Source organism: Cervus canadensis, chromosome 5 (assembly GCF_019320065.1).
Source record: "Cervus canadensis isolate Bull #8, Minnesota chromosome 5, ASM1932006v1, whole genome shotgun sequence".
Classification (NCBI taxonomy): Eukaryota; Metazoa; Chordata; class Mammalia; order Artiodactyla; family Cervidae; genus Cervus; species Cervus canadensis.
This window is the reverse complement of record NC_057390.1, coordinates 46,886,391-47,009,496: the sequence shown is the minus strand read 5'-3', so window position 1 is coordinate 47,009,496 and position 123,106 is coordinate 46,886,391. Positions and strand designations below refer to the sequence as shown.

The 123,106-nt window shown below is 47.9% G+C and overlaps 2 protein-coding genes and 1 non-coding gene across 8 annotated transcripts; 2 read left to right on the top strand and 1 right to left on the bottom strand.

Annotated features, from left to right (window-relative positions):
- Window positions 1-7,608: 7,608 nt before the first annotated feature.
- TRNAG-CCC lies at window positions 7,609-7,681 on the bottom strand. The gene has a single exon. It is a non-coding gene; the product is annotated as a tRNA-Gly (tRNA).
- Window positions 7,682-32,107: 24,426 nt separating this feature from the next.
- IL1RN (interleukin 1 receptor antagonist) lies at window positions 32,108-52,846 on the top strand. Of its 4 annotated transcripts, none has more exons than XM_043468788.1 (5): window positions 32,108-32,208; window positions 46,528-46,579; window positions 48,485-48,573; window positions 50,138-50,250; window positions 51,348-52,846. In XM_043468788.1, exons 1-5 carry the CDS (start codon window positions 32,199-32,201, stop codon window positions 51,558-51,560), a joined length of 477 nt encoding a protein of 158 aa, XP_043324723.1. In that variant the 5' UTR covers window positions 32,108-32,198; the 3' UTR covers window positions 51,561-52,846. The 4 variants fall into 4 exon arrangements, with proteins under 4 accessions (XP_043324723.1, XP_043324725.1, XP_043324724.1 ...); XM_043468790.1 differs by lacking the exon at window positions 32,108-32,208 and adding an exon at window positions 36,103-36,121; XM_043468789.1 differs by lacking the exon at window positions 32,108-32,208 and adding an exon at window positions 46,295-46,394.
- A 21,212-nt stretch (window positions 52,847-74,058) lies between these two features.
- PSD4 (pleckstrin and Sec7 domain containing 4) lies at window positions 74,059-119,293 on the top strand. 3 transcript variants are annotated; one of them, XM_043468783.1, is made up of 19 exons: window positions 74,059-74,197; window positions 90,631-90,746; window positions 91,562-91,632; window positions 100,644-101,729; window positions 102,823-102,948; window positions 103,246-103,324; window positions 104,509-104,890; window positions 108,816-108,992; window positions 109,413-109,493; window positions 109,634-109,746; window positions 109,900-109,958; window positions 110,129-110,218; window positions 111,860-111,903; window positions 112,261-112,421; window positions 113,382-113,452; window positions 113,545-113,708; window positions 114,422-114,566; window positions 114,816-114,959; window positions 117,044-119,293. In XM_043468783.1, the coding sequence occupies exons 2-19, from the start codon at window positions 90,659-90,661 to the stop codon at window positions 117,299-117,301; spliced, it is 3,339 nt and encodes a 1,112-aa protein (XP_043324718.1). In that variant the 5' UTR covers window positions 74,059-74,197; window positions 90,631-90,658; the 3' UTR covers window positions 117,302-119,293. The 3 variants fall into 3 exon arrangements, with proteins under 3 accessions (XP_043324718.1, XP_043324720.1, XP_043324719.1); XM_043468784.1 differs by lacking the exon at window positions 91,562-91,632 and having other exon boundaries at window positions 74,182-74,197; XM_043468785.1 differs by lacking the exons at window positions 90,631-90,746; window positions 91,562-91,632 and having other exon boundaries at window positions 74,071-74,197.
- The last annotated feature ends 3,813 nt before the right edge of the window (window positions 119,294-123,106 follow it).

Below are 123,106 nucleotides of genomic sequence, written 5' to 3'. Positions count from 1 at the left end.
TAACATTTTCATCAGTAGAACCGGTAAAAGAGATGGCTCTCACCTATATCGGTGGGCATCATGCAATTCACTGAGGGCTTGAATCCAACAGAAAGGCTGAGAAAGGGTGAATTTGCTCTCTTTTCTTGAACTCGGATGTCTAGCATCTTCCCCTGTCTTTAAATAGTGGAGTTCCTGATTCCAGGATCTTTGGAGTCCAAGACTTGTACCAACAGTATCCCTCCACACACAGGCCCCTGGACTCAAATTATACCACAAGCTTTGCTGGTCCTCAAGCAGACTACAGGGCTTCTTGGCTTCCATATATGTGTTAAGTGTGTATATATGGGTTATGTGTGTATATATATGTATCTATATAAATAATGCACACACACATATATGAAATATACATTGTCTGCTATATAACATATATGTGTGTTACATATATGTAATGCATTATGTGTTACATATTATATATATATGTTTATATGTTATAAACAGGGAAAGTCACAGAGGAGAATAGATCAGACAGCCACATTAGAGTTCTCCAGAGAGAGAGTAGGAGATATATATATATCTCCTACTCTCTCTCTGGAGAACTCTAATACAGCTGTCTGATTTATTCTCCTCTATGACTTTCTCTGTTTACTCTGCTTCAGCCACATCACACTCCTTGCTGTTTTTCAGAGACAAATGCTCCAGGTCGATACCACCCCAGGGCCTTTGCACCAGCCTTCGGTGGGGAAGTCTCACTTCCTCAGGGAAGGCTCCTCTGATCTCTTTATGTAAAACTGCAACCTGTACCCCTCTCTGAATCTCAACTCTCTTGAGTCCCCTCTCGTGCTTTCACTTTCTATCACATTCTATGATTTATTACCTATGCATTGCTATGTTGACAAAAAGTTAATCAGTAGTCAATCTAAGAAAGAAATGGAAAATTTTACTCTAGCTAACCTGAAGATTATAACCCTGGAGACAGTCTTTCAGAAAGCGCCAAGGTCTGTTAACCAGTCAGAGGTCAGAGAACAGTGATACACATTTTTGAGATAGAGGGTTACACATCAGATGATATACTGACAGTTTATACAATCCAGATCTGCACGTACAAAGTGAGTAGGGGGTCATCATGACCCAATTACGTGTGAGGCTCGGAAGGGATGCTATCTGCTAAGGAGGTCTGGTTAATGCAGTCACACAATACACACTAAAGGGGAGAGAGAAGACCTAAACGGACAGAGAAAAACATTGTTGTTGTTTAGTCGCTAAGTCATGTCTGACTCTTTGCCACCCCCATGGACTGGAGCACACCAGGCTTCCCCATCCTTTGCTGTCTCAGAGTTTACTCAAACTCATTTGAGTTGGTGATGCCATCCAACTGTCTCATCCTTTGTCATCCCCTTCTCCTCCTGCCTTCAATCATTCCCAGCATCAGGGCCTTTTCCAAGGAGCTGGCTCTTCATATCAGGTGGTCAAAGTATTGGAGCTTCAGCTTCAGCATCAGTCCTTTCAATGAATATTCTGGGTTGGTTTGCTTTAGAATTGATTGGTTTGATCTCCTTGCTGTCCAAGGGATTCTTGCCATAAAATATGAAGTTTATTTTTCATCAGTATATTTCCCCCTTCTCCTTCCAATAGAATACAAGTTCCATAAGATGGAGGTTTTTGCCTGCTCTGTTCATTTTAATTTCACGAGCATGAAAAAATTCTCATGACATGTGTAAGGCACTCATCAACATTTGCTGAATGGATATGGGAATAAATGTATAAATAAGTTGCAGGACTACTTGTTAGTTAGGTCATGGTACAGAGCAGTCCCAGGAAACTCCACAAATGATCTGATTTGGAGGTCAGGCTCTATGGAGAATAGCCCCAGGACACTTATCCAGATTTTTCAGGAAGGACTTTGGCAGTGGGAGGGAGTAGCAGAGAAGAATCCAGTTTCCAAAAGGAGGGCTGGTGGGAATGGATGGGGCCTCAGGGCTCCCAGCCAATGTCTGAGGCTTTTTGCATGGTGTCTCAGTTACCTATTGCTGTGTAACAACCAATCTTAACTTAGTGACTTAGAACAACAATTTATCATTTTTCATGATTCTGTGTGTTGCCCCCAGCCATATTTATTATGATAAACATACTTGTGCTATTCTTCTGATATTGCCTTCTTTTTTTCTTCCTTCTCTTTCCTTCCATGCATGTTTTTTAAACTTTTTATTTTGTATTGGCATGTAGCCAATTAACAATGCTGTGATACTTCCAGGCGGACAGCCAAGGGACTCAGCCATATATACACATGTGTCCATTCTCCCCCGAGCTCTCCTCCCATCCTGGTCACCACATAACACTGAGCAGAGTTCCATGTGCTGTACAGTAGGTCCTTGTTGGTTATCCATTTTAAGTATAGCAGTATGTACACGTCCATCCCAAATTCCGTAACTGTCTCTTCCCTCCAGCAAACCTAAGTTCATTCTCTAAGTCTGGGAGTCTCTTTCTGTTTTGTAAGTTCATTAGTACCATTTCTTTTTAGTTTCCACATATAAGGAATGTCATATGATATTTCTCCTTCTCTGTCTAATGTATTTCACTCAGTATGACACTCTCTAGGTCCATCCATGGAGCTACAAATGGCATTATTTCATTATTTTTGATGACTGAGTAATATTCCATTGTATATATGTATCATATCTTCTTTATCTATTCCTCTGATGACTTCCATTCATATTTACTGAATCCTCCTTTACATTCTGTACAAGGAGATACATGTAAGGTTTGACCTCCTAGTATAGGGAGAGCAAAATTTACCATCCCAAATCTCTGGCACGTGGATTGTTTCGAGCTGACAACAATCAAAGCCTCAAAGATTTGGGGTGAAAGCTTGATCTTTGCCCTAACTGCCTAAAAGAATGTAGGCAAATGGCCTGTTCCAAGAAGGGAGTTGTCCTCACAGATAACTATAGCATGAATTAGGTGTGTAATCAGGAAGGGACCTATCAAAGTCTGTTTTTTAAAATTCCCCTCTGTTTCCCCTTGTCTCTGCAGGGCCAGCAAACATTTGTTTGCCAAACATTTGCTTTTCCATCTCCACGTCAACTGCCTTTCTCCCCTTTGGAGTCCCGAAACACCCTCCGCACCCTCAATATCCTCTTTTGTCCGTACCTGATATTTAAGGTGAGGGTTTCAGCCATTTTGATGAGTTTCACAGGTTTCCTAGGTCTCGCCCTTGTGTACATGTTATTAAATTTTGTTTAATTTTCTCTTGTTAATCCCTCGTGTCAATTTAATTCTCAGACCATCCAGAAGGACCTAGAAGAGCAGAGGAAAATCTCTTCTTTCCCAATACCAGTCTTCTTATATTCTTACTTCATTTTTTGTTTTCTTTATTATTAAAAAAATTTTTTTGTTTCTTGCTCTCCAAATCCCTGAGTTCAGTGCTGTGCACACAGTGAGAGCTTAATCGATGGCTTTGAATGATTCTAAGATAACTGTAGATGCAAAGAACATTTTCATCAATATCCTCAAGAATAATGATGTTTGGGGTCTTCTCTGTAGTTGTAATACAAGGGCTTCTCTTCTTGAGGAGTGTGTGGACTCAATAGTTGCAGTCCTGTCTTCTCTTGTTGTGGCCCTTGGGTTTAGTTACTCCACAGCATGTGGGATCGAACCCACGTCCCCTGCATTGGAAGGTGAATTCTTATCCACTTAACCACCTGGGAAGTCCCAACAATTTGTTTACTACCTTAAACTATAACTTGGCCTTAGAGCACCAGAGGTTCTCAGATTCTCTTGACCACTTATATCCGGATCAGCCAGTTAAAAATAATTCCTGGGTCCCCACCTCCAACTGGCTAATACAAAACTATGCGGCTGAGTCGAGGAACCTGAATTTCTAGGGAGCCTCTATGTGATTCTTGGTAAGACTCTGAGGATCCCCAATGTACATCAAACTTCCTTCAGCAACAGCCCCCACAGAAATTAGGTCCCTATCAGAGTACATGGCACTCTGTATGGGTTTGTTTCCATGACAAAAAAAGGAATGACTAAAATAGGAAGTTAAGAATAAAAACATAACTCTCCTGTACAAAAATATGTGCCTCAAATGTGACCCAAGATGTCATTCTCTGCTCAGACTTATTAGTCATAGAAGATGGAAAATCATTCTCATTATGAGAGGCTGCTCATCAGTCATTACTTCCCCATTAGTCCTATGAGAGAGGCCAAGGGGGTGACCAGCATGGAAATTCAGGGAAGCTTTGTTCTGAGAATTCACTAGAATAGACTCCAGTGGGGCAGGAGGTGCTTTGCCCAGGGACTGACTAGTGCAGGAAGAGGCATGGCTTTTGGGTGCTGGCTCAGGCTAACGTTACATGCATGTTTTCCTGTTCTGGAGGTGGGGTGTCTCTCCTTACGGTGTTGTTCATGGGTACACTTTCATTGTACCTTGTAGGTGGCACTTCCTAAGCTAGGGCCAACCACTTAACCAAAGGGATGGGAATTTCCACTTTGAAGAGATCCTGAAGAGAGGATGAATATGGGTGTGCGAGAGCCCATTCTTACCCGAAGTACTCTGCTGGCAGCAGGTGGATACTTGCCTCTATCAACATTCTTATTTTATGGCACAGACTGAGCTCCTAAGGGGTGAAGACTTTGGCATTTTCATTCCCATATGCTCATAAATGAATATAAAGCTGCTAGGATCACCTCATATAGTGATGCAGGTTTTATCCCTTGACTCCAGGAGTCCCACCCACATTTCAATATTGTACTCTTTATTTTTTTTAATTATTAATTAATTAATTTTTGGCTGTGCTGGGATTTCATTGCTGTTCATAGGTTTTCTCTAGTTGTGGAGAGCAGGAGCTACTCTCTAGTGGCAGTTCGAGGGCTTCCCAGTGAGGTGGCTTCTCTTGCTGTGGAGCACAGACTCTGGTCACAAGGGCTTAGTAGTGGCCCCTTGGCATGTGAAATCTTCCCAGTCCAGGGATTGAACCTGTGACCCTCGTATTGGCAGGGAAATTCTTAACCACTGGACCACCAGGGAAGTCATATCATACTCTTTATTATTTACTATGAGATTGTTTTGACAGTTGGCAGTAAAGTGCCTTGTGCTAAAAAAAAAATCCAGTATCTCTAATGACTTTCCAGCTGATGAGAACAAAATTGGGAAAGGAAGCCTTTTACTAATTCTCTGCAAGGAGCCACAAGTGGCTGGAGCAAGGCATATAAAGAAAGAGGATGAGGCAAGAATGTGGCTTGGAAGAAAATAGGGGCCAGATCTTGAACTTAATTATGGCATGCTGAAAGCCTGCTCTTCAGCAAGAGGCCCCTGTAGATGATTTCAAGCAGGGGAATGAGATGATCAGATTTACCTCTGAGAACAGTGGCTTCTGGCTGCTGGCTGGGCCTGCATGTTGGCACAGCCTCTCAACTGGTTTTTCCTTGCTCCAGCATTGCTCTTGTCCAATCCAGCCAAGGGATGAGTGTCCAATGACTGTTGCAGGGGTTTGAGAGAAGTCAATTAATTTAAGGAATTTAAGTAAGACGGTAGAGTCTATAGATTTGGGTGATTAATTGTATGCAGAGTGAGATTGGTCCAGTCATTAAGACATCGCTTTCCAATGCAGCGTGTGCAGGTTCGATCCCTGGTCGGGGAACTAAGATCCCACATGACTTGCAGCCCAAAAATCCAAAGCATAAAACAGAAGCAGTATTGTAACAAATTTGATAAAGACTTTAAAAATGCTCCACATCAAAAAAAAATCTTTAAAGAACAAACAGAGTGGGGATACTGTGTGGGTTTTTGTGTAAGGACATGGGTTCTGGAGAAAACATCTTTAAATTTCATCTCTGCTACCTCTCATCTGAGTAAATTGAATGAAATAGACTTACCCTTTTTTTTTTTTAACTATAAATGTCAAGGAGTCATACGCTTTTATCTTTCCATGATACATTTGAAACAAAAGTGCCAACAATGTTCCTCAGTCTTAACAAGAAATCTTTCCATATTTATATCATTTAAGGATCTGGAAATGCTTTTTCAGCATTATTTTCAAGGCAACTCTTTCATTAATCCATTGTTGTGAAATAAACCATCCTGAAATATAGTGCTTTTAAGAAAGAAATTTTAAAAATGGAGGCTGTACTTATTCTGCTTGTGAGTCTACAATTGAGCAGGGCTTGAGGGAAACTTTTGTTTCTTATACACACAATATCAGCTGAAGGAGCTCAGAGGATGGGAGCTGGAGTTCCTGGGTGCTCCATCACTCATAGGTAGGGAGGTAATACTGGCTTTTTGCTGGACCTCAGTGGGATTGTTTCCCAAAACACCTTTGCATGGTTTCTCCATGCTGGCTGGGCTTCCTTACAATATGGTGACTGTGTTCCAACAGTGAGAGAGCCAGGCAGAAGCTGCATAACTTTTTTAAAATTAATTAATTTATTTATTTTTGGCTGCACTGGGTCTTCATTGCTGCGTGTAGGCTTTCTCTAGTTGCATAGAGTAGGGACTACGCTCTAGTTGTGGTGACCAGGCTTCTCTTTGTGGTGGCTTCCTTGGTTGCAGAGCACAGGCTTTGGGTGTGTGGGCTCAGTAGTTGTGGCACAGGAGATTATGAGATTATGCTCTGAGGCATGTGGGATCTTCCCAGACCAGGGATCAGACCGGTGTTCCCTCTATTGGCAGGGAGACTCTTAACCACAGGACCGCCTGAGAGGTCCTGGGAACTGTATAATTTCTGATGACTGGCTTTAGGAGTCATTCAACTCCTACCTCACTGCATTCATTAGAAGTGCAGAACACCGCTGGTATTGCTGAGATTTTTTTGTTTGTTCATTATGAAGACTAGCACTGAGGGGCATATTATTTGTATGATAAGCAAACAGCAAGCCTTTGGCTTAATTTTGCCAGAAAAAGTGGGAAAATGGACTAAATATAATTTTATTTAATAATACTGGAATAAGGAGCATAAAATGTATTTTGCCCACCACATGTAAACTCGGACTAGCTAAGGGGGTATATACTATGAGTGACCACCACATCATAGACTGACCACAGTCTTTTGGAGGAAGACTCAGTAAGTTAACACCCCAAGCTATTAGCTTGGAGCATGGCACACAGGGAGTCACAAAATGATGGAGAATGACTGATGAGAGAAGAGCCTTGAGGAGGCTGAATGGGATGGTACTCAGAGTAAAAGTGTAGAGACTGGTCTTGGATAAGAGTGGGAATCTTTCTTTTACTGGATGAGAGGAGAGAAGAAAAGAATAAAGGTTCAATAGGTTTTAAAGTGGGTTGATGGGTGGTTAAGAAAGTCTTCTGTTACTCTGATCTAAAGTGTCTGTCACAACTCTGTCACAAAGAGTTGGACACGACTGAGCGACTTCACTTCACTTCACTTCACAGTATTCTTGCCTGGAAGAGGCAAGAGGAGGTAGGGTAGAACACTGAAGGACAGGAGGATAATTCCCTGTGGGGATGGGATAGCCATCAAATTATGGAAACATGGAGGGGTTGCTAAGCAACCATAAAGGCAGTTGGTTTTTGTATCATCAGTGTGCAATGGGGTCCATGTTCTCTTTTTATTTTTTTTAATATTTATTTGGCTGTGCTGGGTCTCAGTTGCAGTATGTAGGATCTAGTTCCCCAACCAGGGATTGAACCCGGGCCCTCTGCATCGGGAGTGCAGAGTCTTAGCCACTGAACTACCAGGGAAGTCCTGAGTCCATGTTCTCTTAAAGTGCTCACTGACTTTGATGTAGGACTTGAGAGGGCAGATATTGGACAGATCCAGAACTTTGCCAGGAAGAGTAATGAGAGGGCAGAGGGGCCAAGCAGGGGGCAGTAATTGGTGGGTGGCTGGAAAGAAAAAAAATTGGAGGAAATGATGGTGTCAAGTCGACCAAAGGGTTAGAGATCTCTGGTGGCTGAAACACACAAATAGTGGGGAAGCTGGAGAGGGTGAGGAACAGAGGGAGAAAGAGAGGAGGGAGGGAGACCACAAAGATGGTCTGTTGTGGTCAAAGAGTAGGATGTTTAAACGTGTTAGAAGTGAAGCGGTTAAGAGTGATGACAAGGCTCAGGGTGTGACCCTGAGGGTGGACAGAAAAGAACGGAGAAGCAGAAGTGACTGGAGGTGAGAAAGTCAAGGGTCTGAAATGCTGTGGTGCTGGTCATCCAAATGGATGTCCAGGTTCCCTGGGTTTAGGTCAAAGAGGAGGACTTGGTTCTACTTGCCAAATATTTAAGAAGTGGAGCAGCCTGATCAAGAGATCAATAGTTGAAAGTTACAAAGAAAGGTATACGATGGTCTAATGACAAAAGAACTGGGCTTTTGTTTGTTTTGGTGGGTTTTCATCTTACAAAGTTGCTGATGACATATTGTATTATCAGCAAAGAGGGAACCTGATGCTGGCCCCCAACTTCCAGGCTGGGAGATATCTGAGGGTAGAGGCTTGAGTTCTTTCTCTTGAGAAAGCTGCAGGGAAACTGTGACTCCCAGAGGACAACCAGGTCTCAGCCCAGAGGAAAACTGAGAGAATATTTAGAAAAGAGGGACTTTCCTAGTGGTCCAGTGGCTAAGACTCCGAACTCCTAAAGCAAGGGGCCTGGTTTCGATTCCCGATTGGGAAACTGAATCCCACATGTTGCAAGTATCCCATGTGCTGAGGGGAGCCAAATAAACAAATAAATATTTTAAAGGTATTTAGTAAAGAGGATGAAAAGATAGAGTCATCCATGAAAAAAAAAAAACTATGGAGCACTTGCTTTGGGTATGATCCTGTTTTAAGTATTGGGATGTATTAAGGAATAAATTCCAGTGGCAAGAAATGGAGAATAAACATAAAGCAAATATACACTGACTATAATTTCATTAAACATAAAAGCTGTGACAAAAAATAGTGCCATTAGATGGAGAGTAAACGGTGTGAAGAGGAAGTGGGATTTATTGTCACAAACTGTTCCTCCAAAGGAATGGGGTATAGTGGTCATTGTGTCAAACTGGGTAAACCCAGATCATTTTTATTGGATTAATGCTTGCTAGAATAAGTAGCTTTGCTGAATAGCAGATGGAGAAAAGCATGTTAGGACTTGCAAACCATCACTGTGGGATATGGGATTTTGCAAAATAACTGCCAGGGTTTTCATAGAAATTATTTCCCATATTGTTGTTTTAGTCACTAAGTCATATCTGACTCTTTTGCAAACCCATGGACTATAGCCCATCGGGCTCCTCTGTCCATGGAATTTTCTAGGCAAGAATATTGGAGTGGGTTGCCAGTTCCTTCTCCAGGAGATCTTCCCAACCTAGGGATCAAATCTGCATTGGCAGGTGGATTCTTTACCACTGAGCCCCCTGGAGAATTTCTGATCAGTGTATGACCTCTCCTACCTGCTTGACCTCAAGGTCAGTGACAGACACTTGTAATTGATGTCCACAGGTCCCTTGGTGCACAGAACTGTGAGGGGCTTGGAGGCAGCTTCTAGGACATCTCCGTTTGCATGCAGCTCAGGAAGTGATGCATTAAAGGGAAGTGGACAGCACTTCAGACGTGACACTCGTTGAAACTTAGAGGAGACATTTTTAGAACAAAGAAAAGGAAGTTTTACTTTACCAGGGGTTAGTAAATATAGGAGAGTTACTTTTTGAATCGATCTCTAAAAAAGGTCATAGGAAGACCAGGAACAGTATATGAGAGATAGAGCTGTAACTGGCTGGTAAGGGGTACTAGAGACTTCAAGAAGAGCACCCTCCTTCCAGGTGGTCCAAGAGCATCCATTCTGGGTTCCTGTGAGCCTCTCTGGTGCCCTGGTTGGCCAAGGCCTTGAGACAAATATATTCAGAGGCCTCTTGCAGCTTCCCAGGTGGCTCAGTGATAAAGAACCTGTCTGCCAACACAGGAAACAAGGGCTCAACCTCTGGGTCTGGAAGATCCCTCAGAGAAGGAAATAGCAACCCACTACAGTATGCTCAGACAGTAAAGCGTCTGCCTACAATGCGGGAGACCCGGGTTCAATCCCTGGGTCGGGAAGATCACCTGGAGAAGGAAGTGGCAACCCACCCCAGTATTCATGCCTGGAAAATCCCATGGACTGAGGAGCCTGGGGGGCTACAGTCCATGGGGTCACGAAGAGTTGGACACGACTGAGCGACTTCACTTCACTTCACTTCACAGTATTCTTGCCTGGAAAATTCCATGGACAGAGGAGCCTGGGTGGGTTACAGTCCATGGGGTTGCAAAGAGTTGGACACGACTGAGCACTTGCATCTTGCACTTGGAAACATCACTCAGGCCCAGATTGGTGCCCCCTCCCTTGTCTGATTTTCCTTTTTCATGAATCCTATATATTTCTTATATTTCCTTGTTCTCTCTTCACTGGTGCCTCTTCTTGAGAGCATGAGGAAGATATATTTTTCTAGCTATTTAAACCTTTCCCTTTTAAAATGACTAACTTAACTCATTATTGATTTATTTATTCCAACTTTTTGAGTTCTTACTCCATTAAAGTACTATTGTAGATAAAAGACTCGAAGAAAAAAATATTAGAGTTCATAACCCAACAGAAGAAACAGATCATTTTTTTAAATGACATTGCAAATAAGTGCTATGAGGAACTATATTCAATATCCTGTGATAAACCATACTGGAAAAGAATATGAAAAAGAATATATGCATGTGTATAACTGAATGCCATTGCTGTACAGTGGAAATTAGCACAACATTGTAAATCAACTACACATCAATAAAATAAAGTAAAATAATAATAATAGTAAGTTCTGAAATGTTGGGTTGCCCTTTACGCTATACTCTCCCTTTCAGGTATCTCTCTCAGGCTTCAACCATCACTTACGGATCTTTATCTCTAGTGCAGCCTTCTAAATTCCAGGTGTGTATGTCCAGCTGCCAACTGGACACCTCCACTGGTCATTCACATGCCAACACAACAGGACTTAACTTGAATTAATTAATTAGTTAATTAATTAATTAACTAACTAATTTATTAGTTAATTAATCAACCAATTAACCATCTCTCTCAGGAACAATCCGTTCCTCCTTCTTCTTGTATCTTCTTTATCAATAAATGGTTCTAGTGTTCCCCTTGTTATCTAAGCCCCCAAATAAGAATATCCTTGATTGCTACTGTCCTTCCATATTCAAGAGTCATGTCCCATATTCAGTAGTCACTGCATTCTATTGATTTTATCTCTTAAATATCTCTGGGGTCTTCTGTCCATCCTGATGGTCATCATCATAGTTCAGAACCTTGTCTCAACATCCATGGGTTACTTGAGACAACTTCCCAACCAGCCTCCTGACCGCAGTTGGCCTTGTTCTACACCTTGGTCTTCACTGCTACATTTGGATAGTATTGTACCTATTCTTCAATGGCTCCCATGTGCTCTTATAAGGTGATTTAATCCTCAGACATGTCCGACTCTTTGCCACCCCATGCACTATAGACCACCATGCTCCTCGGTCCATGGAATTCTCCAGGCAAGAATACTAGAGTGGGTTGCCACTTCCTTCCCCAGGAGATCCTCCTGAACCAAGGATTGAACCTGGATCTCCTGCATCTCCTGCACTGGCAGGTGGATTCTTTACCACTAAGCCACCTGAGAAACCTGAAGAGAATGGATGACTGTCCCCACATAATGCATTCTAAATTCAGGTCTCCCATGGATGTCTCTGATTGGCAGACTGGATGTCACCGAGAATCTAAGGGAGTCTGAGAGATGTGTTTTCAGCTTCCCAGGTTCTGCAAGGACAAGCTGGAAGGAAGCTAAAAATGAGGCTGAGGAGCCAGGCTACCATGTACACTGCCCCTTCCCATGCCTACAGAATCATAGTAACCAGGCGTGGTTTGTTAAGACCACAGACAGCAGGCAAAGCACTACTCAGGGCAGTTGCCTCCCGCTTTCATCCGCCTGTCACCCACCTGGTCCGACTGTGCAGGCTTTGCTGGGTCTTATCCCATGGTATTTGAAAGCTGAGTTAACATTCTTGCATTCTTCTCGAGGGAAGTCTATGTTCCTTCCTGGGTTTCCACCTTGCAGCTTGGAGTCCAATTTAGAATCAGCATGTGTAGAACTCATGCTCATGTGGTGGCTGACTCACAGTGACAAGTCTGATATCTTCCCATGGAGGGGGGTATAGTTGGCAGAGCACTGGACCCAAGCGGGGAGTGTTGGGCAGAAGCCTTGTCCCACCATGAACTCAGCTCTGCAATAGCTCTGTGACTGTGGGCAAATTACTTAGACATTGATCTCATTCAGTGCTTCATGTCATCAAGATGCTTACCCATCACGGGGGTGATTAGGATAACAGCGGCTTCCCCAGTGGCTCAATGGTAAAGAATCTGCCTGCGTTGCAGGAAATGTGGGTTCGGTCCCTGGGTCAGGAAAATGCCTTGCAGGAGGGCATGGCAACCCACTCCAGTATTCTTGCCTGGAGAATCCCATGGACAAGGGAGTCTATAGACTATAGTCCATGGGGTCGCAAAGAGTCGGATAGGACTGAAGTGACTTGGCATGCACAGGATAATAGCAGTTGTTATTGCTGCCACAGATAATGCTTTTTAAAAAAAAATTACTAAAGTATAATTGGCTTACAATGTTGTGTTAGTTTCTGCTATACAACAAAGTGAATCACTTATACATATACACATATCCACTCCTTTTTCGATTCTTTTCCCATTAAAGTCATTACTTTAATGAGTATTGAGTAGAGTTCCATTGAATAGAGTATTGATTAGAGTTCCTTATGCTATAGAGTAGAAGGTCCTTATTAGTTACCTATTTTATATATAGTAATGTGTATATGTCAATCTCAGTCACCCAATTTATCCCTACCCTATCTCCATCTGCCAAAGAAGGAGACATCAGAGATGCAGGTTTGATTCCCAAGTAGGGAAGATCTCCTGGAGGAGGGCATAGCAACCCACTCCAGTATTCTTGCCTGCAGAATCCCATGGACAGAGGAGACTGGTGGGCTACAGTCCATAGGGTTGCAGAGTTGGACAGGACTGAGGTGACTTAGCATGTATGCCCATCCCCTTTGGTAACTGTAAGTATGTTTTTTACATTTGTGACTCTAATTCTGTTTTTGTGAATAAATTCAGTTACACCACTTTTTTAGATTCCACATAAAAGTGATATCATATGATATTTATACCGAGTGAAGTAACAATACTTTCTGTTTCTGTGTGTCACTCCCTTGAATTCAAAGTCCTCAGTCAGAGCACCCAATCGTCCCGTCTTTGGTCATGTGCCTATCCCAGCCTCACTGTCTAGGGAAGAGGAAGGGAGTATTTGGTTCTTTCAAGTTATGCAATGGAGAGCAAAGCCCTACTTCCTCCCCAGACATGATTGGTGGAAGATTTATCCTTAGTAGGAAGCATGTTTGGTTGGTGGGAAAAAAACAAAAAAGCAGCTACACTACAGACATATAGTTTAAAACAGGAATTATCCACTGTAGCCTCTTCCTCCAATGACATCCTTGAAATCACAACTTAAATGTGAAAACTGTTTATATTTTATTTAGGCTGGTTACAAAGTTTTCTTGATGCTTTGTTTCCAGAAGATGCTATGGAAAGACCAAAGCAAACTTTTTGGCAAACCCAATATTACATCTGAAAATAAACACATAATATACTATTGAAATAGAAAAATACATTCTGAGATCTGAAATTGGCTCATGGACCGCTGCTGAGAGCTGTCACATGTCTTGTGACCACAAATGCCTGCACGGCAGGTGAAGCGTTAACAATCGTAGTATGAAAAGTCAATCACTGTTGACAGGTCTGTCTTTATCAGCCAGGATCTGTGGGGAAAGTAACGGAAGGGAACTCAGACTAATGGAAATAGAAAAGTAATGAATTGAAAAACTTATCAGGTAGTTTCCAGAACTGACAGGAAGTTGGAGAAACAGACAGAAATCAAGGGAGGCTTTTGGCAGGCATGGGGGTGGTGTGGAGGAAAAGAACCAAGAGAAAAAAAAAAGGATAGAGAGAAAGGCCACTCACAGAGGAGGGAACATTCCACTATAGCATTCTGTTCTTTCTTTAAACCTGGTGATATTTTGTTTCTCTCTCTGTGTGTGTGCCTCTGTCCATGCGCGCACGTGCTCACGCTCAGTCACTCCATCATGTCCAACACTGTAACCCCATGGACTGTAGCCCACCAGGCTCCTCCATCCACGGGATTCTCCAGGCAAAAATACTGCAGTGGGTTACCATTTCCTTCTCCAGAGGATCTTCCCATCCCAGGAATGGAACCCAGGTCTCCCACATTGCAGATGAGTTCTTTACTGTCTGAGCCACCTGGGCAAACCCATTTTGTCATTAGATGCATCTCTATTCACACCATCAGGGGCTAATTGAGTCCTGTCACAGGAGAAAGCAAGAAGAAGCAGAAAATGCCAAGATGTGGTACCAGGACAGAAGCTCACCAAGCTAAGGGCTGGATGTGGTGGGAGATGGAAGGAGTAGGTCCTGATCTTAATACTGATTAAGTAAAGTCGCTCAGTCATGTCCGACTCTTTGCGACCCCATGGACTGTAGCCTACCAGGCTCCTCTGTCCATGGGATTTTCCAGGCAAGAGTACTGGAGTGGGTTGCCATTTCCTTCTCCAGGGGATCTTCCCAACTCAGGGATCTAACCCAGGTCTCCAGCATTGGAGACAGACGCTTTACCGTCTGAGACACCAGGGAAGGTTGACCTTGGAGGCACTGTGTTGAGCATATTACCTCAGGGTGCCTCACATCAGGGGCACTTTCAGAACCTATATGTATGATCTGGCCACTCAAGATGGCTGTTCTCTTGCTCTCTGGACCGTGCCTGACCAGTGCTTGCTTCACTTACAGCTGTGTCCCTAGGTACCTGCCCCAGGCCCTAGCTAGTGATAGCTCATCAAAGTGGTGGTGAGGAGCATGCCCTTCTGCTGTAGCTAGTAACTAGTGAAGCCACTTTGCATCAATTCCCCTATAACTGGCCATTTCCCCTTCCCTTGGGAGACAAGACGGCCACCATGTCCTGCCCTGTGCCACACATGGTGGGGTGTTGTTCCAGGGCCTTGCTTCAGATGTGTAAGTTTCCCCATCCATTAAACCACTGATGTTTCTGTTGCTAACTCCAGGCTCTTTCTTCGATCTTGTAGCTGGGCAAGCTCAGACCTTGTAAGGCCTGCTGCAGGGTGCAGCCCAACAGTATCATACAAACGAAGAAACTGAGGCTCCGAGAAGTTAGGTCACTTGCCTTGGTGAGTAGTGGTGTAGACTGGATTCCAGTTCAGACCTTCCTGACCAAAAGCCTATATTTGTCATCATCCCTACTCACTCCTCCTCCAAGCAGGGGGTGCCTACCAAGCTCAAGTAGGCCAGGGTTTGGTGCTGCCGGGAAGGTCCAAACAGCCTGGGAGGAGGAAGAAACTGTGAATGGCTGGGGCATCGTGAAGGCTTCATGGAGGAAGCAGCATTTTGTGGGGGCCTTGAGGATCCACCAGGATTTCAGCAGGTGAATATAGGCAAGGACCTGGCAGTTTGAGGGAGTAAAACAAACCTAAGGAATGCAGAGTATGGAGAGTTTTCGATACGGTGAAGGGACTTCCCTGGTGGTCCAGTGGTTAGGACTCTGTGCTTTCACTGCTGAGGGCCAGGGTTCAGTCCCTGGTCAGGGAACTAAGATCCCACAAGTCACGTACTGTGGCCCCAAAATAATAATAATAAAGATAAATTCAGAGACAGTAAAAGATCCATGTGACACATATGGGAATTCATGGAGTGATCTGAGCAGGTGGGTACCCTGTGGTGAAGACCCAGGTTGGCATAATGAGCAAGATAGTCTCCTTTTGTAGTTGGAGAGAAGTATTAACATTTTTAGACTGAGAGTGGGTTGGCGGCAGGAGGCTTTCTATGATCCGAGCGATTATTTAAAACAACTATTCACAGACTTTTGAATAATTGACACCAATAATTGTTTTAATTGGGGAAACCCTCTTTTACTTTTAACAAAGACCTTAATAAAAACAGCAAATTCTATTTAATATCACTATTACTTCATAAAAGAAAGATCATTTTTACACTCTTCCTCTCCCTCAAATGGAATTGCTTATCCAATATACTGTATTATTAGAGCTACTTGTCCAGGGGCTTCCCTTGCTGTCCTGTGTCTAACGCCCACCTGCCAATGCAGGAGACACAAGAGATCCAGCTTCAATCCCTGGGTCAGGAAGATCCCCTGGAGAAGGGCATGGCAACCCACTCCAGTATTCTTGCCTGGAGAATCCCATGGACAGAGGAGTCAGGTGGGCTACAGCCCATAGGGTCTCAAAGAGTCAGACACAACTGAGGTGACTTGACAGGGAGGCAAGACAGTCCATCTAACAGCTGAAACTTCAGGGACAGAAGGAAGAAACAACAGTATTTTGAAAGGGAGACAAGTGGATAATCAATATATAAGTACCTACAACATTTGTGGTTCTTCACCAAGTTATTGTATTTAATCCTCATAGCATCTTGCAGGTGTTTTTTTAAAGCCTGGTTTCACAGGTTAGTGGCCCAAATAAGTGGCTAGAGTTTAGAAAACGTGCTAAAAATTACTCCAGCTATGAACAGATGGAAACCAGGCTCATCTCTGGGTCCCTTCTGATTCCAGACTGTGTGATGTTTATCGTTATGTGTTGTTATGTTTCGACTGCAGTTCTGAGGAAGGAAGTTAAGAAAGTCCCTGACAAATGTCCTGATTCCCCTCAGTAACATGGAAGATGAGGTCCCCAGCATGTAATGTCAGGGGTAAGGGGTCACTTAGAGGTAACTTAAGTTCAGAGAAATGGTAGTAGAAGCCGAGAAGCAAATTTTCGGTTACCTGGAACAGATTCTTCTCAGAAAGACAGTTTCTTCATGTTGTGAGGTCATTGGCTCCAAGACCAGTGGGTGTCATGGGTGATGTGATAGTGACTCATGGTCTGTTGGTCCAGGACAGGGAGAGAGTGGGAACCTGGACAGTGGCTCGGGACTCTGACTCCTGCTCCTACAATAATCTATTCCTGGGCCTTCCTTGCTGTGGGGGCAGAAGGAGATGGGTGAAGGGATTTCCCCAGTGCCTGAGGGCTCCCAGGGGATAGGAGAAGCAACTGCTGATATTCAGAGCTGGACTCATGTTGGCTCAAGGAGCAGGAGGATCTGTGCTTTACACACCTCTTCCTGGCCTAGGAAGTGCATCACCGATCTGGGATTCAAAAGAATTTGGTCTCTGGACTACCCTGGTTGTCCATGGTTAAGAATCTGCCTTCTAATACAGGGGACACAGGTTTGATCCCTGGTCGGGGAATTAAGATCACATATGCGACGGGGCAAGTAAGTCCATACACCTCAACGAAGAGCAGTCCTTACTTGCTGCAACTAGAGGAAGCCCTCGTGCTGCAACAAAGACCCAGCTCAGCACACGTCCCCTAAAAAGGCGGGGGGGGGGGGTGCTTAAAAAAACAACAAAAAAGACTTTGGTCTTGGTCTACACCAGGGGTTCATTGCCTGAGTGCACAGCTAACATTCGTTGGGCATTTAGCATGTGCTAATAAGCATGTGCTAATAGCCTAATAGGTTAATAAGGACTTCCCTGGTGGCTCACTGGTAAAGAACCCACCTGCCAATGCAAGAGCCATGGGTTCCATCCCTGCATCAGGAGGATCCTCTGGAGAAGGGAATGACAACCCACTCCAGTATTCTTGTCTGGGAAATCCCATAGACTATAGTTGGGCTACAGTCTATGGGGTCACAAAACAGTCAGACATGATTTAGAGACTAAACAACAAGGAGCCTAATGAATAGGTTTTCTTTAACCTCTAGGGTACTGATGAAAGGACAGAAGTTCAGAGAGGCTCTGTAATTTGTCCAAGGTCAGAGTCTGTGTGTGTGGCCAAAATCTAAAACCAGCTTTATCCAACTCCAGATCCTATATTTGACCCATTTTGCTCTGAACTGAACATGATTCTGATTTGGGGAAACTCCCAGTCATAGTGAAGAAATAAATAGAATCTCAATTTACCATAACACAGTACCTATGCATGTATACTAAGTCAATTCAGTCGTGTCCAACTCTTTATGACCCTGTGGACTGTGGCCCGCCAGGCTTCCCTGTCCATGGGATTCTCCAGGCAAGAATACTGGAGTGGGTTGCCATTTCCTCCTCCAGGGGATCTTTCCACCCAGGGATCAAACCCACGTCTCCTGAGGCTCCTGAATTGCAGGCAGATTCTTTACCACTGAGCCACGGAGGAAGCCCATGTGGAAATAAAAACAAAAAGGCAGGGAAACTGTGGGAGAACGCTTTAACACTGGTGGAGAATCATCAGGGAGGTTTCCTGGAGGAGGTGGCCTTTGAACTCAAGGGTAAATGAGTTTCTGGCCAGAAGAAAAGAATTTTGGGTTGAAGGAGAATTACACAGACATGAAGTTGGTGGATGTAATTGGCAAAAGTGAGTTGGCTGGTGACCACAATGATGAGTCAAGAGCTGATGGCATCAGGGGCTACTGTTGGCATGAAAGACGGCTGCAGAGCCTGTGAAAAGAAAACCTCTCCCCATTGAGTCTTAAAGCCTTGATGGTTATACATTGTCCCTCATGAGAACAGAGTAGGTTAAAAATTTGGGTCTACTTATTATTCTGCTCAGGAATCACTATGCAGCTCACTTAGTATGTGCCAGAGTAACATTTTTGGTGAGATTTGTTTACTGAGAACTGTAAACTCTACACATGGAGTCATAGGCTTCTCAGTTTGTTACTCACACAATAGGATTATCCAATCATGAGGCACAGCCATCTGCTCAGTTTTTTTTTGGTTTTTTTTTTTTTAGCAGAGAGGGAAATTTGCATCCTAGATCTACATCTTCTGAGAACTTTGCACCTCAGAAATCTCCTTCCCTTTTCTGAGCCTCTAAGATGAAAACTAAGAGTATGCTTTAAGCATTTTTCATGTCTGCTACTCAGTCTTTAAAATTAAACATTTTATGGGGGGAAAAATAGGGAGTTTGGGGTGGACATGTACACTCTGCCATATGTAAAATGGATAACCAACGAGGACCTACATATAGCACAGGGAACTTTGCTCAGTGTTATGTGGTGGCCTGGACGGGAGGGGAGTTTACGGGAGAATGGATGCATGTATGGCTCAGTCCCCTCACTGGACACCTGAGACAAACACAACGCTGTTGATCAGCTGTGCTCCAGTATAAAATAAAACATTTTAAAAAGCTTAACACTTTAAATTTTTGTATAATTTTCCATAAATGTAACATTATTAATGAATTTTTTCTTTTTTGCACATTGAAATCTCTTCTAACATTCTGCTGTTTTTGTCTATGCTGAAATAATCATGTGGTTTTTAATCCTTTAGGTTATTTCCTATTGAAAGATCCCTGAAATGGGATTAAAAGATCAAAGATTTATAATACATTTTTTGGGATATTTGTCACACAGTCATCTTCTGAAAAAGTTTGGACAATAGCTTGTCACTGTCATCAAATTTCACTGCAATCTCAACCACATTGGGAAGTGTGTTTTTCCTAATTTTTGTTGATTCATCAGGTGTAAATACTTTATTTTATCTAAGATTTCATTGTTAATGGTAGAAGCTAAGTATTTTCTACACTTCTGTTTTCTATCTGATTTCAAATTTTTGAAAAATTTCCTTTGCTAATTTATGTATTAGAATTTTAGTATTTTTCTTTCCATTTTGTATAACTCCAAAATCACACATGGGAAAAGAAGCTAAGGTCTCTCTTGGAAGTTACAGAAATGAAGGAATGGATTAGGAATCAGAACAGCAAGGAGATAGTGAAGAAAGATACAAAATATACCTGAGGGTTTATTTTCATTTCTGAAGTTTCTCCAAAAATAGTGATTATTTTTTTGAGATTATATCTCCTTTTTCTTCTTGGAATATGATTGATTCCCAGGTGGCGCCAGTGGTAAAGAACTTGTCTGCCAATGCAGTAGACATGGTTTTGAACCCTGGTCTGAGAAGATTCCCACTTGCCACAGAGCAACTAAACCGATGTGTCACAATTACAGTGCCTGTGCCCTAGAGACCATGCTTCACAATAATGGAAGACTCTGCAATGATAAGTATATAGACTGCAACTAAAGAAAAGCCCAAGCAGCAATGAAGACCCAGGGCAGACAAAAATAAATAAATAAAATTATAAAAAAAGAAAAAGGATATAATAAGGGTATTTCCAGAAAAATAATAAAATGAGTTTACACCAATTAGCCTTCATTAAAAGCATACCTAAAGGATGTTTTGAAAAGAGGAAAAATGATCCCAGAAAGGTGTATTAGTTTTCTATTAACTGCTGTAACAATCTACCATAAACCTAGTGGCTTAGAACAACACAAAATTGTCTTCCATTTTTCGAGGTCAGGATTCTGACACAAGTCTCACTGGGCCAAATTCAAGATGTCATCAAGGCTTCTGGTGGCTCTAGAAGACAGTCTGCATCCTTGCTTTTTTCATCTTCTGGAGTTTGCCTACAGTGCTTGTGGCCCCTTCCTTCATCTGCAAGGTCAGCAATGGGGGTTGGGTTCTTCTGACATTGTATCATCCACTCCTCTCCCACTTCTAAATACTCTCTGATTACATTGGGCCCACCCAGATAATTCAGGATAACCTCCCTACTTTAAGGTCAGCTAATTACCAATCATTACTCTCCCTTGTAATATAACACATTCACAGGTTCCAGGATGGAGCTATCTTTGGGGCAGGGGTATTATTCAGCCAATCACAGGACATCTGGGATTTAAGTAAGAATTGTAGGCCAAGAAACCAGTAAACATGTAGGAAAATCTAAACAAACCTTGTCTGTAAAAAAAACAAAATCTAAATGTGGGTTAGTGAAAGGATAGAACTAAAATGTCATTCTACAATAAACTATGGGCTGAGAGGGAGATGAGTGAATTTCAAAGTGTTCATAAATCCATGCATTTTGAGGGAAGGAAGTTTAGATATTTATTACCTCTGGACTCTGAAAAGGGTGAAATATTCCTGGTAAAATTTTAATAGCAGAAATAGGGTATGTAACTCCTAGACCAAAAGGAGTAGGGGAACTTGAATAAAAATAGTAACAAGAAGAAGAAGAACACCTCCCAAAAAAGGCAAAAGATGAGAAATAAGAAGAGGGGTGAGATGGGGGAGTGACAGCAAGACTCAAGAGGGAGGATTTATATGTATACATACAGCTGATCCATGTCGCTGTGTGGCAGAAACGACCAACATTGTAAAGAAATTATACTCCAATTAAGATAAATAAATAAATGAATGAACTTGGAAAGAAAGAAGCATTGAAACAGGTCTAAGATACAATGCAAATTTGCTGTGTGACTCAGGGAACTCAAACCCGGGCTCTGTAACAACCTAGAGGGGTGGGAACGTGTGGGAGGTCAAAGGAAGGTTCAAGAGCAAGGGGACATGTGTAAACCTATGGCTAATTCATGTCGATGTATGGCAGAAAGCAAACCAATATTGTAAAGCAATTATCCTTGAATTAAAAAAAGAAAAAAGGGGTTAAGATAAAAATGTTAAAAATTAACGTTAGTCAAGAAAGTTCAAATATGTTAAAGACAACAAATAAATGAACATGAGCCAAACTTTGCAGTTGAAAGATTGTCAGAAGGAGATTTTTAAATCTGGCTTAACGCTATTCACAAGAGACATGCCTAATATATTAAACAGAAATCTTAAGAGTAAAAGAACACAGTCAGGTATTGACCAGAAAGTATCTGCATGCTAAGTTGCTTCAGTTGTGTTTGACTCTTTTTGATCCTATGGACTGTAGCCCATCAGGCTCCTCTGTCCATGGGATTCTCCAGGCAAGAATACTGGAGTGGGTTGCCATGCCCTTCTCCAGGGGATCTTCCCGACCCAGGGATTGAACCCAAGTCTCTTGCATCTCCTGCATTGGCAGGCAGGTTCTTTACAACTAGCACCACCTGGGAATCCCAGAAAAGATCTGGGGCCATTCTAAATATCAGAGCAGAATTTCATTGCAAAAACATAAACAGGAAGGGGAAGGCCATGACCTAGTGTGCAAGTATTTAATTTAATTCACCACAAATACATGACACTTCTAAACTTGTATGGCCACAAAATAAGTACATGCATACATAAATAATAATAAATAAACAAATAAATATTCTCACCATATACAAAATTTTGGAAGAGCCTTGGCCATCAGCTGACATGTACATATTACGTCCAAATAATATGAAACCTTTGCTAGAATTATTGAAGTGTTATCATTATTCCCATTTCACAGAAGGGTAAACTGTCCCCATATAGGAAGAAGTTATACCTGGGCCCTGCCTTGGCTTCCCCTGGGGTCTATTCCCTCCTCATTGAGCCCACACCTCACCTGGAGACTTTTTCCTCATCATCCATTTGGGTGAGCACGGAGTACCTTTACCTAAAGACCATAGTCACTCTCAAAACCTGTTTAGATCAATCTAGATGGAGGCTTCCCTGTTTTTGAATAAGTCAGGAGACCCTGTGGTATGTGTGACCCAGGTTAATCATTGTACACACACACACACAGCCTTCTCTTGCTACCAGCTATGGTGCCAACACTCAGATCACAGGTCTCATCCTGGAGCCCAGAACTACTGTCATTCTGGGCCGTTGTTGTTTAATCACTAACTCGTGTCTGACTCTTTGTGACCCCATGGACTGCAGCACACCAGGCTTCCCTATCCTTCACCATCTCCTGGAGTTTGCTCAAACTCATGTCCATTGAGTCATTGATGCCATCCAACCATCTCATCCTCTGTCGCCCGCTTCTCTTCCTGCCCTCAATCTTTCCCAGAATCAGGGTCTTTTCCAATGAGTCAGCTCTTTGCATCCTATGGCTAAAGTACTGGAACTTCAGCTTCAGCATCAGTCCTTCCAGTGAATATTCAGGGTTGATTTCCTTTAGGACTGGCTGGTTTGATCTCCTTGCTGACCTGTAGGGAGGCCTCTTTTCTGTGTCCCTTTGTTCTTATCTTGGGGTTTCTTTCCATGCTAGGGGCTTTAAAACCTGGCTTTTACAGTGAGCAGCTTTCTCTGATAAACCACATCAGGTTCCTTAGCTTATTAAACCCATAAAGGGCCTCAGACCAATCCCCAAATTAAAGAAACAGATCTTGCTGCAAGAGACAAAAACTTTCACTCCCTACCACCACTTCACCTTCCAGGCAGAAACAGGTTCAAGTGCTGGCCAGCCCGTGAAGCTTCGAGCACTCCCTCCACAACGACCCCCAGGGTGAGGTGCAAGCTCCTCACCTGGCTGGAGGCAGTCAGGTGTGTTGATTCTTTAGACCACGGACTGTCCTGCATGTGTAGTAAGAATTCCATCTTCTATTTGTATGAGACTTAGTTCCCAAAGCACACCCACAAACCCAGTCTCATTTTTCGTTGGTCTTGGCAACACTTCTATGAGGGAAGTAAAAAGTAGGTCAAGTGTTATGACCCCCATTTTAGAGCTGGGAAAATAAAATCCTGGAGAGAAATAAAGGCTTGTCTGGGAACAGCCCATGGGTAAATGAGAAGTTAAGGTTTTTGGAACTGAACTTTCCTGACTACACAGTTAGAGCTTGATTTTTGAAGGAGGCATTCTGGTAGCTAAGTGGTCTCTGAGCCAAACATCTCCATCTCTCAGTTTCCTCATCTGTTAAACAAAGATAACAGTTATACATTCTACAGACTCTTGTGAAAATTCAGTGACAGAATTCATATGTTAGCATGACAGCTGTCATTAGTCATTGCTACTCTAATCAACTCTAATCTAGCTGGAAATGCTACCCAGATCACCTCCCCCAGCCTCATGGAGAATGGACCATAGCCAATGAAGTCACATCTCCTGTCCAAGGAAAGCCTGCATCCAATGAACAATCAATATGGGTAAATAAAGTCTTGACTCCCTTGTCAGGGCCACCCTAGCTCCAGATCTCCTAGAGGATGGGTGGAGACCTGTGTGACTGCATTGCAGCTCAACTTTTCTTTCAGCTTAGTTCCTTCTTTATTCACCCCATAGAGGTGTGGTGGTTGTTGTTTGGTCACTAAGTCATGTCGACTGTTTGCAGCCCCGCGGACTGCAGCTCATCAGGCTTTCCTGTCCTTCACTGTCTCCTGGAGTTTGCTCAAGCTCCTGTCCATTGAGTCAGTGGTGCTATCTAACCATCTCATCCTCTGTTGCCTCCTTCTCCTCCTGCCCTCGATCTGCCTATTCATAGAGGTGTGGATTCTGAATTAACTTCCCAATCAATGTGTGCTCACTCAGTCCTGTCCCACTCTTTGCGATCCCATAGACTGTCACCCCACCAGGCTCCTCTATCCATGGGATTTTCCAGTCAAGAACACTGGAGTGGTTGCCATTTCCTACTCCAATCAATGCCTGCAGGCTAATCTCCATTACTTGATTCCATGCACATGTGTAAAAACCACCCTCTATCAGTCAGGTGTGAACCACAAATGGGAGTGAGTTTTCACAGAAGCAGTGATACAAAGCCTTCTTCTTGAAGTAGCAGAGAGGCTGGTCTGGCTTAGGTGTGCATCTTGTACTCTTGCAACAGACTGAGACAGACAGGCCCTCCTGAAGGACTTGACCCTGGTCCCCCAGCACTGATATGCAGCCAACTGGGGTAGCCTCTAGGTCTGGGGCAACCAGAGTCTGGGCTGTTCTGTTCCTGGGCACAGACTTGTTTCCCCAGTGACGCAATACCTTGTAATAGACCACAGGTCAATTGCACGGTCCTGTTACCCAGCACAGAGTGGCTTGTTGTTCAGTCTCTCCAGGAATTCTGACGCACCGCAAGACCCTGTGGTTGAAACGCTTCTACATTCCCGGTGAAAGTCCCTGGCCTCAGAAAAGGAAGCGTTCTCAGGTGACTAATACATGGGTCAGGGCTTCCCAGCGTCTGGCCATATTGGGACATGAAACAACACAGATACACTTCAGCTCAAGTTATTTGGGGTTTTTTTTTTTTTTTTTTTGGTGGGGAGAAGGTAAGAGCCCGTAACTACTATCAGCTCTATAACCCACCATTCTCCAGATAATATACAATGTAAGAGGGAAAATGCCAGCCTTTCCCTGACTTCCAACCTGATTGCCACCCCAAGTATCCCTTATTGGGAGTTCTGGATCCCCCAGTCCTACCAAGGTTCAGAGCCCTTGATGGGTTAGATAAGTAAGGATTTGGATGCTAGGCTTCCATCACTCTGTAGGCTCTTTCCCTTGAACTTGACATTTTGGATCTGGCTATTTGACTTACTTGGACCATAAAGAGATTACTTATTGGACCATAAAGAAAGCTGAGCCCCGAAGAATTGATGCTTTCGAACTGTGCTGTTGGAGAAGACTCTTGAGTCCCTCGGACTACAAGGAGATCAAACCAGTCAATCCTAAAGGAAATCAACCCTGAATATTCATTGGAAGGACTGATGCTGAAGCTGAAGCTCCAATACTTTGGCCACCTGATGTGAAGAACTGACTCATTGGAAAAGACCCTCATGCTGGGAAAGATTGAAGGCAGGAGGAGAAGGGGCAACAGAGGATGAGATGATTTGATGGCATCACCTACATGATGGACATGAGTATGAGCAAGCTCTGGGAGTTGGTGATGGACGGGGAAGCCTGGCGTGCTGCAGTTCATGGGGTCGAAAAGAGTCGGACATGACTATGTGACTAAACTGAACCGGTTTGACTTACTTATAATTGCCTAAAGGCCCCAGCAATGCTTTTTCTCCCTTTGGAGCCTATCTCTTTCCCTTCTTCCTTTACTAATTGCCCCGTGTCTCTCCCTCAGCCCCATTTCCAAGCCTGATGGTGGTGCCTCTGCTCTGTGCTCCCACCAAATCCTGTGCTTCTATTATCCATGCACACATCATGCTGTGATCTTCTCTTCTTTTTCTTTTAAAGTTTTTATTTTGTATTGGGGTATAGGTGGTTAACAATGTTGTGATATCTTCAGGTGGACAGCGAAGGGACTCAGCCATTTATATGCATGTATCCATTCTTCCCCAGGGCTTCCCTGGTGGCTCAGATGGTAAAGAATCTGCCTGCAAAGGAGAGTACCTTGGTTCAGTCCCTGGGTCAGAAGATCCTCTGGAGGAGGGAATGGCTACCCACTCCAGTATTCTTGCCTGGAGAATTCCATGGAGAGGAGCCTGGCGGGCTACAGTCCATGGGGTCACAAAGAGTCAGACACAACTGAGGAACTAACACTTTCATGTCTCATTCTGCCCCAAACTCCCCTCCAGTCCAGGCTGCCACATAACACTGAGCATGTACTATGCCATAGTTCCTTGTCGGTTATCCATTTTAAATACAGTGATGTGTACCTGGCCACGTGATGTCCTTTTTCTGAAGATTTGAAGACTGAGTCCGGTGAGCGCAAGGACACGCCCACCTCACTCACCTCTGTGCCCATGGGGTCTAATGTAGCACCTGGCGGGGGTGGGTGGGGAATGAATCTTACTGAAGAAAATGTGTATTAGGTTTTATCATTGGCTGTTGTTTAGTGTTGGTTGTTATCACAGGGACCCAGCCCACCTTGAACTAGCTTACTACCACTCTACCACTGAGCTGCTGGGAAAGCACCAGAAACTGCTCCTCCTTTTTCAGGTACAGCTTGGACAACACCAGGAAGATGCCGCTGTTCTGACTCTGGTCCTGTGACCCAATGCACTATGGCCAAGGATGGGGTGAGATGGCTGGAGTAAGAAAAGGAGGAGAGCCTTGCTAACCCAAGTCAGCATGCCCAGCAGACAAGCCTCAGATGGCTCTGTGGAAGCAGGGACTCTCCCAGGAGCTTGTGGAGCGGATGTACTGCCCGGATGCAGGAAATGATTCTTCCCATCATCCACCTATGCCTTCCTGGACTGTCCCTGCTAGAGCTTCATGTTGATGGACTCCTCAGTTTCCTTATGTGTTGTTTGTTGGCTTTTAAGGGATTATTTAATGTAAGCCTTTGGTTGTAAGACAGACATGCTTAAGCTAGCCTGTGAGACAAGACACGGTGGCAGGAAGTACAGGATATCACGTGAGACTAACTGGGAATGTTAAGGTTATGAGAAATGAGGCATTATCGTCTGATAGCTGAAAGCCACTGTCTTCTCATTTCTGCAACTGTCTGTCTGCTCGATTCTTCCTTTCTACAAAATGGCTTTCTCTGCTTCTCTGTATACTTACGAAAAGTGGCCCCTCTAAAGCTGAGAGATTTCTAAGTCCTCAGTTTGAGAGCAGTGGCTCTCACTGCTCTCATGGCCTGGCTTCTTTGATTTTTACTTCCTTATTTCAGGCAGTGGGTTAGTTTGAAGCAGCTATCCCCAGGTACAATCAGCTATTCTGCTGCTGTTGCTGCTAAGTCACTTCAGTCACGTCTGACTCTATGCAGCCCCATAGACGGCAGGCCACCAGGCTCCTCCATCCATTGGATTTTCCATGCGAGAGTACTGGAGTGGGTTGCCATTGCCTTCTCTGACAATCAGCTATGGGCTAGGGACAAAGTTGGGCTTCCCAGGTGGCTCAGTGATAAAGAACCTGCCTGTCAATGCAGGAGACATGGGTTCGATTCCTGGGTCTGGAAGATCCCCTGGAGAAGGAAATGGCAGCCCACTCCAGTATTCTTGCCTGCGACATCCCACGAACAGAGGAGCCTGGTGGGCTACAGTCTGTGGGGTCTCAAAGAGTTGGACACAACTTAGCAACTAAACAACAATAACAAGGGCAAAGTCAGGACATTATAGGTGACTGACCTTGTGAGCCATGATGGTGGTGATGGGGGTAGTTCCCAGAAGAGGGGATCATAGGTTAAGCAGTGCCTGCATAACTTGACTTTGATTGATGTGAACTTGTGTGCTTCATTCAACGTGTGATCATTTATGAGTATTATGCTTGGGAGTCTTGTTTATCTGTAGAGTATGTGTGTGTGTGTGTGAATGTTTGTGTGTGTGTGTATGAATGTTTTTGTGTGTGTGTGTGTGAGAGAGAGAGAGAGAGAGGCTTAGTGTCCGTGACTGCTGACTTCCCATCCTGTCTTTGTTTCATTTCTCTCTGAGGCAGTTCCTGTGTTGTGAGTCGGGGACCCAGTGGTGAACAAAGAAGACACAGTCCTTGCTGTGACCCACCAGGGAGGCAGATGTTGCTCAGAGTATCACACAAATGAATGTTTGAACTGAGGTGTTAAGGGCAAGAAGGGTTGAGCAGTTCCATGGAGTGGACAAGTGATGTCAAGTTCCCGAGGCTAGAGGAAGAGGTGAATCTGAGGAATGAAAAGAAAGCTTGTGTGGCTGAGGTTCAGAGGACAAGGCGACAGCTGTCAAACAAGCGCAGCCCGGACCTCATGGTGCAGACTCATAGGGACACTGGAAGGGCTTTGCATGTGTGCTAAAGTCATGTCTGACTCTTTGTGACCCTCTGAACTGTAATTCAATAGGATCCTCTGTCCATGGGATTTCCCAGGCAAGAATAATGGAGTGGGTTTCCATTCCCTTCTCCAGGGGATCTTCCCAACCTAGGGATCGAACTCCAGTCTCCTGCATTGCAGGCAGATTCTTTACTGTCTGAGCCACCAGAAAGTAAGGGCTTTAGGGTTTATCTATTCCTAATACTGTGGGAAACAGCTTGAGGGTTTACAGTCATCAGAATTGTAAAAGTGATGCTATCTCTTTTTACAGCTCTGATTCTGTGTCATGGTCTCATATCCCTAGACCCACAGGAACCAGGTCGCCCCTGGGTGCTGCTCCCGGGCCATGGTGGAGGGATTCCCCACAGTCTTCCCACAGTCCACAAGGGCCCTGCCATTGAACCTGGTTATGGCCCAGACTTCTGTTTCCAGGGTAAGACTTCCCTTTGGAGACTTGGGGTCTCTCCTGCCAGGAGACCTTACCTGCAACCATCTTAGCCCTAAACAGGGCTTCTAATGACATCCAGCCTTAAGATCTCACCCCCATTCCTGACACCTGGTCCCCTGGTCCCTCCTGCTTCCACCCTTCCTTCCAACACCACCCCCCCGCCCCCCACAACCAATGCCACCCTTACCCTTCTTCCCGTGCAGAGCACTGGCCCAAAGCAAGTCAGTCACTGTCACTGGGGTTCTTCAGAAACACCCCCACCCTCCACGGCCAAGGGTCACCATCCACCAGGAATCCCCAAATTCTGTAATGCCAGGTCTTCCCAGAGCCATCAGTCCTCCCCACCTCTGGAACATTCAGCTACAGGTTTCTCAGGGGCTCTGGGTACCCAACGCCAGGTTCTGATCCCTCAGAGCCCTACAGCTTTGGAGGAGTGCTGGCAGGCCTGGAGAGGAGAGCTTGGGAGTGGACCAGGTCTTGGGGTAGTTAGAGGTGCTCTCAAGTGGTCTTTCCACCCTGGATGTGCCCCCTGTCAGGGAAGCCCCAGCCTATGCTCTGATCTACATGCCATCCCTTGGTCCTGATAGGCAGCCCAGTGTACCATCTCTGTACTGACCCCAGGCTAGGCCAGGCCCCTGACTTCCCAGGGGAGATAACAGACCCGTAGCCTGCAAGAATATAGCTAATACTAACTTGGCCAAAACGTTCGTTCAGTGTTTTTATACCATCTTATGGAAACAAAAAACAACCCAACACCTAAATGATGTTTCCTGTGTCCTGGGCACCTTCCTGTGTCCTGAGTTTATTAGCTCAGTCCTCACCACCCCCCACAAAGGGAGGCCACAGTCTTACCCTCATTTCCCCAGATGTTTCCAGGATCACACAGATGTCATTCGCGAGGCCAGGGAATCTGAAACTCCGGGCACTAGGGCCTACCTCCCAGGACTGCCCTCCTGATGCAATAACAGATTCTCACCATCCTCGCCTGCCCCATGGCCCAACTTTCCACATTTACAAAACTGAGTTCCTGATTTTTTTTTAGCCAATAAGCGTTTATCTACAAAAGCTGTTTCAAAAATTCCCAGCCAGCCCCAGCTCAGGGGCCCTGGCATTCTAGGTGGTGAAGCTTTCTGCAGAGAGCAGGAAGTGAGGCCCCATGGGAAGTCCCTGCTGTCGGGGCCAGGACGTGGCCCTGCCTGGCTCTGACACCTGGCACCTTGCACCCTGCATCCCCTGGCCTGACTTCAGGCCCCGTCGTGGGCTGAGCCAAGGAGATAGCCCAGGCCCCAGAGACATGGTTGGGGGACATGAACTGCTCCTCCCAGACACATCTGAATGATAAACCTTCCCTCAAACCACTGGCCTGTCCTTTCCGGACAGAGGAGACACACTTGAAGGTGGTGGGATCCGGATGGGGGGCAGCCACCAGCCTGGCCTCCAGTTCACCTATGCCCTAAACAGTGATCCCCAACCTTTTTGGCATCAGGAACCGGTTTCATGGAAGACAGTTTTTCCATGGAAGGGGCTGGTGGGTGGGGTGGTGATTCAGGTGATAACAGGAGGGATGGGGAACGGTAGATGCCCGAGGGGTTGGGGACCTGTGCCCTAAGGCATTGATGACAGCAAGGCCCTATTTCAATGCACACAATTTACAAAGCCTTCCAGAGGCTGATTGTCATTCCTTCTTGCAGCCAGCTCCTCACCTCAGGTGGGGCAGAGAGTGACTGCTCCCTTTGCAGTTATCAGAATAAATCCCAGGTAATAGAAGGGACCCATCCAGGGTCACACAGCTCTTCAGCTGCAGACCTGAGATGAGACCCACAATGCAGAGCCTTGTGGGAAGCCCTTGCCTCTGCTCCCATGTATCAACCTGGATAGTTTTAAAGAATCCTGAGCTGTCTGCTCCCTGCTGGCAAGGTCTGGGGACCATGAAGCTATTGAGCTGGTCAGTTCTGAATGGCAAACAGGAGGGTGGGTTGGGAACACAGAATCTTCCAGAGAAGGTGGGGAGAGCCTGACCTCTTGGATGGACAGCATCATGCCAGCGGTTGGGCATAAGGCCTGAGGGTAACATGGATACTCCCTGCTCCCTAAGCCAAGCCCAAACCATACAGGCCTCAAATCCACCAGGCAGATCCCACCTAAGAGCCTTTGTGTTTGCTGTCCTTCCACCTGGAACATTCTTTCTCTTCCTTAATCATCCAGGTTTCATCTCAGTGGTAAAGATTCCACCTGCAATGCAGGAGACACAGGAGATGCAGGTTTGATCCCTGGGTCAGGAAGATCCCCTGGAAGAATGCACAGCAACCCATTCCAGTATTCTTGCTTGGAGAATCCCATGGACAGAGGACTTCAGTCCATAGCTTGCCTTCTCAGAGAGGCTTCCCCTGACCACTTTCTCTAAAATCGCACCCACCCCAGGTCCCTTGAAAACCTCATGTTTTTTCTTTCCCCTCTAGCACTTACTGCTGTCTGAAGTTAGTTTACTAGTTTCTTGTAAAGAAACTTATGGAGAAGTTCAGCCTTCTCCATAAGAACATCAGAGAGAGGTTTCCCTCATGGCCCAGTGGTAAAGAGTCCCCTGGCCAATGCAGGAGACATGGGTTCAATCCCTGGTCCCACATACTGCGGAGCATCTAAGCCCGTGCACCGTAACTACATAGCCTGTGCTCCAGTTGTGGGAACCACAACTACTGAAACCCAAGCACCCTGAAGCCCATGCTCTGGAACGAGAGAAGCCACGGCAACGAAAAATCCGAGCACACAACGAGAGAGTAGCCCCTCCTCTCCACAGCTAGAGAAAGCCCATGAAGAAACAAAGACCCAGCACAGCCAAAAATAAATAAATCAAAATATTTTTTAAAAGATCATCAGGGACCTTCTGTGGCTTTCTCTGGAGGCTCACCAGAAGAGAAGCTTCTTCTGGTTAAGGTTAAGGGCCCCCAGGGTTAAGTCTATGCACATTGTCTGGATGAAGATGCACACACAGGCACAGACTGGGGGTCACTGGGGTTGGGTGGGAGCAAAGGTCCAGTCCCACTAATCCAGCTCAGCTCCTCGCATGTGACCTCCGATTTTATGCAGATCCGAACCCGTCTGGCTTCTGTTAGCCTGAGTCACCGTTCTGGAAGCTGGGCTTGCCCACCTCCTGGCAGTGGCCAGCCCTGCGTGGGTATGTGGGAAGGCAGGCTGGGGCTCCTCCTCTCACCCTCCGCCAGGAATCGGGTAGGAGGGAGCGGTTCTGCCCTGGGAGGGGCTGGTGGCCCAGGTGTGGCCTGGCTGTGCCTCCTGCCTGTGTCGCCGCTCCGGCTGGAGCCAGAGCCTGGAAGACCTTGGAGGACCTCATCTTTCACCATGGCTTTAGGTAAGTTCCTTCTGCTTCTATTTTTCCATCTGAAACATGGGAATGAAAAGTATTTACCCAATGCTCTCCGACTCTGAAGAACAAGATTCAAGGGGAATGTCAGGGGCATGGAGCTCCTGGCCGGTCTGAGAGGCCTGGCCACCATGCAGGCAACAGTCACCACGGGGAGACTGTGCAGATGCTCTGAGGCAGGGGCTGCAGACCCCGTGCGTACTGAGTGAGGAGTCGGCCCAAGGAAGCATGCATGTGTGGGAAAATAATCATTGGAGCCCATTGGTCATTTCCTACTGTCCATAGAGATGTGGAAAACTGGAGAAATGTTTCTGTAAAGCATGGGAAAAAACACTGTGAGCTCAATGAGAAATACTAATACAATCTGGTCCTCAGCCATAGATCTGAGGGGTAATAGAGAAGGGCAGGGACTGTGTAGAATGAGGGGCTGTCACTAGTCAGTACCAGCAAGTGGCTGGCCCATGAGAATGCAGGCCCAAGTGGTCACAACTTCTCATTTTTCTTTTTTTTGGGGGGATGGGGTGGGTCACATCGTGCAGAATGTGGGATCTTAGTTCCCTGACTGGGGATCAAACCCACAACCCCTGCAGTGAAAGCATGGAGTCTTAGCCACTGGACTGCCAGGAAAGTCTCAGAACTTCTCAGTTTTCAAAAAGAATTGAATATTCTGATGTTGTGATGTGTAGCATTCTGAGTAAATGAAACAGTAGTAGGGTTAGTCGCTCAGTCATGTTTGACTCTGCAACTCCACGGACTGTAGCTCACCAGGCTCCTCTGTCTATGGGATTCTCCAGGCAAGAATACTGGAGTGGATTGCCATTCCCTTCGCTAGAGGATCTTCCTGACCCAGGGATTGAACCCGGGTCTCCTGCATTGCAGGCAGATTCTTTACTGTTTGAATTACAGGGAAGTTCCAAAATGAAACAATAAAGAAAGCAAATAAAATATTCAATCTATGAGCTACTGCTTTGCAACTTCTGGTTAAAATGTATATGGGGCAGAGAAAAGATATTAAGGTTGGTGGTCTGAAGATCCAAGTTTTAATTCTAAGTTGGCCTCTAGTGGGTAACTTTTTTTCTCCTTTCTGGATCTCACTTTCCTCAATGTCAGGAGGAGGCTGGCAAACTCAGGGTTTCAAGGACACAGTAATAACTAATACTTCCACAGCGTTTGCTCCAGCTGGGCATTCTGCTGAACTATTTACATGGTTTAATTCTCCCCATAACCACATGAGGAAGGACTACTATGGTTCATATTTTCAGAAGAGGAAACTGGGCCACAGAAAGGTTAAGTAATCTGCTCAAAGTAAGACAGCCAGTATAAGGAAACAAGCTGGGCCTGACAGCAGACAGTCTGTTTCCAAACCATAGAATATACTCTAGTGGCACAGACACCAAATGTGATCATGGAGGGAGAAATGCTTTGTAAACCACAGGATTCCTGAAGCAGCCGACCTTCCCCCTTCCCCTAGAGGGTGTAACAGTCTCCAGTGGGCTGTGTTAATAGCGAATGGTCTTGCGTATCTTTCAAATGTGTAAAGGAAGATGCAACTACCAGGAAAAGACAGTGATATACTATGAAGAAATCACTATACTTATAAATGGTTCATTCCAAAATATTTTCACCTGGCACATAGTAGATGTTAAATTAAAACTTGGTGCTAAAGTATAACTTGGAGTGGATTGAATTCAAGCAACAAATGCATGTGAGCCCAGTGAAGACACTTTGATTCCTGGGAGGAGGAACCCACATTCTCTAACACCTGGAGCATAGGTGGTACCATTGATGCCAACCAGAGAGGACTCAGAGACAATCATGGTTTGACAGAAGAGCTGTAAAAGTGAGGAAAGAGAAAAGGATGAAGATGGAACTGCCCTGTGTGTACTGCTACCCTGGACAAGCCATTTACTTCAGCGGACCTCCATTTGCACTGCTGACCTTATAGCTGATGCGTGTGAAGGAGGAGGAAGAGGAGGAGGAGGGGATGAAGATGATGACAATGAAAAAGCAATTATTTTCTACAACTTCAGTCTGAAAACAATTTCAGGCTACTAGATGGTGACCATGTCTTGATTACATAGTTGGAGGAAGTTAAATATGAATGGCTTAATTGAAAATTAACTTGATCAAAATGAAAATGATTGATTAACACTATATCTGCTATAGTCTCTTTTCTTGAGTGGAAGACTTACCACAGTTTTGGAGTACTCTAGCATGCTTTACCTACCTGTCCATTTGTGTAATAAAATGGACAGCATCTCTGCTACTAAGTTACTTGGTAAGGAACAATGATTGATATTTAATTGTGCCTTCAATTTGCAGCACTAGCTACCAGATGATGCCAGCACCTTCTAAAGTTTTCTTGTGTTAGTCATTCAGTCTTGTCTGACTCTGTGACTCCATGGACTGTACCTTGCCAGGTTCCTCCATCTATGGGATTTTCCAGGCAAGAACATTGGAGTGGGTTGCCAATTTCCTTCTCTGGGGCATCTTCCTGTCCCAGGGATCGAACCTGGGTCTCCTGCACTGTAGGCAGATTCTTTACCATCTGAGCCACCAGGAAAGGTTTCTGAAGGGTGAACAATCTGTTTTCCAGGAACTGAAATGTTCCCAGGATGCAGGGCTTTCAGTGGGGCTTCTCCAATGACTCAGCAGGTAAAGAATCTGCTTGCCATGCAGGAGACACAGGAGACGCAGGTTTGATCCCTGGGTTGGGAAGAATCCCTGGAGAAGAAAATGAAAATTCATTCCAGTACTAGGAGCCTGGCAGACTATAGTCCAATGGGTCAAAAACGGTTGGATGAGACTAAGCACAGGGCTTTCAGTACTGAAACCAAGAATATCCTGAAAAAACTAGGGAAATTTGCCATTCTAGTCCATAACCAGGTAAAGAGATTTCTCTTTAACCTATGTAAGGTTTTAGAATCATCCTTTCTTTACTAGCAAAAAAACCTCCTAAAATTTTCAGTTATAGAATAAATCATTGCTCTATATGATGTGAGTTCAAACACATAGGGAACAGTATAAGAACAAATATAATTCTTGTTCCTGCTAACTATGTGATGAAGCATAAGGAACAGTGTAAGAACAAATATAATTCTTGTTCCTGTTAACTATGCGATGAAGCAGAGAGGAAAAGACGTCACCTGCTTCTCTAGCAGGACTGCAGTGTGAAGGAATTGGGTTCAAATCTTGGCTCAACCAAGATCTGGGGCAAGTGATTTAATTTGTCTGAGCCTTAATTTTTTTATTCTACAAAGTGAGTATATCCCCATCTTGAGAGTGTATCTCTCAAGGTGTATCCATACCCACCTTGCTCAACTGTTGTATGTGTGTGTGCTCAGTCACTCAGTTCTGTCTGTTTCTTTGTGACCCCATGGACTGTAGCCCACTAGGTTCCTCTATCCATAGGATTTTCCAGGCAAGAAGACTACCAGCACTTGGGCTTCCCTGGTGCCTCAATTGGTAAAGAATCCACCTGCAGTGCAGGAGACCTGGGTTCGATCCCTGGGTTGGAAAGATCTGGAGAAGGAAATGACAACCTACTGGGAAATCCCATGGACAGAGTCACATGGGGTCACAAGAATCAGACACGACTTAGCAACTAAATCACCACCAAACAAGACCTGTATAAAAGAGCAGAACACAGAGGCCAAAACATTGCAGGCGAGAAACGGAGTTGTTCCCTCCCCCATGTTCTTGTCTCCCCTCCCCTTACCCTCCCTGCCTGCAGAGACCTAATCTATCATCAAAGCCCAGAAGGCAAGAGCAAACCAGTACCTTGGAAAACATGAAGAAAACTTAGATAAATAGTGGCTCTCAATGCAGATCCATATCAAACCCAGAAACTGCTGGAACAGAGGTCATCTTGGAAAACTCTGAACCTCAGAAAGGACTCACGGTGAGTTTACCATTTGTATCTGGTGATAGGGTCCACATGGGGTCTAACTGATAAGATGGCTCCTTATGTCGACCTCACTAACAAGGAATAAATCACAGTGATCCTTGAGACTGACCAAAGTGCCCAAATGGCATCCTGTTATCTCACTGGTGCCTATCTTCCCAAAGCTGCAAGACCACCAGATTCCAGACCTCCAGCTGCATGAACATCCCTTCAGAGAATTTTTCATTGGTGGGATATAAGAAGGACTCCGTCAGAAAGGGACTTGCAGCCTTTTGATTTAGGATAAGGGCTGAAGGTCAATCTGCTATAACTGCTTCCTGTGGGACAGGGATGACATGGGAATAAGATAAGAAAAGGCTGGAATGTGGGTCAAGGGGATCTGTGTGAGGTCGAAATTTTTGATAATCTGAGTGAGCTAGAAGTAGCTCGTGGATAGCTCAGTTGGTGAAGGCTTGTAAGCAATCCCGAAGAAATTTTGAAAAAAGACGCATTAATCTTGGGCCAAAAGTTAGAAAAAGGGTTAAGTAGAAGGAAAGGGCCTAGAAAAGATAGGACCCAGGGCATCCAATTCCAATTGCTTAACCAGTTTTCCCATGAATTACTGAGGTGTTGGTGTATTCTCGAGGCCCTGTTTGTCAGATTTCTTGGTGCTTCCTTTACAAAGCCTGATTTACTGGTGTAGAAGCAGCAGGCTTCCTCCAAAAATAGGCATAGGCCTCCTTTTTCTGCTGTGTGGAGGTCTAATCCTCTTCTGTTTTGGAGGATCACAGCTGTCAGGGAATCTAGCTGGTTTTGGATAGTGATAAGGCTGTTAGGTATTTCTTCTAGGCTGTGAGTGAGGTCTTTAGAAAGGCTTTGATAGTAATTTAAATAAGTTGTAAGTCCGGTGGTCCCTGTCCCAATCCCAGCGGCTGTTCCTAAACTGATTAATAGAGGAATGAATTGAATTTTCAGTCTGGGTCAGTTATAAGTTAGTGGGATAGGAAGGGTCCGATTGTTAGGAGCAATAGAAGTATCTGGGGCCAGATATACCAGGGTGCAAGTTCCTGTCAGCTAGTGGGAAGACATAAATAAGCAGTGGTTCCATATAGGAGAAATATTCCAGGAGTAAGAAGACAACAGCTGAAATTGATAGCAAATAGGAGTCTTTCTGGGAACTTGTTGGTAGTCTCTGAAACTGACAGTGAACTTGTCAGTGTAACCCCTTCAAGAGGAGTATTTACACCACATGCAGAAAGGAGTCTCCCTGACAAATTAAGAGACTGTCCTGCAGTTCCTGAGACACGGTAGACAGATCGGCCTGAAAGGAAGGAGAGATGTGAAGTGTGATTACAGAGGTGTGGCGGTATAGTTCCTAGTTGGGGGTAAGAATTGTCTGAGTAAGAGTTTTGTCTGAGAAAACAGAAAGGAGCCTGTTGTTGTAGACAAACATCAGAAGTGGTGGGTGTTAAGGAGCAGTTACCAGGCTAGATCAGAGGGTGGGCTTGGGATAGTAACAGAGGCTTTCAATTTTGAGAGAAGGTCTCTCCCAAGAATAGGAGTGGGGCATTTTGGGAGTATGAGAAAAGAATGGGAAAATGGGATATCTTGAAGTGTGCAAGGTAGAGGCTTGGTTATCGTGGTATAGACATTAAACCATCAACCCCTATAACAGAAACCTGAGAGACCTTGGTTTTTCCAGAGTAGGCAGGCATAGAAGAGTAAGTGACCTCTGTGTCAATGAGAAAGGAGATCTGCCACTATAAGAGTTACCCTGGGCTCCATAGAGGTGATGAGAGTCGGAGCGTGGGGCCCTGGCCACCTTCAGTCTTCAGCGGTAAGTCTGAGGAGGTTGGGCAGAGCTGGGTCAGAGGACTCCTGCTCGGAACCAGGAGGGAATGTCCAGATCCCTAGAGGGGGATTTGGGCAGTCAACCTTCCAATGTCCCTTTATGCACAGCTGGGACATGGACCTGGAGGGGGCCTTGGCTTTAGGTATGAGCGGGCCCAGTGGCCTTCTTTGCCGCATTTGAAGCAGGGCCCAGGTGGCTTCCTTTCTTTGTTGGTTAATGGAGGCTTGGAGCTATGTAGGGCAGTGGCTAAAAGGTGGTATTTGGCCTGATCTCTTTGGGCCTTCTCTAGCTTTGCCTGTTCTTCCCGGTCATTGAAAATCTTACAGGCTAAATTTAAAAGGTCTCTTCTGCCTTTTTTAGCTTCTTTCAGATATCCGGGGGTGACTGGAAGATAATATGGGTGTTAAGGACAATGGTGCCCTCTGCTGAAATGGGGTCTAATTTTATACATCTTTGTAGGGCATCCATTAACCTGGCTAGAAATTGTGCCAGGTTTTCATCCAGTCTTTGAGTTATTTCCTGGAGCTCATCAAAGTTGACAGCTTTATACCCTGTCTTTTGAAGGCCCACAGCGAGGCAAGCAATCATATGATTACAGGCTGCTCATCCAGGTCTCCTTGCCTGATAATCCCAGTTGGGATCATCTTGGGGGCCAGCCTTTGCCCCTACGGGCTTAGTGTCTGTTCTGTGTATCTCATCAGCCATACTCATTCCTTCTCTTCTGGGAAAAGAGTGGAGGAAAGGATGATGTAAATATCATGCCAGGTTAAGTCATAAGACTGGGTAAGATATTTGAATTCTTTTAGGTAATTATCAGGGACTGAGGAGAAGGAGCCAAGACGCTTTTCAATCTGAGATAGATCTGTAAGGGAGAATGGGACATGAACCCAATCCAGTGCCCTCTGCTCCAGCTACTTCCGGGAAAGGGAGGAGTTGGGTAGGGGAAAGAGAGGGGTCCTGCGGTGAAGTTTCCTGTTTAAAGTTGTTCGGGACAGTACCAGGAGGGGATCTAGGGAGGCTGGGGTAAAGCCTTGGGACTCTCAGGGTAGAGGGTGGGGCTGAGGTCTCAGAGCTTATCTCAGGCACAGTCTGGGGAGGGGTGTTGGGAGCTGTGGCCAAGGCGTGCTCTTGAGAAGGAGGGAGGGAGGGAGGAGGGGACGTAAGGTGGAGGTTGTGGAACTGGATCTGGAGCAGCTGCAAGGGGATTGGGAGCGATGGGGGCAGGGGAGGGGCGTGGCCTGTGGTCGGAAGGGTCCAAGGAAGAAGAAGAAAAGTCTGAACAGGGGTCACGAGACATTGTATTAGGAGGATGTGGCCCAGAGTGGGCGAAGAGTATTTGAGACGTAGAACAGGATTCACAGAGAGAGCATTGGGAGCAGAGAGCGAAGAAAACCTGAACATAAGGGATTTCTAACCACTTGCCAATGCAGTGGCAGAAGCTATGGAGGTCCAGAGAAAATTATACTCGGCTACTGGGACCTGTTATCAAGTCTGTATTGCAGCCAGACAGTGTTAAAATAGTAAACAAGTCTTCTTGGTCTTATCTCCCCTTGGAAGCCCAAGGCCTTTAGGTTTCAGAGAAGGAATCCTGCTGCTGCTGCTAAGTCGCTTCAGTCGTGTCCGACTCTGTGCGACCCCATAGACTAGAGGAGTAGCTTTTAAGGGCTGGGATTGAGAATTTCCCATTGTGGCAGAATAGGAAGGTTAGCCAAGGGCAAGAGAAAGTGAGGAGAAAGGTCTGTGAGAAAAGGCATCCCTGTTCTCAGGACTTTCTCAGAGAGTAATTTAAAAAGACCCTGATGCTGGTAAGATTGAAAGTGGGAGGAGAAAGGGAAGACAGAGGATGAGATGGTTGGATGGCATCACCGACTCAGTTGGTGATGGACAGGGAGGCCTGGCGTGCTGCAGTCCATGGGGTCGCAAAGAGTCGGACATGACTGAGCAACTGAACTGAACTGAACTGAATGATACTCTGCTTTGAAATGGGCGTCCCCTATTTCAAGGTCAGATGGGGCACAAGGCCGAGGGCCCGAGGGCCTAGGGATCCTCCCACCTAGGGCTAGGACTTGGAAATGAGGCAGGAGAGAGGATCCAAGAGAATGGGATTTCACTTACCCTTGTAACCAATGGATGAAATGTGGGCCGGTGTGTGGATGTCAGTCCAACAAGGCAACTGGAAAGTCCCATCCCAGAGCTCTTCTCAGTTTCTCAGCAAGGTCCAAGGGAGGGGACCGTCAGAGGTGGGCTTGTGAGAGGAGGCCACCCAGTTGCGGTGAATCTTCCCTCCTGGGTTTTGGCACCAGAATGTAAGGCAAGTGCAGAGAAAAAGAGAGCTAGCTGGGCAGTCAGGCAAGAAAAGGGAAATTTATTAGAGGGAAAAGAGAGGGTGACTGGCCCTTAAGGAGAACCAGTGTCCTCCCTTTCTGACAGTCCTTCTTATACCCCACCAATGAAAAACTCTCTGAAGGGATGGTCATGTAGTTGGAGGTCTGGAATCTGGTGGTCTCACAGCTTTGAGAAGATAGGCACCAGTGAGATAACAGGATGCCATTTGGGCAATTTGGTCAGTCCCAAGGTTCACTGTGATTTATTTTTTGTTTGTGAGGTCGACATAAGGAGCCATCTTATCAGTTAGACCCCATGTGGACCCTATCATCTGAGAGGAGAACAGGCTTCTTATAAATCAGCAATCAGTCGCAGTTGGCTTTATGCACAATCTCCTGACCTTCACCAACTGGTCACTTGATGGTGGACAGAGATGCTCAGGAGAACACTTGTCTCCAAACCTGACCTGCTGCTCTTGTTTTGTTGTTGTTTAGTCACTCAGTCATGTCTGACTCTTTGGAACCCCATGGACTGTAGCCCGCCAAGCTCCTTTGTCCATGGAATTTCTCAGGCAAGAATACTGGAGTGGGTTGCTATTTCCTTCTCCAGGTGATTGTCCCATCCCAGGGATTGAACCCACATCTCCTGCATTGGCAGGCAGGTTCTTTACCATTCAGCAACCTGGGAAGCCCGACCTGCTGCTATAGGGAGCTTCTTTTAATCAGCTACAAGAATTGGTTAAAATTAACTTGGCTGCCTGGCAGGGCAGGGTAGGTGGAGACTGATCAAGAGAGGACAGCAGATTACACTATGGGGACTTGTTTTTCTCATCCTTTTCCTCCGCTTTGTACTCAAGCATTTACTCATCTCTTGCAGAGTAATCGGAGTCTTTGTTCTATTATCTTAGGAAAACTTTACAAGGTTTGGACAATAGTGCTGACTGTATTGTGTATGCACTGTACCACTCAGGCATTCAAGAATTAGCTGAAGATTTGAAATATGAGATTAAGTCAAAGGTGCACACCTGAACACCCAAAGCCAGCAGCTTAAATATTTCCCAAGAGTCCTTGGATTGACAACAAAAACAACTCCAGGAGACACAGCTGAAAATTCACATCAAGATTCATTGACATTTCCTGATAAACTGGATTTGTCAGTAGGCATCCCTTTTTGCACTTCCCAGGCAGCGCTAGTGGTAAAGAAACTGACTGCCAATGCAGGAGACATAAGAGACAGGGGTTTGATCCCTGGGTTGGGAAGATGCCCTGGAGGAGGGCATAGCAGCCCACTCCAATATTCTTGCCTGGAGAATCCCATGGACAGAGGAGCCTGGAGGGCTACAATCCACAGGGTTGCAAAGAGTTGGACACGACTGAGCATGCACGCACGTTGCTTTTTTGCAAGGGGGACAGGACCCATGTGGTGAGCCATTTGGGCTAAAGAGGAGGAAGACTGGAGTCAGGAAATATGAAGACAATTTCTCTCTAGAAAGACTCAAGAGCTGTCAAATCTCCCTGTACCTTTAGGGTGCTGGAGACAGCAAGATCCCATCTCTTCCTCAACTCATTCAGTGAGATGGATGGCTTGAAATCATCCATGGTGGGCATATACACCCAAGAATTTGGCCAACACTACAAGTCAGAAGAACACCTTTGGAGATTCTGCTGTTAGCACCCCCTGCCAAGATCTGTGTCACCCCACTGTTTCAGGTTCAGTCACCCCCAAGCTCAGTCCAACTCTGATCCATCTGGTCACTATTCCTAAGTTGATCTTAATAAGACAAATCTGACACTGTCACCCTCTGATTCAGTTTCCTTTTAGATAAATGCCCTGCTCCTTGGAGAGGAATTAAAAGTCCTTCCTTCTCTGACTCCTGCTCAATTTTTCTACCACTTCTATCAGGCAGACTCGTGGGGCTCAGGGGCGGAGAAGGACACAGTTTGTACTTTATCTCCCACTGAGTAGGAGAGACCCGCCCCACCTTAAACAACCCAGGTTTGGGCTGGGACCTTGGAGCACTGGGGGTGAACAGAAATGGAGCAGCCTGCACAGCTCCTGAAACCCAGTTCTGAGTCATCTCAAGCCCTGTTTGGGTGAAGTTACCTGGGGCTGCAGTGCCCTTGACCTTGGTGCCCAGCAGAAGCACCAGGTTCCATCCCTGGTCCGGGAAGATCCCACATATGGCAGAGCAACTAAGCCCGTGTACCACAACTACTGAACCCGAGCTCTAGAGCCCAGGAGTTGCAACTACTGAAGCCTGTGTGCCCTAGAGCCCGTGCTCTGCAATAAGAGAAGCTATGAGAACCCCATGCCTCACAACTGGAGAGTAGCCCCTACTCTCTGCAACTAAAGAAAAACCCACTCAGCAACGAAGACCCAGCTCAGCTAAAAATAAATAAATAAATAATCTTTTAAAACATACTATTTTAACCATAATTAACTGTATATTTCAGTAGCACTAAGTATATTCATTCCAAGAAAATTTCCCATGCTTCATCACAGTCAACACCCTCCCTAGACTCCCTGCTCTAGACAACTGAGAATCTTATCATTGTAGTTTTACCTTTTCTAGAAGTTTATATACATGAAATGACACAGTACATTGTCTTTTGTACTTAACTTCTTTCATTCATCGCCAAGTTTTGTAGATTGATCCATGTTGTTGCATGTATCAATATTTTGCTTCTTTTTATTGCCCAGCAGTGTATCAGAGGATAGGGCTTCCCAGGTGGCTCCGTGGTAAAGAACCCACCTGCCAATGCAGGAGACACGACTTCGATCCTAAGTCAGGAAGATCCGCTGGAGAAGGAAATGGTAACCCACTCTAGTATTCTTGCCTGGGAAATCCCATGGACCGAGGAGCCTGAAGGGCTACAGTCCATGGGGTTGCAAAGAGTCAGACATGACTTAGAGGCTAAACAACAACAACAATATCATAGGATAACTACAGTTTGTCCACTCATCCACTGATGAATATTTGGATTGTTTTCAGATTTAGGCTGTTAAGAATATGTGGCTGTGAATAATGTTGCTATAAACATTTGCATACGAAAAAAATGAAGTGTCTCTGAGGGCATATATTACCCAGAGCCTCAAATGATCCCACAGTTTTTGCTACAGTGTCCAACAGTTAATAAAAGTAATCAGCATACACGAGACAATATGTGCAACAGAGAAAAAGGGACAATAGAAGGAAACCCAGCGGGGATTCAAATGACAAAGTCAACTGGAGCAGCCTTTGTAAGAACCTGAACGAATAACAGGATCAAAGGTGTAAAAGACAAGCTTGCAACTTTTGGCAGAGAACTAGAAACTCTACCAAAAAAAAAGGAAGCAGCTGGAAATCCTAGAACTGAAAGATGCCATTACCTGAAACTGAGAAAGAATTCTCATGTACAGGATACTTCCTATGTGGGCAGACTGCCCTGAACACTTTACAGGCATCCACAATGAGGATTCACTCGTGTGGTCTCCATGAAGCCCGTCTTGTGTCACTCTTAGGACACTGACTTCGCCTGAATGTCCTGTTTCCCTTGAAGTGGGTCTTGGTTATTTCTGTTGTCACTGGTGGCTAGCAGGGCAGGGCTTGGCACGTAGCAGGCACCAGGTACAGTGGCGATGTCTGGATCTGGGAGGGAAGCTCGGGATGCTGACAGGGGAGGCAGAGTCCACTCTGTGACATGGTCATTAACCTCAGCTCAGGAAGCGGAGTGAAGGCTGAGCACCAGAAGCGAGACTACATGTAGTCAGAGATGCTAGTAGGGGGTGGCTTCCCAGGTGGTGCTAGTGGTAAAGAACCCTCCTGCCATGCAGGAGACAGAAAAGATGCGGGTTTGATCCCTGGGTTGGGAAGATCCCTGGAGGAAGGCATGACAACCCACCCCAGTATTCTTGCCTCAGAAATCCCACAGACAGAGTAGCCTGGCGGGCTACAGTCCATGGGGTTGCAAAGAGTCGGGACACGACTGAGCAACTAATACACACAATAGATAAGGAAACAGATCCAGAGAGCCCTGGCTCGTTGCCCAGGAGCCCCAGTCCTAAGTGACTCCACTGAACAGCCCCAGGGACTCCTACCCTCCTGCCCAGAAAGGGCCTCCATGCTGTTTTGTTTCACTCAGGGAGGTGACACAACTTTTGCAGAAATGTTGCATTTGCTCTGAAAGATCTCTTCAAAGAGCTGAGAAAGTTCATTTGCAAACTTCCTCTTTAAAAAAACATTTTTATCAAGGTATAACTGACTTATGAGGTACAAATGACATAGGAAATGGCAACCGACTCCAGTATTCTTGCCTGGGAAATCCTATGGACAGAGGAGCCTGGCGGGCTACAGTCTTCGGGTCACAAAAGAGTTGGACGTAACTTAGCAACTTAGAGCAACAATTGATATATTACATTATGTGAGTTTCAGAGGTACAACACAGTAATACAATTAATTTTTTGCTTTTGCTCATGATGAGAACTCTTAAGATCCACTCTCCTAGTAACTTTCAAATATGCCATGCAAGCCTTCCTTTTTCACAGATTTTACCCTCATTTGGACATAACCTCTGATGGGTTGGCTGAAAATAAATTCAGACTCCTCAAGATCTGCTGCTGTAATAGGGTGTCCCTTGGGTGGGAACCAGGAGTCCTGGATTTCTGGCTGTACCTTGCCATGGACGAGCTTTGTGACCTTGGGCAGATGTCTTTCCTCCTCTGGGTCTTCTTCAGAAACAAGGATGGGGTGAGGCAGGATGATTCTGAGTGCCCATCAAGTTCTCAAATGCCACAATCTGTCCTTCTGCACTAGAGGTCCATCCTCCTACCATTGAGATCATGTAGGACCCGCTTCAACTCTTCTCTGTCCATAAAGAGGAATACACTTTCCTTTTCCCTAACTGTCTAGAATGTGGTAAGAAAGGAAGTTATTGTTTCTGAGTGCCCACTCTGACCCAGAACTTTCACCTTCCAATCAACCAACCTCCCTCCTTCCCTCCATTTCCTCCTCCCTTCCCGCATTCCTTTGTTCCTTCCTCCCTCTCATACCTTCTTCTCTCCCTGTACCCGTAAGGATGACATAATCGACCTCATTCTGAGTATGAAGAGGTAGAAGCAGAGACCCAAACAAATGATCTGTTCCAAGTCACACAGGGGGCAAACAGCACGTGCCAGAGGCAGATTTTGGATTCATTTCCATCCCAAATGGGATGTGGAGTTCATCCCATTTTCCCATTTTCCTAACTTCAAAGACACGGATAACAGGAATAGAGTTGGTTTCAAAGTCCCCTCTCAGGAAGTTTACTCTAGATCAGGAGAAAGCAAGCCTCAAGCCAAATCCAGCCACCACCTGTTTTGTAAATAAAGTTGTCCTGGAACCCAATTAGCTTGTGGGTTTGCAGATTGGCTGGGCTTCCCCAGTGGCTCAGTGGGGAAAAATCTGTCTGCCAATGCAGGAGACACGGGTTTGATCCCTGGGTCGGGAAGGTCCCCTGGAGGAGGAAATGGCAACCCACTCCAGTATGCTTGCCTGAAGAATCCCATGGTCAGAGGAGCCTGGTGGGCTATAGACCATGTGGTCATAAAGAGTCAGACATGACTTAGTGACTGCACACACGCACACATTACAGATTTTCTAAGATTGCTTTTCAGCTATGACAGTCAAGTTGAGTAATAATGACGTATGGCCCCAGAAACCCTAAAATGTTTGCTATCTGATCTTTGTCTGACAGAGTATTTGCCAGCCCCTGGTCCAAAGTCCAGCAAGGCTGTCCCTCTTTCAAAGAACACAAAATGGCCTGAGTCTCTGACGTGCACCGGGAACCCTGCCACTTGGCTTCTTACTAGAGGGGGACATTTCTATTCACATTTGGTTTTTCAAAGCCTCAGGATACCTGTCGGGCAGATGAGGGGCTTGGGTTTTCATTGTGCCCTTCTTCCCAGGAACTGGGTGAAGGGGAAATAGAAATCTCGATTTTGGGGAAATTGCACAGAGGAAAAGGGGAGGGAATGGGTTACGACATCCCATTGCGACACTCTGCAGGGTTGAAAGTGACAACAGCAAGGTTTCTCGTTTTGGAAATGTGCAGGCGTTTCCGTTCATTTTCGTGGGACAGGCGGCCGCAGCCTGGCTGGGTGAGCGACTATTTTCTTTATAAGCAGCTCCTCTGGGTCTGAAATGGCAGTCTCCTATCGCCTCGAGGTCACAGGATGGACATCTACATCTACAGTTACCTAATCTGTCTCCTCCTCTTCCTGTTCCATTCAGAAACAGCCTGCCACCCCTTGGGAAAGAGACCCTGCGAGATGCAAGCCTTCAGGTAAGGCTGACCCCAAGGAAGTGGGGCTGGAGGGATAGAAAAGCATCATAGGACACAGCCATCTGGGGCTGCCCTGGGTTTGGACTTGAAAGTGAAGTGAAGTGAAGTGAAGTCGCTCAGTCGTGTCTGACTCTTTGCGACCCCATGGACTGTAGCCTACCAGGTTCCTCCGTCCATGGGATTTTCCAGGCAAGAATACTGGAGTGGGTTGCCATTTCCTTCTCCAGGAGATCTTCCCAACCCAGGGATTGAACCCGGGTCTCCCACATTGTAGGCAGATGCTTTACCGTCTGAGCCATTAGGCTTCCCTTAATAATTAAGGTTGGGCTTCCCTGGTGGCTCAGAGGTTAAAGCGTCTGCCCACAATGCAGGAGACCTGGGTCTGATCCCTGGGTCAGGAAGATCCCCTGGAGAAGGAAATGGCAACCCACTCCAGTATTCTTGCTTGGAAAATCCCATGGAGGGAGGAGCCTGGTGGGCTACAGTCCACGGGGTCGCAAAGAGTTGGACATGACTGAGTGACTTCACTTTCACTTTCACAATAATTAAGGTTAGGATTAGCTGCCTAAGTTTAGCTAACTAAAGTTGGCTGCCACATCAGTGATCTTTGGCACTTGCATTTAAAAATTCCCAAGTTCCCAGTCTGGAACTCTGGACTGTGTCCTGTCCACAGTACCCCTCTCTGCTTCTTTGTGCAGAGTTTCTCTCGCCTGAGGCTACAGGCTGGGACTCTGCATGCCTGTGTGGGTCCCAGAGAAGCCCTTCCCCTTCCCAGGGGTCTGCCTCGACCTCCTCCCATTGGTGGGATCTCCAGAAGTTACCACTGGAGACCCCTAGAAAGGAACGTTTAATCCTTTCAGATGGAATCCAACTCATCCAGGAGCTAAGAATAGTCATGAAAGGTCAAATGCTCATTCCACCCAAGAACTTTACAGTTTGACTGACCCCCTCTCGCTGAGAGCTTTTCAAGGTCACCTGATGAGATGGGTATTGCCAGCCCCCTTTCACAGGTGAGGAGATGAGGCACAGGTCCAAGGTCATGCTGGGGGATAGAGGCAGCAGGGAGTGAAGTGTCCACGTCCTGGCTGGGGCCCTGTTACTCCATCTCACAGCTACAAGCCCTGCTCTCAGCCAGAGAGGCCCTTCACCAGGGAGCCAGAAATAGGCCACAGGGTGAATTGGAAGGGAAGCTGACTTGCCAATAGGGAACAGACTTTGGGGACAAGTCTTCATGGTCTAAGGCTTGGAGCAAGTTAGCTGCAATGGGGCCTAACCCTTGAAGCTTCTAGTTCTGTGCTGTGGGGGCCACTAATCTCAGATGACTCTTTAGATTTACATTTAAATTCATAAACATACAAGAAAATAAAAAATTTGGGACTTTCCCTGGCAGTTCAGTGGTTAAGACTCTTTGCTTCAATGCAAGGGGTGCAGGTCAGGGAACTAAGATCCCACATGCTGCGTGACCAAAAAAAAAAAAAAAAATTAGAAAATATGCAGATCTTCAATCACACCACGTTTCAAGAGCTCAATAGCTGCATGTCTCAATAGCTGCAAGTGATTGATGGCTACCATATTGGATGGTGCAGACAAAGAACATGTCTACACCCAGGAAGTTTATTAATGATCTTAATCTAGAGTCTGCTTTGCTGAAGTAGGAGGTGGATACTTGGGAAGCTGAGGATGAGGAACAAGGTGATAAGAGGGGTAGAAGTTAGGCACATGGCCTACCAGATCTGGGATTTGGATCTGTCTCTTAACCAGTGTTGACCTCAGTCTTCACATCTATGCTATGGGTGTGTTTAATTCCACACCCTTGGGAGAAAACTGAATATACTCTGGGGAATACAGAAAAGGGGCTGGGCATACAGCAGCTGTCCACTATAGCTGGGTCCTTCTGTTTTTCAGGATCTGGGATGTCAACCAGAAGATCTTCTACCTGAGGAATAACCAATTAGTTGCTGGATACTTGCAAGGGCCAAATACTAAATTAGAAGGTGAGTGGTGGCCAGGAAGGTCAATGCTGAGTGGGCACCAGTCACTTTGCCCAGGGGTCTGCAGCACTGTGGCTTGACCCTGGGAATTTTAGGTACCATGTCTTAATCCCTGTTGGTTCTCTGTGGCCACGTTTGAAGCTAGAGAGGCCTGGCCACTGAAGGACACATATGAGGGGAGCCTCAAGAAGATAGAGAGGGCAGAGCCTAGTTTGAGAGCCACCACCTATGGACACCATGATCCCCAGGCAACAAATGGGAGGGCAGGGCCCAGAAGCAAGATCAGCCCTTTTCTTCCTCCAGTGCCTAGGAAGCCCATGTTTCTGTGTGTTCAAACTCTCACTCCCACCTAAAACTAATACACCATCCACAGGCTGGCTTATATCCCTTAATCTTGGACACCACATTGATTGAGTCATGTTCCAGATCCATATCAACCTGGATGAATTTGAACAAGGTTTACTCATTCTGTTCCCTGGTTTTCCGCTTAGTAAGAGAAGGGCAATTGGATGATAGGATATGAGTTTCTTCCAGCACTCTCTCTAGGATGTTTTCACGTCCTTGTTGGCTGGTTTGGTATTGTAGAATAGCATGATCGCCATTCTTATTCTTTGCCCTTTCTTCACTCTAAAAGAGCATGAGACCCACTTTTCCTGTCCTCTGATAACTCTCTGAATAAGGAGATTAAAGCACAAAGAAACTGAGGTCTTCACTCCCAATGAGTGCATGGAGACCACCAAGGGAAAAAATGGGCTCAAACACACCCAGGCTTCTGTGGACCAAGCCCTGGGGCCCCACTCATGATCTTGTGTACTGGGCCCCATGGGCAGCACACCTGTGGACCTAGAGCACAACGGTCCTGGGGAAGGGGGTGTGCGCATGTGCTCAGTCATGTCTGACTCTTGTGACCCCATAGACTGTAGCTCACCAGGCTTCTCTGTCCATGGGATTTTCCAGGCAAGAATACTGGAGTGGGTTGCCATTTGCTCCTCCAGGGGATCTTCCCAACCCAGGGATAAAACCCTTGTCTCTTGCGTTACTGCATTGGCAGGTGGATTCTTTACCACTGAGCCATCTGGGAAGCCCAGGGAAAGAAGGGAAGGGTGACAATCACCTGGAGCAAAATTGAGGTGCCTTGGTCCTTGAGGAGTAGCTAGATAGTGTGCTTGGTTTGATCTTCTGTTTGGATCCTGACCAAGAAGATGGGGCCTCACTGTCCTTCTGACCTTGGGGTTTTAATCTGCTTGTTTTTTTTAGTTGCTAAGTTGTATTTGACTCTTTCACAACCCCATGGATGTTAGCTTGCCAGATTCCTCTGTCTGTGGATTGTCTAGGCGAGAATACTGGAGTGGGTTGCCATTTCTTTCTCCAGGGGATCTTCCCGATGTGGGCATCAAACCCTTGTCTCCTGCATTGCAGAAGTATTCTTTACCACTGAGCCACAAGGGAAGCCCAGGATTTTAGTTAGGGGGTAGAAAAGTCCCCAGGGAGAGTCCAGCCTGCTGTGTCTTCTCCATCTCTGCCTCCTCTTCTCTACAATCTGAACTTCCCCTTTGTTCTTCCCCAGAGAAGATAGATGTGGTACCCATCGAACCCCATACTATGTTCCTGGGGATCCATGGGGGGAAGCTGTGCCTGGCCTGCGTCAAATCTGGAGATGAGATCAAGCTCAAGTTAGAGGTAAGGACCTGCCTCAGACAACAACCACCCCCAAACTCAGTGGCTTAAAACAAGCACAGTGTGTCCTTTCTCATGATTCTGTGGGTCGACTAGGATCAGCTGGGTAGATCTGTGCTCCATGGTGTAGCTGAGTTCCCTCCTGCAGGCACATCCAGCAGGGAGCTTGGCTGGGGCTCATCCTCCAGGTTTTCCTTCCACACAGTCTCACTGATTTCAGTTGTCAGCTTGAGCTTCCTTACAGCATGGCGGTTGGTTTCCAAAAGGGATAACTCCAAAAAGGCAAGCCTTAGTGTGCAAACACTTGTTAAACTTTTGTTTGTATCATACCATTAATGTCCAATTAACTAAAGCTTGCCAAGTGGCTAAGTCTAGCCTCAATGAGAGAGGGGATTACCAGGATGAGGACACCAGGAGGCATGGCTCCTTTGGGGAGCTCAGTCTCTGTGTGTCACTCTTTTGCCCAAGGACCACTAACCCACTTGGACTTGCCCTCTTCCAGTAAAGCCAACCTTTGGGACCATTCTTTTCCAGCCCTTATGTACTCAAATCCATGAGTTGGCATCCCCTCCAGGGCCTTGTGCGCCTGTGCAACATTAATGGGCTATCAGCCCTGGAAAAAGAGAGCTTTCTATCAGGGGACTGTTGGACAAAATCTTAACCCAAATGAAAGTGGCTGTAACTGTGGCATTGTCCTTTCTGTCCACTAGTGAACAGACACTTTAGTGGCAAGTGACTGCCTGCTTTGTGTGGAGTAGCAATGACCAGGATATTGTCAATAATATGGACTGCCATACCCTGCCCAGCTGCTGCACTCTCAGAGGTGCAGATATGACAGAGTCCAGCCTCCACAGGCCTTGGCCTCTGTTGATGGTACCATGTGTTTGCCAAACGTATTGACCTAAGGCTACAGTGGTCAGATGTCCCCAAATCAAAGTGCAAGCACGGGACAACCTCCTTGCATCAGGCTGTCCTGAGACCCAGGACACTTTTGCCAGGCCAGCATTTCCCCGGCACTTACCCTGGACAGCCGGATGGTAAGGTGGGCTGCAAGGACCTCTCTGCTCCTCTGCCCTCACTTGCTTTTTCTTGACTTCCAGGCTGTGAACATCACTGACTTGAACCAGAACAGGGAGCAGGACAAGCGCTTTGCCTTCATCCGCTCCGACAATGGCCCCACCACCAGCTTCGAGTCAGCTGCCTGCCCCGGCTGGTTCCTCTGCACATCACTGGAGGCTGACCAGCCGGTGGGCTTCACCAATAAGCCCACAGAGGCCATCAAGGTCACCAAGTTCTACTTCCAGCAGGACTAGTCATGGTGCTCAGCCTTTCCTGTCCCCAGTCCAAGCACATCCATGACTCCAGAGATGGCTGTCCACCCTGCTCAGGGTCTCCCAGGTGTTGTGGGGCTCAGCAGGGCGGCCTTGACTTGGGGGACCTTCAGAAGGAGGCACAAGAGCCCTGGGAACAAGACCCCGTCTCCAACCTCCTCCGCTCACCCAGCCTCCCTCCACAAGGTCTTTCTAAAGTGCAGATGGAACCCCAGCCCTACTCAAAGCCCTCAGGGTGGCCTGTGCTTCCAGAGTAAAGTCCACACCCTGTGGCCAGCTCCACTTCCACCTCCTTTCTCACCCCAGGCCCCAAGGCACTCACTTCCCTCCCCCTAAGCGGCTTCCATTTCTTGTTTTGCAAAGTGGTGCTATTCCAGGGGCAAGATTTTTAGGGTCTGTAGCAAAATAGGAAATAAGGATTTCCTGGTATCTTTTTCTTTTAAAAAAAAAATTCTTAATATATTTTTGTTAAATTAAACCAACTTTGAAAGAGAGTCTTTTATTTGGAAATGATGCCCTTTCTGGAAGGGAGTAGAATATTAAAGTAGTCCCTTGTTTAGGAAGTGATGTTGAAAGGAGGTGATAGCGTTTCCTTTTTTATCTCATATTTTTGTGATGCCCTAACCTGTACCTGGGTTGGGAAGATCCCCTGGAGAAGGGAATGGCAGCCTACTCCACTTTTCTTGTCTGGAAATTTCCATGGACAGAGGAGCCTGAAGGGCTATAGTCCATGTGGTCGCAAAGAGTTGGATATGACTGAGCAATTAACGCTTTCACTTTTCAACCTGTAACAATGAAAAGTTAGCAAATGCGTTGGTCACCTAGTTTTTGTCTTTTTCTGGAATGTTCCTGGAAGTCTAGACCCTCTGGCCCAGGCCCTGAGCATGCTCTCCACTCCAGACCTCCTGCAGCTGCCTGTAGTGCTGTCCACTCCCCCACCCTCTCATCAAAAGTCCCCCAGCTCCCAAGATGCCACACAAATGTGGCTTCTCCTGACCTCCTGGGAGGAATGAATCGCTCCTGGACTATTTTAGCGCTTCTGAGTCCCTGAGACTTGTTTGGAAGATGTGCCCCTGTCTGTCTCCTCACCAGCCTGTGAGCCCCTGGGAGCAGCGACTGTGACCTTCCCCGTCTCAGGTCCCCCCAGGGCCTGAGCACACAGCCTGGCCTCAGCGGTGCTCAGTGAATGTGTGTTGTATGTGTTGAGTGGAAAGTGTCCTGTTCTCTGTGACTTAAGCTTTGCTTTATGATAAAAACTTGAAAACTCATCTACTTTGCTGGCTGTGTCTATGGCCTTGCCGGGCTTGGGGCAAAGAGAACTAGAAGTGGGGGTGGGGCAGGGACAGGTTTTTTAAACCCCTGGGGTGGGCCTGGCTACCTCTCCTGAGTCCCTTTCTCCTGGGGTCTCACTTTCTTTGAAGAACAAAAGAGCAGATCTCTCTGCTAGAAGGTTGCAGCACCGTCATCCCAATAGCCCCCAACTAGAAACAACCCAAAGCCTACCCCAGAAGAATGAACACATGGGGACTTCCCTGGTGGTCCAGTGAGTAAGACTTCACACCTCCAGTGCATGGTCCAGGTTCCATCCCTGATCAGGGAACTAGATCCCACATGCTACAATGAAGATAAAAGACCCTGCATACAACTAAGACCCAGTGCAGCCAAATAAATAAATAGATATAAAAATAGAAACAAAAATATTAAAGAAAAGAGTTAACACGTAAATCATGTACACATAAAATGGTTCGTGTACATTCATACATACTCAATTCATGTAAATCATGTACATTCACAAATCTATATTCATTCATACACACTTGACAGCAAAGAAAATGGATACGCCAAAACCGGCTGTGGTCACAAGGTGGGTGAATCTTACAGACATCATGTGGGGTTTAAGAATCACAAAAGTATGCAGAGAGCACAATTTCATTTATATAAAGTTCAGAACAGGAAGATGGAGCGGATGTGGGGAGGGCTGCAGAAAGAGTTGTGCCCACTAAGAGCAGCAAGGATGCACTGCCTGAAAGCTGGGCAGTGGCCGGAGGGGCCAGGCAGCATTCTGTCTCTTGGCATGGATGTGGTTGGGGGCTTTCTGTGTGTATGGTATATTCACAGTTTTGAAATGTCTAAAAATAAAAAACCTTGCCCCCCCACACCTCCATACTGGTATGTAAGGGAAGGGGGTATCTGGGAAATGGTGGGATTAACAGGTAGAGGACTTTCCTGGTGGCTCAGTGGTAAAGAATCTGCCTGCCAATGCAGGAGACTTGGGTTCCATCCATGATCTAGGAAGATCCCACACATTGAAGAGCAACTAAGCCTGAGAGCCACACCTACTGAGCCTGTGCTCTAGCACCCTGGAGCCACACCTACTGGGTCCATGTGGTGCAGCTACTGAAGCCATCTCATCCTAGAGCCTGTGCTCTGCAACAAGAGAAGCCAGCCCAATGAGAAGCCTGAGCACCACAAACAGAGAGTAGCCCCTCTTGCCACAACTAGAAGAAAGCCTGAGCAGCAACTAAGACCCAGCGCAGCCAAAAATAAATAAATAAGATTACAAAAAACATCCACAGGTGGAATGTTGAATTTGACCCCATGAGATGGAAATGAAGGATTACAAGAATGATGGTTTATCAAATACATCTCCACTAAATAGAGTTGGGCCAGCAAGGGGCGCTGTCCCTCCCTGGGGCTATGCTGACCTATGGGCTTGGTCCCAGGGTGGGGGTGGGGGATTCCTAAAGTCAGACCCCACTGGGTCCAGAGCCTGCTGTGTGATTTTGGCCAAGTCACCTTTCTCCTTAAGGCCTACTTCCTCCTTGTCCCAGGAGAGTGTTGATTTAGATTAGGGTTTTCCAAATAGAGCTCCGTGCATGCCTCTCTGAGGTCCCTGGAAACAAAGTCCATAGAGGGGAGGCTGAGAGGCTGGGCTCCAACCCTAGAACCCCACTCCCACCCAGCCCTCTGCATCCCAAACTCAACTTCCCTGCAGGGCATTTGAAGAGGAGATGTCAATGCTGAAAACAAAGGAAACCAAGTAGATGAAAGGCAACTAACGAGAAAATCTTTAAGATTTTGTCCAGATGCTGGATCCTAAGATGATAATGAGGTTGCCCTACCTTAGCTTTCTCTTCCTCCTGTGTAACAGGGAAGGAATCACATGCTCCATGGGGATGATACAGGATGAAGTAAGGCAATATGAGTGAAATTCTCTGTATGACAAAAGTGTGAGTGTGGTTGCAATATTTTCAATCATGGTAAAAGGAGGAAGTTCAAGGCAGAAAACTCTTCCAGACCTAATGGTGACAATTATGTTAGTTGTTCAGTTGTGTCAGAATTTATGCAACCCCATGGACAATAGCCCATCAGGCTCCTCTGTCCATGGGATCCTCCAGGCAAGAATACTTGAGTGAGTTGCCATTTCCTTCTCCAGGGGATCTTCCCAACCCACAGATTGAACCTAGGTCTTCTGAGTTGCAGGCGGAGTCTTTGCTCTCTGAGCCACTAGGGAAGCCCAGCAGCTTCCAAATGAGACTGCGGCTGCTATACCATGGACCACACTTTGAACAACAAGGTGTTTTTTTTTTTTTTTTAATATGCTTATACAAATAACATAGTTTTTTTTTTTCTTAAGTCATTTGTTTGATTATACTCAGTCTTAATTATGGCATGCTGAATCTTTAATTGCAGCATGTGGGATCTAGTTCCCTGGACAGGGATCAAACCCTGGTCCCCTGCATTGGAAGTGTGGCGTCTTAGCCACTGGACCACCAGGGAAGTCCCTGAAGTGTTCTTAAGATAGGAAAAGCTTCTTTGGAGAAATGTCTGTTTAGATCTTTGGCCCATTTTTTGATTGGGTCTTTTATTTTTCTGGAATTGAGCTGTAGGAGTTGCTTGTATATTTTTGAGATTAATCCTTTGTCTGTTTCTTCATTTGCTATTATTTTCTCCCTTCTGAGGGCTGTCTTTTCACCTTGCTTATAGTTTCTTTTGTTGTGCAAAAGCTTTTAAGTTTAATTAGGTCCCGTTTGTTTATTTTTGCTTTTATTTCCAATATTCTGGGAGCTGGGTCATAGAGGATCTTGCTGTGATTTATGTTGGAGAGTGTTTTGCCTATGTTCTCTTCTAGGAGTTTTATAGTTTCTGGTCTTACATTTATATCTTTAATCCATTTTGAGTTTATTTTTTTGTATGGTGTTAGAAAGTGCTCCAGTTTCATTCTTTTACAAGTGGTTGACCAGTTTTCCCAGCACCACTTGTTAAAGAGGTTGTCTTTTTTCCATTGTATATTCTTGCCTCCTTTGTCAAAGATAAGGTGTTCATAGGTACATGGATTTATCTCTGGGTTTTCTATTTTGTTGCATTGATCTATATTTCTGTCTTTGTGCCAGTACCATACTGTCTTGATGACTGCGGCTTTGTAGTAGAGCCTGAAGTCAGGCAGGTTGATTCCTCCAGTTCCATTCTTCTTTCTCAAGTTTGCTTTGGCTATTCGAGGTTTTTGTATTTCCATACAAATTGTGAAATTACTTGTTCTAGTTCTGTGAAGAATACCGTTGGTAGCTTGATAGGGATTGCATTGAATCTATAGATTTCTTTGGGTCATATACTCATTTTCACAATATTGATCCTTCCAACCCATGAACACTGTATATTTCTCCGTCTATTTTTGTCCTCTTTGAAAAGAAGACATACAGATGGCTAACAAACACATGAAAAGATGCTCAACATCACTCATTATCAGAGAAATGCGAATCAAAACCTCAATGAGGTACCATTACATGCCAGTCAGAATGGTTGCTATCCAAAAGTCTACAAGCAATAAATGCTGGAGAGGGTGTGGCAAAAAGGGAACCCTCTTACACTGTTGGTGGGAATGAAAACTAGTACAGCCACTATGGAGAACAGTGTGGAGATTCCTTTAAAAACTGGAAATAGAACTACCATATGACCCAGGAATCCCACTCCTGGGCATACACACTGAGGAAACCAGATCTGAAAGAGACATGTGTACCCCAATGTTCATCGCAGCACTGTTTATAATAGCCAGGACATGGAAGCAACCTAGATGCCCATCAGCAGATGAATGGATAAGAAAGCTGTGGAATATACACAATGGAATATATACTCAAGCCATTAAAAAATACATTGAATTCAGTTTTCTAAGGAGATGGATGAAAACTGAGCCCCATTATACAGAGTGAAGTAAGCCAAGAAAGATAAACACTGTACAGTATACTAACGCACATATTATGGAATTTAGAAAGATGGTAATGATAACCCTATATGCAAGACAGAAAAAGAGACACAGATGTATATAGAACAGACTTTTGGACTCTATGGAGAAGCGAGGGTGGGATGATCTGAGAGAACAGCATCAAAACATGTATATTATCAAGTGTGAAACAGATTGCCAGTCCAGGTTGGATGCATGAAACAAGTGCTCAGGGGTGGTGCACTGGGAAGACCCAGAGGGATGGGATGGGGAGGGAGGTGGGAGCGGCGTTCAGGATGGGGAACACATGTAAATCCATGGCTGATTCACGTCAATGTATGGCAAAAACCACTACAATATTGTAAAGTAATTAGCCTCCAACTAATAAAAATAAATGAAAAAGGAAAAAAAAACTATCCCCAAACCCAGAGGCTTACAAAAATAAAAATAATAAATAATAAAAATAAAAATAAGAGAGGAAAAGCTTTAAGCTTTTCCTCATGCTGCTAGAATGCCAGCTTCACACACAAAGAACTTTCACCTGTTTTGTTCCATGATACATCCCAAAATGGGCTTCCTTGGTGGCTCAGATGGTAGAGAGTCTGCCTGCAGTGCGGGAGACTGGGGTTTGATCCTTGGGTTGAGAAGATCCCCTGGAGAAGGAAATAGTATTCCTTCCAGTATTCTTGCCAGGAAAATCCCATGGATGGAGGAGCCTGGCAGGCTACAGACCATGGGGTCACAAAGAGTTGGACATGGCTGAGTGACATGTCCATATCCCAAGAATTCAGCTTGGGAGATACTGGGTGCTCCATAAACATTTGATGAATAAATAAACTAGCCACTGACATCTCAGTAGGGGTTAATGTATCGGCCAGAAAACTTGAGCAGACAGAGGACTTGGACCAGGGAACTTTTGAAAGAAGCCTAGAAAAAGGGAAAGGACTCAGTGTTAGGAGGCTCTCTCTTCCTCCTGTGTAACAGGGAAAAACATGCTCCATGGGTAAGCCTAATGGTAAGCCAAAGCAAAAGGAGGCTTTGCAATGAAAAGATCTGACCACAAGGTGGCAGCTTTACTGGGCGTCCCTGGTGGCTCAGTGATAAAGAACTCGCCTGACAATGCAGGAGATGCAGGAGACAAGGGTTCCATCTCTGAGTTGGGAAGATCCCCTGGAGGAGGGAATGGCAGTCCACTCCAGTATTCTTGCCTGGGAAATCCCATGGACAGAGGGGCCTGGCAGGCTACCATCCAGGGGGTTGCAAAGAGTTGAACAGGACTGAGTGGCTGACCAAGCACACACGCTTTTCAGGAGGGAGGTACATCACAGCAGGGGTCTGTCCAAAGGCTACGCAGAAGTGGGTCTCTGCTTAGAAGGAGGAGAGCAAGAGGACTCAGGGGAAGGGGCTCCTGTGTGTGTAAATGATGTCACTCTGTAGCGCAGCGGGAATCTCTGGGTCAGAAATCTCCAAAGGACGCAGCAGCTTGGGGACTTTGTGACCTGGGGCTCATCCCTGGCTAGCAAATGTTGGGTACACTTTCATGGGATATGCAAAGCCGGTGGGTTTGAAATGGCTCAAAATCTCTTTATTTGGGTGATGCTTAACACAGTTAGGCAGTGGTAGACTTTGGAGCCCACAGATCTCAGCCTGCTGTGAAGAAATCGCCACCCAGGGACCAGCACATAGAGGCCATCTTTGGCTCATGGATAGAACACAGGACCTGGGCTGCAAGGAAAGTGAAGCTTTGTTGGGACATCCCTGGTGGTCCACTGGCTAAGAGTCCATGCTCCCAATGCAGGTGTCCCAGGTTTGATCCTTGGTTGGGGAACTAGATCACATGTTGCTGTTTAGTCACCAAGTCATGTCCAACTCTTGTGACCCAATGAACTGCAGCACCCCAGGCTTCCCTATCCCTCACCATCTCCCGGAGTTTTCCCAAGTTCATATTCATTGAATCAGTGATGCCATCCAACCATCTCCTTCTCTGTCGCAACTCATCCTTTGCCTTCATTCTTTCCCAGCATCAGGATCTTTTCCAAAGAGTTGGTTCTTCAGATTAGCTGGCCACAGGATTGAAGCTTCAGCATCAGCTTCAGCATCAGTCCTTTCAGTGAGTATTCAGGGTTGATTTCCTTTAAGAGTGACTAGATCATATATGCTGCAACTAAAAAAAAGAGAGAGAGAGATCCTGTATGCACAACGAAATCAGATTCCATATGCTGCAACTAAGATGGAGCCAAATAAATGAAAATAAATATTTTAGAAGTAAAGTGAGGCTTTGTACAATTAAAATGCAGGACAAGGTTGACTAGGAGGTAGGGGACTTAGGTGGGAGAAAAAGTAATCTAAAAGTCTTTCCCTGTCACTTCTAGCCTGATTGCACTATAAGATCACAGAATCGAAGAACAGCTAATTTGTGAATTCGACACTGAACACACATGACTCCAGTCTTTAAGACTTTCACAGACTAGTCAGGGTTTCTTTACTAACTAGCTGGTGAACTTGCTCAAGTGACCTCTCCTCTCTAGGCCTCAGTTTTCTCACATAAAATAGGAAAGGGTTGGATCTGCAGTTCCTATTAGGTTCATGGGCAGAACTTAAAAATAAATGCCAATACCCAGTCCCAACTCCCAGAGACTGGCTTGGGGGTGGCCTAGGAGTGGAACTGGGGCATCAGTATGCCAGTGCCAAGACCCCCTGGGCCAGAAGGCTCTTGACTCAAGGACCCTGACACCAAGACTCTCTGCTGCTGCTTCCGAGGAACCTGTATCTGGTGCCTGGCAGAGGCTTAAAATGCAAAGAAGGGAAATGGTTCTTGACTTCAGAGAAAGCCTCCAGAGAAAGTCAGTCGATTTTGACCACATTTTAATTTGGGTTGAAGATGGTGTTACTGAACTAAACTTGGTCCTCTGTTCACCTGCACATAGTGAAGTAAATCTACTGACATTCAGTTGTGGTGAAGAAAAATTCAGTGCACTCAGTAAGGAGTCCAGTGGGTGATACTCAGATTAAAGAAAGGATGAGAGAGAGGGTTGGGCTTCCCAGGTGGTGCCAGTGGTAAAGAGCCCACCTGTCAACGCAGGAGATGTAAGAGACGTGGTTTCGAACCCTGGGTGTGGAAGATCCCCTGGAGGAGGGCATGGAAACCCACTTCAGCATTCTTGCCTGGAGAATCCCATGGACAGAGAAACCTAGCGGGCTATAGTCCACGGGGTTGCAAAGAGTCAGACATGACTGAAGCGACTTCACGCACACGAGGGAGAGGGTTACTGAGTGTGTGATCAGCTTGTGACCACCAGCAGTCTTCTGATTGGTTGTTGGTAAGGTAATTGGGAGTCAACATCATCACCTGTCTAGTTCCAACCAGTCTAGGGTCTATGTGCTTATGAGTAGCATACACTTGACTTCTTCTACCTGGTGGGGGTTTCAGTGTCTGCAAAATAGCTCAAGAATATGGTTCATGATATTATCTCTAGCCCTTGAGGAGAAACTAAAGGTCCTTGACTTTATTTAATGACTAAACTATTATTATTTTGTCTCACTTGAATATTTTCCTTTGTTTCTGCATATTCCCACTCCTCTGATTACATTTCTTCTCTGGAACTCAAGAAAGGTGTATAAGGCTAAATTTTTTCTACATTATAAGTGGCCAGCAGAGAACACGGTGGGGAGGTGGGCTCTGTCCTGGGAAGATCTCAGGCTTTTGCTAGGTTACAACCCCTCTCCCCACTTTTCTTTGATACTCTTCAGTCTTGACGGGGAAGAGGTATGGGACAAGAAAGGGAATAAAGTTTTGGGTAGAGAGGTTAATCATAAACTCAGCAGAGGAACTCAATTTTAGGGGAATTCACCTTTAGTAGAAGAAGTTTTTCTATTTTCTCAGTCTAAGACAGTTCGAGCTTAACTTCTGGGGCGGGGGGGTATAGACTGTGCTCTAATAGAAGGTGTTCAATCAAGGCAAAATTTTTGAAATTTTTAGGGAAACCAAATCATTTTGTGTTTTTTCTTCATATAACTGTGAAATCCCTAAGTCATAATGGCAAATCTCAACATGCTTGATATTAAATCCAGTTGTCAGAAAAGTTTGGAGAGACAGTGAAATACTCTATTTCTATTGGGGTTCTTAGCCTGAGAAACGGAGAAGGCAATGGCACCCCGCTCCAGTATTCTTGCCTGGAAAATCCCATGGACGGAGGAGCCTGGTAGGCTGCAGTCCATGAGGTCGCTAAGAGTAGGACACGACTGAGCGACTTCACTTTCACTTTTCACTTTCATGCGCTGGAGAAGGAAATGGCAACCCACTCCAGTGTTCTTGCCTGGAGAATGCCAGGGACGGGGGAGCCTGGTGGGCTGCCATCTATGGGGTCGCACAGAGTCAGACACGACTGAAGTGACTTAGCAGCAGCAGCAGCAGCCTGAGAAAACTTAAATATAGGGATGGTCAACTTTATTCTATTTTATTTTTTTTTAGAGACAAATGGTTTATTTGGTAACAAGGAGTAAAAAGGAATTCTTGATTCCTCTTCTCGCTTTTGGCAACTTTAAAAAGAAGTTTTGCCTCTGGGTTTACCGTCCATACTGTGGCGGTTGTTTAAAAAGCAGTTCAATAAATGTCCACCAGGGGTCAGCATTTTCCTGAAGATGATCCTATTCTCTTCCCGTCTTAGTTCTGGGAAAAATCTTGAGAAGAAAAATATCTAGTTTAATTCATGCTCTCGGGAGTGAAGGTCAAGTCTTTTAAAGATTTCCTAAGAAAAAGCTGTTTTTTCCCTCCAGGGAAAGTTTTTTCGCCTATTAATTGAGCTGTAGTTTAATCCTGACTTGGACTATTTACATGTAGGGTCTGACCCTTGACAAGTATCCAGCAAATGTTGCCTGTTACCTGTGTTTAGTCTCCAAAGGGATTCTAAGGGATTCTCTTCTCTCAAGAGATTCTAAGTGTCTTCTTATACTTACTTGAAAGTCAACAGGGACTTTTCTGGTTGTTCAGAGGTTAAGACTCTGCCTTCCAACGCGTGGGGCATGGGTTCAATCCCTGGTCGGAGAACTAAGATCCCACATGCTGTGCAGCGTGGTCAAAAATTTTTTAAAAAAGAAAGAAAAGAAAGCCAACAAACTGTGGTCCTGTTTCTAGCTGAGGACCTCTTACCTGGATGATTGATTGACATGTGGAATGAACCCTACCCCACCTCCACCCTGGGGAGTACACACACCCATCTTGCCAGAACTCAACACAGGAGTTCCAGCATCATATCTGCAAGGAAGACAGGCATGTTTTCATGTTGGTGGGTGGTGGCTGGTACTGTCTATAATAAATAAGGAAAAATGTCAAGACCCTCATTACCATGAGGAGTGGATCCATAGAGGGAACAGCTGTGCCTGCATCCTCTCCCCAGGGAAAGTCCACACAGATTGGATGACTAAGAAAAGTTGACTCGGAGACAGAGCAGAGGAATGATCTCTGTGGCCAGTGAACTCAGACTGCTGCTTCTGGTACTTCACCTCCACTCCGAGGGTCTTCCTCCCATGTCCTGGAGTCAGGCACTCCCCTCCATGGGCCATGATGGAGTCACTCCTCCACCTTCTTCTCTCTCCTTGGTACTGTTTCTTATGTGGTCATGGACATTTTCATTCCTTTTATCACAGGCCATGAAGCTGGAGCATGGGGACCAGGGAGAGGCAGGTAGGGGCTAGTTCCTGCTGGGCTTGGCCAATAATGTTTAGATTTATAGCCTATCCTAAATGAGAAGGTTGGGCTTCCCAGGTGGTGCTAGTGGTAAAGAATCTGCCTGCCCATCCAGGAGACCTAAGAGATGCAGGTTCCATCCCTAGGTCAGGACAATCCCCTGGAGGAGGACATGGCAACCCACTCCAGTATTCTTGCCTGGAGAATCCCATGGACAGAGGATCCTGGCAGGCTACATTCCATGGGGTCACAAAGAGTCAGACATGACTGAAGCAACAGAGCGCGCACACACACACAAGGTGGGAACAATCTGAGCCCTATCCCTTCACCACCCTACACCCTACTTCAGAGCGTCCGCTCTGCTCCTCTGCACCACCTAACTCCTACTCAATTTTCAAATCTAGGCTTTGGGGCAACTTTTTCCATGAAGACATTGAGGACCATCCATGCCAGCCCTCATTAAGTTATATAGATAGATAATTTTATTGTTTATTTATTATTTTCGCTAGGCTGGGTCTTCATTGCTCACAGGCTCTTCTCTAGTTGTGGCAAGCAGGGGCTACTCTTTAGCTGCAGTGTGAAGACTTCTCATTGTGGTGGCTTCTTTTGTTGCAGAGGATGGGCTCTAGGACACTCAGGCTTCGGTAGTTGTGGCACATGGGTTCAGGATTTGAGACTCTTGGCCTCTAAAGTATAGGCTCAATAGTTGTGGCACATGGGCTTAGTTGCTCTGCAGCACATGGAATCTTCCCAGATCAGGGACGGAATCCATGTCTCTTGCATTGGCAGGTAGATTCTTTATCACCTAGCTGCCAGGGAAGCCAAGGGACTAAGTGTTTTGCATTTTGCAATCCCCAAAGCACTTGGCCACTTACCTGGAAATGATGAAAGGTTTCTCCCCTGTGAGGAAGTAGAGAGTTCCTATGAAAACTTTTCCTAAGCCTAAATGGTATAAAGTGAAGAAGGAATTACCTTAGGACACATCTTGCTAACAGATGCACAAGATAAATTGAGATAAAGCACAGATGCTTATAGATACAGGTCAAAGTTACAGTACCTTGATGCTGAGAGACTGAATGTAGTTCCCAAGAAAGGAGCTCGGGGTGCTTAGGTGCCGCTACAGCTTCTGTAACGGCTGGCTACAAAACAACCACTGATGCTAGTTTTGGTTTTCTCCTTTTTTTTTGTAAAAGCGAAAATCTTCTTTGGATTCCATTGGCAAAAATAGTATATTTTTTGTAAATCTTTTGTAAAAAGGAGTGGTGTCAAGCAGACTTTCCAAAAGCAGGGGATACCTGTAAAACTTGCTGTAAACATATTCAGAATACATTAATTTCACATGCGCCTCCCCTTTACTCTTCCCTTTTCTTAGAAGACTGCCCCAGAGATCCACCTGGCTTATTTCATCTTCTAACTCTTTGCGACCCCATGGACTGTAGCCCACCAGGCTCCTCTGTTCATGGGATTTCCCAGGCAGGAATACTGGAGTGGATTGCCATTTCCCTCTCCAGGGGATCTTCCTGACCCAAAGATTGAACCCAAGTCTCATGCCTTGGCAGGCAGATTCTTTATTGCTGAGCCATCAGGGAAGCCCACTCCCATATCAGTACCTGATTATTAATTCAAAAACGTTCATGGAGCATGGTTTCAGTCTCAGTCATGTCTGACTCTTTGGGCGTGGATTATAGCCCGCCAGGCTCCCCTGTCCCTGGAACTCTCCAGGCAAGAATACTGGAGAGGGTTGCCATTCATGGATCATGGACTCTATGTCAATTCCAGGTGCTGGAGACGTCACACAGAGCACCCCCTAGCTCAGCCTGGAGTGGGAACCAGTTCCAACACACAGATAATTAATAGTATTTTCCCATGATTACTTTGTATTTTCAGATTTTGCCTTCTTTCTTGTGTGTTAGGGGGTGAATTTGCAAAATAATGATTCCTCCTCCTGAGGTAAATATGGGGGCCTGAGGGGACTATGTTCCTGTTGTGAGGAGCCACAAAAATAGTGGAGCTACTGAAGCTTCCTGAGGCTCATTATACACATTTGAAAAACCCAAATCATAATACTTCTCAGAGTTGTTTGGACAATTAAACAACATATGTGAATGTCCTCTATACAAAAAAAGCATTATTAAAATGCTATAACCCAAGTGTCTCCAGCTTGCAGAAGCAAAGTGCTGGATGGGTGCTGGGGTCCTGATCCAACTCCCCTAAGCCCCTCACTGTTCCCTGCTGTGAAGTCAGCCCCCACCCAGTAATTCCAGATGACCCAGTAGGGGGACCCTCACTCATATCTGTCAGAACCTCCATCCCCCAATCTCCTTCCACTTCCCTCCTCTCCTTATCCGTCAATGTCTGTGCCTGGGGCAATCTCACCAAATGATCCCAGAATCCCCAATTCTTCAGATACCCAGTTAGTTACACTGTTAGTAGTCACTCAGTCATGTCCAATTCTTTGTGACCTCATGGACTGTAGCCTCTCAGGCTCCTCTGTCCCTGGGGTTCTCCAGGCAAGAATACTGGAGTGGGTAGCCACTCCCTCTCCAGGGGATCTTCCCTATCCAGGGATCGAACCTGGGTCTCCAGCATTGCAGACAGATTCTGTCCTGTCTGAGCCACCAAGGAAGCCCCATTGTAAACCCAGATAGCTGTAAAACATTATTTTGGACTGTGAGGGGGTTTCTGGAAGAGATTAGCCTTTGAATAGGTAGACTGGGTAAAACAAATGGCCTTCACTAATGCCTGCTGACATCATCCAATTTACTGAGGGTGTGAATAGAACAAAAAGGCATAAGAAGGACAAATTTGCTCTTTTTGCTTGAGTTGAGAGTATCATCATTTGTTTGATCATTGAAAAAGCAAGAGAGTTCCAGGAAAACATCTATTTTTGCTTTATTGACTACGCCAAAGCCTTTGAACTTGGGCTTCCCTGGTTCTCAGGTCTTTGGACTCAGACTGGGACTCATAGCAGTCAGTTCCTTGTTCTCCAGCTTGTAGATGCCAGATCATGCATGAATTCCTGTAACTAATGCATGGATGGATGGATAGATGGATAAATAAATAAATCCTCTTAGCTCTATTTCTCTGGAGAACCCTGGCTCATACTGTACAAATATATTTGTACAGTTGTGCAACCGTCACCACAGTTTCATCATTTTTATCACCCCAGAGAGAAACCCCATATCTTTTAGCAGTCACTCCCGCTTCCCCCTTCTCCCAGTCCTAGGCAACACTTAATCTACTTTCTGTCTCTGCAGATTTCCCTATGGCAGACGTTTTATATAAATGGATTCATGCAATATGTGATCTTTTGTGCCCTTGACTTAGTGTGATGTTTTGAAGTTAATCCGTATCATAGGATCATGGAGCTGTATAGCTAAATGACATTGCATTGCATGGATATGCTGCTATGTTTTGTTTACTCACTCATAAGTAGATGGACATTTGGGGTGTTTCCAGTTTAGCCTATCATGAATAATGTTGCTATCAACATTTGTGTACACATTTTTTATGTGAATATGTGTTTTTATTTCTCTTGGGTATGTATCAGAAAGTAGGATTGTAGGTCATTCGGTACTTCTATGGTTAACCTTGAGGAATGACCAAACTGTTTTCCAAATCTCATTGTTGTTGTTTAGTCTCTAAGTCATGTCAGTCCTAAAGTAAATGAACCCTGAAATTCACTAGAAGGACTAAAGCTGAAGCTCTGATACTTTGGCTACCTGATGCGAGGAAGTGACTCGTTGGAAAAGACCCTGATGCTGGGAAAGATTGAGGGCAGGAGGAGAAGAGGGTGACAGAGGGTGAGATGGTTGGATGGCATCACCAACTCAATGGACACGAGCTTGAGAAAGCTCTGGGAGACAGTGAAGGACAGGGAAGCCTGGCTTGCTGAAGTTCATGAGGTCACAAAGACTCAGACACAATTTAGTGGCTGAAGAACAGCATGTCCAACTCTTCTGTGGCCCCATGGGCTGTGTAGCCGTGCCAGACTCCTCTGTCCACGGGATTTCCCAAGCAAGAATACAGAAATGGGTTACCATTTACTTCCCCAGGGGAATCGTCCTGATCCAGGGATCAAATCTGAGTCTCCTGTATTGGCCAGCAAATTCTTTACCACCTGGGAAAACCCTTTCCAAAGCTACTAGATCATTTTATAATCCTACCAGCAGCAAAGCCAGGCTTCAATCAAACATGAACCGTGAGCTTCCAGATATTCAAGCTGGATTTAGAAAAGGCAGAGGAACCAGAGATCAAATTGCTAACATCCATTTGATCATTGAAAAAGCAAGAAAGTCCCAGAAAAACATCTATTTCTGCTTTACTGACTACACGAAAGCCTTTGACTGTGTGGATCACCACAAACTGTGGACAGAGTGAAGTAAGTCAGAAAGAAAAACACCAATACAGTATACTAATGCATATATATGGAATTTCAAAATATGGTAATAATGACCCTATATGTGAGACAGCAAAAGAAACACAGATGTAAAGAACAGACTTTTGGACTTGGTGGGAGAAGGCGAGGGTGGGATGATTTGAGAGAATAACATTGAAACATCTTTATTACCATATGTGAAATAGATCACCAGTTCAAGTTCAATGCATGAGTCAGGGTGCTCAGGGCTGGTGCACTGGGATGACCCTGAGGGATGGGATGGGGAGGGAGATGGAACGGGGGTTCAGGAGGGGGGACACATGTACACCCATGGCTGATTCATGTCAATGTATGGCAAAAACCATTACAATATTGTAAAGTAATTAGCCTCCAATTAAAATAAATAAATAAATTTTTTTTAAAAAGAAAATTCTTAGAGAGATGGGAATACCAGACCACCTGACCTGCCTCTTGAGAAACCTGTATGTAGGTCAGGAAGCAACAGTTAGAACTGGACATGGAACAACAGACTGGTTCCAAATAGGAAAAGGAGTACGTCAAGGCTGTATATTGTCACCTGCTTATTTAACTTATATGCAGTGTACATCATGAGAAATGCTGGGCTGAATGAAGCACAAGCTGGAATCAAGATTTCTGGGAGAAATATCAATAACCTCAGATATACAGATGAATACCACCCTTATGGCAGAAAGCAAAGAAGAACTAAAAATCCTCTTGATGAAGGTGAAAGAGGAGAGTGAAAAAGTTGGCTTAAAGCTCAACATTCAGAAAACTAAGATCATGGCATCTGGTCCCATCACTTCATGGCAAATAGATGGAGAAACAGTGGAAACAGTGGCAGACTTTATTTCGGGGGCTCCAAAATCACTGCAGATGGTGATTGCAGCCATGAAATTAAAAGACGCTTACTCCTTGGAAGGAAAGTTATGACCAACCTAGACAGGATATTAAAAAGCAGAGACATTACTTTCCCAACAAAGGTCCTTCTAATCAAAGCTATGGTTTTTCCAGTAGTCATGAATGGATGTGAGAGTTGGACTGTAAAGAAAGCTGAGCACTGAAGAATTGATGCTTTTGAACAGTGGTGTTGGAGAAGACTCTTGAGAGTCCCTTGGACTGCAAGGAGATCCAACCAGTCCATCCTAAAGGAAATATTCATTGGAAGGACTGATGCTGAAGCTGAAACTCCAATACTTTGGCCACCTGATGCAAAGAACTGACTCATTTGTAAAGACCGTGATGCTGGAAGGGATTGGGGGCAGGAGGAGAAGGGGATGACAGAGGATGCGATGGTTGGATGGCATCACCGACTCAATGGACATAAGTTTGAGTAAACTCCGAGAGTTGGTGATAGACAGGGAGGCCTGGTGTGCTGCAGTTCATGGGTCGCTAAGAGTCAGACACAACTGAACTGAACTGAACCAGAAGCATAGGAGGATTCACATTTCCCATATCCTCACCAACACTTATTTTCTTTTATTATGGCCAGCCTACTGGATGTGAAGTAGTATCTCACTGGCATTTTGATTTGTATTTCTCTGATGTTTAATGATGTCAAGCATCTTTTCATAAGCTTATTGGTCATTTATATATCTTATTTGGAGAAATGTCTATTCAAATATTTTGCCCATTTTTCATTGAGTTGAAAGATTTCTTTATATGTTCTAGATACAAGTCCCAAAGTTCATGTTCTTACCATACAGAGTTCTAGGTGTTCCAGAACCATTTGTAGAAAGACTTTTCTTTTTTCACTAAATTACCTTGACACTTTTGCCAAATGATGCCAAGTGACCATACATGTGTAGAACTATATTTGGACACTTTACTTCCATTACATTGGTCTGTTTATTTGTCTTCATGTCTTTTCAGTTTGGAGTATTTCCTAATTTTCCCTGTAATATCGTCTCTGACTCCTGGGTTATTTAGAGGCATAATGCTTGATTTCCAAATATTAGGGCATTGTTTAGATAAATTATCGCTGCTGATTTCTAGCTTAATTTCATTCTGATTGAGAAGACATAATCTCTACAATTTCAACCCACTGACTCTTTGATAGTCCAAATAGTTGGTCTTGGTTAAAGTTCATGTGTACTTGAAAAGAATATATATCCTGCTGTCAGTGGTATAATATTCTATAATGTTGATTTCATAATGATAAATTATAATGTTTACATCTTCTGTACCTTTATGATTTTGTACTTGTGTTATTAATTACTGAGAGAGGTGTTAAAATAGTCAACTCTATGAATTTTATATTTCTCTCTTTTGTTCTGTCAAATTTTGCTTGATGTATTTGGAAGTTTGATTGTTAGATTCATCATATCTAGGGTTATGTTTTCTTGATGAATTGATCCTTTTATCATTACAAAAATGACACTTTTTAATTTGGGGAATACTTCTTGTGTTAAAGTCTACTTTGTACAAACTTAGTATAACCACACCTAGCTTTCTCAGGCTTACTGTTTACACAGTATAATTTCTTCATTCATTTCTTTCACCCATCTATATCTTAAAGTGAATCTTTTCTAAACATAGCATTGGGTCTTAGTCATTTTGACAAATTTTTCCTTTTAACTGAAGTGTTTAATATAGTTGTTGATAACTTTTCAATCTTGCCACTTGTCTTATTTGTGTCTCTTCCTTTTTGTTTACTTTTTCTAAATGTAGAGTTGGGGATCTTTTCTGTGCATAGAGTTGGGTCTTTTCTTAGTCATTTTGACAAGGTCTGTCTTGTCTTGGAGTGTGTAGTAGTTCTTGATAACTTTTCAATCTTGCTATTTGCTTTATTTGTGTCCCCCCCCTTTTTTTTTTTTTTGCTTATTTTTCATAGCTTTCCTGACTTCTCTATTTCAATAGTTATTTTTATATCTTGTACTGACACTACTCTGAGTTAATATTATAAAGCTTCATGTGTAAGAACCTTACAACAATGTGGTTTTATTTACCTTCCCTTTTGCTTTGTGCTTTTCTTGTCACACTCCTTGCTTCTTCTACTTGTGTTATAAACCCCCTAATATTATTGTGTTTTTTAATCTAAATTATCAGTTGATTTTTAAATCACTAAATACAAGAAAGAAAATTGTCTTTTACATTCACTAATATATTTATCATTTCCTGTTCTCTTTGTTTCTTTCTATAGATTCTAAATTTTATCTTGCATCACTTCCTCACCTTGAAAATTTTCTTCACTTTCTTTTGCAGTGTGAATCTGCTGGTGGCAAAAACTAGTTTTGTTTATTTGACAATATCTTTCTTTAGATTTCTATTTAAAACATGTTTTTAATTAGATACAGAACTAGTATCTAGTTCTAATAAGTAGTATCTAGTAACTAATACATCTTTTTCCTTTCAACACTTAAAATTGATGTCCCATTGTCTTTTGGCTTACATTGTTTCTGATGAGAAGTTAGCCATTGTTCCTATCATTGGATCCATGTATGCAATGTGTATTTTTTCCCCTGGTTCCTTACAAGATTTTTCTCTTCATCTCTGTTAAGTTGGTAACTGTGAAAGGATCTGAGATTTGATTTTACTCCTCTTGTAAGCCAGAAAGTTAGCATGTCACAGTTTTCATAGACACTGGCGAAGACAAGAGAGAGTTTATGAGTCACAGCAGTAGGAGGGGAACATTGGTGCATAGGTTGTGAGTGTGCTCTCCGTTGCTCAGTCGTGTCTGACTCTTTGCGACCCCATGGACTGCAGCCCACCAGGCTCCCCTGTCTATGGGTTTACCAGGCAAGAATACTGGACTGGGTTGCCATTTCCTTCTTCAGAGAATCTTCCTGACCCAGGGATAGAACCCAAGTCTTCTACATCAGCAGGTGGATTCTTTACTACTAATCTACCAGGGAAGCCTGCGGGCATGATAATTGTGATATAATAAGAAATACATATTTGGTATTTGGTCTTTGCCCCTGGTTCCTGGCACAGAACTCCTAAAGCCTCTTGTAGTTTTCTGAGTCAGAGAGTAATAGGAGCATCTTTTGTTGTAATATTTGTTTGCTTGTTTTCTCCCCAGTTTCTGAAATAGCTCTGCAGTGACAAAGGTGAAGGAGAGTTGTCTGTTATTCATAACAAGCAGCTTCCAAAACACCTGAGTTTACGTTAATGAAGTGACTTTTGGAAAGCTCCTATAAATGGGGACTGGCTGCCAGGTGAAACAGTCATGCGACTAGAGGGTTGGAACTTTCAATCCTATCCCCTTGATCTCCAGTGAGCAGAGAGGTGTGGAGATTGAATTTAGTCACCAAAGGTCAGTGGTTTAATCAATCATATGCCTACAAAATAGAACCTCCATAAAAACCCTAAAGAACTGTGTTTGGAGAGCCTATTCAAGCTCTTGAAAGGATGGATTGGTGAACACATCTGTGTACCAGGAGGGTGGTGGGCCTGGGGATGGTATAGAAGCTTTGCACGCTTTCCCATACTTTGTCCTATGTGTCCATTGCATTTGGTTGTTCCTGAGTTCCATCCTTTAAAGAAAACTGGTAGCAGTAAGTCAAGTGATTCTTGAGTTCTGTGGGCCACTCTAGAAATTAACAAGCCTGAGGAGAGGGTCCTGGGAGTCCTTAATTTATAGCCAGCGAGTGAGAAGTACAGGTAACAACCTGGAACTTGTGATTGGCATTTGAAGTGAGGGGAAGCCTCTAGCCTGTGTGTTCTGCAATAACTCTGAGTAGTGTCATAATTAAACTATAGGACATCCTGCTGGTCTGAAGAGTTGGAGAATTGCTTAATATGAGGGGAAACCCCATACATTTGATGTCAGAAGTATTAAGAGTCTAGAGGGAAACAGTTTTCCTTGAGTTAGCAAGGTTTTTTTTTTTTCTTTTAGTGGGTATGTTGTAATTGTTTCTTTTCCTCTCTTTTTGACCATAGTTCATATATTTTACTCACAATATCTACTATTTTTTCCCATTGTTGTATGGTAGATATTGTGAATGATGCATTGTAGATGTTCTGGATTCTTTTATTTTCCTGTGAAGAGTGTCAAATTTTGTTCCAGCAGGAAGTCAAATGACCGGAAACTCACCTTGGTTTGGTAGGGGCTTGGTTTTAGATTTCTCTTGATTTGTCCCTAATCCTAGCATATATTCCTTAATTTTGGAATGCAGTCTTTACTCCTCAAGTGTGTCATTATGAAGTTTCAGTGGACAGTTGAAGCAGCGTTTACAACAGCCAAAATATGGAAGCAACGCAAGTGTCCATCAATAGGTGAATAAAGAACATGTGGGATCACACACACACACACACACACACAATGAAATACTACACAGACATAGATATGAATGAAAGTTTGCCATTTGCAACAACATGGATGGACTTGGAGGGCATCATGCTTACTGAAATAAGTCAGACAGAAAAAGAAAAATACTGCATAATCTCACTTACATGTGGTATCTAAAAAATAAAACAAGCTGGCTAAAATAACAAAAAAGAAACAGACTTGCAGACAGAGAAACAAACTAGTGCTTACCAGTGGGGAAAGGGGAGGGAGGAGGGGGTAAACTACGGGTAGATGATTAAGGAGAACAAACTTCTTTATATAAAATAAGTGAGCTACAAGGATATATTTTACAGCAAAGGGAACATAGCCAATGTTTTATAAGAACTATAAATTGAGCGTAACTTTCAAAAAATGTAAATCACTATGTTGTACACCTGAAACTTACACAGTGTCATAAATCAACTGTACCTCAAAATAATAAAAAATGACAAATAAAGAAACAAAAAAGCCAAGTGTTCACAAAGCAGCTCTAAAACAGCAGGACTTGAGTCCAAACTTCCCAGCAGCAGGCAACGAGCTGTTCAAATTTCTGTCCGGCTCTTGTTATCCTTTGGGTCATGTGGGTTCTTGCCCCATGCATGTTCATTCAGGAGTCAGCCAAGAATTTGAGGGGAGTTTGCAGGCAGTTACCTGTTGCACCTTTTCCCTGTGTGGCTCCCTCCTCTAGGATCTTTCCCCTCAGGGAGTGGCCCCCCACCGCCCAGCACCAGTTTACAGCCTACCGCTCCCCTGCTGGACGGAGAACTTTCTGAGTATTTGGTTCAGGCTTCTATTCCACAGTACCTAGTCGGCGTCTGGCATACAAACGGTAGGTGCACAGTAAACGTTTGTACCATTACCAAACAAATTATTATTAAGTTGTAGGATTGCTGACTTAGCATCAGGTCTGTCATCCAAAAATGACAAAGCAACAGCGTTGCATGGTGACAGACAGCTCCTGTCTGCGTGTCATGGGTCCGGTTACTTCACCTCTGTGCCTCCGTTTCCTTTATAGGGAATGCTTTCTACCTTATAGGGTGATTATAGGATTACGTACTAAGACAGGTAGAGAGCTAGTAGCTGGCATATTGATAAGGCTCATAAATTAAATACTATTTTATAGCTGCTATTGTTGCTTGAAGAGGAACTTCCAATACAGAGGAACTTCCAAGGACTTCCAGGTGGTCCAGTGGTTAAGACTCTGCGCTTCCACTGCAGGCGGTGGGGATCCCCGGTAGGGATCTCACCCCTTGCGGTTAGATGTGGCCAAGGAAGAAAAGAAAGGAGACAGAAAAAAAAAAAAAAAGAAAGGAGACAGAAACGGACTTCTGTTGTCAATCTCTAAGGAAGCTAAAGTATCACTGACTGTACTAGAAGTATGGACTCACTTCGATTTTCACATAGAGGGCCTTCCACAGTTAGAGACAAAAACTAGAGTGGCATATAATGGGGCATTGAAAAATAAGAGACTCCTGCCAATACCACGACCTCTGAGAACATGTTTACTAAGACAAATTCAAGTTTCAAGACACAGCTATTCGTCTTCAAGCCACTGATCCGCTTCAAGCAAGGGAAATTTCACCATAAATCAAGTTATAGACGCTTAATTTCTTGAGCCCAAATAAATACTACAGGATGGGTTTGGAGGGACTCGGATTTGGACCCGGCTCGGGGCCGTGCACACGTCTGAGATTCCGGCTGGTTTCTGGACTGGAGGAGGACACCGGAGCGGGGCTCCAGGCGCCGGCGGCCGGCCCGTCTGGAACATCGCAGGTCGTGCAGGAGGCGCCCGCCCGCCGGGCCGGCCCCGCGCCGCCGCCGTCAGACCAGTCGGACGGCTTCGCGCGCCCCGCCCCGCGCCGCCGGTTCTGCCGCCGCCCTAGTCTCCGCGCCGGAAACCCAGCGCCTCCCGCGAGCCGCGCGCGCGAGCTGGACCGGCCCGGCCCCCCGCGCAGCCGCCGCCCCGCAGCCCCCTAGCCGGCGCCTGGGCTCCGGGCCATGGGGCGCCCGCGCGGGCGGGCGGCCGGAGGAGGAACCCGGCGGGACTCTGGTAAGAGCAGCTGGGGCCCCGCGCCGCCCTCGATGGGGACCGTGTGCCAGTGCACCGGGGCGCCGAGCGGGGGAGCCCCAGTGCAACCGGGGAGAGCGGGAGCGAGTGGGGGTCCTCCGCCTTCAACTTCATCAGGCGGCGGGGCCAGGGGCCGCAGGGGGACAACAGAGCCTGCCTCGGCCTGGGGTGCCATGGCCCCTCTGACCCCCTCCAGCTGGGCGGGGTGCATTTGGGTGCAGGAGGAGTCCTCAAAAGCCTCCAGCGTCTGAGCCGGGCGCCACGGAGGGCCCTACTCCTTATTTCCCATTGGCCTCGGTGGCCCCTGGGGCCTGTGACCCGGTCGGGACCTTCTCTCTGTTTGCTGGGAGCCTGGCCGGCCTGGCAGGCTGTCCGCCTCTCCAGGAGCGCATGGGGATGGAGGAGAAGCCAGCTGTTCCCTATTTGCTTGGGTGCTGGCCCCCCTCTCCTTGGCCCTGCTAGGTGTGTCTGGTCAGAAGACCCTAGAGATTCCTGAGACAGTAAACAGTGTCTGCCCGGCTAACAAACTCTCATTATCCCCCTAGGGTTCTTTCTGGCCTTGCACTTGAGTTTAGCTTCTTTCAGTAAAATAGTGGAGCCAGGACTGTGAGTTCCTTGCAGGTGTTTTTCCCCTGGGCTGCAAGGCTCAGCGCATTGCTAAGTGTGCTCACCCAGACCCCTGTGTCCACGGCCTGCATGCCTGGGTCAGGCGGGCAGCAGCAAAGTGAAAGCTAGGGCAGCCAGGGGCCCCACCTGCCCTTGAACCTCATTAGCCCAGTCCTTCCCCTGGCCCAAGGTTGATTGAATGTAATTAGCCACTAATTGAATGTCTCTGAGCCCCTCTACATGTGAAACACACCAAGGTCAGATTTAGACAGCTGACCCTGCTGAGTGATTCATTCTTTTCTTCCAGATATGGTGTTTCCCTTAGGTGAGGGGTCTGAAGAAGGGTCATTCATTCATTCATCCAAAATTTACTGAGTGCCAACTACTAATGAGACAAGGAGGCACTGAGAATATAGCTGCTCTTATTTACAGGAGTTGTGGGAAAGAGAAAATAAGTAAGCAGATGAATCATATTATTTCAGAGAGTGAGAAGTGCTGTAAAACAAAACAAAGCAGGATGACCATGGGCATGAGCATGCGTGCTCAGTCGAGTCTGACTCTTTGCGACCCCTTGGGCGGTAGCCAGCCAGGCTCCTCTGTCCGTGGCATTCTCTAGGAAAGAATACTGGAGTGGGTTGCCATTTCCTTCTCCAGGAGATCTTCCCAACCCAGGGACTGAGCCCTTGTCTCCTGCATTGGCAGGCGAGTTCTTTACCAGGGAGCCCCCAGGGAAGCTGTCCGACTTGTTGGGAAGTTTAAATCTGAGGCATCGATTTGAGTTTCCCCGGAAGACATATCCTTTTTTTCTCTTTAATATTTATTTATTTATCTGGCTTTGCGGGGTCTTAGTTGCAGCGTGTGAACTCTTAGTTGTGGCATGTGGGATCTAACTTCCCTGACGAGGGATCAAACCCAGGCCCTCTGCATTGGGAGCAAGGAGTCTTAGCCACTGGACCACCAGGGAAATCCCAGAAGACATATTCTTTTGACTCACTTGTTTGTTCATTCATTCGACAAATACTGAGGGCCCACATGTTAGGCACTGTTCTGGGTGTTAAGTATACATCACTGAATAAGACAGTCTTTCCTCTCGTAGAGCTTATTTTCTGGTGGAGAGAAATGGACAGTAACAACACATAGTAACACAGAGATTTGCTCAGTCGTGTCTGACTCTTTGCGACCCCACAGACTGTAGCCTGCCAGGGTCCTCTGTCAATGGAATTCTCCAGGGAAGAATACTAGAGTGGGTTGCCATTCCCTTCTCCAGGGGATCTTCCCGACCCAGGGAACGAACCTGGGCCTCCTGCATTGCAGGCAGATTCTTTACTGTCTGAGCCACCAATGAAGCCCACAGTAACAATAACAGTCATTTTATTGTCATGTCACATAAATGCTATGAACAAAAGCAAAGCAGCGTAAGGGGTGAGAAGGTGATGGGGGCTCCTGGGTTCAATAGGGTGGTCAGGGCAGGCTGTGCTGAGGAGCCAAGTGTAGACAAGACACAGGTATGTGACTCTCTGGGGAAAGAACATTCCAAGCAGGGGGAAAAGTAAGTGCAAAGGCCCGGAGATGTAAAGGAGGCTGGAGCAGACTGGGCATTGCTGAACATGTTAGAGGAATGGGCTCTCATTAGAGGGCGCGGGGTTTAGACTGCTGATCAGAGACATGCAGGAGGGCAGGTGATGCTCTCAGCTGCTGTGACAAAAGATTTACATGCTCCCAAGAAAACTTCCCATGTGGCGCTAGTGGTAAAGAGCTCCCCCTGCCAGTGTAGGAGACATAAGAGATGCTGGTTCTATCCCTGGGTTGGGAAGATGCCTTGTAGAAGGAAATGGCAACCCACTCCAGTATTCTTGCCTGGAGAATCCCATGGACAGAGGAGCCTGGCGGGCTACAGTCCATAGAGTCACAAAGAGTCAGACATGACTAAAGTGACTTTGCATGCACACAAGTAAGAAAACTCAGGGTCGGGCCTGATGGTTTACACTAGCAGGGGAATAGGCAATCACCAGAGATGCAGAGTGTGTCTCTTGGTAGGAGAAGTATCACTTGCTTTTCTTTTTTTTAAATTTAATTTTTAAATTATTTATTTATTTTTTTGGCCATGTCCCTTGGCATGTGGGATCCTAGTACCCCGACCAGGGATTGAACCCTTACCCCCTAAGTTGGAAGCATAGAGTCTTAACCACTGGACCACTCGGGAAATCCCTCACTTGTTTTTCTTACACCCAGCATCCATCAAAAGAACATGGGCTAAAGTGGGAGGTGGACCACAAGTTTTTCAAATCACTAAAGACTGGCTATGGGGAGCAAAACTGTTGCCATCTAGAAAAATTCCAATAATCTTTTACAAAGAATAATCTGATTAGTAGGCTCAAAAGAGAGTCAGGAGAGTATGTTGAGGCATGTACTATATGCTAAGCTCTCCTTTAAGCACCTTATATGCAAACACAGACCAGCCTCACAGCATGTCTGTGAGGTACAGACAACCCCGTTTCACAGATGAGAAAACTGAGGCCAGCAAGAAGCAAGTTGCCCACTTTTCTACACAGCTAATGACTGAAGAAGAATCAGGATTTATAATCATGTGGTGCAGTTTTAGAGCCAAGTGTTCTGAAAGAGAGAGAGAGGCTTTGGCTGAAGGGATGTTTGTTAGGGCTCCAGGGTGTCTCACAGCAGGGGGTTCTTAGAAGACAGCAGGGCTTTTGGGTGCATTCCACCTCTTTTCTTCTTTTTAAGACAATCTTTGTGTGGGTTACAAATTCTTTTAAAAATATTTTGAAAGGTACTACTTGCCTGTTAAAAATTGTTTTTTACAGATGTTTATTCAAACAGCCCTTAAGGAGCACAGAAATCTCTCTTATGGTCCTGTCCTCTGATTCCCAGTCCTCCTCAGAGGCCATTGAGAATGCTTGCGGATAAATGTTCTATTTGTAAATGAGTGTGTCTGAATTGTACTTTTAAAAAAAGTATTTTTAAATTAATTTTATTATTTAATTTTGTCTGCGCTGGGTCTTGGTTGCTGCTGTGGGCTTTTCTCTATTTGCAGCGAGCAGGGCCTACTCTCTAGTTGCGATGCATGGGCTTCTCACTGCGGTGGCTTCTCTTGTTGCAGAATTCAAGCTTCAGTAGTGGGGGCACACCGGAGAAAGCAATGGGACCCCACTCCAGTACTCTTGCCTGGAAAATCCCATGGATGGAGAAGCCTGGTAGGCTTTGGTCCATGGGGTCGCTAAGAGTCGGACACGACTGAGCAACTTCACTTTCACTTTTCACTTTCATGCATTGGAGAAGGAAATGGCAACCCACTCCAGTGTTCTTGCCTGGAGAATCCCAGGGATGGGGGAGCCTGGTAGGCTGCCATCTATGGGGTCACACAGAGTGGGACACGACTGAAGTGACTTAACAGCTTAGCAGCAGCAGTGGTGGCCCACAGACTTAGTTGCAGCGTGTGGGATCTTCCTGGACCAGGGATCGAACCTGGGTCCCATGAATTTGCTGGCAGATTCCTGACCACTGGACCATCACGGAAGTCCTAGATTGTACTTTTGGTTTTTTTTTTAACACAAATAAGAAAACTCAGGTGTGTACCTTTTTTTTTTTTAACTTAATATACTTATTCTGATTTAGGACATAGAGATATACTTCATCTTTTTAAAATAAATATGTTTGTACTGTATTTCTCTAGTCATTCCTTTATGGTCTTCTAAATTGTTTTTCCTATTTTTGTTAGTTTGCTGTGGTAGACAAGTATGCATTTGGATACTTGTACCTACATCGGGCTTCCTAGGTGGCACTAGTGGTAAAGAACCCATCTGCCCGTGCACGAGACACAAGAGACGCAGGTTTGCTCCCTGCATCAGGAAGATTCCCTGGAGGAGGGCATGGCAACCCACTCCAGTATTCTTGCCTGGAGAATCCCACGGACAGAGGAGCCTGGTGGGCTACAGTCCATGGGGTCACAAAGAGTCGGACACAGGACTGAAGTGACTTAGCGCACATGCATGTACCTACATCTTCGCTCACTCTGTGACTTTCCGCAGGGGAAATCCATAAACATGTAACTACTGATTGAAAAGCTCTGTGTAGTTTAGATTTACAGTGATGCTGCCAGCCTGCAGCTACACTGAAGCCCCAGTCTGACTTACTGCTTCCGGGATTGCTTGTTTGTGTTGGCATGGTCCTGCAGACTTGGGCATCACGTTGTCATTTTTAATAGGTATTTCTTTATTGTGAGCGATGTTATGAGTCTCCTGTATTTTTTAAGCCCTTTGTCTTTCTCTTTCTGTTCATGTCCTTGGCCTCTGGTTTAACTTGGATTTTTGTCTTCATGTTGTTGTTTTTGAATTCTGAGGGAATTATAAGGGATCTTATTATGATTTCCTCTTTATCCCTCATCACTGACTGCCCTTCAGCATCTTCCTTTTGTGCACAGCAGCTACTCTGATATATTTATGATATGTTTATCCTGGGATCCAGACTGTTTTAGAGAAATATATGGTGTTGATTTATATATGCATGTAATTTAAACTTACAGACGTTGTATTGTGCTACAAATCTGGATCTTACTTTGAAACCCAATGCTGTTTTTCAAGATTTATCTGGCTGGTGTCTGGACACTTGGTTTATTGCTTCTGATTGTTGTACTGCATCCCATGGTTGGAATTACGAAATTATCGTATCCATTGACTCTTTTTTTTAATTAGTTTATTTTTAAGTTGAAGGATAATTGCTTTACAGAATTTTGTTGTTTTCTGTCATACCTCAACATGAATCAGCCATAGGTATACATATATCCCCTCCTTTCTGAACATCCCTCCCACCTCCCTCCCCATCCCACCCATCTAGGTTGATACAGAGCCCCTGTTTGAATTCCCTGAGACATACAGCAAATTCCCCTTGGCTCTCTGTTTTACATATGAAAATATAAGTTTCCATGTTACTCTCTTTCCATGTTACATCTCACCCTCTCCTCCCCCTCCCTATGTCCATAATCTGTTCTCTATGTCTGTTTCTCCATTGCTGCCTTGTAAATAAATTCATCAGTACCATCTTTCTAGATTCCATATATATGCATTAGTATATGACATTTATTTTTCTCTTTCTGACTTCACGCTGTATAATGGGCTCTAGGTTCATCTACCTCATTAGAACTGACTCAAATGTGTTCCTTTTTTATGGCTGAGTAATATTCCATTGTGTATATGTACCACAACTTCTTTATCCATTCATCTGTCGATGGACATCTAGCTTGCTTCCATGTTCTAGCTGTTGTAGAGTGCTGCAGTGAACATTGGGGTACATGTGTCTTTTTCAATTTTGGTTTCCTCAGGGTATATGCCTAAGAGTGGGATTGCTGGGTAATATGGTGGTTTTGTTCCTAATTCTTTAAGGAATCTCCATACTGTCTTCCATAGAGGCTGTATCAATTTACATTCCCACCAACAGGGCAGGAGAGTTCCCTTTTCTCCACACCCTCTCCAGCATTTATTGTTTGTAGACTTTTTGATAATGGCCATTCTGAGGTGATATCTCATTGTAGTTTTGATTTGCATTTCTCTAATGATTAGCAACACTGAGCATCTTTTCATGTGTTTGTTAGCCATCTGTATGTCTTCTTTGGAGAAATGTCTGTTTAGGTCTTTTTCCCACTTTTTGATTGGGTTGTTTGTTTTTCTGGTATTGAGTTGTATGGGCTGCTTGTATATTTTGGAAATTAATCCTTTGTCAGTTGCTTCATTTGCTGTTATTTTCTCCCATTCTGAGGGTTGTCTTTTCACCTTGTTTATAGTTTCCTTTGCTGTGCATCAGCTTTTAAGTTTAACTAGGTCCCACTTGTTTACTTTTGTTTTTATTTCCATTACTCTAGGAGGTGGTCATAGAGGGTCTTGCTTTGATTTATGTCATCGAGTATAACCACTGATTCTTATTGGCTTGGTCTAGAAAGTTTTTTGGGAGAAATGGCATGATGGGGGTGAGCCTTGGCGGATGAAGAGGATTGGCTGGGAGGAAAGGAGGATGGGGAAGGGAAGTAGAGCTGACCAGGAGCCCAGCTTGAGGACACGCCAACGTGTGAAAGTTCCAAGAATGTTCAGGGGAGCCCCATAGACTGGGGGTGTGGCTCAGGGTGGGCGTGTGTGGTCCCAGGAGAGGCTGGGGGAGGATCTCAAATGCCTGTGTTGGGCTTTCCCTAAAGGCAACGGGGAGAAGCAGTGGGCTAGGGGTCAATCAGGAAGGATTTTCAAGAGCAGGGGTGGTCTCCTGAAGGAGAATTGGGACTGTGGACGTGAACCTGGGAAGCAGGGGAGGTCCTGGGGTTCTCCAGGTAAGGGAGGAATGGTGGGGCTGCCGGGCAGGGAGAACCAGCAGGACTGGGCGCCGGAGGCATGAAGGGTGCCTGCTCACCTGGGGAAACCAGGCAGATGGGTTGTCACTGACAGGACCGAGGGCAGGCCTGGGCACAGGGGTGGGGAGGTGCACTCACGGGCATGTGGACAGGCTGTCAGGCACCTAATCATTCTGAAGTCCTGCTCACCTACCTAGAGTGTTCTCGTTGATAGTTAGGACTGCAGGCTGGGGAGTGTTCCTGACCCTTCAGTGAGTGGGTAGGAGGTGAACATGTTAGAATGGGTAGGTCATCATGTGCCGTTGTTATTGTTTAGTTGCAAGTTGTGTCCGACTCTGTGACCCCATGGACTATAGCCTGCCAGGCTTCTCATGGAAGTCCATGAGAAATCCATGGGATTTCACCTGCAAGAATACTGGAGTGGATTGCCATTTCGTTCTCCAGAAGACCTTCCCAATGCAGGGATTGAACTCAGGTCTCCTACACTACAGGCAGATTCTTTACCATCTGAATTTCCAGGGAAGCCCCCAAGGGCAGAAGAGGCCCCTCTAGAACAAAGCCCTGGGCAGGCATGCAGGGAGATGTAGATGGAGAGGCTGGACCAACAAGGAGGCATGGATGCCCTTTGGAACTCTGCCCTCTGCTGGCTCCACAGCCTCGGGGATGCATCCTCTCATCATGGAAAGCTGGTCAGGGGACGGCCAACAAGGGCTCCCTACCTTCCAGGTGTCTCTCCGTGGATCCTTGAAGCATGCATGGAAGGGCTGAGGCAGACAGGAGGGAAAGGACCTCAGGAAGCACAGGTGTGCCGGCTCTCTCCCTGGGGAGGAGCTCCGGGCCCTAGCACTGTTCCAGCTGGAAGTTGCCAAGCCAGACAGGCTGCCCCCTCTGTCCCCGTGGGCAACTGTTGATAGACATGATCATCTCCAGCTGGCATGTAGAGGGCACTGGGGAGCCCATGGCTTTGTTGCTCTGGGCAGGCTTAAGTGTGGGCACCTCCAGGGGATCACTGACCTTTCGGGGGGCCCCAGGAAATGCCTTGCTCTTTTTGTCTCCCTTCTTCACTATGTCAGAGCATATCTGTTCCTTTAGGTAACACAAGAAGAGCCTTGGTTTTCTGCCAGTTGTGCATCTGAATTGAATTCTATGCTCATCAATCAATGATGGATGAAGGCCAGTTAGCATTATAAGGAGTATCCCAGTTCTTTCTCCCAAAGAGTAACTGCCTGAAAGGTTGAACTCAGCCGTATAAAAATTGTCTACTCGTCCACATAGTTTGTCATGATTTCTGGCATGAGAATTTTCCACCTATACTATTTCATTTAACATTTTTTCCCGAGTGCATGCAGTTTGAAAAATCAATGTGAAGTAGGCATAATTTACTTTAGTGTGGTCCTTAGCAACAGTATCTGTGAAATTATGACTTTTTACTGCATATTCAAGTACATTCTTAACTATTAAAAATGTTTATTATGTATACCATATGCCTACTTAGGCAAATACAGCTTTAGATTGGTGGATTCATGGAGGAGATAATCTTTACGATGTGAACTGAAGTGAAAGTTGCTCAGTCCTGTCTGACTCTTTGCAACCCCATGGACTATATAGTCCATGGAATTCTCCAGGCCAGAATACTGGAGTGGGTTGCCTTCCTCTTTTCCAGGGGATCTTCCCAACCCAGGGATCGAACCCAGGTCTCCTGCATTGCAGGCAGATTCTTTACCAGCTGAGCCACAAGGGAAGCCCAAGAATACTGGAGTGAGTGGGTAGCCTATCCCTTCGCCAGCGGATCTTCCTGACCCAGGAACAATGTGGGAGAGGGGGAAAAGAAAAACTTTACCCTCTAACGGGGCTTTCCAGGTGGCTTGGTGGTAAAGAATCTGCCTGCCAAGCAGGAGATGCCAGTTTGATCCCTGGGTCAGGAAAATCACGGAGAAGGAAATGGCAACCCACTCCAGTATTCTTGCCAGGAAAATCCCATGCATAGCGGAGCCTGGTGGGCTATAGTCCATAGGGTCACAGAAGAGTCAGACACGACTTAGTGACTAAACAACAACAACCCTCTAAGATGTTGTCACTGGTACCTGTGAATTAAACTGACAGATGATTAACAATAAAAAAAAGTTTTATTGGCCTGCACATAGGAGTCAATCTAAGTAGCTGGCTTGTGAAAGGGCTGCAAAGAGTCAGACATGACTGAGCGACTTTCACTTTTCACTTGTTAAAGGGTTAAATGCTTATATACCTAAATTAGTAGCGGAAAGGGACGAGGGAGAAAAAGGCTTCTAGGGGAAGAACAAATAGGTTTCTTTTCGTAAGACTAGTGGATTTTTAGAACACATGAAATGAGAAAATAGGGATAGTGTTGGTCTTTATAGGTAAGACTGTTTTTTTCAGTCTCCTTCTGGGCCATAAATCTCTCCTGGAGAAGGGAGGTGGGATAGATTTTATTCAGTTCTTCTTTCTGGGAGTAGGTTTGCCCTGCAGAAGGAATTTATGGCAACCTTATTTCTCAAAAGTTGCTGCTTTTAGTCTGATAAGTTAAGCTCTGAGACGGTTTCTTACTGTATCTGTTAGATCTCAAATGTCTTCATCTTAAACTCTGTATCAGTTCTGGGGCCCCAGGTAGGTCCCTACACCAGCATCAGAGAAGTCACCCTGCAGCCAATTGAGAGGTGGTAACAGTGAGGGGGCCCCATACAGATCCTCTCAGGCTCACCTCCATCCCACACAAGTCCCCCACTGGCAACCAGAGCGGGTAAGGAATGTTGGCAAAGAAACTCCCAGCCTTTAAAGTGAGCAGAGAAATTAAATATTTCTCTGTAATTTAATACAACCAATTTATTTTTGCTAATGACAAACATCATGCATATTTATTCTTGTTTTTCTTCCATTGCTAAGTCATGTCCAACTTTGCAACCCCACGGACTGCAGCACGCCAGGCTTCCCTGTCCTTCACCATCTCCCAGGGTTTGCTAGAACTCATGTTCATTGAGTCGGTGATGCCATCCAACCATCTCATCCTCTTGTCGCCCTCTTCCCCTCCTGCCTTCAATCTTTCCCAGCATCAGGGTCTTTTCCAGTGAGTCAGTTCTTCACATCAGGTGGCCAAAGTATTGGAGCTTCAGCTTCAACATCAGTCCTTGCAATGAATATTCAGGGTTGATTTCCTTTAGGATTGACAGGTTTGATTGCCTTGCTATCCAAGGGACTCTCAAGAGTCTTCTCTAGCACCACAGTTTTAAAGCATCAGCACTCAGCCTTCTTTTGGTTCAACTCTTACTTCCATACATGACTACTGGAAATACCATAGCTTTGACTGTATTGTTTTATTTTTTAATTTGAACCTACCACTCAGCATGTGGGATCTTAGCTCTCTGACCGGGGATCAAACCCTCTCCCCCTGCATTAAAAAAAGCACAGAATCTTAACCACTGGACCACCAGGGAAGTCCATCCCTATTTATTTTTGACAGCAGGTACACACACCACACACACACACACACACACACAAGCCATAAAGAACTTAAAATCCTGTATATTGTTACCACACAGAGATTGCCACTATCAACCAGTGTTTTAGTATTTCATTGCCTAGGTACATACATTTTTGAAAAATGAGACTGTGCCAAATATATAATCAAGTTCCTTACTTAATAATATGCTGTGAGAATCTTTCCACTTCATGAAATGCTTTTCAAAAGCAAGATAGTTAAAGGTGCTGGGGTTCACCCTATGACTCTATGGTTGTCCCATAATTTATCTGTTTCCTGATTATGGATGTTGAAGTTGTGAGCATTTTTCCTTTTATAGTATCTTGTTGTTCGGTCGCTAAGTTGTTTTGGACTCATTGTGACCCCTTGGGGCTGTAGTCTACTAGGCGCCTCTTTTCATGGGATTTTCCAGGCAAGAATACTGGAGTGGGTTGCTATTTCCTTCTCCAGGAGATCTTCCCAGATCAGGGATAGAACCTGTGTCTCCTTCATTGGCAGGCGGATTCTTTACCACTGAGTCTATCTTAAGGCATATATATTTAGACAGATGTTTGTAAGCATCATCTGGGTACCAAGGGGGCTCGAGGACAGAGGTGAATACCTGTGGACCCTACTTTCTGGCTACCTCAATGGACCTGTGATAAGTGGCTACATGGAAAATGCTAATCTGAAAGCATGGGGCAGCACTAGGAGAGAGCAGCTGGGGCCAGACTCTCATGGAAGAAAAGTTCCAGGAATTGGTGGCCTGGACACCTGTCCCCAGGCCGGGAAGGGACACCTCACAAAGTTATTGTACCCAGCACTCGATTGGGCAACCAAGTCCAGGAGATAGAAGCTTGTCACTCATTTTTGTAATAATCACTTCCTGCCCTTCCCCAGGAAATCAAGGGCAGCCTTGGTGTCCACGTGTGTAGTGTGGTTTTTGATGGTGTTACCGCTGGCCTCTGCCCCCTGTCCTCATTGCCCTGCTCAGGGATACCTCCCTCTCCCAGTCTAAGACCACAGGTGTTAGGGAGGGACCCCGGGGAACCCCGTCCCTAGACCCCGTCATGGACTTGGTCCCTAGAAGCCCTCCACCTGGACCTCCCTCCCAGCTCTCTGCTCTGATCGCTGGGGAACCTGCAGTCTGCTTGGCCGGTGGGGCTGTCATCATCTAGTCTGTCAGAGGATTGTTTAGGAAGACAGGCGTCCTCCTGTCTGTCTCCCTGAGGGCCCAGGCTCTTGAGGGCCTGAGGGCTAGGAGGGCAAAGGGCATTTTATGGAGGAAGGAGCACGTGGCTGCCTCACTCCCAGGGCTCCTTGAAGAACAAAATCTCTACAGAGACAACCGGGACATGTGGCCCAAATGAGGTGTCTCTGGCCTCAGCTCTCCCTCTGCCTGATAGCTAGATACCCCCAGAAGGATGGTAGTGAGCTCCATCAGCATCGGAGTTTTCCTAAGGTCTGCTTTGTTAAAAATGAATTCGTGGCTTTGCTGGTGGCTCAGTGGTAAAGAATCCACCTGCCAGTGCAGGAGACATGGGTTTGATCTTTGATCCGGGAAGATCCCACCTGCCGTGGAGCAATTAAGCCTGTGCGCCATGACTACTGAGCCTGTGCTCTAGAGCCTGCGCACTGCAGCAAGAGAAGCCACCACAGTGAGAAGCCTGCCCATTGCAACTAGAAAGTAAGCCCCGCTCACGGCAACTAGAGAAAGCCCGTGCAGCAGCGAAGACCCAGCACAGCCAAAAACAAACAAGTAAAATTATTTTTTTAAAAGATGAGTTCAAACTGGGCTGTCCGTGGCCCTGGGTTTGCTTGGAAAGAAGCCTCGGTCCTTCATATGAGTGGTGTGTGAATGGCAGTAGGGTATAGCAGAAAGTGAATTTGGTTTGGCAGTCCTGGGCTCAATTTCAGCCGGAGTGGCTACTCTGACCCTTGGTCACCTCATCTGTTCTGTGGCATGGGGCTCATGACACCCCACCCCCACCCTAGACTCTAGAGTTTGGAGTTACTGGTTGTAAAAGGCCTGATGAATGTCAGCACCTAGGGGCCCGCTGTGAAAGGTTGTCAGAAGTCTGGTGTCCGTTTCCTCTGTCCTCTCACTTTCTGCCTCTCAGGAGGGTGGGCTGTGTGCTGAAAGCCCCAGAGCTCCTTTCCTGGAAGGTGAGCTCCACTCCCCAACCTGCGCTCGGTCTGTGAGACGCCGCCTCCCCACCTGCACGCAGCAGCTTCCTCTGCGGGCAAACAGGAAGCCGCTCACATTGGGGGAGGCAGGAAGGGGCTGCCTGCCCCTGGGCTGTGGTCAGGTCAGCAGACTGCGCATCTGCTGGGCCCAGGGGAGGGGGACAGTGGGCTGGGACCCCCAGAAGGGGGAGGGGGCATAAAAGATCAAAGCCCATCTCTGGCAGGGCTCTGGGGCAGAAGCCAGTTTGCCTTCCCCTTCTCACCCTGAGCCACACACCCTGTGAGCAGAAGGCCCTCCTTGGCTGTCCAGCTCTAGTTCCTTGCATCTTGGGAAGGAGGTGAAAGTTCTAGGAGATGGAACAGAGCTGATGGGTGCAGGAGTCTCTTCTTGGAGTTTCCTCTAAGCAGGAACCACCCCCTGGCCACATCCCAGAACCCCACCAAACACACACACCAAACACATACAAGACCGGCTGAGAGGAGAGGGAGAGGCAGACCCCATTTCCCACAGTGTCGCTTGATGTGATCGAGGGACTGAGGATGAGCAGCATTGACTCCTTCATTCATCAGAAGGTCTTGGAGCAGTTATGAGCCCGGCCCCCACCAGTTGCACAACCTGGGTGGTGATAGAGGCGAGTGGACCAGTCCTCGCCCTTGAGAAGTTGACAGTCAGGGGGATGGTGGGAGATTCAGAAATACACAGAGGAGGCTGGTCACTGGCACCTGGCTTGACCAACAGCACCTCAGCCCAGCATGCCGAGGGGCCCGGGGATGGTGCAGAGCTGGGACTGGAGGGGGTGGACCCTGGTCCTTGGCTTCTGATCAGTCCTCACCTCCTGGTCGCCCCCATCATGTCTTCACCCCCACCCCCAGCTTGTCTGTGACCTCCTCGTGGGCCTCATCCGATGGTCACCTTGCTCCTTATCTTCCTCCGCTTTCTAGCAGCGTTTGACACAGCCGACCACTTCCTCCTTCTGAAGTTGTCTGCCTCCTCTCTTGTCTTTGATGACAACACACCCTCTCATTCTCACCTCCCTGACAGCCCCTGCTCGCTCTCTTCTGCAGGCGTCTCCTGGGGGGGCTCTGCCGACCCCTAATGTGGGTGCCTTCCTGCTGGTCACACACGTGCTCCTTTCTCTACCCCAGCCCCTCCCATCCACTCTAGGTACCAGCCACTCCTGCTTGAGTAGTTCACAGATATCTCAAACCTAATATGTAAAGATTGAAACCCTTGATTTTCTCCCCTGAGCCTCATCTCCCCAGTTCTTTCCCATCTCCACAAAAATTCCCACCCCTTGAAGTTGCTCAAGCCAGAACTCTAAAAGTCACCCTTGACTTCTATCTCTCACCACTTTTGTGGCAGATTCTACCAGGCATCCCTGCTGTAGATCCCACATCCTCCGTCTTCCTTCTGTGCCCTTTCTGACCCCCTTCCAAGCCACTGTCCCGCCTCCCCTGGACTGTCACAGAGCCCTTCCCTGACCTCACTGAGCACTTCCACTGTCTCTTTTCCATGCAGTGCCAGGTGATCTGAAAAATAAATACACCTGTCACTTCCTTGCTTTACCCCTGGGGACCCTGTGGGATCCGGCCCATCCACCTCTCCCACCCTCCCACACTGTCTGGCTCTCTGTTCCCTTCACTCCTGGAGACCTTGCCAGTCTCGGTAAGAAACTAGACATGCAGTTTCATCTTCCTAAAATGCCCACCCCACGCTCTCTCTTCACATCCTGGCTCCTCTTCATTGGGATATGATGCCCCTGGTTTCCCCTCGCAGTGAGCCCCCCAGCCCCAATCACTTTCTTCTCTCCCTGCCTGTTCCCCTGCCAGCACTCCTCCCAGTTTATAATCACATGTTGATTACTTCTTGTTTATTTTCTGTCACTAGATTGGAAGCTCCTGAGGACAGAAGTCCTGTGTTTGTTTGTTTTTTAATATTTATTGATTTGGCTCTGCCAGGTCTTAGTTGTAGCACATGGGATCTTTTGAATTCTTAGTTGTGGCATGTGGGATCAAGTTCCCTGACCAGGGATGAACCCAGGCCCCTTAATTGGGAGCCACTGGACCACCAGGGAAACCCTGGGGATCCTGTGTTTTATCCCTGACCGTCAGCGGCTTCTCACATTGAGACAGCATAGAGTTGGTGCTGGCCATATTCCAGACACCCTGTGAGGGTGGAGGCCTGAGGGTTGGCATTAGGATTGGCCTGAGGGAGGGCTGGCATTTAGGCCAAGGTGACTTCAGTTTCTGTCACCTGGCTGGGAATAAGAATCCCCCATACAGAGGAGAAGCAGCTTAGAGGAGGTAAGGAACCAGGTTTGCATTGCACTGAGCTTGAAATAAGCCTGCTCATCGAAAAAGCAAGAGAGTTCCAGAAAAACGTCTATTTCTGCTTTATTGACTATGCCAAAGCCTTCGACTGTATGGATCACAATAAACTGTGGAAAATTTCTGAAAGAGATGGGAATACCAGACCACCTGACCTGCCTCTTGAGAAACCTATATGCAGGTCAGGAGGCAACAGTTAGAATTGGACATGGAACAACAGACTGGTTCCAAATAGGAAAAGAAGTACATCAAGGCTGTATATTGTCACCCTGCTTATTTAACTTATATGCAGAGTACATCATGAGAAACGCTGGGCTGGAAGAAGCACAAGCTGGAATCAAGATTGCCGGGAGAAATGTCAATAACCTCAGATATGCAGATCACACCACCCTTATGGAAGAAAGTGAAGAGGAACTAGAAAGCCTCTTGATGAAAGTGAAAGAGGAGAGTGAAAAAGTTGGCTTGAAGCTCAACATTCAGAAAACTAAGATCATGGCATCTGGTCCCATCACTTCATGGGAAATAGATGGGGAAACAGTGGAAACAGTGGCAGACTTTATTTTTGGGGGCTCCAAAATCACTGCAGATGGTGATTGCAGCCATGAAATTAAAAGACACTTACTCCTTGGAAGGAAAGTTATGACCAACCTAGATAGCATATTAGAAAACAGAGACATTACTTTCCCAACAAAGGTCCGTCTAGTCAAGGCTATGGTTTTTCCAGTGGTCATGTATGGATGTGAAACTTGGACTGTGAAGAAAGCTGAGCACTGAAAAATTGATGCTTTTGAACTGTGGTGTTGGAGAAGACTCTTGAGAGTCCCTTGGACTGCAAGGAGATCCAACCAGTCCATCCTAAAGAAGATCAGTCCTGGGTGTTCATTGGAAGGACTGATGTTGAAGCTGAAACTCCAATACTTTGGCCCCCTCATGCAAAGAGTTGACTCATTGGAAAAGACCCTGATGCTGGGAGGGATTGGGGGCAGGAGAAGGGGATGACAGAGGATGAGATGGTTGGATGGCATCACCGACTCAATGGACATGGGTTTGAGTAAACTCCGGGAGTTGGTGATGGACAGGGAGGCCTGATGTGCTGCAATTCATGGGATCGCAAAGAGTCAGACACGACTGGGCCACTAAACTGACTGACTGACTGACCTAGCATTGCAGCCCCAGAAATGGAACCCATCAAGATGTGTTTGGATATGTCAGTGTTATAACACCACACCTGATGAACTCTTATAGAATGAGTGTTCCCTTCTTCTGCCTCCCCCTTTACTGATGACCTGGAGGCCCAAGTTTGAATTGGAACCCTCAGCCATCACCGTATATGGCAGCAGAGCCCACCCCCAGCCTTTAGCCCCTTCCTTCTCTCTTCCCCGCCCTGGCTTAATACGGCATGTGCATAGAGGGACGTGACCAGCCCCCAAGCCCAGGCCATGTTCACCTCTTGACTATCTCTCTGCCTCCCTCCAGGTCTCGGGCTGCACAGAGCAGTGATGCAATGTCCAAAGAGGGTAGAGACCCTGTGAGTCCAGGAAGCAGAGTGTCCAGGACACCAAGGTGTCCAGGGTGTGATGCAGAAAGGCCAGGTAGGCGTGTCCCTATGGACTCCTTGCTCTGTGTGTGTGTGTGTGTGTGTGTGTGTGTGTGTGGTGTGTGTGTTGGGGGGTGCAGCTGGAGTCATGCCCTCTGTGCTGTGGGCCAGGCTAGCCTGGGTCTGAAGCCCTTGATTGTGGGTCTTTTTAAAAAAAAAAAATTAATTATTTTTGGCTGCAGTGGGTATTGTTGCTTCCCAAGGGCTTTCTCTAGTTGCCACTAGTGAGGGCTACTCTCTTCTTATGGAGCACCGGCTGGAGGAACGTGGCCTCAGTAGTTCTGGTGGGCAGGCTTAAGGCACTTAGCCCCAAGGCACGTAGGATCTTCCCGGACCAGGGATCGAACCTGCATTGGCAGGCAGATCCTTTACCATTGAGCCACCTGGGAAGCCCCTCTGTTAAGACCTAGCCACACATAAATCGAGGGAAAAAGAAAAGTTGGCAGCCCCAGGGCCCTCCTGAGTCCCACTGGGTGCCGTGCAAGGAACCGAGAGCTGGGCAGAGATGAGAACCTGGTGACAGAACCGCAGGGTGGAGGGTGGGGTGTGCTCACAGCCCAGGGCACTGCGTCTTCCTCTTTTTCTCTCCCAGGCCCTGACTCTGGGCTGTGCAGAGGGTGGGGGTCCCCAGGAGCAGGGGGCTGGCGGCCAGAGGCACTGAGCCTGGGAGCAGGGTCTCTCACATTGGGGCAGGAAGTTTGAGGTGCAGAGCAGCTGGGGAGCCCCAGAGGCCGGAGGGGGGCAGGGAGGGTGAGTGTGGTGAGGGGAGCGGAAGTCGGAAGCCGCTGCCGCCACGTTCACCGTTCACAGGGCGGGCGGACCGGGCGGCAGGATCGCTCCGGGGGAGCCAGGGCCACGCATCCCTTCCCAGTCCTCTGGAGGTGAGCAAGGTGGGCCTGCGTGGGGTGGGGGCGGAGGGTGCAGGGAGTCATGCGCGAACCCTAGAGGGGCAGGTGGGCAGGAAGGAGGGCCCTGAAGGCCTGTGCATCTGCCGTGAGCCCGGCCCCGGGCCGCAGCCCCATCCTTCTCCTTCCTCCTCTCCATCAACCAGCCGCCTCCCAATCTAGCCCTTTCCCTGAATCCTGCTGTGGTTCCCACTTACTCCAGCCTCCCAGGGAGACCCTTCCTGAATCTTCTGTAGCCTCCCTGGGTCCCTGGTGACTGGTGCCCGGTGGGGGTTAATGAGGCTAGAGGCCCCAAATGACCCCTCAACCCTGGAGAGAAGGAAACCATTTGGGCTGGGGCTTTGGGGTGGGGGCAGCTTTGGGTGTGGTCATCGTAGGAGCTCTGACTTGGGTCGCCCAGCCCCGCATTGCCTTCAGGCCCCCCACAACAAGGCAAGGTTAGGGGGAGGGGAGGGGGCCCAACTTGCTGGCTTGCCCTGGCAGCGCGAATTTAGGCTTATCGCCCTGATGGTTGACAGGAACAAGCTCACTCTCAATGGCGTCCCTGTTTGGGACATATCAAGCTTCCTAGTTCTTATCCTCAGCCACCGCCCCCTTATTCTAGGGCCCGATATCCTACAGGCAGAGTCACTCTTCTCTGCTAAAAGCCTGGGAAGGGTGACCTGTCATCAGCTGATAATAAACACCCCAGAGGACTGTGGGGCCTCAGCTAGGAGGCCTGTCTCCCAGGCTTTAGGACATCACAGGGCTTCTTGCTCTACAGATAAGGAGCTACCCAGCCTATGGATTAAAATCTGGGCTCAGGGCTTTTTGTTGTGGGAGGGGGAGATCCAGGAAGGCGTGAGGGAGGCCCGGGCTGGCCCTGAGGCTTTGTTGTCCTCCTGTGGTCGATAATTACCCTTTGGCCCTCTGCCCCCTCATCTCCTCTGCCCCTGGCTCATCCTTTCTGCTCACCACTCTCTCTTCTTCTCTTTCCTCTCCATTCTCCCTCCATGCCTGCTTCTCAGCTGACCCATCTCAGGGTTCTCAGCACCAATGGTATGTGTATGTGTGTGAGTGTTTCGCTCTCTCTCTCGCTCTCTCTGCACATTTGCATGAAGCTGCCTTCCGTGTGGGCAGGATGTGGGGTGGCCCCTCATCATATGTCATGTACCTCGGGTGCCCTGGCCCCAGGTTCAGGAAGGGGTGTCTGTCCTGCAACTTCAGCCTGGGGACAGTGTGCAGGGGAGGGTAACTGCCCGCAGAGCAACACCCTTCACCTGGCTGCCGCTCAGGGCTGCTGAAGGACAGGGCAGATCACCTCCTAAATCCCAGGATGGGCCAGAAGACTTTGGTTTTTGCATAGGAAGGGAACATTGCCAGGGCAAAAGGAGGCAGCTTTCTGAGTTGGAAGCTTAAAAGGAGAGAGAGACACACACAGTCCAGACAGGACATCCAGGAACCGACTCCTCAGGTCCAGAGGGAGCCCATCGGGCCGAGCCCGTGCTCTCATGGAGGGCCGTGTGTTTGCTTGTTTTCATGTATTTTTTCTTCTCCAAATGGACCTGCAAAGCAGCCAGGTTAATCCAAGCAAGACATGGTATTTCTGAGCACCTCCCAAGGGCGGGCTCAGTGTTGGCACTCAGACCCCCCTCCCATTTTCTCTCTTTCTTTTCTGAAAAGATTTTATTTATTTGTTTACTCATTTATTTATTTTGGGCTGCAGTGGGTCTTCGTTGCTGCACAGGCTTTCTCTAGTTGCGGTGAGTGAGGGCCGCTCTTCACTGCAGGCTTCTCGTTGTCGTGGCTTCTCTTGTTGCAGAGCACAGGCTCAAGAGCGTGTGGGGCGTGGGCTCAGGAGGTGCAGAGCGTGGGCCCGGGAGTCACGACAACTGAGCTCAGGCTCAGTTGTGGTACACGGGCTTAGTTGCTCTGTGGCCCGTGGGATCTTCTGGCACTAGGGAACAAACCGGTGTCCCCTGCATTGCAAGGTGGATTGTTATCCCCTGGGCTACCAGGGAAGCCCTGCACCCATTTTCTAGCAAACTTCCCGAGAAGACTTATCCATCGTATTTCCTTCTTTCACAGGCAAGGAGCCAGGTGAAGTTTTGCACCAGAGTCACGTGGCTTGTCAGTGGTAGTTAGGATTTGAGACTAGGCTGTGAGCCTCCAGTGTATGGCGAGTAGGGTCTGAATGTGTGACACTCGTGCTGTCCCCTGTCCCCCTTGGAAAGGCTCTCCCCTGGCCTCCTGTGGCCTTCAACACCTCAGGGCACAGGCTCTGTGCCCAAGCAGGGGATGGAAAGAGAACCCACTCTCAAAAGGATGATCCGGGTGCCATCTGGGCTTCTTCCTTCCCCAAGATGGAAAAAACCTTGCCTTGAAGCTGGGGGGAGAGGTTAGGTGAGGGTAGAAGGGACTTATGTCCCCTTGGTCCCCCAGCTGTCGGGTTCTGTGTCCTTTACCTACCATCAGCTAATACAGGCTCAGCCCCAGCAGTGGTCACTCCGCTCTGGACAGGAGCCCTGGGGGGCTGCCCAGTGGAGCACCCATTCTCTACCATCCCTCCCCCGTCCCCCTCTCCCTCCCCAATCTTTCCTCTCACTGGCTTCTGGACTCAGAGCATTTTCTTGGATTCCAAAGAGCCACCCCACTTCTCCCAGAAGTTTTCCTTAAGCTTCCTGACCCATCATGGTGCTTAGAAACATGAAGGGCCACTCCTTTCAGAGATGACGGAACCCAGCTAAGAGACCCATGTTGGACACTTTCTCCTTTGTTCTGGTTAAGACACCTGAGTGATTTTAAAAGAGGTAACACTAAATACCAAGGGTGGGGGAGGGAATAAACCAAGAAAATTCTAGATGCTTGAGACCTGGACTCTGCTCCCCAATTCCTGGCCCACCTCTGCCTAAGAGGTGCCATCCTCCCTCCAGGAAACAGAGACTGGTCTCCACCTTTGACCCTTGACTCTTCACCCCTGCTCAGTCAGGTTGCCCTCACCCAGGTGATTGGTGGGACTGCCGTGTTGGTCATAAGAAGTGACCTCACCCCTCAGGTCATCCCATCCCTTCATTCAGCGAGAAGCAATAGAAGAGAGAAGGGGGTGGGGTGGGGGCTGTAGGCGGGGAGAGGGAAGGAGGGTGGGAGAGAGAGACAGAGACTCAGTCAACTTGCATTTCTAGTGAGGAGCATAGACATGGTGGTTGAACGGGTCCTGAACTCTCTTCCTCTCTGTCCAACTTCTTCCTTGGAGCCAGGACCCAGAAGGACGTTTTGGCTGCTGGGCTGGGCTGGCCTGGTGGGAACCACTTCTGGGAAAGCTCTGCCCTTAGGGCGCTGGGCTTCCTGGAAGTAAGGTGTGATTGGCTCATGGTCAGACTTGCCCTTAGGGGAACGTCTTTATGTCATAATGATGCTAAATCTCCTTCTCCAAGCCTCAGTCTCCCCAGTCCTGTAGTGAGGTTGTGAAGAGGGAGCTTTCTGAGGATCTATCCACCCTTCCACCTACCCATCCATTCACCCATCCCTTCTTCTACCCCTCTATCCATTCATCCATCCATCCTTCTATTCATCCATCCATCCCTCCATCTATCCATCCATACATCATCCCTCCTCCCTCCCTCCCTCCATCCATCTCTCCATCTTTCCTCTTATTTTCACAAACATTTCTGGAGTGTCACCTCTGAGTCAGGCAGGCCCTGCCCTGGACAGTGGGGGAAACAGATGAATTCAGGTGACTCCACCTCAGAAGAAATTCATGCTTTGTTCAATACATGAATACCCAAAGGAATTGATTTACGGGTGGAAAGAAAGTGCCGCTAAAGGGAGCCGCAGACCTGGATCAGACTCCAGCTTCCCCACCCACTAGCTGAGCTACCCGGGCACATTTCTGAAGCTCTCTGAGCCTTGTTTCCTTGTGAGTAGGAGGGCAGTGTCACAACTTGCCTCACCCGTGGGGTGACTGGCAGGCCTGAGGTCTGGGCTGCAAAGCACAAGCTAGGTGAGTGACACCCTACTAATGTCGAGAGAGATGGGCGCTCTCGACATGAGTTGAGTTGTCAGATACAATAGAGTCCAGAGCTAAATTTAAATTTCAGATAAATGAGTCGAATTTCAGTGTAAATATGTTCCCAGTATTGGGCATCTTCTGTTGTGTATTTGCTAAATGTGGCAACTCTGCTTAGAGGTTGTATGCGCCCATGTGGACCTGTCTGCCTGGAACCAGGATGCCTGCCACCAGGCTCTGTAACCCCAGGTGTCTCATGAGTGGTCCTGAGCCTCTCCAGTCTACACTAACCCTCAGCTTTCTAACCGCTGGAACTAGAGGATAACGCTGTGCCCCCCACACTCAGCAGCTGGAGCGGGTATACACAGTTCAGTTCAGCCAATCAGTCATATCCGACTCTTTGTGACCCCATGGACAGCAGCACGTTAGGCCCCCCTGTCCATCACCAGCTCCCGGAGTTTACTCAGACTCATGTCCATTGAGTTGGTGATGCCATCCAGCCATCTCATCCTCTCATCCCCTTTTCGTGCCTTCAATCTTTCCCAGCGTCAGGGTCTTTTCAAATGAGTCAGTTCTTTGCATCAGGTGGCCAAAGTATTGGAGTTTCAGCTTCAGCATCAGTCCTTCCAATGAATATTCAGGACTGATTTCCTTTAGAATTGACTGGTTTGATCTCCTTGCAGTCCAAGGGACTCTCAAGAGTCTTCTTCAGCACCACAGTTCAAAGGCATCAGTTCTTTGGTGCTTAGCCTTTTTTCTTGTCCAGCTCTCACATCCGTAAATGACTACTGGAAAAACCGTAGCTTTGACTAGACGGACCTTTGTTGGCAAAGTAATGTCTCTGCTTTTTTAATATGCTGTCTAGACTGGTCATAATTTTTCTTCCAAGGAGCAAGTGTCTTTTAATTTCATGGCTGCACTCACCATCTGCAGTGATTTTTGGAGCCCCCAAAAACAAAGTCTGTCACTGTTTCCCCATCTATTTACCACGAAGTGATGGGACCAGATGGCAGGATCTTAGTTTTCTGAATATCGAGTTTTAAGCCAACTTTTTCATTCTCCTCTTTCACTTTCATCAAGAGGCTCACACAGTATATCACTAAAGTGATTAGGGGTAGCGTTTTCGTAGGAAATAGTGATAGCAAGAAACACAAAGAACCTCCTCCTAGGGAGGGGAGGCAAGTGAGAACCAGGTGGGTTGACACACTAGAAATTACACGATGGAGTAAATGCTCTGAAACACGAGAGAGAAGAGGGTGGTGTGCAGGCATACCTCTTTCCCCACCATGTGCTGGATCTGTCAGTCTTCCCCCAGTCCCCACCCCACCTCCCTCAGGCCCTTCCGTCCCCTCAGGCCCCAGCAATCTGTTCCCTTTGGTCTCTGGAAAGCTGCTACAACGTCTCTGATTTTTCTTTCCCTTTGAATCCATGGAGAAAGACCCCGTTCCTTCTGGGAAGGCGAGTTCAACCCTCATTTATGTCTAGTATGGTCATTAACATTTACCTGTATGTCTGCTTTGCTTCATATACAAGTTTAATTGTAAGGGCTTCCCTGTTGGCTCAGTGGTAAAGAATCCACCTGTAAATGCAGGAGACACCAAGATGCAAGTTCGATCCCTGGGTCAGGAAGATCTCCTGGAGGAGGAAATGGCAACCCACTCCAGTATTCTTGCCTGGGAAATCCCATGGACAGAGGAGCCTGGTGGGCTACAGGCCACAGGCTTGCAAAGAGTCGGATACAGCTGAGTGACTGAGCACTTTGGCAAAGAGGGATGTGTGGAACTCCTGTCTTATTAAAAATTGCAGGGCACACTTTCCTCCGGCCCCCTGCCCATCATTTCCCATTCCCGTTATTGTCATTTGAACTTGGCTGTCAAGCAATTCACTAACAAGAGGAGAGGAGTTGAAGTCATTTAGGCAGAATGCTGTAATACCCACAAGGATTCGCTCCTAAGGTAGACACACGTCAGATAGAGTGTGAGGAGGAGTGAGGACTGGAGAGGGGGCATCCCAGAAGCGGAGCCTGCTGGACACAAACAGACCAGGTCTTGGCAGGGAGGGATGGTCAAGGGGTCTGGGACGAGAGCTAGGGATACCCCGAGTTCAGGTGTCAGTGATGGAGGTGCTTCCCTATGCCTCTGCCCTCCATCTCATAAATGGAGCTGTTTCCTGAGTTTTCCATACTGTAAGGGCTGTTTCCCTGGTGGCTCAGGCAGTAAAGAATTTTCCGGCAATGCGGGAGACCCAGGTTCGATCCCTGCGTCAGGAAGATCCCCTGGAGAAGGGAATGGCTATCCACTCCAATATTCTTGCATGGAGAATTCTATGGACAGAGGAGCCTGGTGGGCTACAGTCCATGGAGCCATGGGGTTGCAAAGAGTCAGACACGACTGAGCAACTCGCAGTTTCAAGGGCTGTTTCCTTGAGAAGCCTGCAGAGTGTGTGTGTGTGTGTGCGCGCGCGCATGGGGGGGTGGTGTCTCACCTCTTTATTTATACTTGGTCATTCTCCAGGTAGGCCTGGGGAGGGAGGTTTGGCTCCAGAGGGGTTGCCCAAATATAGATGGTGGGTCCTGACCTCACTCATTCTCTCCCCCATGGAGATAGGATCATAGCAGGGCTCTCACTCAGAGAGGGGAAGAGTTGAAAATGGACAGCTGCTTGAGGGGAGCAAGGTAGCCAGGGATTGCCCCTGAGACCAGCCAAGGACTTAGGGAGGGAACCGTACAAGTCCTTAGCCTTTAACCTGGGGAAGGTATGGGGTGGAGAGGAAGATGCTCAAATGATGACTGAAAGTGAAAGTGTTAATCGCTCAGTCATGTCTGACTTTTTGTGACCCTGTGAGCTGTAGCCTGCCAGGCTCTTCTGTTCATAAGATTCTCCAGGCAAGAATATTAGAGTGGATTGCCCTTCCCTTCTCCAGGGTATCTTCCCTACCCAGGGATCAAACCTGGGTCTCCTGAACTGCAGGCTGATTCTTTATCATCTGAGCCACCAGGAAAGTCCCAGATGATGACTGAGGCTGAGCTAAAAGAGTTGGAGACCCATAGGAAGAGCAGATTTCAAACTGATTGGATTCAGAGCATCAAATACAAGGCTGAAAGTAAGAAGTGGCCTCAGCTCTTGGAAAGTTCCAGTCTACTGGGGAGGCTGGCTGAGAACTCAGTGGTAAACTGGGCCTTCCTGGGGCCTAAAGCTTCAGGATCCCGAGGCCACAGATTGGCAATTACAGATTCTTGCTCTGTTACAGTGAGGGATGTGATGGTTGGGACAGAGGGAGAAGTAAAAACCCAGAAAAGGATTCTGGTTTTGAGAGACTTTTTGGAGGATGCTCTCAAGGGGAATAAGAAACTGAAATTCATGCTAGTCCTGTCTTGTTTTTCTCTGGCACCTTCTGAAAGAAGGAACAGTACCCGGTTGTGCTGTCTTGGTGACCTTAAGCAATAGGACCCCACCCAGCCTTGGTTCCCTGTCTCTGAGACTTCCCCCTTATTGAGTGTCTCCTGGTAGACCATGAAGTAGGTGGACAGTGGGTATTGGGAAATCACACATGGTTGCAAGTCAGGAGCAGGGATATGTGTGTGTTTATTTGTGCCTTTGTCCCCCCAGATATTTCAAAAAACAGCTTAATGTATACACAGTCCTCCAAGTAGACATCTCTGAGTGAGGAAAGTAAGGCAAAGGGAAAATGAAAGATGTGAGGCGGTCTGGGGTGCATTTATTGTTCTGTTTTTATTTATTTGACTGCACCAAGAAATAGTTGCAGCAAGTGGGAGCTTTAGTTGCAGCTTGTGAACTCTTAGGTGCAGCAAGTGGGATATGCTTCCCTGACCAGGCATTGAACCCAGGCCCCCTGCGTTGGGAGCATGGAGTCTTAGCCACTGGACCAACAGGAAAGTCCCCTGGGGTGCATTTAATCCTGGAAATGCATGCATAGGGCCTGCAGATTTAACCTACACTTCCTGAAGGCCCGTATGGGGAGGGAAATGGGTCTAGTTACAAGTCTCACAGTGTCCACAGGATCAGAACAGGCCGGTTGTTCTGAAGCAGCAAGGCCACTCCCAAAAGCTCTGTAACCTGGAGTCCATACCCAGGGGATGGAGATACGTCTTCTAGAAAATTCCCCGTGAGAATCCTCAGCTGCATCCCATTAGGACCCGCCCAGAGTGCCAGTGTGGCCAATGCACTGGGCAGCTCTGAACAGATGTGGTGGAGCCCCAAGGGAACATGGGTGGACATCCCCAGCTTTCCCCACCCACCCCCCCCAGTCACCAAGAAGGCAGTGGTCTCCTCCCCATGCAGCCTGAGTCTTCCCTGTGGGCTGAAGCCCACCCCCCTCCCTGTAGGAGCCCAGGCTGAGCTTAGCTGGTGCTCCTCTTCCTGGTTCCACCTAGGCCAGACTGCATGGCTGTAACTGAGAATTGGCCGGTTCATGGTTGCGAGGATGCAGGCCCCGAAGGCTGGAGCCTCGGGAAGTAGAAATAAGACTGGCCATGGCCTTTCTTCCCTGGCTGCCTGCGTCTCCCTTGAGTCTGTTTCATTCCTTTCACCTCTAGTCCTTGACTATTTGGCTCCCACATACATTGGTTTCCGTGTCCTTTTTTTTTTTTTTTGGTTTGCCTCTGCTTTCCCGCTAATTTGAGACATTTGTGCCTTTTGTTCTTGCTACCAACATTCTCACCCTCAACATTCTCCAATCCGGGTTCCCCAAAGAAGGCTCTGGTGTGCTCAGTTCATCTTTTTCAGCTCAGCCACGGGAGCCGCCTTCAGCCAACAGATGAGTGTCTTTGGGGCAGGTGCCCCCATGGGTATAGGCAGTTGCGATCATGGGTCAGACAGCGTGTATGGTACACTCCTCACCCCTGCTTCTGTGTTCAGGGCAGTGGCCCTTGACCTGGGCTGTGGATGTGGCAGGTACTCAAAACTATATGTAACTTGCCACTTGTGTGCTTCCAGGGGCTGACAGCCCAGTGCTAACCTGAGTTTGCTTTGGGTACTTCCAGGGTACCTGCGGGGTCCCGGTCGCCCCCCTGGCCAGCGCTCCCTCTAATCCACACAATGGGCTTGTGAAGGCAGATGTTCCTGAAGACTCTAGCACAACTTGCGCTCATTGGATGATGGGCGACGACGGACTCTGTGGCCACCCCAGACCCGTGGAAATTCTCGACATCTGTTTGGGAGACAACCTGCAGCCCCACTCGGAAGCCCACCTAGGGGAGACCTATGGCCACCCTGAGCCTCTTGAACCTCACGGGGAGCAGACCTGGGCCTCTGTCCCTCCTGATGCCGTGAGGCCTGATGTTTGTCCCCAGGGCTCCAGCCCAGAGCCCATGCACCTGGGGAGCGGCTCTTCTCAGGAACAGGCAGGACAGAAAACCACCTCCCCCGGGTCTTCCAGGGACAGCCAGCCTCTGGGGAGCCCAGGGCAGAGCCAGAGCACGTCCACACAGGTGGTGTTCTGGGCGGGGATCCTGCAGGCCCAGATGTGTGTGCTGGACCTGGAGGAGGAGCTGGAGAAGACAGAAGGGCTCAGAGCTGAGCTGAGATGCTGCATTCCCGCGGCCCCTGCAGACCTCCCCACTTTTCCCTCCAGCCCAGTTGGCCCCCGGAACTCGGGCCTCCTCCCCAGCCCACCCGTGGATGTGGATGAGGCCTCGGGGGAAGACAGCAGCGGGCCAGAAGGAGAGACCCAGAACCCAGCATGGCCGAGGGAGGGCGCGCTGGACTTGTCTCCCGAGTGGAGTGCCGAGGAGGAGAGCATCTTCTTTGACAACCCGCTCTTCCTGGAGAGCCCTTGCTCAGACACCAGTGCATCTGAAACGCATTTTTCCTGGGGCTTCTCGGACTCCTATGTAGATGTGAGGACTGGGCCCCAGAGCCCACAGACCCTGGAGCCTCCACCCCCAGGAGGCAGAGTGCCCTGGGAGCTGGGCGGTGAGCCGGATCTGGGGGAGAGCACAGCAGAGTCCAGCGGGCACACCACCCCTCCATTCCCTGTGCCCACCTACAGGCCACACTCTTTCTCCTGGGTCGTGGTGGATACCCCCGAGGGGGCTCCCTCAGCACCTTCCAGCCAGGAGGAGACCGAGGTAAACTGAGCCCCGGGAACCAACCCTTGGGCTGTGCTTGGGGACATGGACAGAAGGAAGGACCTTCCTCTGCCATCACTGTGCCCAGAACTCTCTTCCCTTTGAGGAGCAACAGAGCAGAAAGGCAGGCCCAGGGTGGCCTTCAGAAGTAGAGGGAATTTTACAGGAGCTGTGATGTCAGCTGAGCACGATGTCAATGCTCAGTTCTTAAGCAGATGACGTTTGTTAAGGCACAAATGTCTCCATCTCACCAGCTCTAAGGCGCTGCATCTGGACACATTTAGAGAACAAATAGCTCCTCCTGTTGCAGCGTGTTCCAGGCCAGTCTTTAGACTCTGGCCTCCCACCTCGAAGAAGGTCCCAGCTGTAACAGGGCAGGGGTCAACCTGCAGGGGTGACCTCTTCTCCCGCTGGGGAGATGTCTCCTTTGAGTCCTCTCTTTTTGGGAAAGATTGCGGCATTTTGTTACTTTTAGCATCTTTCATCGAATTCAGTTTCACCAGCTCAGGCCCCCGGGACAGTGGCAGAGGTCCTTGATATCAACTAGCACAAGTTATGGGGACAAGTTATGTGAGCACTTTTTTTTCCCCTAGGGAGGCCTTGGCTTAAGAGATAAGGAGACTCAAGATGGCAGAGCCAGGCTGTAACGTTCTAATCTCTGTGATCCCAGAGAACAATGGGGAAGAGCTCTGACCCCGAGATCTGAGGAGCTGTGAACACTGGCCAGGCCCCTCCACCCACAGGCTGGGGTGGAGTAGGGGGTGGTTGTGGCTCTGTTTTGTGACATGTGTTCTCAGACCTGGTTGCTTCAGGGCCCCTGAGGTCCTCAGAGGGAGGCCTGGGAGCCCTGGCCTGGGAGCTGGCAGTTTGCTCTTATCTGGGATGACAGAGCCCAGCCCAGTGTCTGGGGGCTGTTGACCTTCGCTCCAACACAGCCTCTCCTTGAGCAGGGCCACGGGAAGCAGGGCCCATTCTGAGCAGACAGAGCAGAGACGACTAGAAGTCAGTGAACATGGGTGAGGCCAGAGGGATGTCGGAAAGGCCCTGGAAGCAGTTTCCCTGGGGCAAATCTCTCCTCCTTTTCTTCCCGAAGAGTTCTCTGAGAGACAGCCTTGAGCCTGCCTCGCCTGCAGCATCCTGTGTGGACCAGACACTTAGCTGGGAGACAGAACATGTGGAATCTAACGGCAGACCCGCCACACATCCAGTGCAACCTTGGGCAAGTCACTTCCCCTCTCTGGGCCTCACCTCTTCCATCTGTAAAGAGGGAACATGAGCCCCGTGATTTCCGGGGCCCAGCACCAGCCCACCTAGGACGTGGGTCCCATCCAGGGTGCCTCTTCTGAACCGAGGCCCAGATCGGGGAGTGTGGTCTGGGATGGGGGAGGACAGCAGGGAAGGAGGGCCCTGTGTACATATAGTCCTGCTTCCCTCCTCATCTTCCCCTGCCTACGCTGCCCCCCACACCTCTCAGTGTCTCCAGGCCTCATGGATGAACCTCTATCTTTCTCAACAGGCTGGGCCCAGCACCCAGGGCTGGCCAACCAAGGTCATTCCTTCCTGGCCCCCAGGGCCTCTTAGCTCCCAGGACAGAGGTGAGATCCAGTGTGGGGTCTGGAAAATCAAGTGGTTGGGGGCTTGATCGGGAGTGGGGACAAAGATCATTCTTGGATCCCAGGGGTGTTGTTAAGGGGTCCCCTTGTATTGAATTAGAACCAGACAGACTTGAGGTTAGACCCTGTGTCTGCCTCTGTAACTTCATCAATACAGTGGGTTTTAAAATACCCTTCTCTGCTAATGGGAAGTTGCTGTATAATATGGGGAGCTCAGCCCAGTGCTCTGTGACAACCTAGAAGGACAGGATGGGGTGGGGAGTGGGAGGGAATAATTTCAAGAGGGAGGGGACATATGTATACCTACAGCTGATTCATGTTGTTGTATGGCAGAAACCAACACAACATTGTAAAGCAACTGTTCAGTCGCTAAGTTGTATCCGACTCTTTGCGACCCCATGAACTGCAGCACGCCAGGCTTCCCTGTCCTTCACTATCTCCTGGAGTTTGCTCACATTCATGTCCACTGAGTCGGGGATGCTTATCTAACCATCTCATCCCCTGCCCACCCCCATATCTTCCAATTAAAAGTAAATTAAAAAAATAAATAATGAAATACCCATCTCTTGGGAGTAAATGAAGACTAAAAATTTTAAAAAAATAAAATACTCATAGAGTAAATGAAAAATAACATTTTTTTAAATAAAGTAAAATACCATCTCATAGAGTAAATGATGAAATGTACAAAAGATCCTGAAGCTGGGAAAGATTGAAGGCAGGAGGAGAAGGGGATGACAGAGGATGAGATGGTTGGATGGTATCACCGACTCAATGGACATGAGTTTGAGCAAGCTCCAGGAGATGGTGAAGGACAGGGAAGCCTGGCGTGCTGCAGTCCATGGGGTCACAAAGAGTCAGACACGACTTAGTGACTGAACAACAGCAACAAAAGACCCAGCCTTTTGGATGCCGGGATCTTCATGGTTTAGCAACCTTGAACCTGTGGTTGCCTTGGGGCTGGAGTTCTCTGCCTGCTGCCCCATGTGTGGGAGGTCACTGCCCCATGACCAGGGACAGAATGTGCAGTTTCAGGGAGGAGCGTGGGGGGGTAGGGGAGAGAGACATGCTGGTGATGACAGCCCAGGCTGTTCCCTGGCTCTGCCAGGCCCCTTGGCCCAAAGCCTGCCCCTCACCCCATGCCAGCTTCATTCCATGCTCTTTCTCAGGTGACAAGGATACAGAGTGTGTCCAGGAGTCTGCTCCCTGCACCGTGGCCCCTGGCCACCCCTGGGGGAGCCCAGCCTCTTCGCCGGAGCCGAGCAGCCCTGAGTCTGTGGTCAGAGGCTCCGACTCCCTGCCCAGCCCTGTCTCCTCCCGGGAAGGCAGCCTGCGGCTGCAGGGCCGCCCCCCAGACAGTGTTCTTCCTGAGTGGACACTAGATGCTCCAAGCCCTTCATTCCTGGAGACAGATGGGGTGCAGCCAGGTTCCCTGGAAAAAGAGGAGGCAGGAGAGGCCCCAAACCAAGGGAAGGAAGTAAAGTTAAGCCCCGCCAGGACTGCGGAGGCCGGAGCCAGACAGCCTGACGCTTGCCTGACTTCTGCAAAAACGTAAGTGTCATTCTAAGCACCCTCTGCCTCCTAATTATGCAGGCATTTAAGAATACCCAGTCTGATTCTTTTCCCTTATTGTTTATTACAAAATATTAAGAATACTTTCCTGTGCTATTATAGTAGGTCCTTATTGGTTATCTGTTTTATATATAATAGTGTGTATATGTTAATTCCAGACTCCTCATTTATTCTTACCCCTCTTTCCCGTTTGGTAACCGTAAGTTTTTTTCCATTTCTGTTTTATGAGTAAATTCATTTGTATCTTTTTTTTTTTAGACTTCATATATAAGTCATAGCATACAATAGTTGTCTGACTTCACTTAGTATGATAATCTCTAGGTCCATCCATGTTGCTGCAAATGACTTATTTTATTCTTTTGTATGGCTGAGTAATATTCCATTGTATGTATGTGTATATATGTGTATAAGTAAGTAAGTAAGTAAAGTCACTCAGTTGTGTCCGACTCTTTGTGACCCCATGGACTGTAGCCTACCAGGCTTCTCTGTCCATGGGATTTTTCCAGGCAAGAGTACTGGAGTGGGTTGCCATTTCCTTCTCCAGGGGATCTTCCTGACCCAGGGATCAAACCCAGGTCTCCAGCATTGCAGACAGACGCTTTACCATCTGAGCCACCAGGGAAGCCCTCAATGTATACCGCATCTTTTTTATCCATTCATCTGTCAGTGGACATTTAGGTTGTTTACATGTCTTGGCTATTGTAAATAGTGCTGCAGTGAACATTGGGGTGCATATATCTTTTCAAATTATGGCTTTCTCTAGATGTATGCCTAGGACTGGGATTGCTGGATCATATGGTAGTTCTATATTTAGGTTTTTAAGAAAACTCCATACTGTTCTCCATAGTGGCTGCACCAATTTACATTCCCACCAACAGTGTTGGAGGGTTCCTTTTTCTCCATATCCTCTCCAGCATGTATTATTGGTAGACTTTTTGATGATAGCCATTCTGACTGGTGTGAGGTGACATGAGAAATGCATGCTGGGACCTCACATAGAATGTATGTAAGCCGGGATTACAGACTGGAGGGTTTAGAAGCACAAGAAACCAAAGGGCAGACGGTCATACACGTAGGGCAGGACTTGCATGTGCCGAGGGACAGCCAGGGAGACATGTCCATGACCAGACACTGGGAGACGACCAGGGGGTTGTGCAGTGAACCTGACCAGGACCACGAGTGCAGAAGAATGGGGGTCATGCTAGGCAGGTCTGGGAAGAGGGATGGTCAGAGCTAGTGGTGTGGGGATTACATGCTGCTATGAATTTGAAGATGTGACTGGGAGGCCCAGAGTGCTGACCCAGATCTCTCTCCCTCACAGAGTAGCAGGGGAAGGTTTGATTGGTACCAAAGGAGTGGTGGACCTTGGGGTCCATAGCAGGATTGAATGACCCCAGAACTGTGAGCCAAGGTAGGAATAGGCCACCTGGAAATCCACTTAAATGTCCTCCTGCCCCAAGGATACTGCGTGAAGCCTGTCAGCCTCTAGGATCTCTCCATGGAAAAGGGATTTTGTTGGCCAAATTGAGGTCAGATGAAAGAGATTAGGGAACACTAGTGATGGTTTAAGTGTTACACTAACTGAAAGGTTAACTCCACTCCGATCTTAATGCCATTGAGTGATGGCGAACCTCAGGCAGTATCAGAAACCAAAGAAGCATCTTTCTTCCACTGCTGGAACACTGCATGGTGTCTGGAGATGTCCAGGGTAATCAGAAGAGTCTCTCAGTATCTAAAAAGAGAGTGTTCATTGTACCAGAAATTAACCTTAATTCAACCCCAAATAAAAATAAATCTACCTAAAATGTGAGCCATACTTTCATAGTAGATAATGAAAAAGGTTTAACTGATGCTTTTCTTGGTAAACCCCACTAAATATTACAGAAATAAATTTATTTAATCTTATATTTAATACAATATAGGAAGTTAATTTTCCTGGCCTAATTTGCTGGCCCATGTCACTCATTCATCTTTAAGTTTCACAGTGAGGTCATAAAGGTCTATTTATTACTTTATTTTATTTTGGGCTTCCCTGGTGGCTCAGATGGTCAAGAATCTGCCTGCAGTGCAGGAGACCCAGGTTCAATCCCTGGGTCAGGAAGATTAATAACAGCTTTATTGAGATATAATTCACATATCATACAATCCATCCATTTAAAGTATACAATTCCATAACAGATTATATTTGCTTTGTGGGTTTTTTTTTTCCCTCAAAGTGCCTCCCTATCTAGATGTTATTTTAGTAACAATACTAATTGACTAGGTCATTTTGGTAAAAGTATTTGAGGGCTTCGTCAGCTGGTTATCCAGGTAGTTCTCTTTACATTTTTTGGCTGTACCACAAGGCATGTGTGATCTAGTTTCCTGACCGGGGATTGAACCTGTGCCCCCTGCATTGGAAGCACAAAGTCTTAACCGATGGACCTCTCAGGAAGTCCCCCAAGTAGTTCTCTTTACATGTGACAAGCATGTCATTATTTTTACTTCCTCCTCCTCAGTTGTTCATTGGAATAAGCCTTCCTGTTCCTCTACTTGTCTCTGGCTTCCCAAGTGACCCCTGGAATCTTCCAGTATCACTTTCATGGACTTCATAACATCCTATGTTTTTTCGGCAAGATTTGTAATGTCACTTTTCAGTTGATTTCCATTATGTTTGCCTTGTTGGATGCAGATGAGCCTCAGCAAGTAGGGAGAAGTTACCAGCAAAGTCACTGACCCAGTTGGGGGCAGAGACATGCATTTGTGTTACGTGGAGAGGACTACTAAGTCCAGCTGAATTTTCTAAGTGGGTAGTCCATTGGTGAACATTTTCGTATTGTGATAAGTTTTGCTTCTTTGTACAAACTCCCTAAGTGTGGTAACCTGGATGATGCGTGCTCTCATGTGCTCAGTCGCTTAGCCGTGTCTGAATCTTTGTGACCCCATAGACTGCAGTCCGCCCAGGTTCCCCTTGTCCATGGGATTTTCTAGGCAAGAACACTGGAGTGGGTTACCATTTCCTCCTCCAGGGGATCTTCCTGACCCAGGGATCAAGCCTGTGTCTCCTGCATTGGCAGGCAGATTTTTTTTTTTACCACTGAGCCACCTGGGAAGCAACTTGGATGATAATAACAAGGATACCCCAGTACTTGGTTGCAGTGTTGCAGGGACAATGCAGGAGTCAGAGGGAGATTGGTCTCGGTGACTTCTGAGATCCTGAGTGTTCCCTGAGTCTGTCAGGGGGTCTCCTGGGCCTGTGCACCTTTGTAGATCCCCATCCAAGCCCCTGCAGTGAGACCCTTCTATGACAGGGCAGCTGGTATGGGAGGGCAAGGGTTGGAAACCACCTCTATGGCCACCCCAGCTATCACCATCCCTAAAGCCAGTCTAGCTTCTGGTTCTTGCCTCATCCTTGCACCATCCTTGGCTGCAGATCTAGGAGTGGAGGCTGGAGCCTGAGGGTAGGGAAGGTGGGCAAGGAGGCATGATGGGGAGGGCAGGAGAGGTGAGGGACACAAGTGGCTGCTGGGGTTTGGGGAAGTAATCCCACCCCTCCTTGGGATGGATTCAATACCAGCAGGGTCTTCAAAGGGCTGCACCTGCCACCCAAGGTGAATTAGGCTCAGTGCATCCCTGTGGTTTACCTGAGAACGTGCTGGTACCAAGCTTGGCTCCAGCCCCTGCTGGCTTGGTGTGGATACTGCCCTCATCCTGCCCTCCTGGTGCCCAGGTCAGGTCAGGCGGGCTGTGACCCACACTCTTCCCTGGGGGTAGAGGGTAGCCCCAGCTCCCACTCTGAGCTCTGGGCATGGACTCTGAGCACTACTGCCCCCCACTGCCCCAACTGACCTCAAGGACACCTGACCCAGAAGCCCTTTGTCTCCATCCCAAATGGGAGCCTGAGGACAATGATGGACTTCCACAGGCTTCCTGGGAGCCCTGTGCCCCAAGTGCAACCCCCAGAGGAAGGCCAGAGGCCCCCGGCTGGAGACAAGCTGGCAAATGGCGTCAGGACTGACAAGGTGGCCTGGAACTTGGCCTCTCGCCTCTATCACCTGGAGGGCTTCCGGAAGTCTGAAGTGGCCGCCTACCTGAGGAAGAAGTAAGGGCTTTTGAACTCAAGCAAGGCTGGATGTCTAGTCAGGATGGGGAGGACCACTGATGGGCCATCCTTGCTGCCCGTGTCCCCCCACCACTGACCTCTCATGCCTGCACTCCTGCCCTGTCCACCGCACCCCCTCCCCTTCACCCCCAGACCCTTGTTGTGCCTCTCTCTCTTAGTCACGTTGGACCACCCTCAGTCCCTGCCTAGAGCTGCCAGACCTGCCCACCTGCCTCCCCTACCCCAGCCCCATGTCCCTCCTGCTCAGCGCTGATGGGGTCCCAGGGGCTGCCGGTGCCCTCTCGGGCCCCAGGGTCCACCCTGGCTGTGCCTTTCCTTTGATCACACCCCCAGCCCCCATCAGGCCCCAGGAGGCCCACCGGTCCCCACCCAGGCTTCATCTCCACTTTCCTTCTGCAGCAATGACTTCAGCAGGGCCGTGGCTGAGGAGTACCTGTCCTTCTTCCAGTTCGGAGGCCAGAGCCTGGACCGCGCGCTCCGGTAACACCTGGGAGCCTTCTCTGGGGAGGAGGGATGGCTGGTGGGGAAGCAGAGGGGAAGCACCACCAGCAGAGGCTGGATTCTGGCTGGCCCCGAGCTCAGGCTGCCAGGCTCTGCCTGGACTCGGGACCTCCTTCCAGGGGCTTCCTCCAGGCCCTGGTGCTTAGTGGGGAGACCCAGGAACGAGAGCGGATCCTCTACCAGTTCTCCAAGCGCTTCCATCACTGCAACCCCGGGCTTTTCTCCTCAGTAGGTAGGGAGGGGCCGGCTCACTGGGTGGTGACTGGTGGGAGTGTGCTGGGAGGCCATGGGGGCCCAGAAGCATTGGGGAGGTCCCCCCACCGAGGGTGGGCAGAGGCAGTGCAGGAGTCCCGGTTCCAATGGCCTTTTCTCTCTGCGGGGGCAGATTGTGTGCACACCTTGACTTGCGCCATCATGCTCCTTAACACGGACCTGCACGGACAGGTGAGAGCCTATGGGGGTCCTGGGAGAGGGGAACCAAGACCAAGGCCTGGGATGGGGTCAGGGAGGGCCCTGGGGATCCAGGGGAGGTTCAGGGTGGCCAGCCAGGGGTCTTGCTGCTGGAGTGGGACATGTGTGCCAGCTGCCCCCCTCTCCACATGTTCTGGCCACAGAACATTGGGAAGAGCATGAGCTGCCAGGAATTCATAACCAACCTGAACGGCCTGAGGGACGGCGGGAACTTCCCCAAAGAACTGCTCAAGGTACGGCATGGGGTCCACATAGGGCCTAGAACCTCAGCTTGCTGTCCCAAGGGGAACATGAGCTCAGGCCTGGCTCTGCCAAGACATCCTTGAGACAACACGCCTTTTTAAAAACATAATTCCTTATTTATTTATTTGACTGTCCTGGGTCTTTGTCACCAATATGCAACATCTTCTAGTTGTGGCATGCGGGGTCTAGTTCCCTGACCAGAGATCGAACCTAACCTGTCCCCCCTGCAATGGGAGCACAGAGTCTTAACCACCGGACTGCCAGGGAAATCCCAGAACAGGCCTTTACTGAAGGGAACTAAAAGTGATACTGCCCAGCCTGCGGCATCAGTGTCCCCTTGAAATGTATTAGCTTGTGTGAATTCACATCCCCCTGGCCTGGGTCCACTGAATCAAATCTTGGGCTGGGCCCCTACATTGTTCCGTTATGCCTCTGGGTGACTCTCAGGCCTGTGAGGTCTGAGAAGCGCTGGTTTTTGGTCCTTGGTGTAAAGCTTCACGTGGTGAAAGTCTGGAGCTAGGATTCAGGAGCCAGAGGTTGCAGGGTTTGAATTCTAGCCTTGGGCAGCTTACACTTTGGCCGAGGCAAGTTCTCCCAGGGTGAGTGACCATTTTGCAGGGCTGTTACCACGATGAAATTGAGGTGGTCAAGTGCTTAGTCCAGGGCCTGGCACACAGGCTGCTTTCATAAGCAGTCACAGCATTTATTCTCCTGTCTATTCAGCGAACATTGACTGAACACTTACTATCTGCATGGCACCCCCGCTAGGTGTGGCCAGAGCTCCAGAAGCCAGCCAGCCGCCTGGACATGCGTACTCTTGGTCGTATCATTTCAAAGTCATGGCATCTCGTTTATTCATTCACTCAGCAAATGCTAACTACTCTGTACTGAGCCATTCCTGCGGTCTCAGATCCCTCTGGGCAGGATGGTATGTGGGTGATTCATTTCCCCTTGGCCTCACTAAATTCAAGGAAAGGGCTTCCCTCATGGCTCAGATGGTAAAGAATCCGCCTGCAACGCAGGAGACCTGGGTTTAATCGTTGGGTTGGGAAGCTCTCCTGCAGAGGAAATGGCTACCTGCTCTAGTATTGTTTCCTGGCAAATCTTACGGACAGAGGAGCTTGGCAGGCTATGGGCTTCTCTGATGACTCAGACGGTAAAGAATCTGCCTGCAATGTGGGAGACCTGGGTTTGATCCCTGGGTTGGGAAGATCCCCTGGAGAAGGGCATGGTAACCCACTCCAGTATTGCTTGGAGAATCCCCATGGACACAGGAGCCTGGCGGGCTACAGTCCATCAGGTCGCAAAGAGTCGGACCCAACTGAACGACTGAGCACACACACACAGCGGGCTGGAGTCCATGTGGTCACACTGAGCACAAACAAAAGCCCAAGGAAGGACAGGTATTGGCTTGTTCACCCTTGTGTCTCCAGCCCCCAGGACAGTGCCCAGCACATGGCAAATGCCTGATTAATTGTTGCCTGCATGCATGGATCCATGGGTTGCTTGCTGCCCAAGGCAGAAGGGCAGCAACACTGGGATGGAGGTGGCAGCATGCCCATCCTACCTCTGCCAGAGTCTGGGCCCCCTGGCCTGAGGCTCTCCGGCCCAGCTGTGTGTTTCTGTTCCAGGCCCTCTACTGGTCTATCCGAAGTGAGAAGCTCGAGTGGGCCGTGTAAGTGAGACCCATCTTCCCTCCCCACCCTCTCTCCTGCCCGCCCTCCTCCCACCCAGCTGAGTGGGAGAGTTCAGGGTCCTGGACAGTGCTCCCCTCTTCATGGGTGGAGCCAGAGGCAGGGCATCAGGCCGGTCTCAGAGAGGGTGCAGGGGGGCATGTAACACCTGGAGGAGCCAGAGGCCATGAGGGCTTAGGGATGAAGGAGCTGATGGGCTGACCTTGCAGGAGGGCTTCTTTTAGGGGGTCCTGAGGTGTGGCTGCCCAGCAAGAGAGAGGGTGGGGTCCTGAGGCAGGGGTGCCTCCTGGTGGCCTCTGCCCATTCAAGCAGCCCCAGCCCGATTCTCTGATGCCCAGGGATGAAGAAGACGCAGCCAGGCCCGAGAAGGCCCAGCCGTCTCCCCCGGCTGGCAAGATGAGCAACCCTTTCCTCCAGCTGGCCCAGGACCCCACGGTGCCCACCTACAAGCAGGGCTTGCTGGCCCGGAAGATGCACCAGGATGCGGATGGCAAGAAGAGTGAGTGTCTCCCTGCTGTCGGGCATCTGTCTACCAGTGTGTGCAGAGAGACGGCATGGGTGGAGGACGGGCAGCCCATGGTCCTTCCTCAATAGTGACTGTAAGCTCGGGGCTGGGGGTGAGGGAGGTGATGCAGAGACAAGACAAACCTAGGGATCCCCCGCCCCCTGGGCCTCTGTGCTAAGGTGGGAATCAGACAAACAAGGCAGTGTCTGGGATAAACAGAGGAGCTAGCTGCGTGCTGCAGGGAGGTCTCAATCGGGTATGGGGTGTGGGGGAGGGTGAGGCTTCTGTTTTTGTTTTGGGGGTAGAATGTGGGAGACAGGATAGTTAAGGTTTCTGGGACATGATGGTCTCTGAGCTGAACCTTGGAGGAAAGGAGAGTCTGGTTATTTGCAGAGAGATCCCCACCAGGAAAAGAGCACAGGGTGGGATGTGTGAGAAAAGATGGCGCGAGGTGCACTGGGCTTCATTCTGCAGACCGTTGAGGGCTCTGGAGCAGGGAGCCACATGACCAGAGCAGGAGTAGGATCCCAGATGGATGGGGCTGTGGTGACCAGCTAGGGGACTGGCATTTGGTTGTGAGAAGCCACATGAGCAAGGCCAAGAGGTGACCATGGGGAAGTAGGCCTTCAGCCCTAGCTTCTGAGCCCCTGTGTCTCTCTGGATGGGACTAGAAAGAGGTCCCAGAAGAGCTGTGCTTGTGGGTGGGTGTGTTTGAGGGAGGATGGACTGGGTGAGCACCTACTTGTGTTGTTATTCGTAAGTAGCTCTGTTTTGGTATCTAAGCATGATTGCCCATGTGTGTGAGACACAGTACTGCCTGCTTGTCATCTGTTGTGTTTTGTTGTGTTTCTGTGCACCCTGGGGAGGGACTGGTGGTGGTCAGATGGTGTGCATCTGAGGGTGTCGATGTGTGGGGGGATCATCACCCACCTTTGTGTTCTGCTTCCCGGGCAGCGCCGTGGGGTAAGCGCGGCTGGAAGATGCTCCACACCTTACTTCGAGGGATGGTCCTCTACTTCCTGAAGGTAGGGAGGGTGTCTGCACCCCTGATGGGCCGTGTGGGAGGGTGGGCAGCTGATGGAAACCTCTTTTCTGAGCCCCTGTTGCCCTGTGGCAGGGAGAGGACCACGGCCTTGATGGGGAGAGTTTGGTGGGGCAGATGGTGGATGAGCCGGTGGGGGTGCACCACTCACTAGCCACCCCCGCCACCCACTACACCAAGAAGCCTCATGTCTTCCAGCTGCGCACGGCCGACTGGCGCCTCTACCTCTTCCAGGCACCGTAAGTCGGGGGCGGGGATGAGATGAGAGATAGCAAGGCCCCAGCTTTCCTCCTGTGAACCTCTCATCCTCTGATGGGTGCTGGCCCTACCCTGGAGGAAGGTGCAGGCTTGACCTGAGATGTTTCACTGGTGGGCCCCAGATACACATGAAGTGTGGGGAGCGGGGAACTTCCGGCTACCATCCCCTGCCCTAAGCCCGTTTCACCCCTGGGACCACCTCTTCCTTGAAAGTTGGACTAAGCCTCCCAGTTCCAAACAGAGGATTCAAGGAAGCCATGAACACTTGATCATTTTTTGGCGTTTGATATAAACTGTATTGGGCTTCCCTGGTGGCTCAGTGGTAAAGGACCCACCTGCCAATGCAGGAGACTTGGGTTCGATCCCTGGATCGGGACGATCTCCTGGATAAGGGAATGGCAACCCACTCCAGTATTCTTGTCTGGAGAATCTCATGGACAGAGGAGCCTGGCGGGCTACAGTCCTTGGGGTCCCAGAATTGGACACGACTGAGTAACTAAACATAAACTCTATTGCCTTCCCAGATTTGCCTCTGTTGGGCGAGAAAAACCACCAGCAGAGGTCAGCCACCTCAGCTAGTGGCAGGACTTCTGGCTTTTGTGGCTGGGTGGCTGTGCTGACCACCGGAGGCTGGAGGGCGGGGGTAGGCTAGCACTCTGCGGTCCAAGGAACAGACCGCTCTCTCTGCCCACAGCACTGCCCAGGAGATGACTTCCTGGATCGCACGCATCAACCTAGCCGCCGCCACGCACTCGGCTCCGCCTTTCCCTGCCGCGGTGGGCTCCCAGCGCAAATTTGTCCGGCCCATCCTGCCCGTGGGCCCAACCCAGGGCTCCCTGGTAAGACCTGAGCCTGAGGGAGGGGCGGGATGTGGTGGTGTGATACACCCTGGAGGACTAGAAGGGAGATGAGAAGCTATGCACCAGGCCTAGGAGAAGTGGGGGACGGGGGCTGGGCTGAACATCTGGGCCCCTGGGTCAGGATGGAGCTGTCCTCCTGGGCTCGGGAACAGAGAGGGGACGTCTTGGGATGGTGGGGACAGAGAGGGAGGGCTTGAAACAGCTCCCCGCACCGCCTCCCACTCTCAGGAGGAGCAGCATCGATCCCACGAGAACTGCCTGGACGCTGCCTCTGACGACCTACTGGATCTGCAGAGGAACTTACCCGAGCGGCGAGGCCGCAGCCGGGAGCTGGAAGACTACCGCTTGCGGAAGGAGTACCTGGAGTACGAGGTGAGGTCCGGCTGTCTCACCCTCCGCCTGGACCCTCTGCCGCCCTCTCATGGCCGTGGCCGTCCCTGCAGCCTTGGCTCCCCGCCGCTCAGGGCAGGGGGAGGGGCTTGGGTGAGAGCTCCAGCCCTGTGTGAATGGTCTATACACGCGAATGTGTGCACACGCCTGCACAAGTGTGTGTGTCCGTGTGCACTCAGGCCACTTCACCTCTTGTTCTGGGAACACAGCAGCTGCTTGTCTGGTAACACTCGTGTGTATGTGTGTGTGTGTGGCTTAGTCTTGCCTCCCAGCCAGGCTCCCTTGTCCTTGGGATTTCTCAGGCAAGAATATTGGAGTGGGTTGCCATTCCCCTCTCCAGGGGATCTTGCCAACCCAGGAATCAAGCCCAGGTCCCTTGCTTTGCAGGAAGATTCTTTACCATCTGAGCCACCTGGGAAGCCCAACTATTATTATATGTGTGTGTGTGTGTGTGTGTGTGTGTGTGTGTATGTGTGTGTGTATATATATGTGTGTATACATACACACACACATATATATATAATTTTCTTGGCCACACCTTTTGGCACATGGGATCTTAGTTCCTGACCAGGGATCCAACCCATGCACCCTGCGTTGGGAGTGCTGAGTCTTAACCACTGGACCGCCAGGGAAGTCATGGAAAAACTATATTTTAACAGAATTATTTCCCCTCATACCTACCTAATACTATTATAATAGGCAGTATTTCTGAAGCTTGTTGCATGGATTGTCTTATTTAGTCATTCAGCTACTCTGGGGTAAGGACACTAATCCTCATTTTACAGATGAGGAAACGGAGGCACAGAGAGATTAAACTTGTTCACACCTGATATACTTGCATGAGACCTGATCACATCCATGCCGCATTCATAGCCATAACTAAGAAATGATCTTTATTAGCTCTCTGATTGATACTGAAATATTTTCCTCACCCCACCCCCAATCCTGCACCCAAATTCAGCAGGAGGGTGGGTGAGGGGCAATGTGATAACAGAGGAGGGCAGAGGCCACCCAGGGGCAGAGAGGGGAGCAAGCGTCAGTGTCACCTCCTGTCTGTGCCCACCAGCCTTGCACTATCCTCTCCCTCCCTTTTCTAGCTCATCCTCTTGGGGCATTGGCTGCATCCATGGCCATGAGCATGCCACTTCCCCGAGGTCCCAGGGCTGGCTGATAGGATCCAGCCCTGCCTGCAGCACTCCAGCCATTCCCCACCACTGACCAGCCTTTCGCTGGGACCTTTAGCAAGGCCTTGACCCTCTCTGGTGGGCTTCCCTGGTGGCTCAGATGGTAAAGAACCTGCCAGCAATGCAGGAGAACCTGGGTTCGGTCCCTGGGGCAGGAAGATACCCTGGAGAAAGAAATGACAACCCACTCTAGTATTCTTGCCTGGAGAATTCCATGGACAGAGGAGCCTGGCGGGCTACAATCCATGGGGTCATGAAGAGTCATAAAGAGTCGGACACGACTGAGCAACTGACACTGACCCTCCCTCTTTATAAAGCACAGTGATGACTCCTACCAGCCTCCCAGGGCTGGGATGAGGACCCAGTGGGCTGGAGGGTGGGAAAGCTCTGAGTAAACTGGGAACTGTATCTGAAGGATGCTAGTTACGGGGGCCCGAGGAGTGTTAAGCAGATGAGGGTACTTAGCGTCATGCTCTCCAGATGCCAGTTGTTAAAATGCTATTCAGACTCAATGAGGGCTGCGTACAGATGTGTGCTGTTTGTGTGCGGTGCTGCACAGATCTCTAGCCTAGTGGGTTATGGATCTTTTAGTGTCTTAGCTACGTAACGTGCTCCAGAGATGTTAGTTACAGCACCAGGCAGTGTTGGCTGTATCGAACAGGGCCAGGCCGATGGGTGTAACTCTAAGATACCCGGGGAAGGACAGGATCTGCTGAGATCGTTGTCCATGAGAATGCTAGTTGTTGGCCCAGCCCTCTTTCTGCAGGCGTCTTTGTCCCTGTAACATCATTCGGTGTGATCTGTCTGTCCCTCACCCTCCCAGCCCCCTCCCGACCTGGAACTGGGGTGGTGCTGAGGCAGTGGGACCCATGTGTGTTCCAGAAAACTCGCTATGAGACCTACCTGCAGCTGCTCGTGGCCCGTCTGCACTGCCCGTCAGAAGACCTGGACCTGTGGGAGGAACAGCTGGGGAGGGAGGCTGGAGACCTGCAGGAGCCCAAGCCCAGCCTGAAGAAGTCCCACTCCAGCCCATCGCTGCATCAGGATGAGGCCCCCACCACGGCCAAGGTCAAGCGCAACATCTCGGAGCGCAGAACCTACCGGAAGATCATCCCCAAACGGAACCGCAATCAACTGTGAAGCCGGGGCCACCTCACCAACTCCCCCCCGCGACCTGGGCCTGCGGTGGATTTGGGATGAAACCCTAGGAAGAGCCTTATGTCAGCGGGTCCCTGCTGAGGATGGGGCCCTGCCTCTTCCCCGTGGAAGGATACCCTAGTGTGGTCCCCCCCCCTTCGCTCCCTCGCACACCACACTGGAGTTCTGACACTGTTGCCCCCACCCCGGCTGCTCCCAAGAGAGGACAGAGGTCAAGGACTTGACTCAGCTGCCACAGTTCATCCCATTCTACCCTCCATCCCTTCAGAAGCCACAGAGGACACCTTTCCTGGACCTGGGGGAATTCTCAGCTCTCTGTTTGAGAGTCAGAGGCCCCGCGAGCTCCCCCATCCTCGGGGACAAAGACCAGGGCAGCAGAGACCTCGGCATAGACAGGCTAGGGGAGCTGCAGCGCTGGGAGCGGTCTTGCTCTGGAAATCAGGTGACTTGCTGGAAGAGGTCCTGGGAGACCCCAGCTGGGCCCTGCCCACTGCGGAGAACAGCATTCTGGGCAGGAGCAGAGACTCGGCAAGTTCAAGGGCTCAGTGAGGCTGGCTCTAGGGCCCCCTGCCTTTGTCTGGTCTTCCCTACATCCTGCACACAGAGGGGGCAGATGAGGGAGGCCCTGCCTCCCATGGCCAATGGCTGATCATCAGAGTGGAACCAACGGTGGTCAGCGAGGGCCAGGAGGGGTGGGGGCGCCCAGAGCTCAGTGGAGAGCCCTGCCACAAGGGCCTTTGCCTCCCCAGAGCAGGGAAGGAGGTGCTCCAGGTTCAGGGAGGCTAAGGGTAAGAGGTGGTGACGCATGCTGTGTTCCCTGGGGGCTCTGGAGAGTTGTGAGGGGCGGTGAAGGCCTGGCTCCCTCCCCACACACCCCTCCCCTGGAAGCTCCAGGACTCACTCAGGGACCCCTTCCCTGCCCCAGCTTGCTCCCAGGGGCCCTTGCCACCCTCCCTGGGAAGCCCCCTTGTGCTCCCTTTGGCTGCGTCCCAGCTAGGCTGTTCACCGGACACTCGAGGACCCAAGGCTCTGCCTGTGGGAAGGAGGCCGGGCCGCCAGGCAGCCACCATTGTCTCTGTTCAGCCAAGTGTGAGAGCCGGCTGCCCGCCAAAAGGGGCCTCTCGCTACCCGCCTGCTGGCTGACTCACGCACAGCCTCTCCAGCCTTCCTGCCGCCCTGCCCTCCCCTTCGTGCTTGTGACCAGCCCTGGGGCCTGCAACTCCACCGGGTGGGGCTGGCACTTGAGGGTCACCAACAAGTGTCTGCCCGTGGCTGGGCCACACACCCAATGGGTGCACAAATACAGACCAGTGAAGAAGGAGGTGTGTACCAGTGAGGGGCGTGGGAGGGGCAGGCAGCTCTGGGCAGCTGAGGCCACCTGCAGGGTGGCAGGCCGGGTTCCCTTTGCCGTGTGTGTGCATGTGCGTGTCTGTGTGTGCATGTATGTGTCTGTGTGTGTGCATGTCTGTGAATGTGTGTGTAGCACGCTAATCGTGTGCAGGAGTCACACAGGCTGTCACAGCAGGAGGGGACCTCAGAATCATTGATTCATCCGCTCATGGGTTCATTCTTTCATTTCTCCAATAATGTTAAGTACCTTTATGGGCCAGTACTATGAGATTCAGGCATGAATCCAGCATGTCCCTGGCCTCCAGGAGAGGACCATCCTGTTCTCTGGTGCCCAACTGGCAGTGTAGAGTGGCCCTGGAGGCATTCCCATCCTATGCCCAGGAATCTGGATCCAGTAGGTCTGGGTCAGAGGCACCAACAGTATTTTTAAGGCTCCTTGGGCCACTTTGATGGGCGGAGGCCAGTTGTCTCATTTGATTGGGGTGGTAGACTAGCGCCGTGTGCACGTGACTTGGCCCACAAGTGATGCTTACAGGCTGAACCACCGTGAGTGGGTTATTTGACCTCACTGACCTGTATCCTTATTTCCAAAACCAGAATAAAAGGCAGAGGCTTGTTGGCGTGCTTGCATGTCTGTGACGCTTCCATGCTTCTTTGCTCTTGTAGAACTTGTACCTCCCTTTCACCTGGGCACAGAAGGTCTCCAGAGCCAGGTGCTCCAGGCTGCTGGGGTGCCCCCTATCTAGCTCTGCCTGAGCCGGGTTTGGTCTGGAGGCTTGATGAGCTGTTAGGCTGCGGTTATGACATGTGACCACTGGGGGGCGGGCTTGCATCTCCCAAGCCTCAAGCACAAGGTGTCCGGCTGCAGCTATGCCTCTGCAAGAACAGAAGTGAGTTGGGTGTTCCTGGCCATCACCAGAACCAGGCTCTTCCATTTCCCGAGGGCCATAGTGGCCCAGGTCAGGCCTCCCACCAGGCCAGGCCTCCCACCATCTGGACAGGCAAAGGGTTGGTACTTCAATATCTTCCTTCAGTGAAATGCTTCTGCTTAGTTGCTCAGTTATGTCCGACTCTTTGTGACCCCATGGACTGTGACCCACCAGGCTCCTCTGTCCATGGGATTTTCCAGGCAAGAATACTGGAGTGGATTGCCATTTCCTTCTCCAGAGGATCTTCCCAACCCAGGGATCGAACCTGCATCTCCTGTGTCTCCTGCATCACAGGCAGATTCTTTACCCATTGAGCCATCTGGGAAGACCCTCTTGCTGCTGATGGAGAGGAAAAAGCTTCTGGAGTCACATGGGGACAGCCTAGGATTCCCTACAGAATATTGTCTCAGGGAACCTACAACAGTGAAAATTAAACTCATTTAGTTTTCACCCAGTCCCAGGCCTGCGTATGAAACAGGTCAAACCCCACGGGCCTAGACTGACCTTGTCTCCACCCTCCTTTTCCGTCCCACCCAGGAGTGGGCTGGTCCATTCCTTTGCAGGGGAAGCAACTGGACACAAGTTCTTGGGGAACAGCTCAGACTACGGAAGGCTGGTTGAAGTCTGTCCTCAATGCCTCCTTTCCCATCTAGGGAGCTCAGCTCTGCCGTGAGCCAGATGACACCCCGATGTAACCTTTTCCCTGTCTCTCAGCATCTCTGCTCCATCTGGCTTTCTGCTAATGACATTCATTTATTTGTTGTTTGGTGGGCACCAGGGAGGAGTTAAAGGTCACTAAGGCCTGAGGGCTGGGTCATTTCCTTGCGGGGCTCAGAGTCAGATGGGAACAAGAGGGCTTTGTCTGGGTTGGAGGAGCTGGACTGGAGGGTTGGAGGCGGGGGATGGGGTAAGACAGAGTAGTCAGGGTGGGCTGAGGCCAGATCGTAAAGGAATTAGTGTCTATGGCCGTACCATCCTGAACACACCCGATCTCATCTGATCTCAGAAGCTAAGCAGGCTTTGGCCTGGTTAGTACTTGGATGGGAGATCATAAAGGATTGGTGAGTAGCTCAGAAGGGTGAGTTTTGAGCAGAAGAGTGACCAGCTCATGGCTTGGGAGATAGCCTGGAAGTTTGGCTTTAAGATGCAATAATTTGAGTTAGTGAGCCTAGAATAGGGTAGATAATGGCCTGGAGATGTTTATACTATGTGTGCAACTTTTCTGTAAGAAAAGAGGGGGCAGAGAGAATGACCTTGAACCTTGGGCCAACCTGGCATTCTCACACCTGGCCTCTCCTCCCTTCTTGTTCCCCTCCCCTGACCTGCATGCTGCCCTGCTCACTTATGGGGTTTACTGAATGTCACAGTCTGTGTAATGGCCCGTCCTCATCACCTGCTCTGCCAACACCTTTGTTATTGTTCAGTAGCTAAGTCATGTCCCACTCTTTGCGACCCCATGGACGGCAGCACACCAGGCTTCCCTGTCCACCACCAACTCCCAGAGCTTGCTCAAACTCATGTCCATTGAGTCAGTGATGCCATCCAACCATCTCATCATCTGTTGCCCCCTTCTCCTCCTGCCCTCAGTCTTTTCCAGCATCAGGGTCTTTTCCAATGAGTTGGCTCTTTGCATCAGGTGGCCAAAGTATTGGAGCTTCAGCATCAGTCCTTCCAATGAATATTCAGGACTGATTTCCTTTAGGATTGACTGGTCTCATCTCCTTGCTGTCCAAGGAACTCTTACGAGTCTTCTCCAGCACCACAGTTTAAACGTATCAATTCTTTGACACTCAGCCTTCTTTACAGTTGAACCCTCACATCCTTACAATAACACTTTTGTCCCCAACTATTCTGCATCTAACTGGCTGCTCCACCTCTACCTGTTCCCTGCCTCCCGTGGAAGGGGTGCTCCCTGCCTTTCTGGGACTATTCCCTCTCTCTCCCCAATTTTCTGCCTGCCTTAGAGCTCCCCCTTGGGGGTCCCATCTGGGTCTTGGGCCTTTCATTATCTTGCCTTGTAAACAACTTGAAGAATCACCATCAGAAGGAAAAAAAAAAAAAAACCTGTGTTTGACGCTCTGCTTCCTGTAGCCGAGACCCACAGATGGGTAGTCTTTGCCAGCTGTTTTGCCCCCTCACCTGGTTCCATTCACACCTGGCACATTGGCCTCCAGCCACCACTCTCCACTGATGACCCTCCATCACCAAAGTCTCCTCAGCCTCCTCAGCCCTTCATCTCTCAGCGACCTTTGGCCCCATCCGCCCCTTGATCTGTGGACCCTACACGAGGCCCAGTGTGACCTGGCCACTTGCTTAGCCTCTTGTGCTTCGGTTTGCTTCTCTATAAAATGGGGATAATAACACCACTTACCTCACAGGGCCCTTAAGTGAAATTATGCACGTAAACAACTCGGAACAATGCCTGGCACAGGAGGAAGCCCGGTTAGCTATTAGCACTGGCTTTGCCGGCCTTCCCCAGGCATCCTCCCGCCTCTGCCCTCAAACACGGGGTCCTTCTCCAAGGCTGGGCCTCCGCACTCGGCTCTCCCTCTGCCTGGACGTTGCGAGGGACAGATGTCAACTCAGATGGGCTTTAGCAGAAACGGACATCGTTTGGCTCCAGTAACTTGACAGTCCAGGTCAGGTTCCACACTGAGCCAGGAGCCCATTTCTCTCTTGTCCAGGGCTCCACCTCCCAGGTCTAGGGAGACAGGAGCAACCCTCTTGATACCAACACTTATGGACCAAGATGGTCCCTAGGAACTCCCAAGACTCCCTCTTCTTGGTACAAACCCAGCACACAGAGAATATCTGCTTCTCAGAAATGTTGAACTCAGGTCCAGAGTATGGTCTCTTTGAGCAACTTACCTTGGGCCAGGTGCCCACCTCTGAGCCAATCACTAGGGACTTAAGGTAATCAGAGGCATCCTTCCAAGTTGGGGGTGGGGTGTGGAGGCAATGCCACCCAGAGGATGGGGGCTGTGACCAGCTGCTGAGAAATACTGAGATCTAGGACTGGGAAGAGGAAAAACCCACGGCCATCCACATACCACTTCCTCCGTGAGGCCTTCCTTGCGTTCTCCTCCCCCAGTTATTCCCTATCACATCAAAGCCAAAGTTTCTACATCCCTTCCCTGCCCTCCTCTCCAGTCTTTCCTGTCTGTCTGCTCCCAGTGGAACATAAACCTCCCAAAGGCGGGAACAAGGCAGGTTGTTTTCCATCATACTGCAGGGCCTTGTCCAAGGCCTGACTCTTGGTGTCGAAAATTATAAATGTCAAAACTTTATCCTCCCTGGGCTTCTAGTACTCCATGTTCTCCTGGCTCTTCTTCTACTTCCTTACATGTTCTTTTCCGTCTTTCCTCTGCTTGCATTGCCCCCACCCCCAGCCTTGAACTGAGCCTTTTCCCAAAGTGAAACCTGAGGGCTTGCCTCACTGACTTCAGGGGCACCAGAGTAACTTCTGGGAAAAACTTCCAAATCTAAGCTTTCAGCACTAATATTTTTT

Bases quoted from the DNA above. Each gene is read 5' to 3' on its own strand.
- IL1RN (XM_043468787.1), top strand. From the start codon at position 46,470: ATGGACATCTACATCTACAGTTACCTAATCTGTCTCCTCCTCTTCCTG. The intron at 46,580-48,484 runs GTAAGGCTGACC...TCTGTTTTTCAG, and splicing joins TGCGAGATGCAAGCCTTCAG to GATCTGGGATGTCAACCAGA. The intron at 50,251-51,347 runs GTAAGGACCTGC...CTTGACTTCCAG, and splicing joins AGATCAAGCTCAAGTTAGAG to GCTGTGAACATCACTGACTT.
- PSD4 (XM_043468783.1), top strand. From the start codon at position 90,659: ATGTCCAAAGAGGGTAGAGACCCTGTGAGTCCAGGAAGCAGAGTGTCC. The intron at 101,730-102,822 runs GTAAACTGAGCC...TTCTTCCCGAAG, and splicing joins CCAGCCAGGAGGAGACCGAG to AGTTCTCTGAGAGACAGCCT. The intron at 108,993-109,412 runs GTAAGGGCTTTT...TTCCTTCTGCAG, and splicing joins GCCGCCTACCTGAGGAAGAA to CAATGACTTCAGCAGGGCCG.